The sequence below is a fragment of the Penicillium daleae genome (assembly GCF_028827525.1).
Source record: "Penicillium daleae strain IBT 16125 chromosome Unknown utg000002l_segment0_segment0, whole genome shotgun sequence".
NCBI lineage: Eukaryota > Fungi > Ascomycota > Eurotiomycetes > Eurotiales > Aspergillaceae > Penicillium > Penicillium daleae.
In genome coordinates this window covers 4,115,471-4,237,366 of record NW_026623150.1, presented here as the reverse complement: position 1 = coordinate 4,237,366, position 121,896 = coordinate 4,115,471, and the positions used below count along the sequence as shown (strand labels likewise).

Sequence of the window (121,896 nt, the reverse complement as noted above, 5' to 3'; positions counted from 1 at the left end):
AAAAGATCATCACTGTTCATATGCCTGCCAGCCTTGTAAAACTGTATCAATACGACTTGCAGCGGTGTTAATCTATATTATTGCCTCCTTCCAGGATACCTCCCTGTGTCCAGTGCCTGGTCTCCGGTATGTTACGTAATCTGGTGGCTCGAATTTCCTAATCTGAAGGTCCCACCAGGAAATTCTCTTCTTGCTGTTTCTCTGCTTCAGCTAATCTTGCCTTCTATGAATCACCCAGCTATTGACTATCATGCCGACAGGTAATCCGGGTTGCTGGACCTGCCGTGTAAGACATCGCAAGTGTGACTTGGATACACCATCTTGCAAAGAATGCACCGACCGACACGTTTATTGCTACGGCTATGGGCCAAAGCCTGCATAGATGGACGGTGGCATAGAGGAGCAAAAGGAACGGTCCTGCATTAAAGCTGCGATTAATCAGAATTTTCGTTATGTTAAGAAGTTGCAGAGTCGCGCTCGCCGGAGCCGAAGCAAGAGGGAACGAACTGCATCTGAAACCCTAACAAATAAAGTAGTCGAAACGACTGAAGCAACCCAGAATAGTACAGTTAACCCACCTCTATATCTTTCGTCCTCTCTATCTCTACTATAGCCAGCGGAAAGTGCGGCCCTATCACAATGTGATTTAGAAGCTCTGAACCGCCCTAATGAACGGGACGAAATTCTTGCCTATAATAATGCTGTTGAAGATTGTGTAGTGACTTGTGAAAACAGCCTAAACTCCAACGGTCTTGATGATCAAGAGGTATGCTTGTTAATGTATTATCTTGACCAAGTGTTTTAGTGGCAATTTCTATATTATGACTCTCGATCTCGGCTAGGGAATCGTGGTTGGCTATTCCTGTTATTGAAAAAACGAGGGCCTTTGTACCACGCGATTTTGAGCCTATCTTTACTTCACCAAAGCGTACTGTTGGGCACAGAAGAGGAATTTCAGCGGAAACAGAAGGCTCTAGATCATTATTCTAGGGCTCTACGTGAACTCTGCGACCTTATGAGCAAAAATAGGGATAAGCTACGTGATGATCACGCGCAATTAGCCGAATTTCTCGCCTGCAGTTTTATGTTGATTAGCTTCCAGGTACTCGCCTCACCTTGGAGTCTATGTGTAATAGAGCTAAAATCATCTGTAGGTCTTCAGTGGCGTAGAGCATAACTAGCTACTACATTTGGATGCCGTCACCTCCGTCATGAGTCTACTATTACTAGAAGCTATCTTTAATTCCGAGTCCTACGCCTATGGTGCTCACTCAAGTTCAATCGGTTCTTATGTATATAATATAGGATGCCACCAAGGATTAGAGTTCCTCATGGTTACTGTCGTATAGTACGATATTTTCGCCTCTCTATCAACAGGAAGGCCACCCCGACTTCCATACCAAAGCTGGCTTCGTACTCCGGGATTGAATACAGCAGACCTTATGGGTTGCTATAACTGGGTTATGGTTATAATTGGGGATCTAGCAAACTTTGGTATTTGGAGGGAGCAGCAGGAAAATAATGGTTTACTGAGCGTACGAGAGCTTGCTGGAAAGGGACAAGAGATAGAGATGCGCCTCGAAAACGGAATTCAGAATCTTGACCTGTCAAGAGTATGTTGCTCTCACCTCCCATTTCGAGAATCGAATGCTAAAATCAGCTTCACTTTAGGGATACATAGAGACTGAATCTCTGACGAACTGGGTGACTCGCATTTTCGCCTTGGCTTGCTTGGTTCTGCTGCATACGATTGTATCAGGGCCGTTACTAGCCCTCCCTAAGATTCAGAGCGCGATTTCCCGGAGTATTACTGCACTCCAAAATAAGCCGAAGCACTACTCTCTCACAGGTTCGGTGTGGGCCCTATGTGTGATAGGATATATGGCCCAGCCGTATGCCTATCCGTTCTTTGAGAATTTGATAGTGGAATTAGTACGGGAAGCTGGGAGATGTGGGAATAGCGGAACTGTATTGAAGATCATGAGGAAGTGTTGGGAAATGCAAAAGACTGTCAGAGTCGATTGCAGAAAAACAATGGCTGAAATGGGCATCCACGCCATTTTGATTTAGAAACCCAAAGTCGCGAAGCTCTCCGCTAACGAGTGGAGCGGTCGGGGTGGGCAGAAAGGCACGGATAAGGCACGGATATTGTCTCCCAAACTCACGACAAGGCAAGGTCCGTCTGGTGAAAGAGTCTGGGAAAGTCGAGCCGCGAAATTGCAAGTCGACCCGAGTGAGCTTCACGGCCAATCAGCGATCGGTATGGCTAGTATAACTATTGCTGCGTAAATAAATGTGTCTCCAGCGTCATTTGAACATAAAAAGGGACAAATTCTCACTAATTGGCTTTAATACCTCATTAAATTCCTTTTTCTCGATTACATTCTTTAATCAAGTTCTCACTTCGAAGATCGGCTTCAAAATGCCCCCGCTCGACATGCCATTGCCACCAAAGAATCTGAACCTTGTTGAGGCTAGCATCCAAGACCTTCTATATGCCCTCGAAATCAGAGCCATTACAAGTGTTCAACTCGTGTCGCTTTACCTTCATCGAATTGCCCACTACGACACCCGAGGGCCATCTTTAAACTCGATCTGCGTTCTTAACCCGAATGCCTTTGAGGAGGCACAGAAATCAGACGACTACAGAGCCAGTGGTCAGAGACCAAGACCCTTGGAAGGCATCCCTTTCACAGTCAAAGACAGTTTCATGATCAAGGGCATGACAGTTGCAGCAGGTTCGCCGGCATTTGCTGACCTTGTTGCCTCCGAAGATGCAGCAATTGTCTCGCTTCTACGAGACTCTGGTGCTGTTATACTTGGCAAGACAAATATGCCAGCTATGGCTGATGGTGGAAGTCAACGCGGGCTTTACGGAAGAGCAGAGAGTCCTTACAATTCTGACTACTCTACGACGGCTTATGCATCGGGCTCTTCCAACGGCTGTGGTACATCGACTGCAGCAAGTTTTGCCGCCTTTGGCTTTGCAGGAGAGACTGTCTCTTCAGGACGCGCACCTGCTTCCAATAATGCTCTGATCGGTTACTCCCCATCACGAGGTGTAATCTCAAACAGAGGGCAGTGGCCGCTCTACCCAACATGCGATGTGATTGTTCCCCATACGCGCTCAATGGAAGACTTGTTCCATGTCCTCAACGTCATTATTGCAGACGATTCAGATGCACATCTAGGAATTGACTTTTGGCGAAATCAACCATTTGTGACAATTCCCAAAGCATCCGAAATTCGTCCTGATGATTACCAACTCCTGAAGGACCCATATGCGCTCCATGGAAAGCGCATTGCCGTCCCTAGATGTTTTCTCGGGATAAAATCTGCCAAGCCATTTCACGTCTGTATTGCGCCAGTGCAAAATCTGTGGGGGAAAGCTCGAACTGTCCTTGAATCCTTGGGGGCTACGATTGTCGAGACAGACTTTCCTCTTCTCGAGAAATATGTGAAAGAAGATTTCCCTGGTCAAAGCTGCAATGTACCCGGAATTTCGAAGGAGTGGACAGATATTGAGCGATGTCAAATGATTGCCATGGCATGGGACGACTTTCTTCGCCAAAATAGCGACTCAAAATACCCGAATCTTCTGGTGGCTGATCCGCAGATCATTCATCCACGAATCTCGCCCATGGACGATCCTTCGAGATATACTGAACAGCAAAACCAAGTTCGTTACTCTGGTATGATTGATTCTCTCAGAGACAGAAAACACACACTTCTTGAACTTCCAGGCGTTGAGGTTGCAGTGCACGCGCTGGAAAATATGCGGAAAGTAGAGCTCGAGAGCTGGATGGACTCCAATGGGTTTGACATGCTTGCTTTCCCGACCAATGGTGATGTGCCATATGCAAACGCCGATGAAGATCCTAATTCGATGCTCCATGCTCTGCAGGATGGCGTCAAATATTCCAATGGAGGTCGTGCTCTCAAACATGTCGGAGTTCCCTGCATCACGCTGCCCATGGGTACTTTGGAAGACCAGAAAATGCCGGTTGGAATAACCTTTGCCTCCAAATCTCATGCAGACAATGACCTCCTCCGATATGCATATGCTTATGAAACAGCTTCTCGAGCCCGAACTGCTCCTGGGCTGACGCCTCCAATCCCGTCCGATCAAATTTCATTGTCAAACTCTTACCATGGAAAATCTACCATGGCGAAGCCGCAGTTGACGATATCATCAGCCACTTGGAAGAAGGTCGAAGTCTCAGAGTCACATGTGTATCGTGTTTCATTGGCCGGAACGTTACGATCTAATGACCCCGAAATCAAAGTTCTCTCACTCCAGGTATTTGTTGACGGGAAGGAACATGGTGTTCTGTCTACCCCAGATGGACAATGGACCTGGGAAGAGGTGGTCTCAAGGCCGCATATTAGTGACCGCTATCCGACCATTGCAACAGTTCCCAAGGACTATGTCCTTCTTGTTCTTATTGGCACACTTGAAAATGGGAGATCGGCAGCTTCGATGCTACTTGTAAATTAAACAAGTTAGGTGTCACTATGTGCCGCTGGAATTGAGGATTCATTCTTGACTCGTTTTATCAGACGATCAACCTATCCTGAATCACTCCAATCGATCCCCCTATCTGGCGGCCACTGTCACTCCCTTTGTTATCCAGAAATACAAACCCCTCTGCCTTCTAATCAGAGATATATGCATTAATTATTCTTCATTATAAAATCTTTAAGCCATTAGCAAACTTTATTTACCGCTCTTTATTTATCTCTTTCTCGTAACCCGCCTGTAGACGATGTTGGCCTAAGTTAGAGAAGATCGTCCGTACTTAGGGGGCACAGGATAGAAATAAAACTAGCTCGATATACTAGACAAGAATTAGCCTAGCATAACCGTAACGCTAAACTATACTCACCTTATATCTTAGGCCCCTTTCGTCTTTATCCTTATACACTAGTATAAAAGCTCTAATTCTTGCTCCGGTCCAAAAATATAATTAAAGAGCTAGCGTAATAATAGCCTTAAGGAATCCCGGAATAAATCAGCGATAATCTAGTTACTATATAGACGATATCACTCGGAGAAAATCCTTCAGCGAAGCTATAGTCTAGATTTTCAACATATTTAATCCACCTTTCCTTTCCTAAGATAGGTTTGGACTATACGCTTAGCATTAGGGGGTGAAATGTGAAGTTGTGAAAAACCGCATTTACTATGGCGTAACGGGTGTCCGGGTTAACCGTGTGTCCGGTTGACCCGTGAACTACGTTATGACTTTTCTTTCTTAGCAAATCACTGAGGACTTCGATGATACCGCAGGGTGTAGCCCGTGTTCTATTATCACCATCCGCGGTGATCACCACCAATAAGGTTGAATGACGTCATCTCATGTCTTGGTCCCAATGAGTTGATATTCCAACGTGTTTTAGAGATGGGCCGGGCAGGAAAGTGAACCTCAAATTAGTATCGCTCTGTATAGACAGCATATCCTAACTGTCTGTACTCGTAGCAGTTGTTCATCTCAGAATGGGCTCAGGGGACTGCAGGAAAAGGAGACTTGGACACCGTGAACCCGTGGATTTGACTCCCGAACTTTCAACCTCTCTACCACCTGAGGATTTTCAAGATCACACAGGCGCGCATAGTCGCCTTTCCCGAGCCTGAGAGCCCGTGTTTCTAGTTGTTCAATATGGGGTCTGTATTCGGTCTGCCACTTCAGAATTGCATCAACGAGGGAGATTTCTGAGGTCTTCGGATACCCCTTGCAGTAACTGTCGAATTCCTTGGTGCGGTAGTAGAGGGATTTTTCAATTCGGACTTCACGCATTTTGAATAGGTTTTTCCAAAAATTGCGACAGTGTCGCTGGTTTTGGGCACTCAATCCGTATCCAGCGTCTTCCATGAATTTTCGGGTCGCAGCTTTTTCCGCTACGGTGAATCCGTCAGCCGGGCCTTTCGCGGACGGCAGCTTTGTATGATCGATCAGCGCAGCACCCTTGAGAATGATTTTCCAGAAGATTGTTTCGTTGTGCCGATGTTGCAAACCCTTGCCTATTGCCAGAGCATTGTCCCTTTGAATGATACTGACTGCTTTCTCCTAACTATACTCTGCAATCTCATCGACATATTTCCGGATCTTATCGGGATCGGTCGTTGTTGGGCCCATGGAGGTTCGATGACCATATCGTGAGATCCCCAAATTAACCACAAAACATTCAAACAATATTGAGGCCATTGCTTTCATTGTAAACGAGGTGTCTGGCTGGTAGGACGAGAAATCGTTGGCCGGGAGATTCAAAGGGCGAGAACCTTTCACATGATCGTCGCCAGGCAAGGGCTAGATTAAAGGAAGGTAAACCTCAGACTAAGTGTATAGACAAATGTATTCAGAGGACAGGAGTGGCCTACCTCTTGATTGGAACACTGACAACCCTCCTCGATCGTTCCTTCAGCAGCAGTACGACCGAGCGAAGGTTCATCAGCACGTTTTTTGAACGCTGTAGAATCTGCCGCTTTCTTCTCTTCCTTGGTTCTGCCCGAGCTAGATTTGCATAGTCCCTCTTCTGAGCATTGAAAATCCGATAGGACCCACGCGGTTTTGGTGGCGAAGCTGGAGGCGTCCGTAAATCCGAGGAGCTGGTTCGTAACGGGGTTTCTCTTGCATTGCCGTCTTGACTTGCGAGATGAGCCTGGAGGACTGGAATCACAGTAAGTGCGCGTACATAGCCAAGTCGAGCGTCTCACGTACTATCATTGTCGACTTTAGAGATCAAGGAATCAATATACTCTTCGTTATGATCTATGCTCTTGGTGAATGCAATGCGAGAGGACGTTCCAATTTCTTGCATCTTTAAAAGAGCGTCCTCCGTCGCTCCAGCACTTTCGGCCAGACTGATCGGCGAGCCAACCCCACAAGGATAGGTGGGGTTGTTGATATTTGTTGGCCAATATCGTACCGTGCCTCCTGATCCCGGAATAGCTATTCTGTGGCTGATCTAGCCATCTTGGTTAGAGTTTAAGACCACAGAATGACGTAGAACAGCCTCTAGATTGCCCCTCCCACTCACGTTCAAAGCATCAATCGATGGTGTTAAATCTCAAATTACAGTATCGTACGTGAAGCAGGATTAACAGGCCAAGACCCCCGACACCGCAATCCCACGCCGAGGCATGCGCTCAGAACAGCCACGATGAGATCCTCCGCGAGATTCAATCCCTGCGCGATGCCATCAGCCCTTCCGTTCCCACTGGTTCCCCGTCCTATGCAGATGTCGTCCGTACTCCTCCACTCAGTCACCCGAGCAACATACGGACGCTCTCGACGTCAAATACAACACCGACCACGCTCACCGACACGTTGTATTGCATAATAGATACGTCGAAGATGGCAGAAAATGACAATGAAAGGATATCAGCAGGCCCAATTTTTAAGAGTGACTTTATTAAAGAGATAGATTTAACAAAGTCCAAGGAGTAGATATAAAGATCTCTTGGATTTAATGTAACATACATTAGCTGCCTTACGCTAGCATATTTCCACAAGGGATGGCTGCCATATAGGATGGATGCCCATATGGGACATATTCCCACAGGGATGGCTGGGCGTCGCGCAGCGCGGCTAGCACAGCGCTTTGGCTAGGGGCGCTTTTGCGATAAGTAACCTTTTGATAGCGCACACCACAACCTTGGCAGATTTACCCTGCCATGCCCTAGGAGTATGTGCCATATGGTAGATTTGCCCTGTGGCAGCCATGCTTGTGGAAGTATATGCCCTGTGGTAGATTGCCCTATGGTAGCCATGCCCGGTACATTTCCCCTATGGCACATTTCGTTGATTGTTGCCGTTACCTTTTTCATCATATAAGATCGAAATTTTCGACTCCTTTCACGACATTTCAAAATGCCCCCAGGCAGAGTCAGGATAGATAATCAAGCAACAATCTGAATTCATTTCAATTATCCTATACAATTTAAGTGTGTAATCAAAATAACTGGGCAGGTTGCCAAAACAGCCGATCCAACAGTTCGCTACACCTAACATCTTCCCAGAGAACATATAGGGATACTACAACACCGATATATCAGTATCTTATGAGTTTTAGCGTCAGAACATGAAAGCAGCCTGTGAACATACATTCCATGACATTTTTGTCATGTAGCCTCGTCCATCTGGGTCGTTATATGCGGCGACGGTCCAATGATGGGAACTGGCGCACTGCTTCTCTCCTCTTCACCTATGAATCTGGGGCAAAGTTTTATCAACAGTGGCTTCATGTATGGCAAACAGGCACAAAAAACCGCTACGTTTGCCTCAAGGAGTCTAGAAAGCTTGTGTCAGTAATCAAAGAAAGAACAGGAGAGAGATAGAAAGCAAGGGGAATTGTATCCTTCTTACCCATAAAGAGTTGCTCTTACATAGTTTTTTGTAGGGTTAGTGAGGCTGAGGCTACTAAAGGTTTCCGCCAGCCGTATGATACTGATAATGAAAATGCTATGAAGAAATTATTAGTTAAAGATCTTCAGTTAAGCTAATAAATTTTTATACTCACAAGGAACTTGTCATAAGTATAAAAGCAATTAAAAGCTTCTGCCGCATAGGCATAAGCATCCCTCGCACAATGAAAATGGGCAAAAGTAACAAGAACCCATCGGTTATAGTATTAATAAATCCATTAACAAGGCCAATCGTTACAATTGAAAGACAAGAGCCGTAGGTGACAGTTAAATCCCAAGTTTTGCGAATAGGATGGCAACGAAAAATAATCTGGATAATTAATATCAGCGAATACGCAACGACCACAAACATCAATGCATAAACAAGGAGACGAAGAGATCTGTATTGGGTGAGTCGGATGTAAAGAATAAGAATAGATAACTTGGTGAAACATATAGATGTTGTATACAGGGCTGCATATGCGATAATTGACTAATTCAATTAAATATTAGTTTCATTCCTTGAGTAAATCATGATTAAAATGAGAATATTACCTGAAGAAAGCTTGGGTTAAATGTTGAAAAAGTAATATTCCAAGCATCTCGACCAAGACCACTATGGTAGACATCTTACTCTCAAGAATCAGTTGTGATTCCAGCTCAGAAATCGAGTGACCTACATGGATATGATAAGAATGATAGACCGGTCGCGAAGACCTAATAGGAGTTAATATTATGGGACCACAAGCATTAAAACACCATAAAGGTTTTTAGTTATATCTTACCCATGCAACAACAAGGAACCCTGGATTGAAATATCAGCATTTTTTTTATAAGTCGATTGGAATATAATACAATCTTCAATTTTCCACGAACAGGTGATTCTTAGTTTCACAATAACTCGTAAAAGAACAAGGACTGAGGCTAGTCCCCATGTAACCATTGCGGTAATAATAACCTTATAGCCTGTGGATGGAGGATTGTTGAAATTTGGTATGATGCCTGGAGGAGGCGGAATCAAGCCAATTTCATTTTGATTCATTATGTCAAAAATAAACGATGGGTAACTTTTCATAGAAAAGTCCTGAACTCATAGTCAGGGAGCACATTTGTGCATGAACTTGTCGCTTTTATATCATAAGTAATAGAGAACCGTTATCTTTCGGAATCAGATGGAAATTAGTTGTCATATGTGGGTTCCATAAATCGATGATGACATTTTGTCATGTCAAGCATCATGACAAAATGTCACCTGTTTTTTGATGATCTTGAAGCGCAAAGGCAAAAATGCTGCACAATGGGTAACCGTTCCGTTGTTGGTGTGCGCCACTTGCGTCACCTCAAACAAATTTCTCACTATATCAAAAAAATGGCATTTTTATGGCCTACTACATGTAGTATCTATAAAAAAAAGGATTTTATTCTTGAGAAGTATTCTCAGACATTGTAGCTTCAAAAACCGAAAATAAATCATTGGAATTTTGAATCATTTTAGCCAGTTCTACCGCTCCGCAAGAATTTTTGAATTGTTCGAAATTCGCGAATTCGGACGAATCGAATCGAATTCGAACCTTGGTTTTCGAGCTTCGAATCTATGGGAGATTCGACTTGTCATAAATCGCGAATTTCGAACAGGTTCGCGAACCAATATCTAGCTTTCTTAGAATAACCAGACTTTTGAGATGAGTTTTCGAGATGTCCAGTCCCTACAAGAAGACCTCACCAACAGTGACAACTGCATCCATTGGAGTCGCATATAGAAGGGCTCTGTTAGTACGATCCATAATTTTGTATTCAGAGAGCATATGTATGCCAAAAGACACCAACTATTCAGCCTTCCAACGTACAGCATCTTTCAGCCTGATTAGGGTCCCAAGAGTCTTGCCTTTCATAGAGAAACGTCGTATTCCCAATAAATCTCTCCCGCCATTGAATAATCTCTCGATATCTACCTCTGCTGCTGGTATAGCAAGGTGATCGTGTGCCACTTTAGCCATACAGGTAAATTCAAGCCTGTTGGCCTTCCACCAGTTCCGCATAAACTCAGTCTGGCTCTGGTATGTTTCAAAACCAATACTGATTGTAGGAGTATCAAAATACCGGTCGATATAAGACTTAGCAACGTTATACTGAGTAGGCTGAAAGTCCTCCAGAAATCGATATTCGAAGCTCTTGTAACTGGTGCCTGGAGCAGTCGATCCAGGCTGTTTTGGGGCGGGATATGGTCCCTTCAGGAATGCTTTGATTCGGTCGATAATCTTCTCTCCATCTGGTAGCGTTTTGAGCCACTTGGTCTTGATTCGAGGGTCCAGAAGGCTCGCGATATAGTATATGTCGTTGTCTTTGACGTAGTTATGGTACTGCTCCAGGAGTGAGATTCTATCGGAAACACGAACAGTTGTTGCCAGCGAAACCTTCTGGCACTCGCCTCGTCGTTCTTTCATAGCGATAAGTATAGAGCGGAGCTCTTCAAACATACGCGCCGCTATATAAATTGAACGGCTCTCTCGAGAGACGTACTCGGTAAATTCGTTAAAGGGAGCCAAGATTTTCTTGATATTAGAGAGCTGTCTCTCTAGTCGATAGGTATGAGACGTAAAGCTTCAATATCTGGCTCATCGTTGACTGTATCTTCGAGCTGCTGGCGATACTCTTTAGCTCTCTTAATCATGACAAATATAGAGTTCCATCGAGTGTCAAGATCGTAGTTGATAGCTTTAGTACAGCTAGGTCGGTTATCCCACTTCTGTATTCGCTAAGGAGATCGCGCAATCCAAATGAGAAGTAGTCGAAGCTTTACAATAGGTGAAGTAGGAGCGTTGATCGTCTTCTAGCTCCTCGTAGCAATATTAAGAATAAGATTATAGGCTTCCTTATGCGAGCTGGCGCGTAGAGACCTTAATATAGTTTTCATAACCAAATTCAAGACATAAGCAAAGCAACAGATTTAGGAGTTCTAGGTAAATTTTACCGTCCCTTCTCGGATGATAGTCTCGGCCAGGTATTTATTATACCGCTGAGACAGCCTTGGTAAAGATATCGGTATAGGGTGTCGTTATTAGACGCGTTGTTAGCTGTAATTGTCATAACTTTATCTGTTGGAATCACCAGCTAGGTTCTGTGTACACAGTTAAGTGGACAGTGTTTATGCTTCCAAAGCAAAGGTCAATTGATTCATGTAGATAGATGTTCATTCTCAGTCTAGTTGGAAAACACCCCCGCCGAGTTACTGTAATTGAATGTTGAATTCTAGATTCATGACTTTGTTGCTGTAAATGCGAGGTAAGGATAGTCTAGGACTTATCCTCCTGCTGCTGCTTCCAGAGTGACCACTGTTCTGCTGACCGCCACCCATACAGCCAGTCCATATCATCACGGAATCCCTGTTCCGCCGGGGCTTTGCCCCTGTCTTGACCTGAACTGGCCAGCGCTACGCGGCTTTTGTTCACCTGGGATGAGAATTCCGTCACCTGCTGCACCCGTTGCCTCCGCCAGGACTGCCACTGTGCCAGAGCCAGGCTGATATCTGTTGTCCCTGTCATTGCTTCAGCCAGCGCCATTCCCAGCCCATGAGCGTCCTCGATGGCCATTCCGGCACCTTGCGCGCCCGTGGGCGGAAAGACATGCGCTGCATCTCCTAGTAACACGGCCTTGTCTGTTTTCGCAACCCACGTCTCCATAGTTGGAATGGTGAAATACGGCCATAGAAATATAGGGATACTATCATGGTCCTTCTCTGCGATCTCGATGGCGGATGCGACCAAGTCCGGCCATTCCCAGTCTGCGGCCTTTTCCCCTTGCTCTCCGCCATTCCGCAGAATATCGAGTAACTTGTCGCGTTGTCCGCCGAGGGTTTTCCACGCCAGAAATTCTCGGTGCGTGAGCGCCAATTGCACCGCTACGCGCACGCTTTTCCCGCTGGGATCGTCGGGGACGAAGAGCACCATGCCTCGTCGCACTATCATTGCCATACCCAATGGTACCTCGGAGAGAGGCACCGGATACCGCAGCTGTGCGTACGGTACAGACCAGGCAATCAGAGCCTGGCCGACATACTGTGGATCGGCGGACTTGAACGACGGCGTCACACTGCGAACCCGAGAGCGCAGGCCATCCGCACCGACGACGAGGGCTGCAGACCGGGGAGCGGCGTTGGTAAAGGTGAGGGTGATCGGTTCCGACGGGGGTGCGTCGTCTGCGGACGGAACGATGGAAACGAAACGGTGGTCAAAGTAGATCTCCACACCACGCTCCCGTGCAGCTGCAACGAGAACGTCGAGGATCGCGTCGCGCGCGATACGAAGCAGTGGATAACCGTAGCGGGCCTCATCGCAGACTTGGACAGTGCGGATGGTTTGAAATGACTCGTCCTTGATGATAGAGGTAGAAAGAGGAAAGCCATGGGCACGGATAGTCTGATATACTCCTAGTGAGTCGAGGATTCGCAGACTGTTGGGAAAAAGGCTGATGGAACCTCCCTGACGATGTGTGCTGCGCTTTTCATAGATAGTACATGGAATCGAGTAGGATCTGAGGACGAGAGCAACGCAGAGACCCTGGGGTGAGAAATAAGCCGCTGGTCTTCTTTTCCTTCTCTTCTTCTTCTTGTTTTACTCACCGAGAGACCGCAACCAATGATGGCTACGTCTGTGATAGGTGAAGAAGCCATGTCGATTGTTTCAAGCAACTGGGCTTCAATATTTTGACCCTGGATTAACTGCCACGGATTTTTACACGTAAATGTTGATGTCCATAGAATTCAACACATAGCAGAAGCTGACGCCGGAGGCGGAGCCTTTAACATCTCGAAAGAGACGCACACGTAAGCTGCAGTGGAGTTCGGATAGTGCAGGTGTGTTCGCGTGTATTCGGTGTCCGATTACGGAGTACACTGGACGACATAGTCTAAAAAGGAGAATAACAGTTTACGGCTTAACGATAATCATCAGCTTTTTGAGAGGATAGATAATAAATATGCACTAGTCTTTAAAAGGAATATGGATTAGCCAATAATATCAATATTCCCAGGCACGCGCTGATTTGAATGTATTGTATTGTAAGGTCCGTATCCGGCCTTGAAGGCTCTGACAGACCTGCACTAGGCCATAAAGGGCTAGTCCAATTTATCCGTATTATTCCTAAAGCGGTATAGTACATTTCAGTTCCAAGCGTTGGTAAAGCCAATGCCTCTTCGTCGCCCCAATCCGCCTTTGTGCGAAGGGCATGGGCATTTGGGGTCGCTTAGTTTTGGGGCAGCGCTAGAGCTACCCCTGACAACCCCTCCCCAAGCCGGTGCTAGGCCCCAGGCAGGGACCGGTGATTCTGCGTTGAAACGCAGCCAATTCGTTTCTTAAGAAAGAATCTGCAATGTTAATCCCGTGTAGCTCTGCCGATGGTTGATCAACATTAGCGAAACAATTCCGTGAAAATTCTTGAACGGGGTAGGTTTCCCGCCTTGGTCTGGCATCCCGATCAAATAATCCAGTCAACCTCACCCCATTATACAATATCTGTTATTATGTAATCTCACCACCACCACACACCATGGTAATTGAATTGATAACTATTTTAATCAATTTATTATGGTTAAGATGCCTCGAGTTGGCATATAGAGTGATTAAATTCATTATACTTTACATGACCGAATTGTATGCCCAATTTCCCCACAGTTTGAGCACTTTGATGGTGCTTTTTTCCTGCCGGTTGCAACTACACTGTTATTCCCACTTCCTTCTGATCTTTTGGCCTTTGGTATAGGCAATCGAGGTTCTAGGAGTGGTAGATAGGTAGATTGGTCCTCTACTCCTAGATTTTGCCTCCAAAATGGATGAATAGCGGATAATGGAATTGGCTGCTTCGAATCTAGTAACCGCGCGATTCGGTGGGCGCATGGAAGGCCCATTGTCCTAGTGAAGCTATTAGTACATTCCGATAGAGGGGCAAGGGGCGTAGCTTAAATAGTTGCAGTAGCGTACATGTCGTTTCAACAGTTGAATTGTGAACCATAGCCCAGTAGGCTAGGTGCGGGTTCGTCTACAGGCCTAATCGGATAAATCAACTTTGACAAGTGGTCAGAGGAACGAACCCCATGCACACACATATACAGGTGATTTCAAAAACAGAGACACCCACGCTTTCTTTGTAAGCCCCGCGTGGCTGGCGCTAGTCCAAATATGGCTGGGATTGGTTTTCTGCGGAGGGATTTTCTTGATGTGATTGGCTATGGGGTATGGCGATCTAGGCCTAGCCCATCAGCGAGTCTTCGGGAAGGAGAGCGAGTGTGTGTCTGGGGTAATCTGTTTTCGAAATCTCCTGTACACACACATAGGCAGCGAATGTCAAGCTCCGCCTTCAGTGGGTGCCAGGATATTGTGAGAACGTCGGGAAAGATGCAGCGGATCGCCTAGCGAAGGAAGCAGTGCAGCCGGGTAAAACCCATCCTTTTCGACCGCTACTATCGAGAGAAAACGCATTCGTCCGTAGCAAAATCCACGCCTAGTGGGAGCAAGAGTGGAAGACAAGCGCTAAAGGTGCCCACCTACGGAAGATAGACAGCGGCCTTCCCGCGCGGTATACGAGAAAGCTCTACGGGAATTTACCAAGAAGTCGGGCCTATCTGCTGACCTAGCTACGCACGGGCCTGGAGACGGCCACACTCGAGATCCCGTTACCAGTGCCGTCCGATTTCCCACCAGAGCAGGACAAAGATATAGATTTAGAACGGCGATGTGGTAAGCCTTTCACCGACTCTATCGAGGCCGACCGTTATGCGCTCTCTTTTGAGTCTATCTCACGTCCAACTGCCGCAACACGTGTTAGTGCGGTGTTAGTGCGACAGTCCGTATTTTGTGCCTTTTTTGGATATCTACTCCCACTGGAGACTGCCAGTCAGGATGCCAGCCGGTCTGGACAGGTATATGACGGTGGTGTGACTGCGGGATCGGAATCGTTCTACCAAGGACCTGATTCCCGCGAAATTGAGCATCCGTCTCCCGTCCGCGCACCTAGACGGACTCCAGCCGACTTTGACCCTCTGCAGCCGAGTTCCAATCCGAACTTGGTTGGTCCCGTCTCTCATTCAGGACAGTCCTATTCTGTTCAGATCACGCACTTCAGATTCGAGATCGCAATCTTCCGGACCGAGCGGGTTATTTTGCTTCCGAACAATCGAGACGCCCTTAACGCATTTTTCGAACAACTGAACGAATATGAGTTTCATTTCTACTTTTCACCGGATGAGGAGGGACATCTGTCGCGCCAAGAATATAGAACAATCCCTTATATGGAATGCTACCCTCTTTACATTAACTTTCCCTTCTCGACTTTGCGCGCCGTTTATTGCCAAGGATGTCCAATTCACCCCGTCCATTCACCTGGGCATATAATGGCTGGCCAAACAAATAGCAGGGAGGAATTGGCCGACATAGTGAGAACCTTGGTTCAGACAGCGATCGACCTCGTCCTGAATGCTCGAGCAGGGGCTTTTGCTTACACCGAATTTTGAGAAGAAGGAACGCACTTTCATCGGTATTACGATCCTTGGTTCATAGTCGGCATGGGGTCTCTGTGACTATTTGTCTAGTGCTAGGCACCTGTAAATTTGTATTTGGATACTGTGATGTATACAAGTTAGTGGTAGAATGTGACGAGACGCGTTAAGAATCCTTGGAGAAACGTGATATTTCAGGATAAATTAGTTCTGTACTTGTGCTTTCTTGGCCGCCTCGACATGCACTATGTATGGGATGCCTTTGGACACTCGTGTTTCGGAAATTTCGATAACATAGCCTGTGCAAAATCACAATGCAACCGGCAAAGATGCTTGCTCCTAGAATACTGCCAAAAATGGCACTAAGGCTTTGCTTCGAGGGCTGTCGCGATACCCCGCTCCCATCCACCGTAGAACTATTGGTAGGGTTCGAGAAAACAATATCTGTTGTTGTTGTTGAAGATGGATGGGGGCTGATGTCAACACGTGTCGTAGATAATTGCGGGCCATAGGATCCCTGCGTTGTTTCCCCTTGCGAGGCATTCTGATTTTCCATCTGCGTATGAGAGAAGTGGCCAAGCTGCATACGGCCCTCGTCAGACGTGCGGATGAGAGAAGCTTCAGTAATTTCAGTTTGTTCCAAGTCGTCATTACTGCCGTCACTCGGAGACTTGTCGCTTCCTGTAGTTACCGATGCAAAACGTTCGATACCGAGGTCGACTTGCTTAGAAGAGGTTGTTAAAACAGTAAGGCTGTTATGTAGAGAACCCAGAGATTCCAGATTGCTGGAACTTGAATACATATTGACTGTTATTAGGCTTTGAGTGGGAGAATCGGTAGAAAGCGTTGCGCCAAGAAGACTTGGATCTGAGTGGCTTGTCTCAGGGGATGGCTGGTTCAGGGTGTCGTTGGACTCTGTTGTGCTTGCCAGACTTTCGACTGATGCCGTTGGTGGAGTTATGTTGGACCCATTGCCCAAAGGATTGTTCGCAGGCATCCCTTCGGTCTCACGCGTGTTCGCAAATATCTTGGCTTGGATCAGCTGCAGTTTCGGGGGGAGACTTTTGGAGCAACTCGTATGAGCCTTAATAGGAGTTACCTCATCGGATACAAGTCTGGAGCTTGGACGAATGTATGAGGCCTGTGCGAAGTTCGCTTGCAGTGTCTGTGATGCCTTCTCAGAGGCTAGCCCGCGGTATGAAGTTGATACACTAGTTAAGGCTAGCTCCCGAGGGGAGGAAATCGGTACCGAAACCATAGTGTGAAATTACCGAAAGGTGCTTTCGATAAGTCCTCTCGCTGTTATAGATGGACTTGGATTCTCGGCGACGGAGAGGCAATGTCGGTCAGAATGGCAAAATCGTAGATTTAAAATGCTCACGATATTGCTCTTATTAATCCTCGGATCCTCACAAAACTCTCCTATGTGTAGAGACCGATCAAACAGTGAAAGAGAAGGGCCAAGTTCAGCCGTCAAGAAGCAACGGGGCACGTGCAAGACTAAAGCTTCTATGGATGTATGACTCGGCCCAAGTTTTAATAAATCTTTGCCCCTCCACCTGTTCTCTAAGCGTAGCGAAGCGCTAGTTCTCATTGTCACCGCGAAAACCACTAAGTCTAATCCGTTCCCCTGTCGACTAAGCCGTGAGGTGACTTGCACGAAGACTTAATAGGAAGCGTCATGTCCGACGCTGCTGAATGTCTCATCGACCCACCTCCTTACACTAGACACGGTTCGTCGGTGCTGTCCCCATCAATTGCATTCTCATCTAAATTATCACAGACTGGGTAAGCGCACTTGAATTTTGGTCGACCTTTGAGTCCTGGTCCATCTTAAGGAAGTTAAGAGAGGACTGGCGATTTTCCAAAGCGGTGTTAAAGACCGCGGGCTGGAACTCAGCCAAAAGTGCCATACGAGCTCGCCAGGAGCTCACCAAGGCTTTCCAGCAAGCCCGATATTTGCGTGATCAGGTTGAAAAAGGGACACTGGCAAGGAAAGAGGCCGATCGGAGGGTGAAAACCGTGTTTGGACAATTTGCTGAATCAATGAACAAAGTGGAGCTTTGGACAGGTGAAGAACAATCGAGCCTTCATGTATCCACGCTGGCTGACCAAGCGTAGACTATCGATTTGCGACTGCAATAGACTCTGTCGGCAAGAGTTGCCTGGAAGAGTAGTCTCATTGGGAAACCTGTAGGCAAAGGGACATAGACGAACCAACGAATGCTCTTGGATGAATCCATATCTCGGTCATCTTGACATCCAGATTCTTAGACAAAATGTGATGCTGAATAAACTGCTCTAGCCGCCACTATTACCGGCTAACAGTACAAATATTCTACCAGAAAGACTTATGGGAAATAGTGCTTGACGAGATAAACCGAAAATTGTATTGTATCAATCCGAGAGCAACTTATCACTAACAACTAGCTGATCTAACAAGCATCTACTCCACCATAGGTTTTCTGTGGTAAACCGGATCAATTCGGATTACTGGCGTTAACCGAGTCATACCCGTAGGCCCCGAGTCTATAGATGTCAGCAGAGATCTCCTGGTTAGTTAATGCTAGAAAGAACGTTGAATGAGCAGTATGAGAGAGGGTCATAATATTATTTCACCTAAGTCTTTAAAAGTACCAGAGCTATTTTGAATGACTTGGATTGCGCTCTGACAACCAGGTCCTTTTTCAAATCTTCCGGGATATACTCCGCCACCGCCGGAATTGCACTTATCACCGATTTGTACTTGGGGAACCGCTGTGCAATTCTTCTAAGTACCTATTCTTGGGTAACGTGCGTCGATTGATCAATCTGTTAGGTAAGATGAAGTTGCAATTGGTGAATATACTCCGCAAGAGAGGACTTTATTACTCTTTGAGCGATTTTCATCGTTCCATGATCTGCAGCTTGAATTTGCGTTGTAATTGAGCAAATTCCTCCCTGGCTACTTTGTGAAGTTGCTCACGTGCCGGCTTTCTGCAAAAGCGTAGAATATTCTGAGGATTGGGTTTGCGCTTTGGTTGCCGGTTCATTTTAACATGTTGGTTCCTGAGCGAATGAATGGCTCGTCGCGGATCGCGGTGGAGGGATGGAATTTTCATCGCACTGTGAGACTACTTGATAAACGTTACCTTGTCACAAGCTTCACGTAACTCGAGGCTCTTCAGGATCTGATGGTTACAGTACAAGTTAGAAAGGGCTGTAATTATTTAGAGCCGATGGATCGAATGGTGTTTGCTACGTTTTTAAGAACCTAAGACCGATGTTGGAGAGTTATAACATTTTCCCTATCTATCATATAAAATAACGATGATATAAGTCACAATTAGGTGCGTAAATCCGTACTTCGAGTGAATCTCGTTAATTAAAAGGGGTTAAAGCGGCCATTAATTCTTGCTGGGCTTGAGTGTTAATCCAGCGGAACTAGTATACCGTACTCAGCTTGTTTTAGGAGGCGCTTAGCATACGTTAGTTAATTTAATTCCGTCTTTATGTGGGGTCTTGGGCCGGTGGTCGGTATAGATCGTATCTTAATAGGGGCCGTAGTAATTAAACTGTCTAAACGTTCAGTATCTATAGTTTGGGATGTGGTGTCTTTGATTAAAGCATATTCCGGTAAAACAGGATCAATAAATTCGAAGCAGCACTGGAGCAAATCAGTTTAACCACACAGAAGTGCTGAGTAGAATCTGGCTTTAAAATCAGTAGTAAGTGAATGTTGAAGTTAAAAATACGTTCCCTTGATTGATTGGCTTCTCGCATTTGTCTAGATTGGAACCGAGGCGACCCAACTGTACCATTAAGAGTGAAATTTTTGAGAGCACCTTGATTATTCCCAATCCTCCAAGAACTACTAACTTACTGTACCTCTTGAGTATAGTACCTCTTGAGGTTCATTGATACATCTCATACATCAACTGGGCTTTGGGGCATTCGATATTAAGGTGCTGCTGGTTTCCCCGACTTTGCATTTGCGGCTTCGAAAAGTCAGTCCCCCTTTCTTCACGAATAATACGAATTAGCTGTTGACTTTCCCGGAAACCCCCCGTCCTTATTACAAATGGACGGCTAGGCGCCCCAAGTGCCGGCTATACGATACTCGGCATTTGAAGTATCGTGGCCAATGGTGGATTTAGAGTTTACCCGATAATGCAAGGACGTAAATTTATTGTGTGACACCAACGGCTTTCCTACGGCCCAGCATTGCAGGGAGGAATCATCCAAGGATAGCCTAGTATCCTGGAAGATTTTCTCGAAGCATAAAGATACAGGGGCAGTCACCATACAGCTCCTACGGGACAGCTAGAGTACATTCAAAGATCTGAGTCTCCGGGATTGGGCTGATAACGTGCTGGGTATACCGTCGACCAAGATAAAGCTTTTCAGGCTATATTACTGCAGACTGGCATTTTCACTTTTTACTTTCCTCCGCCAAGCTCCTAGCGAGATCGCCAAGTATGATTCTATCGTATCGGTATGAACGCACACTCTGCCTCCAGTCCGCCCGGACTAAATATACCAGGCTGTTCGAACTCACGATTATTTCCTTTACGCCGCTCTCCTCCAAGGTCTTAACTGTGCTAAAAGTGGCAGTCTGTACGAGGCCTTGACGCTTGATACGTCGCCTATTACGACACCGGTTAAAGACTTACTATCAAATCCCGCGAACGACATCATCAGTCAGTTCGCGGTTCTCGAGACTCGCTACAAGCGTTATTACCGAAACTCGGAGCTTCCGAATAGGTACTATTTCCAAATTGCCACCCCGTTACTAACTCTTGTTATCAATCAGCCTGTAGTTAGTTGCTCGAGAATAATCACTTGTGAAATACTACAATCCTTTCGCCGAATTAGTCTTGAAGGCATCTGGAATGATAACTACCATCTAAAAGCAATCGTACGTCGATAGAGCGATCTCTGTCACGGGGCAGAAGAGATTACAGCTTCAGGACGCCTAAACACTAAACTACTGGTGCTCGCTCAGGTGCGTTTTATTATCATACCTAACAAGCCTGCTGTAACTCACGCTGTCAAGGAGCTATACCACCTCGGAGACTTTTTCTTACTTACGGCAATTTTGCGTGGGCTATCAAATGGAGGTATCGGGCTTGAACCTGAATTGTCTGTATTCCTTGATGAGAGTCGAAATTATCGACAATATCGCCTCAAACTGCACAAGGAACCCTATCTGCCATTCACGTATCCATTTATCAAAGACCTAAAGAGGGGAAATCGTGAGGCTGTTCGGGGAATTTTTAGCTTTCTTTCCTACGATCAAATCTTCACATAATCCATGTGATCACATGAAGGCATTTACTATATCTGAGAATTTTATTTCTCAACCTTGGCTTAAGCTGAATCGAGAAAAAGATGCTTTCTGAGAATATTTTTCCCGCGCTAGTTTTTATGACTCGTCGATATTCTTTAGTTTTGCCGCTCTACGGTATAGGCACGGTTATGGAAAATGAGACAAAGAATGACTGTCCATTCACTGATTCGAGTTCTGCTTGCTATCCCTCTAATCCAAGCTTTCCCAAGAGCACCAAAGGACTAGATATTCCGTCTTTAATTGCCCGTTTCGAGTAGCCTGTCTTTTTGCTATCGCCTTGATGGGTTTCTTCTCGAAGCTCGGTATCTAAATAGAATGGTGAGAGGAGCCGGACCGCAACATAGTAATCTTGATCATACCTTTCGGTCCTCATAGCTCGTGTAGTTATATATTATACTCATGATAGGATCCTCTGCAATAGAGCTGTTATCTAAGAAGTAAGAGAGCTGTTCCGTGTCGGAAGCAAGGAATGCTCGATCTTTGCTCATTTCCGAGGGGACGTAATCGGAATCAAGTTCTGAGTTTAGGACATCTTAGGGCTCTGAATCCTGAGAGCCCAGTGTGGTTCCGCTACAAGACGTGTCATCATTATAGCAACTTAGCGACGACATAAGTGTACTTCAATGGATTCAATTGCAGCTATAGTTATGACGATATCATAGCATAATAATATACTATTAGAAACCGCTTCTTATAGAGACTATATAGGTTATAGCCGGCACGTAACCAGGGAACCCTTTTTTATGGGTTCAATTAACCACCCTCCGAAAATGATGTGCAGTTTCTCCCTGTATCAACCAAGTTAGGAGCGTTTGGTTTCAACAGGACGAGAAGACAGTAACACGCAATCGCGTTCTGCATAAATGTATTAAGATCGAAGGCCGTAGTGTTTATACTGGTTTCATTCCTTTTGCAAAGCAGATAGTTGTCTCTACCGATAGAGCGTGGATTTTCAGATTTCAAATGGTTAAACTCCAGTTATTTAAGACTCGGTAGGCTGATCTGATATAAAGAATCTATATTCGCTAGTATTTAACTAGGAACAGGGTATATCGATATAGTATTGTTTCTAATACAGAGTTTGAATTGGCTCTAGATAGTGTTACAAATGAATTGTCTGGCAACATAGTATCCCGTGCGCTCTATTAGATAGCTACGGTCTTATTTTCGATCCCGGTAAGTTCCGTTCTAGTACAGTACCTACAGGCCGCAGCCTGATCAACATACTCGGTCAGGTCACCAGTCTAGTCATTAATCCAGAGTATTAGACACAAAATAGGAAGGTACTATATTACATTCTCACCGTAAACCGACTTTAAAACTAACGTCGTTCCGGATAATGGATAGTCCCCTGTTCCGTGCAGTCGTTGTAACGTTGAGGAGAGCTTGTTACATGATACTTCCAAATCAAGTATGTACAGCTAAATTCGAAATCGGCTTCCATCTTTTTCACAGAGAAACTATCTCGGCCCTCGCCACTAGTCCAATTATGGATCCAACTCTACTACTTTTAGATCTGATGTGGGGCTCAAGGGCAATTTCTGCAGTTTCAATTGGATTAGCTTGCGTTGACCCTACCTTCTAGATTAAACGTGTCTGTGCAAACGATGGAAGCCGATTTTGAATATTGCTGTAGATAATCCCATCGGGGGTATTTCAAACCTAACAAATTTACAGAGTTTCATTCGGCCCAGCTACATAAAGTGCATCCCCATTCGATACGGCATGATGTGCGGCAAATCCGGCCAGATAACCGTTCACCTTAACCGCCCCTGTGTGTATAATTGTCCACAATCTGTTTGGAAACGGTCTGTAAAGATTTTTGTCCCTGTTTATATGGAAGTTTGAAGTACAGTCCATGAAATCTCTCCGCTGGGCATAAGAGTATTCCCGGGCGGTCCTATGTTCAGCACACGCTACTCTAATACTTACACAAATGAATTACGTATTTGACTTAGCTATATTTAAATCGGATTCACTGTGTACCGGACTTTATCATCGGAGTTTAAAGATTTACGATGTACCGGCCAAGCATTGGAACGCGGAGAGGATACATCTTTACCATTCGCCGGGTATGAATCAATATTCAGTGTATATTCTCCCAGTCGTTGCTCTTTCTTCGGATTGCAAATTATCTTGTGCTAAAAAGGGGGATAGTTCTTATCTGACTCCAAATAGTTGATTTAAATAAACTCTGGCAAATTAGTTTAATCTGGTAGAATACAGATGAATCAGCTCGTAGAGAAATAGACGGCTAGTGAGTGTAACCCATTAACTGGGATAGATTAAATAGTTAATCTCTAGGTAGGCAGGGGAAAGGGGAGGGGGACACGTGTAAATACACGCACGGATCCATACCTAGCCTAGATGATTTGAATTAAACAAAAGGGAAAGTACACCAGTTCGATATTTAGGTGATGCGAACGGAACCAAGGAATGATTATTTCAAATGGTCAATTTGAACGGCCATCTGTGATCAGTGGACCATGAATGAAGCTAATCAAGGTTATTAACCCAGGCAGTTGATCTGAATGAATGAATCCAAGGTTTTTACGATGGACCCTCTTGAATACCCCCACAAAGTGTAAGTGGGCACGATTGGTCATGGCAAATGCTGTGGATTGTATACATTTCCCTAGGTTGGTTATAGAGGACCAGGCTGCTTGAATTAGTTATCCAACGAACTGTCGGTCACGGCGAACTTGGTTTTCGGGTTATTACTTGGGGGGTGATTTGGGATGGTTTATCAGGCAAATTTGAATTTATCCATGTTCAAGTACCAAGTACGAAGTACGCCTCAGTTCTCCATGGCACTTATCCAACCTAGGTCTTTAAACGCGCATCCACGAGTAATATATGCCTAATGCTTTTCTCCTAGCAAATATTCCTATTCAGAACGCAAATACGCCCAAGCTTTGCTGCCCAAAAACCGTCCCCGGCAGCCCCTACCCTACTAACTTAACCGATCAAAACCTACGTTTAGAACGAGCCAGCCATACGTCTATGCTCTTGACCCTACGAGCTTAGTAGCGAACAGATTGCGTCTACTGTGTGGAAATTGATTCTGAATAAACACTCCCACTGATTCACGCGTGACGGATCCTGTGTGATCTTGTTGTGTCTGGCGCAGTATAGCCTTTAAATGTGTTTGGGTGCAGTTTGTTTTTCGTCTTGCGAAGATAAAATTATCCTCCAAGAGCGGGCGCCGAGAGCGCCGTCGCAACTATGGTCTCTGTTCTCTTTTCACAAGATTATTTCTATACTTGTCTCTCGGAAACTTCATATTTTGATGGAATTTGAATAAATGATTGGTCTTAGAGTATGCGCGTGCTCTACTAGGTCATCACTATTTGTAGCCCGGGAATGTGTTTCCAGGCCTATAATCGACTCCGCAGTACCACTATATCGCGAGTGAGCCCGGAAAAGGTTCTTGTGGGCTTTAGAGAACTATACTCGATTCTCGGATTTGGTGGAACCACAAACTCTAGCGGTAGTGGTGTGCAATACTCGGGCAACGTCGGCAATCCGTATAGAAGCAACATCATTAAAGTCCCCGCTGCGTAGGCGAACCGATATAAATATGTTGTCCGTTTTGAGGGTCCGGGTAAAGGAGAAAACTGGACTGTCGTGATCTGGAATAAAATTGGGCCTGATGGTATAATAGGAGGCTGGTATGGAAAGGCTTGCAAAAAGTTTACCTTAGTAGCTGGCCAAATTCGTTATATCGCATTCGACGAAGATTCCTAAGGTGGTTGGGCTGCAGCGCCCGGTTCTCTCGTTCTAATTGACGGTAATAGCGGCTATGCTTCGACCTGGGGTGAATTTGACTTCGGTTCCACTGTTAATCTGGGCTAGTCGGGGTTCGATGTTTCGGCTATAGCTGCGCAAAATACTGGCCTTGAGGTTCAAGGTATGAAGATCTGCGACGTCCTCACTTATATCTGCTCCTGTGTTGCTCCGGCAGCAGCATTTGTCTATAGCGCCTGCATAAGTGCAGTTGCCGACATCGGGGGTATTGGCGGCAAGCTTGCCCCTGGTCCGGTAAGACTCGCCGTCACTATTGGTTATGATATTATACACGAATAGCAGCATACGGTATATAAGAGCAAGTTGCATTGGTCGAATGAATTCATTAGCACCATCACCATCATATTATACACGCATAATAAGCTAGACACTCAGATAATCTTGTGCCCGTATATGTAGACAAGAAAATCGGAAAGAGTATAAAGATACAGTAGAACCTTTGGATAACGCATCGGTTTATATTAATCCTATAGGCGAACAGCAAGGTTCGGGAGGTTGCTGCTTGAAGCCTTTCTAGTGACACTGGCTGCCCTCGTAGCTCCCGTACGAACGAGTCGCTCGACCTATTCAGTTACCAGTTTATCGTGATGGTTGCAAACTTGGTGATGGTTCTTCTTCCGCCCGCTCTCGTCCTATAAATTGTTACATTAACCAAACCCCGTGTATCTGTGTCGTACTTTTGAAGTGCAGCGATAGGGGGTGGTAAATAGGCGATGCCGCCAACGCTTGCCCCGCTTCTGTCAGGGCCGCTAGTTGCACTGTAAAGTCTGGACTAGCCAGAGAATCTTCACATTATGCGATAATGATCCTCAGATTATTCTTGAACAGGTGAGAGACTAAAAGGGCTAAACCGTACAGAGAGTTGGCTTCTTCCTAAAACCACTGTAAAGCAAAGCTTTTTGCACAGTTCAGTGTGCATTTCATCCTCATTACCAAGGCAAAAGGTACTGTACAGGAAGTAAGGATATTGGTGCTGGGTCAAATATTGTCGATTATCGAGCCCGACAATCTCAAATATGCGTGATATTCTCAACTTTCCCATTAGCTATATTCTGAAAGCCCGGGTATCGTAGCTGTTCAAAATTGACTATCTTGCATCGGTCTTACAGGCATCTCTCTTGCTACCTTGAACGACATTGTAATTTAAGATTGCAGACGCAAATCTCCACCTGTCAACCGCCAATGTCGACCACCGTACTATAGCAAACGACATAACTGTGCTCCATCCCAAACCGAGCGCATCACTTTAAGTATCAGCTATCGGAATTCCCGTCGACAAGATCAGTTTTGGGTCCTCTTCCTCTTTATCGTCTTCGCAAAAACCGTAAATGGCGACAAAGACCAGCCGTGTGAAACAGGAACAGTTGCGCAAACGTCGTAACAACCTTCTTCGACGCCATAACGACTTTTGGCGTCTTTACTCCATCCGGAGCTGGCTAACTATGGAGATGCCGAATGGCCGAATCTACACTTATCATTCCCATCCCGATGTCCCCGTTCCGACAGTGAAAGAGATAGTGAGCTTTTTAGTGGTATTGAATATCATGAATAATTCTAAGACCTTGTAGAATACTCGCTCTCGACCTGCAGTTCACCGAACTCCCGCGGACTATGTGCCGGAGAAGTCTACGAAGTTAACGATTCCCAAGGCGCCGACTTCTTCCCTTCCGAAGCGTCAGAATGCAGTCTGGGGTTCATTTGCCCGATACATGCAAAATATCAGAGCACGATAAAATCTAGGGCGATCGGTAGAGGAATATTGGGGACTAATTCTAATGATGTCCGTGTGGATGAACTCCAATTTGTGGTATAATCTGCTCTAGGCAGGAATCTCCATGGTTCCATAATACTGTACAGTACGTGTCGACGATAGGTGACGCCAGCCAGAGATCAGCGTGAGTAAGAAGTCTACACTTAAACACGCTTTATTTCCTTCTTTCATGCATGTTATTAAGACTCTCACTTATTTCTATCCAAAATTGTTTTGTTTCTCGTAGCTTTAGCTAACGTGCATGCCATCTGCGAATTCACATAGCTCAAAATAGCGAGGGGGTGCTTCTCCTTTCTGGTCCCTTTCCTCTCCCTACGGTTATAGTTTTAATATATAGTGATAGACGTGCTTTCTATCCTGGACAATATCTAGAAACCAAATTTGACAAAACAGTGTTCCTTCAAGGGAGTCTATTCAAGAGTAAACTTCACATTTTCCGGTTTTCTACTCCGTTTTTGTGCCATCGGAGCAATAACATTTCCCTGGTGGGTTGGAGTTGAGATCCTCGAATTTGATGATGCAAACAGGCTCCAACACGGACGAAGGTAGCGCTGTAGCGGTCGGGGACTGAAAGGGCTGAGCGCTTGAGGCGATGGTCCTAGTTGATGAAATGCTGGTGCTCACACTGTCTGTGGCGGTGCTCACACTGTCTGTCGCGCATGTGGCACCTGAAGGTTGTGCCGACATGATAGTCCCAGTAATTGTGGTTGCTATATTTTCCTCTGTAGTCGATGGATAGTCGGCCACACAGGAGCAGCCAGCAGTACTCTGTCCGGCCTGCGATCTTTTTAATTTCATGATGCTTTCTTGCCCAGTATGACCGAGGAGATCCCACGAGAGAATAAGCGAGGTACAGTGCTCTTCAGAATCGATGATGCCTGCCATACAGTAAAGTCAGTCACTGGTCCTCAGACTAGAGTAAATGTAAACACCCACAAGACGACAGAGCACTCTCGAGTCTGCTTTCGCAATTGGAATCCAGGGACAATATGTTGGCCATTCCTTGTGAGACGTAGCTCAGAGAACTGCTCACATTAGACGCAAGGGTCCATCGGCTGAACATGCCACAGGTATTCTGAGAGAGCTCTTTGAAATCGCTTTCTGCATAGGTCATGGTGGCCAATGCCATAACAAGAAGTTGTAGCATCATTTTGAGTATCTCAGAGACAGCATGCGCTACGGATTCAAATTCTATGAGGATTTGCTTTTTAGGCTGCTCTACCTTTTGTAAGCTTCAAGTCGTGGGGCTTGGTGCCGTTTTATAGAGTTTATTCATTTAACGTGGCGTTCTGTACCATGAGGTGGATTTGGTCTGAGGAACGCAATCCCAGCATAAAAAGCCCGATTTTGACAAATAGCCATCCGACCCAGTTGACTTTGTTCAGGACTAACCTTTCTGCTGCTTACTGGTGGTCCTTCTGAATAAAACATTCAAACGGAGTTCGCGTGGATTCTTTACACAGATTGGATTCTCTGCAGGCATTGGGTCTTTTTCCTCTAAGCCTCGAGTCGCATTATATTTGGGGGTTAGAGTTTGATACCACTATAAATAAAACATTATACCATCCAACTTGACCGACCTAGGAGCCCCTAGTTAACTATTTTTTCCAACCCCGACGACTGATATCGTGAATTTTACTCCTCATCCACTGTACGGTCACCACCGTACATTGCCTACTTTGCTTCGTGCCTGAAAATGACTTTTCGAAATTTTATCACTGTGTTTGCCTTGTTATTTTACGCCGTAAGTAATCGTTCGTGCTATGTCGAATCAGCTTGGCTGACTCTACACAGCTTGCTGGAGGCGCATTCGGAGATGACCTTTCTTTATCTTCGACGATGGTGAGATTACCCCGGTATACTCCGCTTTGTTACAGCTTTTTCATGCTAAAATCCACTTAGGTCATAGATTCACCTCGTTTTCCCATCCCCACAAGTCCTTATCACTCTAAACTGAGAGCCCGTGATGTGACTCCCCTCTCTTTACCAGAATCCAGCTAGCTTGGTACTCATCACGTTATAGTCAGGAAACTTTCAATGCGACTGGAGCCTTGGGCTCGCCTATCTAAATGCCACGACTGTAAACATTGACCATCTTCGTGATGTCAAAGACATAATGTGTAAATCTTCTCCGAACAGCTGCACGCGGGTAGCATTTGAAGACTTCTCAGGCATGTTCTTTTGCAATGATGTGAGTGTACCACCGCCAGTCCCATTGATTTACCCTTTCTCATGGAGAATAGAACGACGCTCCTATCATGACTAAGTGCGGCAATCTCATTGACCATGCCACAACGCTATCCCGAAATTGTCAGCTCCAAGGTTACTATACATATGGCGTATTGATTGGCACGATCCTAAACGGAACAGACCCAAATGGGGGGACTGATGTCTCGTACCATTTGCGGATCGCCGCGGAGGGGTGGGATCATTGGTAGAAACATTTGCGTTCAGTGGATTCAAACGAGACAGCCAAATCAGAAACTGGTCAGGGACGTGTAATCTCATATGGTATCTTTTGAAGCAAACTCTTTTTGATCAGGGTCTATCCTACTGCGAAGCTCGAGGACACATATTCCCAGTTGAAGGCCAAAATATTTGTAGAAATACCTCGCATTGCAGGCTTATGGAACACTTTTCATCAACTGCCATATAGACAACTCCCTCGTTGTGACGATAATTCAGATTTGTACTCAGCAAGGTAACCGAAATTTCTTATCCGGCGCTCCCTGCACGGCTAGAGTCGATGTGCAAATTGTGGGATGAACATAGGCCAGCCAATGCTAATCGAGCATTCTTTTCTTGAGAGGAGATGCTTTGAACTGACAACCTGAAATTCTCCGCAACTCGGGAGACAGCTGAAAACCCTTCGGAATGGTTGCGCTGCTGGCTCTCGTGAAGACCATTCAAACCCTCGGCCACTTCAGCCACCACGTCCTGTAGCCGCTTGAATAGACTGTAACATGAGCGATAGTATGCATATTCTCCTTGTTGCTGACCAATTGCTCGCACGATGTTTGCTATATCGTCCATCTCTCGTGACTTGAGGGGTAAAAGTGAAGGTATTTATGGAATAGCTCAGAAGTTGGATTATCACCCCGTAGTTGCTTTATATGTTAGACGGTGGTAGTGAGGCCTATATCTAGAGTCACTCAACCCTAGAGATGTCTCCGAGCAGCTAAGGGTCCCACCAGCAATCTTAACCTTTCGACAGGAGGCATGCTTTCTGATAGACTTTCTAGGATACTAATATCGATTTGCTGCCATGCTTCCTTCGCTGTATCGATTTACTGTAGAAGGGCCTCGAGTCGGCTTGGAGGCTCAGCCGAAATTAACAGAGGTAAATCTGACACCGTCTCCAGGGCGAAGACGGTCAAGGCCGGGCTAGAGTTCGCCGAGGCGCCACAAAATTTTCGTAGTGGTTGCAATCACTCCTAACGATGTTTTCAGAGTGGTCACGTCAATTGATTTCCTAACTCAAGCTAGTCTTATCTAACAACGCTGCTCCATGGAGAAGTGAAGTCTAGGCAGACGGTTTACTTTGTCACTAAGCCGGGGTTGTTCCATAACCGGTAACAAGTAAACGGCGGGGTATTGTGACACGCAGTAGACCCGTTGGTCGCGTAATAGCTCCGCAAGAAAGTGGTACAAGAGGAGCTATTGTGTAACCCTAGCTCTTTATCCGGATACCACGAGGAGTAATCGTCAGTCACCGAGATGTCCAGCTGCTCCTGTTCTTCCAATGTACAGTTAAGTCGAAAGATGCGGGTTACAAGAGCAGTTGACATGTTACTGTTAAAACTGGTCTGATTGAACCTGGTCCAATTGAAATTGGTACAGGCCCAGTTGCCTAATCCAGCTCATCCCAAGCTAAGAGCCTCAACGGCGCGTATAACACCTAAATACCATTAACCCGGCTGTGGGTCAAAAATAAACAGAACAACCTACATTGGCAGTGGGAGTGTTGCGCGGTGACTCGAGTGATGCGGCGGCTGCTTTGACGGGCGCGACAAGCCTGATATTTTATCATCGTGTGTTGTTATACTTGTGTAAACGTTCAGACTTAGTTGCTTGGATAGGAATTGTCCCGGGCCGGTAAATGTTGCGTTGCGCCCAACGGTTAAGCGACGAAGCAGGGTCCTGTTTAACAGTTAGCAAAGTGAACAGAATTACAGCCATAGCTGTCAGGGTGCGTCGCTATCGCACAAGTGCTAAGCGAGTCACTCACGTTTACACATGCTCTATTCCTCGCTGGGGCTACAACCCGCAACGTCTCTACTTGCACGGCGCGACACCTGACTAAACGCGATCTCCCACGAGTAGGATCCCTGTGACGATGTCTACGAAAAGTATTGGCCGCGGTCATGACCTTCCATTATAGCTATTGCACACATCTACTGTGTTTTTTCAATCACCTCGAACATTGTGACGGCACGAATATGCTTTGGTTTCAAGGGACTGAGTTTCGGATGAACGCGAGGTATGGCTGTACTCCTTTCTGCTGGACATTTGTCCTACTTTCTCACGGGCGGCGAGCAGAGCTAGATTTTTTATAGAGCCCTTCACCATTAGTGGTATAGTCAGTCAGCAAGAGGCAAATGGCACCCGAACAATCAAGCGGCAGATGCAAATGGCTTCTATACACGATTAGTGACGCTACCGATTCTCGAGCTTCAATGCGAACGGTGTCATGGCTACCGATCACCCTCCTACATATCAAACACTGCAATGGTCCAGTTGCGTTTCACCGAGTTGGCGTTTGCTCGCGACATTGGACCAACTGCGCGGTAGCAAAGCCAGGCAGATGCGAGGCCTCTTGTGAAGTCCTGCCCGTGCTCTACGAACTTCGAGCGAATGAGGCAGCAGATCAGGTCATGGGGTCAGCGTCAAAGTCTAGCATGAGATAGTGTAGAATAGACAGGTGGCGCTTGCGCACGGAGAAATTTATAGGATTTAGGATTGGCTATACAACGAATATCTGTAAGCAATTGGAGAGCCCGAGTCTGCCCCACCAGGAATTGTGACAGTCCCCATTGAAACGCTGTGTAAGCTGAAAGTGGGGCTACGCGGTCTACCATACTATACCGCATAGATCTAGCGCTATTTTGTACATGCAGGCCAAAAGTACAATAGATAGCCAATCTAACTACGGTGTACTGAAATAGATCGTCAACTGTGAATGTGCGTAAACGATATATGAACTCCACGCGCCTATAAGTGTGAATTGTGTGCTACAGCATGCGAGGGTGTGACTCAGGGTGCTGCGAGAGCAAGGAGATTGAGCAAAGACAACTGCGCATAGCCACTAGTGCCTTTGGGACCAGCTATATCTCGTTAATATTTAACTTATTACGCCCCACCCAACGCATTAACATTCATTCGTATTGTGAATATTGCGTGAAAGAACTTAAGACGAACCAAATTCAACATCTCGAAGTCAAGGTGACAGAACATGAAGAGAGAAAGACGTGGAAAAGAAAGGAATTACTGGTTTGGGTGTCAAGCACGCAGTACAAACAGATGAAGAACTCTTTTCGATGCAGTAGTCAGACTTGTCTCGTGTTTCCACCGTAGCTGTATCCTCAACGCTAGGATGGCATAGGTACTACATTCCCCATAACCGGCAATTCTGCGATAATCAAGCCATACAATATCTGTTAAAGATGTATATTTTTTGTTCATATGCCAATAAACCGTTTCTAAAATATTATATGTAACTAACTTGTCTATCTTGTATCCAATTGTGATTGGCACTTTTGATCAATTCAAATAATTTTAGACAGCAAGTAAAGTAGATTACAGTGCCCGTATTGAAATATTTATTACCGATCTTGTTGAATTTGGATAGGCAATTTGGGTCAATCCGATGAGGCCATGTCGAGGAGCGCTTAAGCTACATGTCAATCCTCCATCTCCTGCTTGATATAATAAAAGTTCGGATGGTATCAAAGCTAGCAATTTCGATAAATCTTTGAGGTTATGCGTGGTTGGGGCCGCGGTGTGGTTGTGTCCTCTTCCTTCTCTGTAGGCGGTTTCGAAAGGCTTGGTGGACTCCTTCGCGAAAAGGAACTGAATAATCGATCACGTTGTCAGCTTAAGGCTTTCAAAAACTAGCTCTGCCAGATAAACAATGTAGGGGAAGAAACCGCCTTTCATCTTAATAACGAGCTAGGTATAGCTCTCAACTGCTCACACCCAAGAAGGTCACCTGAAGTGTTTGACATGCGTTGCAATTGTGAACTGTGTAAGACGGAAGAAGTGTCATTCATGAAAACGGAAGTTATTTGATTTCGCCTCTTCAGTGTAAGACGTCGGTGCAACTGATCAGTGGAACAAACTGAGGGTGGGAAAGTGAAAATGGAGAGGGAAGGAAGGAGAGGTACAATATCACTTCCCAGCCGAACTTTTCCTCACACAATTTCCAAGTGGGACTACTTGTCTTTTCTCCTTGCCCGAGGGTAGGTCCGTCAACGGACGTTTCTACAACAACTCCCTTCCCGCAAGTGTTTGATGGACACTGAACCAAACAAATCCGCTCTGTTCTCTCTTGCTGTTTGAGCTTGGTCCCTTCAGGGCCAAATCCTGGTGCGGTCACCTACCTCTCCCGCTTGGATCGTCACCTCACTTTGGCATCCTAACCCTCCTTGACCCCACTGCCACCCTCCTTTAGTAGCACGTCTGTGAATCTCGATGTGATACTGCTCCACACTCAACAGCGGGCCGATTCGTTTCGTTAGAGGCAGCCAAGGTGAGCTTCCTCCGTGGCAACTGGAGACTGTGATCTTGCTAAAGTAGATGCATCAGCATTCTTGTTTCGAACAAGGAAGACCTACCCCTTGTCGTTCAACCCGTCAAATTCAATATTTCCCTTTATCTGTAATGTCCCGTACAGCGGCGCTAATCTCATCTCCAGACTGCAAGCTTAAACCCTTCCTACCTGAGACCGCGCTTCGACGAGAAATGATCCAGCTGTCCAGGGAAAGGGGGAATGATGAATTGGTGCTTCACCTAGCACACTTAATATCGAATCCCGGATCATACGTCAATATCAGCATATCCCTGATGTCTAGCTTACTTTGGGATGATATAGCCTCGTCTCTCTCGGAATATTCCTCCTGACCCTGCCGTCGAGAATAACCCCCTACATCCGATACGGCTTCCAAACCTTCTGCGATACACTTCCTCATCCGTCGCGACAAAACTCGCTCTGATTCAGTTACGGGACATAATTTTGTCGGAGTTGGCTCATATGGGGCATCTGCTCTGCGAGATTAAACTGCCAAATTTGTTGGAAATATGCTTCCCGTGAAAGGTCACCATTGTCACAACACTCTACAAAATCAGTCAGGAGCAGTGCGAATGGTGGGCCACGCAGTACTCCGGGTGACTCTGGAAAGAAAGTCGACGAGAAGGGCATAAGGTGTACAAGGACGCAAGACCGGGATTTCAAAGTTGCTTTCCCGAGGTCTACAAGATAACCCAAACCCCAGAGGCCCGCCCGGAACGTTGTCAGTCTTTGCAAATATACATCATATAGCTGAGGCTATAACCCTTTGATAAACGGAAGCTGTATATTTGATACCTGTGTCAACAGGTATTCTTCTTGGCAATGGCAATGGAAAGCGGATTACATGATGTGGGAGGAAAGACTGTACCCGGAAAAGTGGTTGCAGAGAGAATGACACCGATAGATAAGATCCTACACTGAATTAAAGCCTGGCCTCCAGTTGGAAAATTACAGTCGGGGACCTCTTTGTTCTCTTCTGAGACCATTCGCCAGCGTGCGCCGGCATTTGTCCATTACTGTGTCTCTGTGCCCTGTACACTTTAGCTGTAATCAATGTAAAGCGACTGCGCAGGCTGTTGATTAATGGCAGCTTTATGATTGAAACGTGGATAGTATCAACCTGCATCGTGCTTGCGAGTGGAGTTGGATTACGCGATATTCAAGGAATAGCTGTACCTGCAAAATTCCTTACGGGGAGAATAACATTGTTACTGTGAGAGACACACTGTGAGCTGCCCTATGAGCTTCGTCTCAGGCCACTCGAGGATATGCATGTTGATACAGACGAGAACTTGGAGAGGATGGAAAATTCGCGAACAAACAGTGGGCGACAAATTATCCACATAAATTGCAAGTATATCAATCACCAACTTCCGCATAAACCTATCCCTTGTTGGTGCACGTCATTCATTCGTAATTCTTTGAGACTGTATCCGCCACTCATTACGGGCTTGTTAAGTGGACACCAAAGTTCCTTCTTGTGACTCTTTCAACTATCCCTTCCAGGCCTTCTCGCTGCAAGCGCGCAATGGGTATGCTGTCCTCGCCCATTTTAAGTCGTATGCCCGAGCTTGATGCCTTTTCGAAATAACATATTCGATTGATGTCTTTCTGAGGTCCTTCCAAATATGGCAACGAGCAAAATATATGATTCAGCATCGCAATTGTTTGTCGCTGGATGACAAGAAGCTTGGTGTCTTCGGCAATTTTTCGATTGTTTGGATCCCACAAAATCATCTCCTTGAGTCCATCCTCAGTAATTGAGAGAACATCGCTCACTTCTTCTGGATCAAAGAGAATAGAAGAAGTCCCCTTGGGCATTTTGAGATCGCTGTCCCACCTGCGGTCATTGAACAGCCATACGTCACGTCCAGAGATAGCATATCCGAACACAAACTTGATCAGCCATTTGTTTGAGCCAGTCGTGGAGCCCACGTGGTTCCAAAAATAAAAATAGCCATCAATGTGAGGACGCGCGCCTAGAATGGATATCCCGCTCTCCTCTAAAAGCTCACGAAGTGAAGCAAGCTGAAGAGTTTGGTCTTCTTGCTCGACAGCACCTCCTGGGATTTCCACTACATAAGGCCGCGAAGTGTTTGTGCCAGCCCGCTTCTGCATATGGACCCCCTTGGTTTCACAACTGAAAAGAAGGGCTTCGACACACTTGCCTTGGATAGGAAAATCCAGGACTTGCAGTCTTTGGACTATATCTTTCGCGAGGCTGTCGATATCGCCAAAAGGAATTGAATAAACTGTCTCGGGCTCGAGGGTCAAATCTGGCAATTGATTGGGTGAAATCGGCACCACCTCTGAACAGTGGCTGATAGTACGAGGAGAGATTGACATAATTGTTTCAGATATCAATTAAAGATTGAAAAGGAAGGGTTGTACTGTGAGTCGCACGTTAATATTCCAGGAAGCGAGTCTCATATTTATAGTCATAATATTGTGACTGCGGGCACTTGGGCTATCCGAATCTGACCGAGCTACGTACCCGAGTATCACACCGCTATTTCACACTTCGTCATTTTGAAACGGGCGCTATCTCTATAGTGCTCATTGGAAGGGTCTTTTTCGCTCGTGCTTTGAAAATTCAGAGTTGTTATAGGCGTACTGTACGATAGACGTGTCGGTTCTCGCCAAAGAGCCCCATTTCTAAAAAGCAATTATTTGAACCGACGTAGCAAATTGACAAGTCATGCACTGAAACAATGGCTTGATTAGCGTTAAGAGAATCAGTCCTATTTTCGTACAGGGTGGTAACCTAATGAGCTCAACGTAATTGTAACGCAATACGGTTTAAGGCATTGCTTTCGCCGCTGAAGTTCTCGGCTGCCGACGCTCTGCGCTTTGACCTACTTGTTAGATACATTAAAAAATAATTCCCACATCTATCCACTGGCCAGAAGGGCGCTTCATCGACTTGCCAGCCATGTTGGCAGCCATGTTGGCTATACCAACACTCGACACCATTCCCTTTGATATCATCTACCAGATTGCCACCCTACTGGATGCTACTGACTATGTGCAACTAAGTCACACCAACCGAGCTATATATGCTCAATTGAACGTTGACTCCATTGCACGAAGCATTATCAAGGTCAGAGACGCAGCCCACCCCTGTCCGATTAGCATATGAAATTGGATCAAATACCCTTTGTGGTAATTGTTGAAGACTAGGTACTGATACCCCATCCTTGCAGAACTCCCTCGCTTATAGCAGAGAAGGTCGCACCGCCTTGGTTGCCCAATCTGGTTACCCCGAGGCTATCCGGCGGTGGGTCAACATCAACGAAGCTGTAGCCACGGCATCTCCGTATGCAGTAGCGGTGCTGGCATATGCGACCCATTTTCTTTATCACCAGGGAATCCTATGCTACCACGTTGAACATGAAATCCGCTTGCTCGATGTGTATCACGCCGACCGACAGGAACGCCTCTTGGATTTGCGCAATATCATTCCGCGACTGGACAGTAGCTCAGTAGCGACAAGCGTTGCTCCTCTGAACCGAATCACCCTTCTCTATTTCAATAACGAGATCCTCGTGTTTTGTCTTGACGGCTCCGGAGGCCAGAATAGTTGGTTGATTGCTATTGACACAGCCCTCCAACGTGGTCGCCGCAAGCGACTATTACTGCAACGATCCGTTCCTGCATCTGCCCCGATCTTTGTACGGCACACTCAGTCGTATCTATGGTACGGGGTGTTCCTGGCTACCCTCGGTCCGCAAGGGAGCTGGGTATGTTACGGCGTGGACATGACCACCAATGAGGCTATAAGGGTCTACTTGAATGGTGTTGTAGAAGGGGAGATTGGCCAGACCCTTTGTTTTGAAATGTACCAGGACCACCTATACGCCGTTTCAACTCACGTGACTTACGATGATGATGACCATTCTTCTTTTTACCACTGGTTCTGCTATTCACCTCAACAGAAGAGCCAGAAGTGGAGTGGTCGTATATGGCGCCGTAACCACCGTGAAGGGCCCATCAACGAAATGTGGACGAATCTTTCCATTCAATTTGATCAGACTACTGGGGGGCCAATTGTTGTTGAATGTCGCCGCGAGTGGCCAAATGGGAATAGCGAGAACCATCGGACAATTTATCGCGAAGCCCTACCGACACCTGCCAAATTACGGTTGGACTATCCGAGAGGGGGCATTGAGTCTCATTCATGGAGTGACGGCTTCAATGGAGCTCTCAGCGGCTCTGAGATGCACCATATGAACAGTAGCAGGCCAAAAAAACGACTCCGACGTAATTGTCACGCAGAATATGAATCTAGTGACCCAAGCCAGAGGCGAGAATTTATCGCCGCGTATACCAAGCACCACTGCTATCATCTTGCCGCCTCAACATTTATCGATATTGTGAACGATCCTGAGCGTCAAGCAGATGGTGTTCACATTCGAGACTTCCTTCGCCTTCGCACGATCTCGCGGAAGCGTAAATCCCCCATTGATGAAAAAGGTATCGCCGGAAAACCAGGTCTCCTTTATCCACCGACTCAATTCGACGCCAACGGCCGCGCTGTCGAAGGGTCAGATGAGTGCTTCGCTTCCCGTGGAATGAACATGTGGCCTGCTGAAGACGCCCCTACCGGGCTCTGCCGTCTCTTGTGCCCTTCTTCGTGCTCGGGCAAGCTGCGTGCCATCTTAGATGAAGACACGCTCGTTTACTCCGTCTCTTCGCCCGGCCTACCCTCCGGCCACCTAGCGATCATCTTGATAAGCTTTGACCCTATGCTTCACATTCCTACCCTTACACCATTGGGCGTATCAGAGGACCGTCTTCATCTGGAGAGTCCCTTCCCTGTAGCTCTCACGAAGCCAACAGAGTCAGACAGAGGGATTGTTAAACAGGCTGTCCCACTTTATCGTGTAATAAACCGAGGTTGTCGGTTACGATAAGACCAGAAGTTGAAGTATACTGAGCTGTATAGTATATCCCAGCACACTTTCCTTCCTTTCTATTCAATCAGCTTTAGAATTTTATGATCATGAAGCTACCGTAAAACGATCTCAGCGAACGGAGAGTCACTTCATTGGCGATGAAACGCCCACTGGATTTTTTGAGCCAAAACGAGGAAGATGAGACCAACTAAATCGACCTCTTTAGCTACGGTATTGACCAAGCGAAGTTAAGAGGCTGTCTACTGAGAAAATGAGTATCTCGATAAAACAAATAATTCCGCTCATTAGAAAAGTCTGCTGGAATAGATATACCTGAGATGAATGACTGGAATATCTCTTTTTCTGCGCTTCCACCTCGTTGGTTCTCAAGGTCATGCAGGCGCTTGTTATTTTCCGAATTTTGGCGACAAAGGATATTTGCCCCTCTGCTCGGATGTTATCGCCTGAAATAACGTGTATGCATGAATTTTCGCTGAGAATACCCTTCAATTTAGTCGAATTCGGAAGCGAATAATGGCTCGCCCTAACAGCGACATATGCGCTGTGCGCCCGAGAAGACGTCGCATATGCTCTCAAAGAGTCCCTTTTTGGTGTGAATGACCATCTAGGATCGCGGATATATTTGTGAAACGGGCACAGAAGTGACTTGTCGGGTTGAATGTCTGTTCACCTCTTCGAAGGCTTCGACCCGTTGCGTACACACTGTGTCATCTTATCTGCTAAAAAGCCAATCGTCCAGCCAGTCAGAGCGCTTCTGTCTCTCTCAGAAGCCTGGCGACGAGGGAATTTTGCTTTACCTCTTCTCGGAGATTATTATATGGAGAGTTATGTAAACTGAGAATGCTTTACTGAGGAAAGGACAAGTGACTCCCTTGCACGAATTCAGAAGTGGCGTCTCACTCCCACTAACGGCGAGTCGCTCTTGAAACACAAAACCAGCTGTTGATTTAATTTCTCCATGTTGTCTCAAGAATTGAATTGAAATGACTCCCCACATGCATTTGTACGAGCAGACTTAGTCCTGTCACTCTCAACACGCTCCATGATTCCGTTGAGGATTATCAATTCAGCAGCAGAGAGATGCATAGAATTCAATTCAAAATATTTCATGGTTACCTCCATAGCCTTCCGTGCATCTTCTGCTGTAAGTATATCCACCTCTGTTTCCGCTTCGGTTGGGCGCACCGCGACTGTTTCTTCACCTAAGCATACTTCATACGCTTGTGAAGGCAGCCCTGACGTATACATGAGGTTGGTCCCTTCGAATATCAATCTCGGATTCACGAGAATGTTATTCTGATCCTGAAATCTTGTCGTCACGTCGCGTCCTAGGTTTCCGTATTCGAGAGGCCTGACAGGGGACGGGCCAGAAATGGGAGATGAGAGGTGTTGGGACTTCTCCTTCAGGACTTTAGAAATTGTGCTTATCATATAATTTAGCCTTCCATGTAATGCATGATATGGAAATTGGTTTTAGTTTACCTTCTGTCCCAGCCGAATTTGTCTATGCAGGTTTACTAGTCAGAATAAGTTGGCTTTCATTGCATCGGGACCTTACCCGCAATCTGTTGCTGCGTAATCCCTGGGTTCAACTCCTTGTGTTCACAAATTTCTCTTTTCTCCTCTGCGGTCATGGGTCGTACTATTGAGTGTCAGCCAAGAGCTTCTCCAGCAGACGATATTTCTAACGGTAATCTCAAGGAGAAAACATTTGCGAAAACCGAAACCGAATTATTGAGTTTAAACCGCGGAGTGCAAAAAGATACTCGATAAAGAGCACGGCAGGTGATGATGGAAAAGAAATAGCCCGCAGGCTCGGTTGCACTTCATCTTCGGACATGTGTGAGGATACAAAGTCCAACAAGAGAGGACAGAGCCGAACCAAAGTCCAATTTAGGCAAAGTATGACTGCATTCAAGGGCAAATGATTGTAGTCCTACCTCCGCGTTCCCCCTGATTGCCTGCTCTGATCTGTTCCCGGGATAATCTCTTCGCTCGTTCGGCTTGATTGCCGAAACCATTGTGTTGCGTTGACATCCCAGTGAATGACCTTTGACCGGGAGTGGTCGTCGACGTCGGTAAAATAGAGGTTGATGCCGGCCCCGATGATAGTCTCGTATCGAAGGTCAATGGCTGCGTTGGTAAACTGGTCCATGAAGATGGTAGCGTCTGGGGTTGCATCGAGGCGAGATTCGGCGGTGCGGACATGCAGTAGTACATCTCATCTACCTCCATTGGCGGAGAGGAATGGTAGATAGATGGACTAAAATAAGGCATCGATGGCGGATGCACCGGTGACTGAAATGCGCTGCGCTTGATTTCACCGTCTGGGGGTAAAGGCTCATGGTTGGATTTCTGCATTATTAGCACCGATGAAAGTTGTTTCTTTCGGCACACGACGCAGGCACACCTGACGGAAGATAAAAATGAGGTAATAAGAATAATGTATGTGCATAATAACAAGGCGTCCGGAGGAGGAAGTCATTTGATGATGTTAGCGGAGCTGGTCTCCTCTCCGAAGGAAGCAGAGTCCCGGAAAATAGTGGCACCCTAAGTTCTAGGGCATACCAGTGGACTGAAAGTCCTGTTAGCGAGAACTAGCAGATTGACGGGGCTTTGTCCGTGCTCCAAACCTAACTGAGACCAGAAAACCCGCATAGTTTTGGGAGGGGATTTCATTTTGCAGATGATCATCCCTGTCGAGGCCCTTGAGAAGGAAGATGTCCAGATATCCAGATAAGACTTTGAGTCATAAAATTATTACTTAGGTGCAATAAGTGACTTGACTACAATCACGACCAGGAAGTTCGTTGGCTTATACTTCCAACTATTCGTCTGTAAGTAGAAATATTCCTCCCTGTGTTGTTTTCAAGAAGGAGAATGGTACACTGGACAAGGGTGTGCACGGTATGGAGTAGTATTGCCCTCCCTGGTTCTCCACTGTCTAATAGTTCGGCACTAGTAAGATCAATCCAGGTAATGTACTCGAGTCTATACCCGTTGAGGATAGACTCGGACTAATCGTCGCCTGCTTCCTGAATGTATATGTTCTGTGCATCGGATTTGTACGGAAAGGTTTGGCCGGTCAACTCATTTCCTTGTAAGTTACCCTTGTAAGTTACTCCAACTCCTAGCTATGTGACCAGAATACAGGCCATCATATTTCCAAAGAAATAGAAAATACTTATGCGAGGGAATTTACGTGCGTCATGCCGGATGGCTGTGTTTCCTCCAACCTCCCTTTTCACCATGGCATCACTTCGAGTGTAACTAGTTAGTTTTGTCTAGCGAGAAAACCCAACAAGAAACTCTCGAAGATGATTCGTCTTCTCTCACCAAGTCCGACTAGGAAACAGTGGAGAAACGCGTATCGCGGCAGGAGCAATCATGGCCCAGTCTTTTAGTAGTTTGAGTGACGAAATCATCGATGGGACCGAGAACGACTAGGCCCACACCAGAATCCAACGATGTCCCCAGTTAAGGCGCTATGAAATTATTTCTCCCTTTCCGCGCACTTAAGTCTAACATTTGCAATCCATTCACTCCCATCCACTTTTGGGTGACCTCTCGCATTCGAACCTTCAACAACTACTTGAGACTACATTGGCACACAAATTTCTCCAAGTCCACGACTTTGCTAACCAAAACAGAGCCTCGAAAATGGTTCTTCTCAAGATCGAACCGAACTGATCACTGGTGGCCCCACAACGAAGCGAAGTAGTATATTCAGTAATTTCCTTTCTTATTCTGTAAACATGATTCCGCGTAACCCCACATTAACGACAGGTATCCTCGCCTACGATCATCTACGCCCGAGTATAGTGAAGACCGATTTGCAACTCTTCCAATAGACGATCTAACATATCCAAGATATTATCAAGATATTGAGGAATGGGGTCTAACTGCTTAAATGCCCCTTGGGTGGTATAAAACGCTCCGAAAACAGCGCTAAAAACATTGAGCGCAATATTAGACACGTCCAGGTTCCTACGCAATTCCGAGAACCTGGCCAACCATCAAGTGGATGGAAGAAAACCGGGTTTCGGCCTGTATGAAGACGGAATTGGGCGCGAAAGATCAGATTTCTTAAGGCATGCGCTATTTTCCACGCACTATAATGGTGTTTTGACGCGTCTCTTGGCAGCTTCCAAACTGTACAGAAGTGTAATATATCGGGTGATGACCAAAGATGATCCATTCTTGGACATTAGGCCCCAATCAACCCGCTGTGGTTTTTTTGGGTCATGTGCAATGTGCTATCTAGGGTCCAGTTGATTAGCCTGCTGTCTACGCCAGACCAAGGCTTTACTTACAAGGTGTTACGTAGAACTTGTACTATGAAGTATCATACCAGATTGACTGGGCCATTTAAGGGGCTCTTCCCCCGCTCACTCGCCATTTCTACCATTCTTCGCACCCGTTGAATGTTTTCTATCTTGCATTTGAAATAAGCCAAATTTCATTTTATTCGGTCGACCCTTTAGCATGACCAGAAGAAATTTGAGAGATAATACCTCCCCGTCTACCCCTTCCCATGAGGTATTAGACGGGGCAAAAGTATCGCAGCCAGAACATAGGGTATGTCGTTGTTGCCAGCAATAGGACATCATAATGCTATCTCTTTATGGGCTCTTGAGGCTAATTCTTTGAATATGAAAATATCAGTCATACTTTGCTCATACAAATGACGGACAGGGACATGTTGCAGCACGGGCCGATGAAATTGTGATCGTCTCCGGCTCTGCTCACACGCAGATTGAGGGTAGCTCACAGGTTTTGAATGGCGATGTGACCAAAGCAAAGCAATCGCAATCGTCCAGCTGTCATAAACTGGTGGGCGGTTCCGTACGAAAACAGAGCAAATTTGTTAATGGTAATATGGACCGAGAAAGCTTCCTTGCATTCTTCTGCAACGGAAGCCGAAATTATCTACTTGCTCTTGACTGGTATTTTGCTTTTGAAAGTCTAGAGCTCACAATATATCAGAGGCCCTTGCTGCTTCTTTGTATTGATGATCAGTTTCCTGTGACAAGTATATTTTCCGTTCTAAAGAGTGGATGCATAACTTTCGTCCAAGAATTAGTCTAAGTTGACCAGATTGGTACTGTATTCTTAATCAATTCAAATAATTGACTACAGCAAGTAAAATATTTCATGGTTCCTATATTGACATATTTCAGTTTTCAATCTTGTTGAATTCGGATAGGCAATTTAGGTCGATACAGTGAGGCCATTTCGAGGTGTTAAAGAGATATTCCAGCAGATTTTTCTAATAAGCATAATGCCTTTCTTTCGAGATACTCATTTGCTCAGTACACAGTCCATTCAATTCGGCTTGGTCATTACCTTAGCCAAAAAGGTCTATTTAGTTGCGATCACCTTCCTCACTTAGGCTCAAAAAAACCCAATGGCTGTATGGATTGAAATATGCGCGTCGCAGATGCGCAGCTGTATCATAATTTGCGCCAAACCGCTTGCCTTTTTGGCAGGCTTTAACAGTTAGCGAGGAACCTTTTGTCGGAAGAGTTATCCACGCATAACCAGACTTTGCGCCCCCGCGGGTGCGCTCGGTTAATGCGATAGAGCAGATCGAACTTCCTAAAGAAGCGCTCTGGCTGGTCGTTGCACTTTAGACAAAATTGCTATCAAAATGAAAAAGTTTGCATTATGTACCCTAGGTTTTTGTTTGGGCTAGCCCCAGAACGCTCGAGATGGACGAGACAAGTCGTCTCACTGGGCAACTGAAGCCAATGGGTAGCAGGTCTCCAGCTTACGGAGACCAAAGCACAATTTCAGTATTTGCAGGTCGGTGACGGGGAGACTGATCTCATTTTGCCGTAATGGTGAATACAGAGACTCCAGGTGAGATGCATGGCAACAACAAGAAAAAGAAGAAGTAGAAGAATCATAACTCCCCAGGAAAATGGTATAAGCGTCATAATTGACATCTGTGCAAAATGAGCAACCTTCAGAGTAATTAAGCAGCCTTGCTTACAATTGACGATGTCTTTCTGCGCTCCCTGATTTCGGACTATGTCAATCCATTTCGAAAGAATATTCGATCGACTGGTTGAATGGATTGTCCGGAATGCTTTTTGGTAAAGCTCTCCAACGGTCTTCAAGCAGACGTCAGGCCTTTGGTATACCAAACTCGAAAGCCTTCGAATCATGACTTCTCGGTAATCTGCGTCTTGTGGTTAGCGATGATGAAGTGCGAAGACACTTCTCGTAGACATACATTCCAGAGAGATCCCCTGGATAACGCCACTTTGTACGGCCACGTCTGTTGCTCCGGGAAGATGACCGTGCACACTCAAAGGCCCATTATACACGGTGCATGGGAATTCAGGAAGTGGGTGATGCTGGTAAGCCAGTAGCCAGAGATTCTGTTGTTTGTCGTTTGGAGTCGTCGATAGGGTGGCTGATAATCGAACGATGTTTAACTTGTTTGACTTTGTATTTTGGCTATGAGTAGAAATGAAGGGAATTTACATACCAATTTCAGTCCCAGTCACACCACGGTGATGGGCTAAGATGGGATTGAGCGGATACGCGCCGTAGATCAAGATTTGTCCGTTTTCAGGCTCATGTTTAGTATCCATTGCAAAGATGAACGACTAAACAAATTTGAAACTTCAAACAGTAAGTTGCGGGGGATTACTGGGGAGAACAAGACTTCCGCTGGAGAGTGAAGTGAGAGGAGAGGAGGATGAGGAGGAAGAGTGGGGGCAATCTTCAAGTATCTAGTATGCAATGAGTAGACTGGAGATTCTTCTGGCCACAAGCCGCAGTCCAAAGCCATCCTTGAGCGACCGCGTTATCTGTGAAATACTGTGTACTGCGTCTCATGGATGTCTTGCCAAAGTGGGGTCCTTTTTGGTCCAATAATGTGCCTCTATACAAGCCCCTTGTATCGTTACATTACCTTTCAATAGAGGTTGTCACAAAAGGTTGTGGGGCGGCCTGATTTCATCCAATACAATTCCATTGTGTGCCAAATAACCAATAATATGCTCCGGTGCAATTTTAAGTTCATTGACGCTACTCGTTCTGATAATACAGAGGAAAGCGCCACCGCACTCGATTCTCCATGACTCGCGCTCATCCCGGTGCGGACGACATTCAGGGTAATTTTTGGCGTTCCCCAAATTCACTCCGGTAGCCAGAGACCTGAACGGCACTATAGAAATGAACGACAAACCTGATGGCGGACACGAATAGACCTCCCAGACGAAACACCAATTCGAATCCGTCCGGCAAATCACTGTCGACCTAAGCATTTTGGTAATCAAAGTGCTCACATAATTCACAATCGCGTGTGACATGGGTGCAATGACATCTCAAGTTGGTAAACTCTTCCAGAGTCTCGCATTGGCAACACCATGTCCTTGGCGCTTTCTTCTGTACCCTTGGTTGGATAGTTCGTTGCCGATATTGATCGTCATTGAGAAGGGCCCGAGACTTTGCTTCTAGATCTTTGTAATTCGACTCACAGTCAGGATCAGGCTCAATGATGCTCTGCTCTTCCACTGTGCGCGTCTCTTCAAGACTTGTCTTTTTCACGCGATCAGGTTGGCAGAATATACGTTCATCACTCTTCCGCTTCAAAACCGTTCGTGAAGGTGGTACTAAGAGAGCATTTTTTTGGGCTTCATGGGCCCTGGCGGTATCTTTTTTGGCGGGATCGTCTTTCATAGCGAATGCTTTATTTCGGGGTTAACACGCTCTTCTCTTGTATCATGTCTAGTTGGAAATACGTACCACCACTCCTATACAAGCCAAGCCTTGAAATAGAAAAGAGAATACCAGAACATGGAACAACGAGGACTATTCTCGGGGAAGGAGGTTCTTTATATACCTGATACAGTGCACTGAGCAGTGCAGTGAGGCACATGCACTAATCTCCGCAGAGGTTGGGGGGTCCCAGGTCCATGATTGGCTCTCTACGTGGACATAAATTTTATTAAGACATAGTTCTGTAACGCTGACTTCGAGTGGAGCAAATCACAGCCGTCTACCGAATTTCCGTTGTAGAAATTGCATACATTTCCTGAATATTATCTACTTTCCCCATATGTTAACATCAGAGCGACGCGCAAGATTGAAATTGCTGTTAACTCTCCCATTCTGTGCTCACTTGTGCGTACTTCCGAACCGCAATAGAGTCCTTGGAGAAATTAGTCCAGGACTCCAAATGAATCTATTAAAAGAGGATACACATACCATACTCCTGGGAGAATTCCTCGAGGACATTTGTGTATATCTGGTGCTTCACTTCCGGTTGAAAATTCCGTAAAGGTCCATCGTCGAGGAAATGTAATAGTCGAAATGCGTTGGCAAGAATAAGATCGGGTTCCGATGGTCTTATGTTTTCAGATGCTTGAACAAACGGGGGCATCATCTGGCTGGGTAGGTCCTAGGTTTTTGTTCGGCAGGATTGAGCGGGAGATCAACTGCAGTCATGAGGCTAATTGGATTGATATTCAAACCTCGGGGAGTTTCTTACCTGTTGGTGAAGTCTGTATCTGGAACGAAGGCAGATCAACAATGTTGACAGGGTTCAGAGTGCTAGGTCAGCAACAGGGAAGTATTTGTAGACGCATAGAGGCATAATGAGTGTAGAAAGAAGACATGGTAATCCCTGGTTTTGGAGGCTTACGAAACGACAAGGATCACGTGCCAGTGCGCGGACTTGGGGGTAAGCCAGTGCCCTTTCCGTGGCTTAGTCACTTTTTCTTTCAGGGAAATTCAACGATTTAGAATGACCAGGGCTAGTTCCTAGGAACTAAGTGCTCACTCCGGGTCAACGCGAAAGTATAGCTCGCTTCGACATACTGCTGATCGTCTTTTCACATTGCGCAGCTCGTTCATTGGGCGCAGTTGGCTGCCCCACCAAATTTGGTAACCCACTTACGCCACAGTGTTCGGAAAGATCGTGTAACAAAACAAGGGGCGCCGATCTAGCCGGTAATCTCAAATTAGAAATAATCGCCCCCGTGCGCATCGAACTCGATGTTACGAGCCGTTTATCGAAGGGCCCAGTCCTACGCGAGTTGCAGGATCCAATCCATTTTCGGGCTCATTGACGCTAGCCCGAGTGTAGGAGTTAGATTGTACAAAAGGACGAAAGGCGATTATTGAATCGTTCTAGTACTAATAATTACAATCTGAAGCTTCTCCTGACCACAATTCCAGGCCCAAGGCCATCTTTGCTTCACCACGCTAAACTTGAGTACTCCGTCTCATAGAGGAACGAATTTTCGTCCAGCCATGTGCTTCTATGCCAGCCCCTTATATTGTTACAGTACATTTCAATACAGGATGTCACAAAGGGTTGTGAGACAATCAGTTTTCCTCCAATAGAGACCCTTGGGTGACAATATAACCAACCATGTGCTCTGATGACTTTTTTCCATTCATTCACGCTATCCGTCCTGAGAATACAGGGAAAGGGCCACATCACTCGATGGGCGCCAATGTTCGTGCGGCTGACACTTCGCAATTTTGGTGTTTCTCCACACTGACCCCGGTAGCTATGGAAGTGAACGGATTATTAGAACTCAGAGACAAAGGTGATAGCAGAGGTGAAAATATCTCCCACAAAAATCCAATGTTGCATCATCGCCCCAGCAGGCCACTGCAAAATTTGCTAATACAGCGGTTTGGATTCCCAGAAATTGCAGCATATGATTGAGCGGTCGAAAAGCCCAGGTGCTCAGGCTATTTCTGACGTTGTAGCAAGCAATTCGCAGCTTATCGAGTCCCAAAACAATGGAGCCAGACAGTCACTTGAGACTTTCGTCCACCGGGATAATTGAGGATCTCATGATTGTCAACAGAATTCTCTGTGCACGCAAGCCGACATTCCATCTTCACGTCCTTGAGATGATTCTCTAAGACATTGTCACCAATGAAAGATGCAGAGTGAACGGTGATGTTGCTAAGTTCCTTCTTATCAACAACGCTGTCTGTGGGCTTCATGACTCCAGGCCTTGCAGCGCAGATTCCCTTTGAAAACGAATGTGAGGTTTCTGGGGTATAAAGAACACACAACTTGATATTCTTTTCAGCTCGTCCAGTGTTTCCTCTTGCCGCATCCCTTGACGCGCATCTTAGAGGATATAGTCCTGGTTTCTCCATATTAAGCTGTTTTTGCAGGTTGTGAACCCGCTGCTTAGTCTCCGACGATGACTGAGCTAATGTAATACCTTTGCTGACGGCGTCCGTTGAAAAATAATTCCCAATACCAAATAAATGCTGCGTGAATTGTCAGTGCTTATATCTCTTAGGGAAGATTCTGGATATTACCTGAGCTAACAGCAATAACTCCTTTTCAGGTAAAAGTTCAGTGTCCAAGCAATCCTTCACTGAGAACAAAAGATCATTTTCGCGTTGTTTCAGTATTTGCAAATCCTTTGTATCTTCTTGGAACGAGTTGATATCGAGCTTTTGGTATAAGTCATAGTCAATTTGGGTGATGCTTGTGGCGAGAGCCAGAGGCCCGACTAGCTGAAAGTCATCCAGAAATGCGGTGCTAGCATTGAATGGCTTATTCCACATATTTTCGCAACCCGATAGATACCTTCTGAGGCGGGGCCGGAGCATCTTCATACGTTGCAGTATGGTCTGAGTGGGAACAGTCTTGTGAAGGGCTTGCCCAAGAGGATCGGTGATGAATCGACGAAGTGGTGCAATCAGATCTAGCCTTTTCGTATTCTTGTGTGCAACACAGTCATATGCATGTTGAAACGTGGTGCAGAGGAATGGATCAGCACTAGCTTCCTCAGCCTCTATGTCCTTTATTACGTCAATTCGAGCTCTAGGGTAGTAGGAATCTCAACAGACCTTTTTTATCTGATGCAAGTGCTCCAGTCTATCTGGCCGCTTCGTGTAGAACCTGCAGATTTGCCTATGGAGTGACTCGTATTCTCCGAGGAGATGCATAAGCTCGGGCAAACTTCGACCCCGGCTATGCTCTACCCATGCTTCGAAGGGAACGTGTCTGATTTTCTCCGAGCTTTGAGATATTAACAGCGGTGTTACAGCTCCGCAGTTACTTTGGTGAATTTGATCAGGGTCAAATCTCCAGTTTGTTCCTTCTGAAAAACCCAGCCGTTGAAATACCTCCAAGATAAAAGGTAGACCACAGTTGAGACGAAAATGCTGCAAAGGTGATCTGATGCTAGCACTATCCCCGCTGCACTGGGTGGAGGTCAGATGATCAACATTGGTTGAAGCATTGCTCCAAAATGATGTGGAATGGGACCGGACTTAGTGTATAACGGATTAACTTATACTGTCTGGTTATATCGCAAATGTCGGCGTATGGTAGAACTTACCTTCGTGAGATTGTTGCGTAGACTCGGTCAGGAACGTGACGTTTGTATATTTCATACTGGCAACAATTCTTAATGTGAAAAGAAGGGGAGATCTGGGTGTGAGGACAGCCATAATATATTACCTTGCGGACGATTCGCTCTGCGCCAGTGATTACCAATCGCCATTTCCGAAGTCACTAGTCTGCGTGGGTGTATCGTAGTGAATCCTGGTCAACATGAAGACAAGTGCCTTTTGTGATCTAGAACTCGCATCTGACAATCGGGCCCAGGTTTATACTAGTGTCATGCACTCCAGAGATGGATCGTTCACCCGATTGGCCCCCTTTATTATTACATTGTCTTTCAATAGAGGGTGTCACAGAGGGTTGTGGGGTCAAGAGATTCTCCCCAATCAAAAGCACATTCTGACAAACGGACCAATCATATACCCTGGTTCTTGTTTTCATCCATAGAGGCTTCTCGTCCTGAAAATACATGGAAATGACGAGGCACTCAAAGCTCCATGACTCTTCGCCGTTCTCCGTGCGGTCGACAATTAGGGCAGTTCTGGCATTCCTCCAAACTGACTTGCGTTATCCGGCCTGAAATTTGCTTAATCAGAAATACGAGTCAGAAACAGCGAGCAGAGCCTTACATTTTGTGTTTGAGAATCTCATCAAGTCGAAAACATTCGCCGAAGTCAGGATTGCCATACTCGTCGTAGTAGATTTGAGTCTTGTCGGTTTTAATGGCTCGCCCCATGGAACACTCGTAGAAAATCAAAAAATCATTCTGCTCCTTCGATAAGAGGCCTTGATGATTCGTGTCTTTTGTGGAGCGACAGTGGTCCACAACATCAGAAGAAGTTGCAAATCCTGTCATACACAGTGGACAAGCGTAATGTATCCCAGCATTCCTCGCTATAGTTTTCAGGATTTCAAGCCTTTTGTCTCCATTAGGTGGCTCCAGACGTGTTTTGGCTCCAAGGACGAATGAAACCTTGAAGCAAGCTCCATACTCCCGCGGGCCAGGTTTACTGAAATCCAGGGGTAGATCATTAGCAGTAATATTGCTCCATCCGATAGCATTGCCCAGGCTTGCGAGAAAGTTGGCAAACCCTCCTTTTTGATTTACCTCACCAATCCATCTGTGCTGAATATCAGCTGGATCCTTCTTCCCTTTTGCACGACAGTGCTTGAAAAAAATTGGCGGCGTCGGAATATGAGGTATGACATAATGGACAAACATAAATCTTTTTAGAATTGAATAATATAGTTTCCAACAGCGAGCAGTGGGCTTGGCTGACCATTGTTTTAGTTTGATGAGGCAGGTAGTGATTCTGGTCAAACAAGGTCTATTTAACAACGAAGAGTGTGGATAACAGCTTTAATATATTATTCTAGCAATCATATCTTCCTTTGATCCATGCATGATACATTTTGATAGTCATTATATCCCGCCCTATTCGATGCATGGTACATACTTAACGCCATAGTTCTTGTACTTGTCTCAATACTGATCACAAAATGCCATGTATTTTGCATATTCGATCCAACGGTACGCTCAACATCGCACTAGCGCGTCTACTTTAAGGAGCTCAATTGAGTGGAAGAACAGCAAAACGGCGGTGACAGCTGAACACGTTACTACTACACTGTTGCCGGGACATGTGGCCAATCTGCATCAGAATCAAAGGAAGATACAGTTGTCTGATCCACTAGCCCTGAGTTACCCCACGGCTAGAAGTAACGAAGAATCATAGCTATGAAAAAAGGACGTATGTACAGTACCCAAAGCCTGGTATACCGAAACAGGCTTCAAATAGATTGGAAAGGAGGAACTTGTGCAAACGGTTGTTGGCCCATAGCCAGATCAGTGGAGAATCCTGAGTAAATGCTGTTTATCGAGGGTACTGAGGAGACTTGCAGAGTTTCCCCTGTGCTGAATCCTGTCATCATTTGCCATACATTGTACTGAACAGGCGTGATGTGAACTGGATTCATTATGGTAATTCTTGAATCTGAGACTTCATTTGGAGTAAATGCAGGCTGTCTTGCGAATGCGGGGTAGCAGTTTTGGACAGGGTACGCGTGCTCAGCCGGGTTGGTCGTGTCTGATTGCTTATTGATTGAGGCTGGAATTGCCTGTACGTCCTCGGCGATCGCCTGGAATTGAATTGGAGTTTCCGTCCTCCTTTCCGCATCACCGTTGGTCCGTCCGTACTTGGCATGAAAATAAACCGGACCCTTGCCTATGACAACATTCATTAGGTTCATGTATCAGCACTCTTATTGTCAAGACTTGCCTGCTTTTATGCTCTCTCGCTCCTTGCACACATCGAGAATCTCATAGATAATCTCCACGCGAGATGGGTCATTCAACATTCGCTTGATATCGCCCGCGAGTTCTCTGAGACTATTACAAGTGATTCTCTCATCTCGGACGTTGCTGATTATGTGGATCAAAAGTCTAATGCGGTCTATGAGAAAACATGAGCATAATCCGAAACTAGAGGATAAGCGGGCCAATATACCGTCCTTGAGTAGATGGTCGGGTTCTTTGTGCATGACATCAGCGGGCCACCACTCTGGTTTGCGTTGGTCTCCTCCCTTGTAGGGGTGGGTATGCTGTTTTCGAGGCTGGATGAATTTGATGAATTCCTTAGCAATCACGCGACAGTTGATCTGCTGGAGGTTTTTAAAAGCTGTTTCATAGTACTTCATAACCTCTTGCGGATCTGCTAAATTCACGGGAGTCCGTGCGTAAATATTCTCGCCGCCATCGCTGCTTTCTCCTAGACAGTCATCAGATGTATCTCGGGAACCTACTAGCCTCTGTTAGAACAACGGCCTATATCTAAAGCTGTTATTGACATACCATCAGTCGCAGGATCATGGTCAATTTGCCGTTTAAGAATGTCAAGTAAGTTTTGGCGAGCCTCGGGAGTAGAGACGATTGAAGCCAATTCCTGGGTAGAATCAGACTTTTCCACTCTCACGTTTCCCTCGCTATCAACATATATCACCAAATAGCTCTTAGAGGGTATCCTGACTGAACAGTGTCCAGGTGTTAGATCCTAAGTACTGTAAGTCTTTGTACAACGATACATTTAATTGCACACTTACAAGATCATGCCGTTTAATTGACCTTAAATCAAAAGCCGGCGGCGAGGCAGAACGCTTCATGGCGCCAATGAAGTAATTAGCCCTTGGAATGAGACTGAATGAAAAATTCTAGTGTCTGATTGTTGGACAACGGCAGCTAGATTCAGGGTAGGGCCATAGGTAGGAGCGAATATTTCCCAGTTATATAGAGGCGAAAAGCCATTTCCCATCGGGCCCTGCCCCTGGTCCTGCGTCGGTCCTGCATTTAGAAGAGCCAATGGTAATGCCATCAGCCTGGAGGCTCGAGTTAGCTTCTGCAAAAGTCCTGCAGTCGCAGCGGGCTTGGATGCGCAGCTACCTGTAGCGTTTTATTGGGTGACAGAGAGGCCTGAGCGTCTGAGGTCCTCTTACTCTAATGCCCGCTCTAAGAACCAGCCTTTCACGGGACACAGAATCCACTCATAGGCCTTAGTACAAGGCTTCTCAAAATTTATCGTTTGCTGATAGTCTCATACTGTGTATCGAGTAGTTTTTCAACGATGATGTTGATAAGACATATTGGTGTCAGCACGTATCATCCTTAAATTGGTGATCCAGCCAGCCTATCCAGCGATTAGATTTCCTCTCCGTCCACGACTGCTATTTTGCTAGCCGAGACCGAGTTTCGAGGTGTATTCCTGATGTTTGAACAGTCAAAGCACTGTCTATACCAATATTGCTCCCCACTTTAAGTGGCCTAGTAATTCCAGTAAAGGCTTTGACCAAGCAGGGTGGACTTGTCAAGGAAATACACCGGTTACAACCTATATTCACTTGTATTCACTGACAGCGCTCCTGGTTTTGACTAACCTGTTAAAATACTCGATACAATGGCGCTATATATCGCCTTGCATTAGCGTTTGGAACTAAATTGAAGCAACACTGAGAACACTTTACCGCGATCATTTGTCTTCCGCCGGCCCCTCGCATCCGCTGCCCCTGCCAGGTGAAGGCGAAGGCTGATCTTATTCCCAAAGCACAGGTAAGATCCCGGTCCGGTATTTCCATTGTTCCCATGGTAGGCTGTATCATAACGTTCATAGCACTGGCCATATCCAGTCTAGATTATAGTATTTTATAACGGGCTTTGACCAGACCAGACAAAAATATCAACAACTTAAATAGCACTCAATCACCTCCATTGCTCCTTAATAAGGCCTGTCCTCCATTAGACATTCTATCCATCATTCCATCCTCGCAATTTGTTTATTGTGCATTTCTAAGTTCACTTTTAACATAGGTCGAGCGGCGTATGATACCACTGGTGTTAAAAAACCACGAGCACCACCACCGCCACCGAAATGACTCAGCATCAATACGGCAATATCTAATTAGTACGTTTGTACCGGTTAAACTGTCAAGATAGGTTCTGACGAATAATTGATCGGTAAGTTCGAGGGTCGACAATCTTATCTTGCTGATTGAACATGCGGTTATCATGTTAGGTGCTAAATTCATGTGTTTATAGTATTAGGGCTGTCTTTCCTATTGGATTGATATGTGCTGAAGTAGATTGACTTTTTTGGCATTCAAGAACGGACTTGGTCATTGAAGAACCCACTTCTCGCCAACTTCCATCTCAAAATAATCAAATTACTATGGTCCATTTGTTATGTATGGCGGGTGATGTACTATTGTGCAATTGGCAATAATAAAGAACATTTCAGGCTTAATACCAGGCATGCGGGTCTCTCCCCAGCTGCACGGATGCTCGATCTCGTGCGGTTCTGGCGTTCAGTCGCATCATGTTCAAAGATTCCTCGGCGCTTGATATTTCGATCTTTTCATCCCGTAGAGACTCGGCAAGTTCTTGCAGGTCCCCACAGCTCCACTTGGATTTTACCACAGCAGAAGTCGCCTTCTCCATCTCCTTGAACTGATCCCAGGGCCAAATATAACGAGAACCACCGAGAGAGAATTCGACGTATAGCTTGTCCTTGCCGCACAGACCATTATCAAATATGATAGACTGTCCAAATCTCAGCGTGTGAACTTCAACGTGTTATATAAAATATACCTCATCTTTGCGTAGTATTGTTTTCAAAAGTTTCCGAATGGCCATGGCGTCAAAGTTTCAGAATGATAGCTCCGTTTCAATTGTTTGTGATAAGCTTTAATGGAGGGGAAAATTCAAACCAGTCTCGTATCTCAAGAAGACTGCTGGTATGAGGGATAATTGTACGAAGATATTTTGCAATCTGTGAGACCGGGTAGCCGTCGAGGGTCGGCAGGCCTTGAATACCGAGCACGATGAGTCTCTGTCGAGGGCAACAGTTCTCAATTATGTAGACGTGAAACACCCCTGCCCTTTGGCATATGCCCCTGTTCCTGCATGGACTCTACATTGAGGAGAGCCAATAGTCAGGCCATCACCGCAGTACATTGAATTAGCTCCGCGAAGGTGCACTAAATGCGGCGTGCGTGGGTTCCCAGCGGTCGTAGGGTTTGATTGGACGGTAGAGTAGTTCTAGCGCTCGGGGTCTTCCTCGTGTAGTTTCATGACTTCTTCCACAGCCTGGCGTTTTGGGGGCTTACTCCGCCAATCTCTGGCCTACCACTTGTACCGGCCCCCAAATTTGGTCCACCGGGCTACCGCTGCGGATAAAAAATACCTGTTCTCATGATGAGAGTCGATCTACACAAAGTCTGGACCCGGTATTCCCAATTATGCGTCCGAACCGGGCTTAGTCTCAATACCTGTATCAGTCCCTAGTAATTATCGTTTGCCCCAGATATCAGGAAGAAAGCGTTAGCCCGGAATTTTCAAAAATATCATATCTTGAAGCGCAGATTAGCGTCGCTTCTAAGCTTGGATACTATATGGGCTCCATATCACGACCAGTTCAATTTATACGAGCGAATGGTTAACACCTATCGATTCTGCATCTAGAATTTCATGTATCACTAATACCCAATCCTCAGTCCCAATCGCGAGAGAAAGAGAACCCATGTCTGTTCACAGACGTATGCACCAACCCAGTGAGCGCATTATTTAAAATACGATTATATCTCCCAGGAGCCGGTTATCATCCACATTTGCAGTGGAGCACCGCTGGTCGACGGTAGTTCCATCTGTGATAATTACGTGGCTGGGGTTTCAACAAAGTATGTAACAATCCTCGGTAAGGTATCCCAATCGCAGTAGTGAATCTCAAAAACAATAGCGTGAAGACAGGGGCTTCCAAGGATGCAGCTTGGGTACTGAGTAAGGAAATGACTTGTCGACGTGCCTCCCTGTACTTTTCTTGATTTGTCCAGCTTCACACACCATACGGCTAAAAAAGCTGCGACAATCGGGTACGGCAGTCGCCAAGGCGCTGGCCTTGAGATGAGTAGATGAGCCCCAAGTCCGCTTCCAATAAATTGCACCAGACCCAATCGGGAAGGGAAGTTCGTAGTGCAGAGGAGACCAGGTGTGGAGGCAGTGTGACCTGCGCAATGAAAATGTAGAAGTCTTAGAGTATGCTGTATCAAACCGAACTCTTCACCATCAGCTTCCTATTCCCCCGACTTTGCTCAATTTCATTTGCCTATTCTCTTTTCCTGATCCTCAGGAATTCTTTCTGCTTTCTAATCCCCCCGCCCATCTTTGATCTTTGTGGTCCGCAAAGTGAAGCTGTCCATGTGGTTACTATTGCCACTGCCCTCTCCTTAGCGACGGAATCTCTCTCCTCAATTACCAGAAGGAGCGGACAAGTTACTACCTACCCTCAGTTCTAGTGATATGGAAAGTGCGCGCCCACAGCTCTCTGTCCGAAGGGCCCGCGATCCTCCCAAGAACGGCGAAGGCCAAATTTTTTGCGACCATACCGACTGTCAGGCTTCGCCGCCTACTTTCCGCCGTCCTTGTGAATGGAAGTAAGTCAATTCAACCTCATTTCTAGGCGACTGCCGCAGGCTCTTCTCCATACCAATTCTTCATTACCAGCAAACACATGGATAAACACGATCGGCCTTATAAGTGCTACGAACCTGGTTGCGACAAGATTCAGGGCTTTACCTACTCTGGTGGCCTCTTACGCCACCAGCGTGAGGTCCACAAGAAGAACGACACCAAGCCCTTGATGTGTCCATATGCCGATTGCAACCGCAGCACCGGCAACGGATTCACGCGCCAGGAAAATCTTCGAGAGCACTTGCGCCGTCGCCACATGCACACGGAGGTGGTTCTAACAGCCTCCCCTCCTGTGGACGCTAGTCTCAAGCGCAAACACGATTCACCCAACGGCGAGCTTCCGGATTCCCAAGAGAGTGGCGGCGGTCTCCACAACGAAGTCAAGCGACTGCGTCGCGAGTCCCAGGAGAAGGATCACCGCCTGGAGCAGCTAGAGCGCATCATTACCCATCTCCAGCAAGCCATCAGTCAGCCGCTCGTGCGCAAAGACGATCCTCAGCTTACCCAGGCGAGGCACACTTCTGCGCCCTAGGTTACCACTCCTCGTTTTAGGTGCCAACTACTCTCTACCTTACTGGTAATGAATATGGGATGACTGTTCTTCTCCTGTGGTGTTTGTTCTTGAATTTCTGTGGCGTTCCTTCTCTGAATTATAATCTTCAACATTATGAGACCCCAAACAGAGACAATAATCCAAGGTATATCAATTTTTTTAAGTCAACATAATTTCTATATTTCAATCATCATTCTGGTGGGCTGTATGAACATCTTTGATCTATCAGTAGCGCTGGGAATGGCAATTTGGAGCATATCTCTGTGTCGTGCTAATTGTTCAATCAAGTTAGTGGTTTGTGATGGTGAGGACGACCATTTCCAGTTGCCTTCCTGGATGTGGCTGTGAGAAGACTGACGGAAAAATGGAGCAATTTTGGTCTAGCAGAATTATGCCCTATCATCCTGGTGGACTGGATGGAGAGCATCCTGGGCCGATTCCTGTGTAGTGCTGGTTGTCCAAACATATTGTAGGGGCCACATCGACTTGCAAGCTATAGTTCGGTGCACAATAACTCCATGATTGCTAAGTTGCATCGCAAGGAACATATATCATTGGTAGGTTGATACGCTTGGATGGACCGACCTACATGAGGCTTGTGGATGATCGCAGACAGAGAGTGGACAAGCTCTCCCAAGAAGACCGGAATAAGTCACGTAACTCGACGGACAACGACTTACAATTACAATCGTGACAATAATGATATGCGCAGGAACCGAGCCGTCCAAACCAGGGCCATAGTCCCCTTCTTGATTCGCGGAAATAGCTCGTTCGGTGTATGCGGGTCATATCCTCTATGAGTTCCAAGCCTAATCTCTCCAGTCTCTCCAGTCTCTCCAGTCTCTCCAGTCTCTCCAGTCTCTCCAGTCTCTCCAGTCTCTCCCAGTCTCTCCAGTCTCTCCCAATCTCTCCAGTCTCTCCCAATCTCTCCAGTCTCTCCCAATCTCTCCAGTCTCTCCAATCTCTCCAGTCTCTCCAGTCTCTCCCAATCTCTCCAGTCTCTCCCAATCTCTCCAGTCTCTCCAGTCTCTCCAATCTCTCCAGTCTCTCCAGTCTCTCCCAGTCTCTCCCGTCTCTCCAGTCTCTCCAATCTCTCCAGTCTCTCCAGTCTCTCCCAATCTCTCCAGTCTCTCCAGTCTCTCCAATCTCTCCAGTCTCTCCAGTCTCTCCCAATCTCTCCAGTCTCTCCCAATCTCTCCAGTCTCTCCCAATCTCTCCAGTCTCTCCAGTCTCTCCAATCTCTCCAGTCTCTCCAGTCTCTCCCAGTCTCTCCCGTCTCTCCAGTCTCTCCAATCTCTCCAGTCTCTCCAGTCTCTCCCAATCTCTCCAGTCTCTCCAGTCTCTCCAATCTCTCCAGTCTCTCCCAGTCTCTCTCCAGTCTCTCCCAGTCTCTCCAATCTCTCCCGTCTCTCCAGTCTCTCCCAGTCTCTCCAGTCTCTCCCAATCTCTCCCAATCTCCAATCTCTCCCAGTCTCTCCAGTCTCTCCCAGTCTCTCTCCAGTCTCTCCAGTCTCTCCCAGTCTCTCCAGTCTCTCCCAATCTCTCCAGTCTCTCCCAATCTCTCCCAGTCTCTCCAGTCTCTCCCAATCTCTCCCAGTCTCTCTAGCGCCGGCGCGCCAGTATCAAGGTTGACGTGGTCAAATTTTATTCGATGATTTCTGCTACGCTTAATTTCCAGGAGGCCTCTTGATGTCGTATAAGCGTGTCCAAAAGTCCCTAGCCCTTGACAATGCGGCTGACCTCGCATATTTAATTCGAGCGCAATCCTGCAATCGCAAAATGGTTCGTCCATCTCTTCGGCCTTGTTGGTTTCACTTCCTTAACTGCGCAAATTATACCGGCAAGTTTATTCTCTTGTATGTCCTCCTTTGAAGAGGTACGCGGTGGTCATTGAGTACTGACGGAATCTTACAGACACGCATAGCCAATCAATTTCCTGCGCAAGTTGTCTGGCTAGCTGGGCTGCAAATATAAAAGACCTGTGCTGGTTTACGAAACGTCCTAGGTTATCCTTTCCCTCTGCTTATTCTGCCTGCAATAGAGACTGACATAGGAGTTAGGCTTGCACGATGCCAAATAAATATGATGTCTGCACACAGGAGCGAGTGCGATACTCCTGTATTCATGAGAAAGATGGTGAATTCATTAAGTGTGCTAAACATGCGGGGAAGGATGAGCGATGCTCAAGTTTGTCGATCCAGTATGTAGTAGTTAAGACTTCGACCCACAGTTGCAGAGTTTGTTCAAGAAGTGAGGGTTGAATTAAATTTGACGATTCGTATGTGTGGATATCTGATACCTAACTTGTTAATACTGCCGCAGGCATCCATCATGTACTGGAATTAAGATCGTCTCTCGTTCCCTTACCCTCTCTACTTAACTTTTTATGCTAATTCGCTTCGTGTAATACTACTGTCGTGGTTGAGATCTGTGTCTTCGTACCTCAGCGTAAAATTGAGACAGATAGCAAAGAGAGTTTCAGCGTTTTCCAATCTCTGAACCATCGTTGAACTTCCCCTCTAGGTCCATAATTTCTTCCCTTGATTCCTTTACTCCCACAGATTCCTTAACAACTGCGACTTCGAAGTCAAAAACAATCGCGCCACGACCCGTCATGAGAAAATTGTACCTGTTGAGGTCGCGATGCAGGACACCGTAGTCATGGAGAAGTAGGGCGGTCTTTTGACAATCCTCAAGATCTTCTGGGTCAGGAGTATTTCCCGAGACATCTTCCATCAAGAAACCAATTGTTCGATCCGTCGTTCCTTCATAAGCGTATCCAATCACTGTGGGAGCAAGTGGAAAACCACGGGACGCCAATGAAGCGTATGTTGATACCTCCCGCTGTAGGGCTGGGATCTCATGTTGAAACCTGGCGATTTTCAGAATCGACGTGTTGTTCCCCTGCACCACTCTAGAGACGCGATCGCTAATGCGACAGAGAGGCACGAGATCCAAGATATTGAAGTACGTTGCGTGTTTGCCACAAATGGCTGCAGCATTTAAGGAATGTGGTGGAAATTCGTCGACAGTGCTTTCAATCGAACCATTCGTGGTTTTCCGGACCGTGAGAGTTGTCCAATCTCCATTCCAATTTGGAACTGCTCTCAGGTTTGAGAGAATTCGGAAACCATCTGTGCGTTGCCCTGAGGGAATTATGTCCCCGTGCAATACTGACACGTACACAATTCGAGATTCTCTTCGAATTCGGTATAAAAAGTCATTTTCTTCTAGATCGAGCGAGAGAACTTCCTCTTTTTCACGCATTGTGAGAGTTCGAAGGGCCGTGAAGTTCGGGGACGTGGACTCATTCGAAGGTTATGGGTTGGAATGTGTAGAACGCACGTGACATTAGTCATCGTCATGGTTCTGAGAAAAAGTTGTCGAGCGGAAACAACACTGCGTTCCTATTGGGTGGTTTTCATCTATTATCCAGCTGACGACATCGTAAGAGCGCTAACCCGAATGGAAAGGAAGAATCCCAACAAATATCATTTTCCGCAAAAGCAAGTTCTTAGTCACCGAGCAATAACCTCATTGGTTAACTAACCTAACTAGTCAGTTAGTTGGTCAAATATTCGATTAAATGACTAGTTAGTTGCATTCCCTTAATTCCAAGCTCGGCTTAATTTTTATCTCCGCTCCGACCACATCCCAATCACGAGTCTCTCCAGTCTCTCCAATCTCTCCCAGTCTCTCCAATCTCTCCTGATCTCTCCCAGTCTCTCCAGTCTCTCCCAATCTCTCCCAGTCTCTCCAGTCTCTCCCAATCCCTCTCAATCACGAGTCTCTCCAGTCTCTCCAATCTCTCCAGTCTCTCCAATCTCTCCAGTCTCTCCAATCTCTCCAGTCTCTCCAATCTCTCCAGTCTCTCCAATCTCTCCAGTCTCTCCACAGTCTCTCCAATCTCTCCAGTCTCTCCAATCTCTCCAGTCTCTCCAATCTCTCCTAATTTCTCCCAGTCTCCCCAGTCTCTCCCAATCTCTCCCAGTCTCTCCCGTCTCCCCCGTCTCTCGCCGTCTCCCCCAGTCTCTCCAGTCTCTCCAGTCCCTCCAGTCTCTCCAGTCCCTCCTAGTCCCCTCGATTTTTATGGACTCGCGCGAAGAGTAGTACGCAATGTCACAAACGGCAGATATCGCTCGTGTCTACGCTATGAGGGAAAAGATAAAGAGAGAAAAGACCATTCCGGAGGAGTATCTCGTCATACTCATAGAACGCTTACCTCTGTCATTCGGGCAATATCCTCACCAAGACGCCCCCAAGTCAGGTCGGCGATCGGCTGCATATCAATTACGATGGAGACTGAAGAAGGCTGGAATTGTTTACCGGAGGGTCCGTCGTACCGATCCGCACATATTTCTGCCTTTTTTGCTGTCTATAACACCGCGCGGTTGCGAATCTTTCGACGACGAGCGGTTCGAGCAGAATCACCAAGATCGATACAACCTTCATCTCAGCAATGATTGTCTAACGCTTCTTCAAGCCCAGGGTAGGAATTTGAAGATCGAAGACAACAGAGACTTTCAGGATTTTATAAAGCATCTATTCGAGCTAGGTCTGGAAACTCCGTACACGTGTCACGGCTTTTAGCTAACTCTCGCGTAGACTCACTTTACAGGTCACCACCACTGACTGATGCGGAGAAAGAGGATCATTGTACATACCACTTGGCTCACGTTCAGTCTATCAGAAATGTGTTTGGTGACTATATTCAACGAGCTGTCGCGAGTTCTCTGGTATCTTTCAACGAGGACCTTTCTTGTCAAGCGGTCGAACGAAGGGACAGCTTCTGGATGAAGTTCCCTAGCCAGACGATGCAAGATGCGATATTCAGCCTGGATATTGGGTCTACGAAAGAACTTGCTGCTATTTTATTTCCCCATATCAACCCCAAGATCGCCTCATTTCTCTGGCCTCAAACATGTGACGTTATTTCAACGCAAACTCTGGATTACAACGGGGTATCGCACTACGACGTTCGCCCTGATCAATCAAGGCAAGATCGTGAGTATCATCCGATACCTTCGGAAATGTATCATTGACCATGTTACCTTTAGTGGACAACGCATACTGCACTCTACGAGGAGCCTCCATGTCGGCCGTCAAATCAATATTTAGCCCCTATTTACATGCTGCCATTGAATCCAGTGACCTCAGGCGTTGGGAAGTGGATCTATCCATTTTAGAAACGACTGATTGCGTGACACTGAATGTCTGGAGGAGCCGCCCTTTTTTCGGGTTTATTCGTCTGCGTATTGGGTATATTTTCGGTACCTCTTTCCTGAATGATTTTAACGCTTCAAATGCTATTGAATCATGATTTCACATAACTCTGTATGTCCCCTTTTCAATGACGACTTTCACGTTGCGAGGAAGAAGTATATCCCCACTTCCACTTGTCCACCATATTAATTCGCCGTCCTTTGTTCGAAAGGAAATTTTCTCGCATTGGAAGCAAATCAACTTCCTCTCGACGTGTTGATGTGAGATGATATCCGCCACGTGCCAAATGTATCCGTCCAATTCTGGGGGCTTCGTATCCTCGTCCTTTTGTTTGTTCCATCGATCGCTCTATGACATATTAGCGTCAAACCATGCTATAGAGGTTGAGGTTGCAATGCGTACTATGACAAGCTCCAGTTCTTCTTTGGATTCCCCCTCCATGTCCGATCTATGATGGCCTGATCAAGATCTCGGCAACTGGCGATAACGCTAGGTAGGGAAAAAGAATCGCTGCAAGGTTGAGTTAGACGCGATCAAAGGGTAGTAGTCAGGAGTGAGCTGTCATGAGAAGCCTGACTCAACTTGACTGATTTAATAGGCGTTCGCCTTTCGACCTCCGAGAAATTGAAGAATGAATGAGGGGTTGGGCGCGAGAAAATCTTACCCGAACCCACCTCCGTCTGACCTAATCAATAGCTGGTTCCATGGAACCACCGAAGTTAAGGCACGTGATTCAAGTGGGGCATGCAGGTGTCAGGAATCAAGTCCAGAGTACAGTGGCGTTCCAAGAGTATTTGCACCCAAAGAGACCCGTTCTTCACCGCCTACCACATTTGTATGCTACAAAACGTTTAGCCCAATAACATGATCCTGGCCACAGCCGAGCTGGCCACCCCGAAACACCATACTAAATGCGAAATGCAAAATCGCGAAAGGCAAGTAACTACACCCTTTTCCGTCGACTAACTCACCTTGTTCGAGCTTCTGCACCGGGCGAAATGCCTGCGAGGCGCAATGAGCGCGAGGGTAACGTCCAACAATGCGTCTTTCCGCTCCACGCCAGACCGCTCGCCCGACCCGCCCACCACAAGATCCGGACTGGTTCACCAGACACCAGTGTCCACGATGGGTGTAGACGTTGACATTAACGGCGGAGAGTACGGTTAATTGGCCACCGTGCTCTGCAGATCAAGCCTCTCTGTTACTTGATCCGGCTGTTAAACTTACAGATTTGGGCGGGTCAGTCGCTGGCATGGAGCCTGGAAGCAGCCTCGCTCGCACAAGCCTAGCTAATGCAGCATCTGCAACATACCGGTCAGTGTGTCTGCCCTTTTTGGACCTGTCAATCATAATCAAGATAAGAGAAGAGGAGATTGGGCAAATACGCCGAGCCGAGCTCAGTTGGAATACCATCGTAGCGGCTGTCTTTCACAATTTCTGAAATCACTTATTCACCCCCTTTCAAAGTCAAGCAATCCATTGGGTAAAAAATCCCTGTATGGTGCCACAGCAAGGCAGCATCCTTTTACATACTACGAGTTTTAAACCTGGAATCTCTAGTACCTTGGTCACGGATGCCCATGAAGGTTTCATAAGTTGTATGAGATGGACTCCTGGGATAGTCAAAGCCATACACACCGATAATATTGGGGGACAGTCATCAAAAGGCGCCGAGGCCTTGGAGATTGATGCAAGCGGACAAATTATTTCTGATACGCAGATTCGGTGCATCATCGCTACAGGTGGCGTGGACATGAAGTTGAAAACATTTGCTGGCTAGTGAGGAATTTTGTGTTACCAAAGACGTGATTTTGATCCATTCGCTAGGGAACTTGAACATGTCTATGCTGTCGTTCCCCATGAAAGTGGATTGAACTCGGTCGCTGCAAACGCAATCCAATCGTCCTGTTCGTAAACTCTTTTGCGTGCCCCGAGGGTGCAATAAACGACCTCCCGGGATCGTGGGGCAGCCGTGGGTTTGATAACCCCTTCCACTCCTTTCCTTCGTGTCAGCGCAGACGAAACCAACGAACAACCTAACCAACCGTTGTAACAGTAGCTGTGGATGATGATAATCCGGTCGTCAAGTTTGTGTGCCTTGCTACTAGAACATCCTCCGCACCATTTGTAATCGTCTTCGTTCCTTGTTTCTATGATACATATATAACAGGTTTGGCCAGACTTCGGGGGCCGTCGTATGGATATAGTTGCTCTGCGTCATGTTCGAGATTAAGGTATAGCTGCTATGGAAAACCAGTCGGAATATATCACTTACACCCACTGCCGGCAGCCTGAGCCTCCTCCAGACAACTCACATCTCTCGCGTTGACGGCTGGAGATATACGAAACGGAAATATTCACCACAGCCGGAAAATAAGACTCTGGGCATCGATTCGTATGTGGCTGCCTTTCAAAATGAGGAAGTTTTGCACTCTGGTAGTTTAGAAAATGAGCATACAAGTAGTTCAACGGGAATTGGTACAGTACTAGGGATACTCACATGTTAATTTTATCAAAATCTTAATGAATGGTGATCGCGTTCGGGATGATGAAGATGAAGGATTAAATTGCCTTGCGTTTTGTATTCTGCTCTTCAGAAAGACCCGCGGATTACCTTTGGCTCCTGGAACTACATCCGATGCGTAAGATTAGTAGATAGATAATTGAAAAGGACAGATCATTTAAACCTCTTTACTCCCACATAGCCAACAGGCAAGCAGTTGCTCAGGTCCATACCGCAAGCAGTCACTGACATGAACCAGTCGCGCTAGCTTGGTGGCGATGCAATGCGTATTGGAAAACGATGTGCGTTTGTGTCATAAGAAAGGTAGATGATATAGGAGTGGCTAGATAACGATTTCTTGCAATTCACTGGATAGACAGGGACCGCCCCATCAGGGATTGTGACAGTCCATATAAAAATCGAAGCGGATTGAAAATCCGCTTTCGATTTTTATACTCGCGGTTTATTTTGTACATGCAGCTTTTTTCATGTTGGTCGCTGATACGATTATCGAGAATTGGTGGCGCGAACGAACAAATATAATACGTTCCCAGGTATTGAAGTCAACGCGCGAGATCACCTGTTACTAACAATCCGTACAGATATTTTCTATCGGTTACATTTCCTTTTATGCGATTGTACTATTGGGATGGCTCTGGAAAGACACATCGATGAATATCATTCAATCTATTTGCCGGTTTTGGACTGTTTTGTTCAAGTTCACTAGGTCAAGAGCTCTCTCATTAACATATTTCTCGTTCTCGAACAAAAAACACGTTTCGGCCGTCGAAAGCACCAACAGCACCCAAATGTGGAGCCTGAGCGAATTTAGTGCAGAAGTCGGGAGGGCTTTCAGTGGCTTTTGCATTGTTACAGTGCTAGCTCTTTGTTTTCTCTACGTTGGCAAGCGTACCTGGAGAATGCAAAATCGACTCTCAGATAACCCAGCGGTTGGCTCCCATTGGGCAACGGTGGCTTCCACTACTTGCATCTCAGAAGAGCACCCGGCAAACACTGCAGCTGAGGGAGTCGGAAGAGCTGAGGTTCCAGGGTCGGAATATCTCAAAGGTTACACTGGGCTTCCATTTCTCTCCAGAGCCTGGAAGTATGTCCTGGGCTACAAAATCTTTTTCCCGTACGTGGCCATCCGGTTCGCGTTACCTACAAGTCGTGACAATGGTGTGCTTCTGCCTTACACGCTGTCAGCGAGCCATCAACGCTCTCCTACCATATCTGACAGCTATCATGATAGAAACGCTTTTTCCTTCTTCCGAGCTCCCATGGTTTCACCTCTTGAAATACTTCATCTATAAGTGGCTACAAGGAGGTGAAGGTTTGCTTGGTTCTCTGCAATCCCTTCTCTGGAGTGAAGTCAGCGAAAATTCTTCCATGAAGCTCTCGATAGCTGCTTTTGAGCATGTTCACAGCCTAGCCTTGGACTTCCATCTGGGCAAGGGCAACGGCGAGATACTATCCGTCCTAAAAAACGGCAGCTCGGTCATCAATCTCATGCAATTAGTGATGCTTCGACTTCTTCCCGCAGTGTGTGACTTGATTATTGCAATGAGGACTTTGGTTCTATCTTGACCCATACTCTGCTTTGCTTTTGCTTTTGTTGGCCTTGGGTTTCCTTCAATTGACAACGTTCCTGGTGCCCCGGAAAGCTAAGTTCCACTACCAAATGATTGAAGCTTCTACAGAAGAGAACGCGATGAAGTGAGTATCGATTTTAAAAATTACATGAGTAATTGATGCTCACTTGGCTTTTTTAGAACCGAGTCTTTGATGTCATATGAAACAGTCAAATACTTCAACGCTGAAAAGTTTGAGTTCAAACGCTACTGTATGAGGGTCCAGGAGGTTCGAAATGCCAACTATAGAAATGCTCGCTTCGCGGGTTTGATGAACACCTGCCAGAATACATTCATGATGGCCGGGTTTATGGCAGTATCCCATACTCGCGCGTCGTATATCTAGCGGTGATCATTCAGCAGGGAAGTTCATCTATTTATCGACATATATGTCCCAGCTACAGAGCACCCTGAAATCCTTGACTGCTGTCTCTCGATCCCTTCAGGCAGCGCTAATTCACTCGGAAAGTACGATGAACCTTTTTGAAAAAGAGCGCCCGTGGTGGACAGCCCCACCGCGCGTCCGCTGGTCCTATGCCGCGGCGATATCACCTTCAAGAATGTGACTTTCTCATATGATGAGCGAAGACTCGCATTGAATCGGCTTTTATTGAACTGTCGAGCTGGAACAACAACAGCCTTTGTTGGTGAGTCTGGTGGAGGAAAGTCAACGATATCCCGGCTTCTATTTCGATTCTACCAACCAAAAAAAAGGCTGTATTACTGTCGATGGACACGACGTGCGGAATATTACTATCGATTCGCTACGCAAGCATATCGGAGTGGTAGCTCAACATCCCGTGCTCTTCAACAACTCGTTAATGTATAACTTGAAATACGCCAACCAAAACGCCACCGACGAACAAGTGTATGACGCCTGTCGTGCCGCCAGTGTACATGGTACAATTATGAGTTTTCCGGAAGGCTATAGCACAAAGGTTGGCGACCGTGGCCTCCGTCTGAGTGGTGAGAAGCAACGTGTGGCGATTGCTGGTGTCATTCTCAAGGACCCCAAGATCATTTTGTTAGATGAAGCCACGGCCTATCTTGACACAAATACCGAGGAGAATATACAACGTTCCCTCGAAGTTCTCTAGCAGGGCCGGACCATACTCATGATTGCTCATCGGCTTAGCACAGTTACAGGGGCAGATTGTATCCACGTCTTGCACGAAGGTCGAATTGTTGAGAGCGGAACCCATGAGGAACTTGTTACTCGCAAAGGACGCTATGCCGAAATGTGGACGAAGCAGACTGGCCAGAGATTTTGATACGAAGTGCTATAAATCACGTTCACTCTTGGAGAGGATATTACATTCGACTCATGACTAAACTCTGTGAATGATAATCATGTACCTTTGATTCGGACTGATTTGACTCATAGTCTCGCTGTTCTGTCGTTGCTGTTTTCTGCAGCAACATTGATGTTGTGATGTTCGAATAGTTCGCATGCAATAGAGCTCTTCCCACGTGGCAGCACATAGAGCTTTCAGGTCTTGGTGATTGACTTCGAGCCGTTAAGAAGTACGCTTGAAATCTCTTGGTTTGGTTATTGACAGCGTGGAATATTGCAGTGCGTGAATTATGATCTTAAGTATTGATTCTGCGTCATGTCGATCCAGAATTGTCTTAATATTCGAGTGGAACTCTTACAGTGAAGAACATTTTCTCCGGATAGTATAAGAGAGACAAAAATTTAGATTTAAAGTAGCTGTTGGCACGAGACAAGGCAAGTTTGTGTGATGGCCGTAAGCTTTTGCCAATTCCTGACAGAAATTCTAGGGGGATGCTGAGAAGAGGCATCTGGAATAAAGATAAATTTTGAACCGATCAAATTCGGAGATATCTACAGTGAGTACGCATAAGTTTTTAGACCCTCCGCCCCACACCCCCTATGTTACATCATATACTGCTGGTCGCAAAACCTCCGCCAAACTCCATACACCACCCAATAGGCCTAGTAAGGCGTATACCATCGTTTGGATACAAAAATTGCTTGCACCCTATTAGGCATAGCCTCAGAAAAGTGTTCTAGGTGCTTCATATCTATATTATGCCAATCAATCTGCGCAGTTTCTACCACGATTCGCTGGGTCTTATTGTTGTTCTTCGTATGCATAAGATCTTACTACACGTATCTAGAAGGCGGATCTAGTAGGCGGTAGGAATTAGTATGGGCGGTCAGAAAAGGGGGTCCAAAAACTTATGCGTACTCACTGTAGGAGTTGGATGCGGTTCCTGGAATAAATTAAGTCTAGAATGATTGAAGAAGTTAGTCATCATAAATCTATAACATGGTAGAGCCTGGCATAATAATGACCGATTATATTTGCACCTTAAAGCAGAGATTTCCAGGAATGGGGAAATTTGGCCTGGATCAGAATCCGTTTGCCACAGGTTTGGCTCAAATGACCACCTACAGAACTATATGGTATTCTAAGATCCTGGTTACCGGCATACTCGCTCCCAGTACTACAAGGACCGTCCCCAGGAACACTAACAGGCACTCCCCGCAGCGATTCGACTCCTGGAGTTCAGAGCCATGGCTCCTAGGGAGTGATGTCTCGCTCCCAGGAGTTGAATTTGACTCCTAGAAAGCCAGCCGATTATTGTGCATCTCTTCTTGAAGGCATAAGAATGTTACAAGTGGCTTGGACAGAAGCTGCTCCAAACTGCTTGACTTCATCGTCCAAGGTTGTGAGCTAAGAAACTGAGGTTAATTTAGTAACTTACAAATTTGCATTCAGGCATATGCCCATAGAGAATAAAGAAAGTGGGCTTCTTGGTCGCTGTCCTACATCAAATGCTCGTTCAGTCCAGCCCGATTCAAAATCATCGCCAGCAATACCTGCCTTGATCTCGCCATGAGAAAAGCTAATAAATCCAAAATGGAAAACGATCGACGAGAACAAATAACGGTGGTAGCATAAACAGATAGTGGTAAACGGGTAGCGATAAACGGGTAGCGATAAACAGGTAGCCATAAACGGGTAGCCATAAACGGGTAGCCATAAACGGGTAGCCATAAACGGGTAGCCATAAACGGGTAGCCATAAACGGGTAGCCATAAACGGGTAGCCATAAACGGGTAGCCATAAACGGGTAGCCATAAACGGGTAGCCATAAACGGGTAGCATAAACAGCGATAAACAGCGAGCGGCCTTTAACAACAAAGCGATTAGCAACAGACAGTCAACGAGGACGAACGTAATGAATGCGAAAGTGTAAGGCACAACAAACAGGTATGAAGGGCTAGCATCACAACATCTACTGAGGAAATCTGGAACCCACCATCTCGCAGGAGGTCCCGAGATGTCATTATCTGTCTCATCATTGCATTGAACGTTTGCCAATCCATGTTCTATAACAGATGGAGAACTCTTAGAAGTTTCATGGCGGCTGTAGCTGCACGCTCAGTTTGGAGGAAGAAACATTAGCGTCCTAAGTGTTTGGTAAATTTTCCATGCAAATGCAAAGGCAGCATTATTTCAAATGATTCTAACGTTCAAGGTTACTTGGTTGAAAGTCAGTGTGTCAAAGTTAGCCAGCATAGCTTATTGAAGTGTAGTACTGTTCCGTGATGCTTCGGCCCAGGTCCTCCGTTATTTACGCGTATAATTTACTCATCACGCCTGCCGTTTGCATGTTTACCGCGTTTAATAAACGTTCGTCCGGCTGGTGATTTTGCCACGGTTGCTCCTGGAGTTTGATGCGGGCATGGTGACCAGGAGGGCTGTTACAATACAAAACAGTTCCCAAACATGCTGTTACATACGCCGAGTACGCCTTGCAGAGCAACTTGTGGCGGTGCAGATGGTATTGTACTGTTAGACAGTGGTAACTCCGGGTACCAAGTGACCACTCCAGCCAATCATGCGGTCGGTGTTCACGAGGATTCGAATGGTAACGTCTTGCAAGCCACAATATGTGCAATACACATCCAAGTCATACGTAGGAAGCCTCTATAACTCCACTCGTCCTCTTGAAGAAATGGGCAACTTCCAAGCTACTGGTAAATTCTTAGAGCCAAAGACAATGATCTAGTGCTTGCTGAAAGGATTAGCGATAGCTCATTTCCGTAAAAGTAGCATCAAAAATCTCCGCAAGACTGCTCCTACCCTTGGAAATTTTGATGATCAAATTCTTGGTAATCTCCTTACTCTCACTCCAACTACTTTGCTCATATACGGCTTACTAGGGGCTTCACGTTCGGCCAACGATGATTGTACGATCTAGCTCTATCATATTTCGCATGAAGGATGAATCGTAAAAGCGCTCCAAGTAAGCGAAGATAGCAAGAATATTTTACAACCCAGCTTTGACGCGTTGTTCTTCAGTGAAGTAACGTATCGAGTGAACCCTTTCTGCGTGGCTTTTGAAGGCCGCATGGCCACGAAAAGCAAGACCACAAAACTTATCGGGGCAAGAAATAAACTCCTCTCTTTTTAAATTCCTAAGGTGCTTTTCGAAATGCTCCCTCGCTTTCCGTGCTGTTGCAAAGTAGCATTGATATGTCGGCTCAAACGCACAGAAGAGGCAGTGCCGGTTCGTGAGAGAAATTGGACGGTTCCTTGACTCTGGAGAGGGAGATAAGGCTTCCTCTGTTTTAGGTGGGTCGCTTGGCGAAGGCTTTTGGCTCTGAGTATGAAGTTCGTTGTCTGACGGTCTGCTCGGAAGGAAATTTTCGGACGGTACCCGTTCGACTCTACCGAGGTCGATGAGTGCATTGATTAGAGCTGTTCGTCGAAGAATGTCATCCTCTTCAGCAAGCTCCCGTAACGGTGCTTGCATCAACTCTGCCACTTGGCGGCGCTCCTTGAGCCGGTGTACGATCTGCTCCGGCTCGTATATATCCTGTTTGATGTCCAAAAGCGAAGGATCAAGTTGTTTGTTGATTTCCAAAGTATCAATGGTCGCGAAAAATTCACTGCGAGCACCATTGAATGTTCTTGTTTTCAAGGCCTTTTTCGCTGCTCTCAATGCTGCATCTGCCCTTGATTTGAGCTCTCCGATTTTGGTACCACGCGCATTCTTCATGGAACCGTAAAGCTCTTTGGCTTCTAGTGCAAGAGTATGACGCATTTGCTCCAAGCTTACTATCTCTGAGTGATTTGCTAGCGTAGCCCTCTTACTTTCTGGCAGGTCATCATATGTTGATGGTGCACGAGGGTCAATGTAGCGGCTTTGGTGACTCAATATGTTCATTAATGCATCTTCTGAAGGGATACCGAGGAATGATGCTTGAACATGGGTCTGAACTCGTTCGTTCATATATTTCTGGAATGTGCTGGCATACACATGGCCCATCACTTGCTGCAACAACGGAAGGGATGCCGTCTCTGATCATATTGTCAGTGCTGAGGTCGTGACGACTAATGCATGAGTACTCACTGTCAACTGCTTCACCGGCTCCACGGCGAAGGTCATATGGCTTCATTGCCCGAACCATCCCAACTGCCAAGCTCAGCCGCTGTAAGTAATACAAATACGTATGGTACATGAGGGGTTTCATTGGGTGAGTGGTCATTTCAGAGCAGGTAGAGATAGGTTGGCGACAAATTGGCACATTGAGTCTGTCTTTTTTGAAGTTTAGTATGAGAGAGCGACGGGGTGGACATACTCGCGCCCTGAATATATCCTCGACAGAATGAATATCTGCCGCGAAAGCGTCATCAAGAATTGCCATTGCAAGCACAAGAACAATGATGTCGAAGGTAGGTTGTTTAACTTCGGACATAAGAAAAATCTTCCTCTAGGGGCGTTAGCTTGGAGAATAGGTGGGGAACCTCGCCGACCGACCTTTTTGGTTTGCTGTGATGGCCCTTGGTATGCTTCAAATCAATCTCCATCACAAGATGGTCACGAATGCCTCCGGGGTTTGGAAGCAGAATCAAGCTGATCTGGCCGTAACAGAGGGTTTTCAAGTCATCTTCTCTGAGGTCCCATTCTTCTTCGATTTCTTCATTGTCATCTTCACGGCCGAAAAAGTGCTTCAGATTAGTTCGCTCGTTTTGTTCAACATAAACCAACGCGCCCGGTCGACTGCCAGTATAAGCAGACACCAGCAAGAGAAAGGCAAGTTGGATTAACTGTCGACCATCTGGATAGGGTGTGGTGTCTCTTGTCCAATGATGATGAAGAACAATATACAGATCATCGACGTTCATGACAGGTTTTTCCCCAACGGTCATGTCGAGATTGTATCGTGCGGTAAGATTTTCTTTCATGTACTACATTCAATAGTCAATAAACAGAATATCTAAAAGGCAAAGTAAAACTTACATCATTGATATCTTGGGAGCACTTCGCATGGAGACTTCGTCCAACTGCTTTCCGGTAAAGCTGACACCATTGCCTCCAATACTCGTGTAAACTGCTGAATTTCTTGACTTTAAAATTGTCTAGTATCCACTCGAGGAACAGCATAACATCTTCTTTCCGAGCTGCAACAAGGAACCGGAGAGGATCTTCCCCTAAATGTTTGCAAAACCTGTTCTAATCAGCCTTGCTTCGATCTCAATCGTCAATATGAGTATTACTTCATCCACCGTCCCTTGATTTGATCGATGTTGTTCTTAGTGGAAACGGCATGTCGCTTTTGTATGATGCCTTTCTCGAGTTGACGACGGCGTCGGCGATAATAATCGGCACTATGGGATAAATTTTTGCTTTTCAAGGATAAATCAGGAATAAACATGGCCTCAAATAGCAATCTTTTCAAGCGGAGGAGAACAGCAGAGCAAGAGAGGGGATAATTGATGTCAAGAAAGGGGAAAGAACAAGAAAGGAAGCGGAAAAGACTGAAGGCCAGAGAGAGTCTGGGTTGTAAAAGAGACAATAAAGTAGAGGAGGAGTGCACTGAACAGGAGCTACAGTTGATGGGGAGCAGCCTCTTTAAGTATTGAAAGAGAGGACTTGAGTATGGTCTAGCGCCAAATAGATAGACCTTATCTATTTTCGTAATTGACGGCTACAATCGGATAATATACGCAGACAGGCATGACGACATCCTTGAGTGACTACCCTGAGCATCCTGAGCGAAGGGTGAGCTGATCCCTGAGTAAATCTGAGCCATCTTGAGTGCTCAGGGAGCAATCCCTGATCACTCAGGGAGCATACGGAAATGGTGGGCAGAAGTAGATCACGTGGGGGATCCGATGACTAATGATCTGGTAAAAAGGACGCTTAAAACAGCGTCAAAAGTAGCCTTTTTCGGCGTCGAATTTACCGTTACCTAGCGTTGTGGTGTAATCTATCTAGTCATGATGGATGAATGATAGATACAACCAACGAGGGGGAAAACACGATTTCTACTAGCTAGATAGTTGAATTTGATGAACTAATCGACATATGTAATGAAAATACTATATAGCCCAATGATCAGATCGTGATATATTTTCCATCCGCTTCATCAAACCTATGATCTTTAGGATGATACACCAACGCAATAGGCTTCACCCAACCAGAAGCTGTTTTGGGGGAAAGTGAGTGACAGTTAGTGGCTAGCATCAAAGGAGAAAAAAAGTCGGGGGCCGGGGGGGATGGGACAATTATCTTACTTTTGGCAGGCATTGTTGAGAGCGGGATTCCATGTGTCTGTCAAGGATGGGTCTGTTAGTTCACTTGAATCGGTTATTCGAATGTGGAGCTGGACTGACAAAGCTGAGAAACGGTAATCCTATTGCGAGAGGCAAATATCTCACATCTATCGCTATCTTTGGCAACATCGTAGGCGTTGCAGGTTGTTAGGATCCCGGATTGAGTGGGTGCTGGAGCAGTCACACTAGATGCAGCTGAAGTCGTTGTGGAACTGGCGGTCACGGCTTTCACGCAATAGGCTTCTTCGAGCCAAAGGCCGCCGCAATCGGCTGGAAATTGAGATGTCAGTAGATGAAGGAAGGCGTTATTACGGATGATCAACTTTACCTCCAACAGCTGGATTCCACGCTTCGAACTAGGACACAGTAATTCCATACGCCGACGCAATAGTCGCGCAGGTATCGTCAGCTTTAACAACATAATATTCCTGGCAGTTGGCGACGATGCCAGATTGCGTCGGTGCCGGAGGAGTGACAGTTCCACTGTCTGTACTTGTGGTCGTTGTGGTACTCGCCGTATCTGCTTAGACATAGTATGCGTCACCCACCCAGAGGCCACCGCAACCCGCTAATAATTTCACGGCAATTAGTGGCTAGTTGCAAAGGAGAGATGATCTGGAAACAAAACATGACTGACCTCCCACAGCTGGGTTCCATGCCTCGAACTGGGACACTGTAATACCATTTGCCGATGCAATAGCCGCGCAGGTATCATTTGTCTGAGCCACATACCAAGCTTGGCAATTGGTAACAATACCAGTTTTGGTTGGTGCAGGTGCACCTGTGGTAGATGTAGAGGTAGTCGTGTTGGTTGTCATGTTATATGAAACACTTTGCCAGCCGGGCCCTATGACACAGTACTTTCGCGTGGTTGTATGAGCTTTGCTCTAGCACAGAAATTGTAGAAGGAAAATATTAGCTTACAGAGGATCCTATCCACAGATTCGAACAGTCCGGACCTAGAACGCATGTTAGGCAGAGCGAGTCGGATTCTCTGGGAATCTAGACTAACCGAGAGTAGGGTTCCTTTAGCTTCTGTAGTTCCAGCGACGGTCGTTAAGATATATCTTTTTCTCGCCGCTAGCGAAGTCCAAGCTTGCATGATTTTTTTTGCATTCCAGCCGATAGTGACTGATCATCCCAAATAATTAACGTAATCCACAGCCATGCGGAACCCCCCGGGGCATCATAATAGAAGTGATTTCTCAGGCTATGGTGGTAGCCTGAAGCTGGTGTATAGTGTCGCATGCGCTGACCCTCACGAGGAAGACAGACCATGCCTATATCTAGCTTATATCTGGAGACCGGCAGAAAAACCTAGGTCTTGAGTCGATGCTTCTCATGGGCATGCCTCCTTAAACCATCTTCATGCTCAATCGATATATTGCAGTACTTACAGTCACGGTCATCTAGATGTGTTTCTCTAAAATGACGCAGAAGATGTTTGTGCCGAGAATAGTGTTTCATTCGACGGTCATCCGATTCTTCTAGGTTTCCAAAACATTGGAAGCATCCTAGTGGTTTGGCGGCGGCCTGGACATGTGCTTCTGCCTTTCGTATAGCATCTTCGCGTGGTAAGGATGGTACGGGGGTTTGTGTGAAGGCTGGTGTATGGGAGCTGTGTGGTGCAAGATCATCACGAGGAATGGGGTTCTTCGGTCGTCGTCCTCTTCGAGGCCCACCTTCTCGCACACGGCAGTACATGCGAACAGCTTCAACTGCCTCATTTCGCCGCTTCCACTCCCGCTCCAAAGACAACGAAGTCGGCCATGTCATCAGCTTTTCTAAGAGAAATATCTGCTCTGGGAGCATGTTTTCCCTAGCTGCCAGGCGCTCCTTGGTTTCATCGTCATGAACCGCGGTTCCAGCAGCAAGCTGTCGTTGAATATCCTTAACTGCTTGGCTGCTATCAAATTCTTCCCTCACACGCTTACGAAGATCGTAAAGGAGCCGACTGCGTGTGTTGGTCACATATCTCTTGAGTTGTTCAAGTCGATCCAGTCCTCTGCAGCTCTTTTTGCCGCTTTGTTTCAGTTTTCGAGCGAACCTATCACGTTTGTGGATCGCCTCTTGCAGCTCCGGCATTGCTTCAACACTTGCTTTCTGGGCATCTGTAAGCTCGCGCGGCCGTCGAGTGTCAACCCATCTCCCCATCCGAGTGACCGCTCTCATCATCGCTGAGTCAGGTTCGAGACCTCTCATCAATGCCTGCATGTCTGTACCGATGCGACGCGGGAGATAATGGTTCAAAAATGTTCGAATACTCGCGTGTTTCATGATTAAGTTTTGTTGTGCATCGCTCACAAGTCCTTTGCCTTCTCAGTCCTCTTTCTCGCCTTCTCACAATAATTGAACGCTGGGTGACTTACTACTCTGATTGAGGATTGTCGCACCACCGTAGCGGTTGCAATGTGTGTAAAGATTCGGAAAGCCAGCAATTTCCCCTGTGGTTTGATACTGCTTACCCAGAGCTGCGGACGAGATTGGCTGATCTCGAATAATCCGAATGACGCCGCGGGTTGCCACAACCTTGCAGAATACATAATGATTTTCCTTCTCAGCTTTCAGTGGCAGTGGTAGCTGCTGCCGGCCATCTTCTAGCCAAAGTTTCCTTAGGTCGTCCCGGGATTTTATTGCAGGGGCACGGAAAGCGTCGTCGTCGAAAAGAATACCAAGCAAAAACTCATGCGGGCTCAACATAAGCGACGGATCATGAATGATCTCGGGGATGATGAAAGTGTTGCTACTTAACGTCAGTGGTCTGCACCTACAGGAAGTAATTTATCCTGTAGAAAGCGTCAATCAACCCATACCCTTGTGTCACACCGAGATGCGTTTTAGCAAACTTGTAGGTAATTTCGAGTAGAATGCGGGGCGGCCCTCCTTTTGGATCTCGTTGGATCGAGCACTGCAGGTGCTTGTATTGGAGCTTTCGCATTGCACTGATTCGATTCACCGTAAAGCAGGCCATAAGATTGTAAAGGCATTGTTGCATTCGTTGAAGTCCAATATGGAACCGCTTTTCCATCGTGCGGAGAACAGTCTCCTGCAAGATAACCACATCCTCAATATACAGCGGTGGCTTCTCTTTTTCGTCGGTGATCAACCCTTTCCTTTTGACTATTTTTCGAATGCTCTTCAGAAATCATTCCGTCAGCAATATATTCATTATTGGAAAATTTCAGTCCAACCTTTCTCATTCTTCGTCCCAGATCATGGGGCATTGGGTCCTCGTTGGTTTTCTCGTAATGGCGAAGAAACATCTTCCAGTACGTATCAAGAGTACTAGCCTTCTTAATGCCTTTTGCGCGTCGCCTGTCCTGACCCCGCTTTACTCGAAGTCCCCAGTAGAGAAACTTCGTGAATTCTCTCTTTCCAGCCGCCCGAAGGGCGTGTTGAGGGTCTTTCCATCTCGAATCGGAAGATGTATGCTGTTTTCGGTGCTGTTTCCGACAGAATCTAGGCACTAGTTAGGTAATAGGCCATGAAGGATATCCACGGGTTCGCCTCGCCTACCTTTCCCAACGATTCTTCATAAATGCAATCTGTGTCTTCGTACCTTCTGCATAGCCATCGCTATCGCTATCAGATGAAGTGTCATCCGTCTCGATATCTGGATCTGTTGTAGATTCCCCTTCGTCAGTATCGCTTAAGCTTGTGTCGCTCCTCTGCCAGTCTTGGACCGTTATGTCGTTTAGCTGTATTCCTAGCCTAGGTTTCTTTTTTCGCCTTGTGTGGCGAGCCCGACTTTCTCCGTCATCATCGGATATACAGCTAGACCCGATTGATGACCCTCGGCTACGCTCACGTTTATGAGCGAGGGAAACACGAGAGTGGCGTCTACGGACTGACACCGAAGGAGGTTCCGGGGTTGACATGTCGGTTTCGGATTCAGCGTCACTTGCCTCAGACTCCGTGCGAAATGATTCGGAGTGAGGGCTTCCATCGCCAGGTCGACTTTGATGGCTCGCCATCTCGCCGTGTCGGTGGTACTGATCGGAGCGACCTGCAACGTCGGGAGATAGAGCGATGCAAGAAATCCAGCGTTAGAGGTCAAATGTGGCAGTGTAGTATAGATGCGAGTATATTTGAGAGGGAAGGTGATGTATCTGGAAAAAGCATGATCATTCTAGGGGGGCAGAGGTACTATTTATAATGATAAAGAATAACCCCCATTACTAAATCCGAGCAAACTATTGTTTTCCATTCCCGACTGCGGCCACGCATTGAAAGACATCGACTTTGCGGGAATCGGCAAGAAATGGGAGGTGAGCCGAGGGTGCGTACGGGTGAGGGCTGGGTGAGAAGCGGGTGATAACTGGGTGATAACTGGGTGATAACCGGGTGGGGCGGTCGTGGGGCGGCTTGTCGGGTGGGCCGTAGGCGCATTAGTGGGTGCGTGGGCGAGTCGCTTTAGGGGCCGTGGCATGAAGCCCCTGGGCCGACGACGCCATTTTCGGCGTCAAACGACGCCAATTCTGGCAGCTCCGGCCCAAACGGAAATATACTTCTAGTAGATTAGCTAATATAATCTAATTAAAAATATATAAATTCTAGTATAATTATCGTAAAACTATATATAGATAATATTTAATAGTACTTTTAGTTCTATTAAAAGAGATAGATAAATAGATATAGTATATAAAAATAGAATATCTTTTTTTCTATAGATATAAGTAAGAATAATCGATTTATTAGTTAGGTTAATAAAAATATTAGTCTAATCCTTCTAGCCTATCTTATAATTATAGAATATTCTTATTATTAAAAGTAAATTAAATAGGCCTTTTAGTATATATTTATATTTAATATCTAAAAGGATTATATAGTTAGGAAAAATTAAATTAGTTTTATATAATTATCTTTCCTTTTAATTTAATAACTTAATCTTCTAAAGTTTAGTATTTATAGCTATAATTATACTAGTAAGATTCGAAATAAATAATTATATCTCTATTAATATAGATTAATTATAAAGTACCTAAATCTATAATCTATTCTCTATAAGTTTATATAATATTTACTATTATAGATAGAATAGGTATTATTATATTAATTCTAAGGATATAGATTAGTTAGGGGTTAAATCTTTCTTTATTAGAGTTATATTCTTCTAGTAAATTAGAGGCTTTATTATTATTAATATAATTATTAAACTAATTATTAAGATTAAGTATAGTTATTATAAAATTACTTATAAAATCGTAAAAATAGTCTTTATTATCTTTAATAGTTAATAATAAGAAACTGTATAGTATATAATAATCCAATTTACTTCTAATTACTATAGATATTAGTTAGGTAGTTAATATTATATAGGTAATGCTGTTCATACCCCCTAGGAAAACTAGCGGTATACCCTGAGGCCTGATTTCGGCCTGATTTCGGCCTGATTTCGGCCTGATTTCTGTATTATTGCCTGATTCCTGCTAAGGCCGTTAGAACAGTTTAATACGAATTCAACCACGTATCTCTTTTTATTCACACACTAAATCCCCCCTTCCCTTCTATCTTCTTCCTACTAGGATACTTGTATAACTACGTGACTATATATCCTCTCCTTCCTAAGGCTATTCATATACAAGAGATCACATAACCCACACAAATCGAATTTAAAAACTATCCTACTAGGCTAATCATATGACACCTATCTATACCTTAGGTTTCTGGCTAAATCGCTACTTACTAATCTGCCTTACCTGTCTCTCCCTATCCTTTTCTGCTAGCACTAATCTCTTTGCCTTGCGACCGCGCGCGCTACGCCCTTGCCTAAGTTTCTTCTCCTAGTTCGAAGGTATTCGCCTTATTGATATATCGGGCCTCTTTAAAGGCAGTAGTACCACGATTCCTATAGTTTTATCTATAGAAACGTAGGTATTTCTGCTTCTCTTTACCCTAGAGTTCTGACTGGTGATATACTTTCCTCCCTATCTTTGAAAACGCTTAATAGTCTCTAGTAACTTCGGCTGCCTAATCCCTTTTACACGATTCGGTTCTTTAATACGAAGCCCTCTTCCTGCCTTCCGATTTGCCTAATTCGCCTGATTTGCCTGATTCGTCCGAAGATTTGCCTAATTCGTCTGATGATTTGCCTGATTCGTCCGAAGATTTGCCTGATTCGTCCGATGATTTGCCTGATTCGTCTAAAGATTTAGAAGGTATAGCTAGTATTGTTAGTTAAAGTAAGATTAGAGAAGAGGATTACCCTTTTCGAAGAGATCTTTAATTATATAATTATATAGGATACTAATTAAGCGCGATTAGTAATTAGTGTAAGGGGGTAGTGCCTTCTCTACGCGGAGATATTAATCCTAGGCGATTTTGACCTTTCGAATTATGTTATAAGAGATCTAGCTAAGGAGATTACGTAATAATAGGACTTGAAAGGAGACTAGGTATCGATGGATTTAGGATTGGATTAAGTAGAAAGCCTGCTAATTTATATAGGAAACGACTCGAGAGACTCCCTGTATTACTATAAGAATATCGCCGGTTGAGCTCCGAAGTTCCTTCTTAATCTTTATATAGGCTCCTTCTAGGCGCGAGGAAGTAAGCTTATCGTAGTAGGGGATACTATCAAGATAATAGCGTATAAATCGCTTTACCCTCTCTCTAAACTACTGCTTATTAATATATTTAACTACTGTCGGATTTTGTAGTAGGGCAGAAGGACAGTACGGTTATATGATATACTAAGTAGGCCAAAAATGCTCTATGGGCTATATTCGTAGCTTTCTTAGATATATATACCGTATCGTTCAGGGCCCGGACTTTCTAATAAGCGTATATGCTGATAACTACTAATTAGTAGATTAGATTGCTAAGATCTTCTAGGAAAGAGGCCTTCCTAGCTTCTATCCTATCTTCTATCCCTTCTAGGATAATCTATATAAATTTAGCCTTCGTATTTCGCTATAATTAGATGGTTTCCGTCTAAGCTTCCTGATTAGGAAGGCCCTGTAGGAGTAATTCCTTTAAAATTAACGGCCGAACTCGAGTCTTAATATTCTTTATAATATACTAGAGGCAAAGTAGGCCCTAACTATCCTTAAAGACTTATCTATATATATTTAAAAGAGAGTCTGCGTCGTCTGAAATAACGATACGAGGGACTTAAATCTTTACCTATAAAAGCTATATTTTATCGGATATAGATAGAATCATAAAGAATTCTATGATAGTCCATATGATATCATAGAATCTTATGGAAAACAAGATCATCATAATGAAATCACCACTATGTCGCTAGTTGCCACCGAAAACAGGGATCTATCAAATATAAATAGGACCTAAAGTCCCTGCTAGATAGTTCTTAATCTAAGTCCTGAATTTATTCTTGACAGCCTACCTACTACTATTCAATCTATCAACCTCTCTATACGATCTAGCTATACTATATAGCTCTATCTATAGGTTTGCTATACAATTATCCTTCCTATACGGTTTACACTTGCTCATATATTTAAAGAGTCTAGAGTATCCAAAAGTAGGACGCTTCTTGCTTATTGCTTATAAAGCAAAGGGTAATATAGAAGTTCTTTCTAGTAGAGACCTGCCTAATAATATCGACTAATAGTATATTATACCTAATTAATTAATTAATTAACTAATTAATTAACTAATCAATCTCTCTCTTACTAATTCGTCTTATATATAGTATCGATCTATAGGATATTCGGATAAATACGTAGAAACTCAAGGCCTTGTTTTGAGATAAAAAGGATTCTAATCGGCCGCCGTGATTCGTCTAATTCGTATTATATAATCTAATCTAGTAGGCTCTCTATCACGGCTTCGATTAAAGAGCGCCTATATAGGAAAATCTGTTTTACCCGGTCGCGGAGGTTTTAGAGATCTTTCAAGCTAAGGAGACTTCCCTTAGACTTTAAAATCAGCTAAATTCCTATAGGTTTTAGGCCCTTTGCGAAGTAATCAAGAAGTCGCTCCTCCTTCTTAGCTCTCTCTCTTTACCTTAAGGTCACAAGAAGATTTTATAGTGTAGACCTATAGTTATATATAGGATTAATAATCCTAATAATATAGTAGTTCGGTTATACCTTCCTCCTATCCTTCCGAAGGTAGATTTGTATATAGAAAGGGCAATTCGTTCTAATCTTGCTAACCTCTCGCGATTTAGCCTTACTAGCTATAGAGGGACCCCTCTTAGTAGGGTATAGCTAGAGAGAACAAGATAGGTTAACCTTCCTTTCCTCCGATCTCTTGATTACTAGGGTATAGCTATATAAAGAGGCAAATTCCTGTAAATCATTATACGCAATCTCTCGCGATTAGTAGATCTTACCCTCGGTAGGTAGCGGCGGTAGAGGATTAGTAGGTAGATTAGTAGATTAGCCTAGTAGGATAGATTTTAAATTCGATTTGTGTAGGTCATATGATCTCTTGTGTATGAATAGCCTTAGGAAGGAGAGGATAGGTAGTTACGTAGTTATACAAGTATCCTAGTAGGAAGAAGATAGAAGGGAAGGAGGGATTTAGTGTATGAATAAAAAGAGATACGTGGTTGAATTCGTATTAAACCGTTCTAACGGCCTTAGTAGGAATCAGGTAATAATACAGAAATCAGGCCGAAATCAGGCCGAAATCAGGCCTTAGGGTATACCGCTAGTTTTCCTAGGGGGTGTGAACAGCATTACCCTATTATATCTATCTTTTATAGTTTTAGTATAATTATAATAATTAGTACTAATATAGTTAATATAAAGGCTATTTAGTTTACTATTTACTATAGTATAATATTAGTAGATAGTAGATTTACTAATCTATCTTTTTAAATTCTATTTTTATATCTTATTTTAAAATTATCTAGTCTTATTATATTTAGATTATTACGATTTTTCTATAAGTAAAGTACCTAGATTCCTTTAACTAGTATCTAATTAGGTAGTCTATCTTTAATTAATATATATAGATAGTTTCTAGAGCTATAACTATTTCTTCTATAAAAAATATAATATCTATTTAGTATAGTTTAGTTTAGGCTATCTATCTAGTCTTTAATAAATTTAGATATTATTTCTTTAGGTCTACTTAGTAGAAAGTTCTTTAATAGATAAAATTTATAGTTAATCTTTTTATTAGAGTTATTATTCTTATTATTTAATAAAGAAGATTTCTTTTATTCCTTATTAATAGTAGAAGATATATATAGAACTTCTATAGTTTAGAGGTTATTAAGTAATTTATTAAATAGTTTATAAAGATTAATAGTAGTAAAATTAGCTAGTTTCGTATAAATCGTATTAAAGCTTATATATTTATTAGAGACTAATATTAGATAATTATCTTAGATCCCTTTTAAAACTAATCAGTAAATAAAAAATAGTAGAAGAGTAATTTATTAGTAGATTTTTATATAAAGATCTTAGAAAGCTTTAGTAAATTTATATACTAAAATAAAGTTAGAATAGTTAATTACTAAAATAGTAATATAATCTCAGATAGCTTTATTATAGCCTATTATATTAAGGATTTATTTAAGACTTTTAATATATTTATTAGTAAAGGTAAATCGAAATTAGTAGGATTAGATTATATAATAAATCTCTTTTAAAATAGATTAGTATAACTAAATTTAAATATTATAAGAAGTTTTAATTTATTAGGTTATAAGTATAGTTCTAGAACTAGTTAGTAGTCTTCTAATTTAGCTATTAATAAATTAGTATAAGCCTTTCTAGTAGAGAATTTATATTATATTATTAAGCTAAGTATTAAAATTAGTAGAGTTATTTAGTTTTTATTCTAAAGGATTTAATTAATAGTCTTAAGATATATCTATAATTTAGATAATCTCTTAACTAGTTATAGAATCTATAATAAAGATACTATAGTCTTTACTAGCTACTAGTAGCTTAGTAAAAGAAGGATTATATTCTAAAACTATATGAGAAGTATAAAGTAGTAAGTATAAGAATTAAAAAAAAGAAGAAAAAAGTAGTTAGGTATAGAACCTGATAGTGTCATAGACACCAAGCACACAGGAAGCAGAGGAGAACGAAGTCAGATTGGTCTATCTAGGAGAGCAAGAGGACGAAGAAGGAAAAGAAGAAGGGAAAGGCCTATATAGGCCTACAAGAAGAAAGAAACAAAGGCCTGGGCCTGCAATCAGCAAACCTGCAGGGCAAAGGAAGACGAGCGTATGTACTGCTAAACGGGCAAGGTCGAGGTCGAGTCATCAGAAGCCTTTTCTTTTACTACGATTATCTCTAAGCTTATATATTTTAATTAGGCTATATTAGGTAATCTACTACAAAGATTAACTATTATTATATTAGTAAAGATATAGAAGACGACTACGAATTTAATTATAAACTAAAATTAAAGAAGATTATTTCCTATATCCTCTAGAAATATATATTAAAATTATTTAAATTTATTTATTTTAATATTTAACCTTATAAGCTAACTAGAATTAGTAGTATTAACTATATTATTATTATATATAATAATATAATATAGAGATATTAGTTAATCTAATTAAGACTAAGAAATAGGCTTCTAATATTTTAATTAACTAGGCTACTTAAATCTATAATATTACTAGATATTAGCTATTTAAAATTCGAACTAATAGCGATTTAGGTTTCTTATAATTTACTAGATAGATTAAAGAAAAGGATACTATTATTATACTCTTACTATCTTTAATATATAAACCTAATAGTATAGCCGAATTATTAGGTTATATTATTATTTAAGGAGTAAGAACTTTAATAATTGTAGTACTAGAAGTACCTATCTATCTTTAGCTAGAAATAGTAATTTATTAGAACTAACTATACTAAGAGAATAGAAATCTATTACTTTACTACTTTAAAAGATAATAAAACTAATTATATTACTAAAGATAAAGATATAGACTAATTCTTTAATTTAAAATTTATTACTAGTACTAATTATATAATCTATTCCTACTTCTTTAGTTTCTTATTAATCTTCTTTTTCTAAAAATTAAAATATAATAGATATTTCCTTATTACTAATTTAATAGACCTAGTAAACTATTTAGTAGTACTAACTATACGACCTTAAATTATACCTATTTAACTATATATAATTCGAGATTTACTACCGAATATACTAGTAAAAAGATTATTTAGTAATATAATAAGTATATACGATCCTGATTTACTAATTCTAAGTATAGAAGATTTTTCCTAACTATTATCTATTTAAATACTAATACTACTAGATACTTTTCTAAGAAGCTCTTCTATACTAATTTATTATTCTTTTACTCGAGGTTCTTCTCTAGATCTAATTATAATTATATAATCTCCTCTATAAATTATTTAATCTTCTTCCTTATTAATAAATCTAATTAAGTAGACTACTTCTCCTAACCTAATTTAAATTCGAATTACCTATCCTCCTAAGCTAATTAAGTAACTAGTTTAATAATAACTACTAAGAAGATCTACTAGAGAAAGAAAGTGTGAGATATAGGGCAAGATACCTAAACCGTCATGCAGCATATTAAGCCAGATTTATAAGGCCTATACAAGATAGCTGAATCTCTATAAGCTTTATACTATACCATCATCACTACGGTCAATAACATCGTACAAGACGTATACAATAGTATACGATCTATATTATCACTACAGTCAATGACATCGTACAATCAAGCAACTACCGATCAAACAGCTACTACATAAGATCACTATATATCTAGATCTATCTACATAAGATCATCATGCATTATCTAGAACAATTATATACAAGAGACAAGTTAGTTATAAATATACCCTTTTTTCTCTACAAAAATTAATCATACATACAAGCAAGATTCAATATAATCAACCAAGCTTCAGTCCTACCTCACTTTTCTCTTACCTTTATAATCCTAAGCCGAATTGAACTTATCCTTCCTATTTAATCAAGAGGAAGAAAGATTAATCGATCTTATTTAATCATCTTTAATTTATCTTCCTCTTTACTAACCTACGTAGTATTGCTTACTCATAGGTTATAAGCCCGAATTAATCCTACTTCAATTCGGCTTATACTACTTCTTCAATCTTCTATCTTTAACAAAGAATCCCTTACTTTTAAGAGAAACTTCTCTCTCTTAAAGAGAAACAAAAAGCTCCTCCGACTTCTTATTTTCAAAAATTTATACTCGATTTTTACCAGTCGGTCTACTTCTCTATACGAAACACTAAGAAATCTCGACTTTCTTAGCAAAAACAATCATTTTTCAATAATTCAATTAAGTCTTTTGAACTTAAGATAATTGTGAGATATTCGGTGTAAGATATAGGGCAAGATGCCTAAACCGTTATGCAGCATATCAAGCCAGATTCATAAGGCCTATATAAGATGGCTGAATCTCTATAAGCTTTATGCTATACTATCATTACTGCGGTCAATAACATCGTATAATCAAGCAACCACCGATCAAACAGCTACTATATAAGATCACTATACATCTAGATCTATCTACATAAGATCATCATATATTATCTAGAACGATTATATACAAGAGACAAGTTGATTATAAATATGCCCTGCTTTCTCTACCAAGATAACAATTATATTGATAACATATAAGATTCAATACAATTAACTAAGCTTTAGTCCTACTTTACTTTTCTCTTATCTTATAATTCTAAGCCGAATTGATTTTATCCTTCCTATTTAATTAAAGGAAGAAGATTAATTAATCTTACTTCCTCTCTACCTAACCTACGTAGTATCGCTTGCTTATAGGTTATAAGCCCGAATTGATCCTACTTCAATTCGGCTTATACCACTTCTTTAATCTTCTATCTTCAACGAAGAATCCCTTACTTTTAAGAGAAACTTCTCTCTCTTAAAGAGAAACAAAAAGCTCCTCCGACTTCTTGTTTTCAAAAATTTATACTCGATTTTTACCGGTCGCGTCTACTTCTCTATACGAAATACTAAGAAATCTCGACTTTCTTAACAAAAATAATTATTTTCAAATATTTAATCAAGTTTTTTGAACTTAAAATATTTAACAAATATAATATCGATCCTCTTAAAGGAGAAGGAAATTATGTTGCCTAGTCTATCCGAATTAAGGTAATTCTTGATCAAGAGAGACTAATTAATATAATCTAATATAATTATATAAAGCTTCCTGCTATTTAGTAAGGCTAGATTCCTAATTAATACTAGTCTTATAAAAAAGTAATTGCTTTACTACCTAATTAATAATTACCTGATTATAGAAATACTACGATTTAGTTAGGAAGAAGATCTAGTAGACCTATAAGATCTACTAGCCCTGCTAAGATAGGCTAGAATAAGCTAGTTATTCTATCTAATAAATTCAAAACTATTAATTAGATAAATCGAGATACGCTATTATTAATCAAGCTATTATACAAAGATAGCCTACTCTTTTAGCTAGGAGATACTATATCGGCCTACTAAGTATAGGTTACCTTAGCTACCTAATATCGACCTAAAGGCTTTACTACCGAATTCCTTATATTAAAAAGCCTATTTAATAGTTAATTAGGCAATTTCGATAGTATATATAACTATCTTACTAAGATAAGGCGCCTGCTAATCGAATTAGTAAGCCTAGGAATCGATTTCCCTAAAGTAAATCGTATTCGTATAGGTTCTTAATAATCTCGACTAATCGTACGCACCGATTGTTCAAAATATTATCTAATCTATTCGTAGAGATTCTAATTCCTATTTAATTAAATCGCTATTTGCTAATCTAATTAACGAATCGCGTAGTTATATATAAACAAGCGAGTAAATTTTTATGGCTGCTAGTTAAACTAATCGTTAAAGCAATCGTCAAAGTAATCGTTAAAGCAGTTGTTAAAGTAATTATTAGGCTAATTATAAGCCTAACTATTAGGTAAATCACTAATTAAATCGTTAGGCTAATCAAAATCGTCGAATTAGCAAAAAACCGTGAAAAGACTATTAAATTCTAGTAAATACTATACGTATTATAATATACGAAGCTATATAGTATTAGATTACTAGTATCTATATCCTTCTAGTAGACTAGCTAATTAGAAACCTTAGCTAATTAGGCCTAAAACTAATTAAACTAATCATTAAAAATTTAATTAATAGAAGAAGATAATTATAGTAATACTTAATAAGTAATCTAACGAGGAAGAAATCTACGTTACTAGTTATGTGACTAATTACCCTATAGAAGCTAAAGAAACCTCGGCTAGTAACCTACTACCTACTAGCCTATTAGCTAATAATCTTACTAATCTTAATAGTGATATCTATTATATACTAATTAGTCGAATTAACTATGATATATCTATAATAGAGGCCTAGCTAATTAGGTATAGTCTACTAATCTTTGATAATGAAAACCTAATAAGAGACTACTTAAACCTAAGTAATAAATCTATAGTGAATATACTAAGAAGTCTCTTACTCTACGATAAATTCTCGTATAAAACCGATTAGGTAATTTATCTACCTATTAGAATAAACTAAGAAACTAATTCTAATATCACTATAGAAAGTATATATAATCTAATAAATTTAGATCTTTCTACTACAAAAGTGATTTTTATTATTAATATAGCTACTACTATATATATAGTATCTAAATTAGATTTGTTTAATAGTATACATAAAACTAATAAAACTATTATATAGGGAAATACACAAAGATTATCTATCGATCTTGCTAGAGATATTATCTTCTAGATAAATACTAATCTAGTCTATAAATTAACTAATATACTCTATATCCTATAATTAGGAATTAATATATTAAGTATATATACACTAAAAAATTCAGTATCTCTATTTAATAGAGAAAAGGCTACTATTTTCGATTAATATCGAAATATTATGCTAATTAGGTATAAGCAAGATAATCTATATCGAACTACCCTATATATAATATATATAAAGCTATATAAGGAGGATTCTAGCTAATCAAAATTAAAAGATCTATCTAATATAATCTATCAAGATTAATCTATCTAAAGTACTAGTAATATTACTAGTTTAAAACTTTAGTATAATAGATTAGGTTATATAGGCCTAATACTACTATAAAGGCTATTAAGCTAGGCTAATATATCTCTATCTAATACAGAGATAAGAGATTATATACAAGATATATATGAAATATATATATAGTTAAAATATAACAGGAAGATTAATAAATCTTCTACTTCTACTACCGAATATAGTATAGGTAAAAGAATATATAGCGATATTAGAGGGCCTATTACCCCTAAGACCTATAATAGCTATTGCTACTATATCACGTTTCTTAACAAAGTATCAAGATATCTATATATATCTCTACTTCGATCGAAAGACGAAGCTATTAAGAAATTTACCTTATATAAGTAATTAGTTAAAAACTAGCTTAATAAGAAGATCAAAGAGATATTTACCGATAATAGTACTAAATATGTAAATAATAACTTCTATATATTATTAGGAAGATACGGTATTATATACCGAACTACGCCTATCTATATAAAAGAGCTAAATAGCCTAATTAAGCGTATAAACCTAATACTTATAAATAAGGTTAGATATTTATTAATCTAATCAGGATTAAAAGAAGATATATAGGGAGAAGCCTTATTAGCTACTATCTATCTATATAATATAACCCTATATAGTGCTCTAGGGTTAAAATCACCCTATAAGATATATTATAAGCGCTTACCTGCTATTAGGTATATAAAGACCTAGGGATCTATTACCTACTATTATATAAACAAAAACCTGCCTAGCAAGCTATCGCCAAGAAAATCTATAGCTATTGTTATTAGCTATAGTAAGCAGAAGCACTATAAGCTATATAACCTAAAGTAGAAGAAGATAGTTTAGTTAAGAGATCCTACTATCTTAGAAGGTAGATTCCTAATAAATTAATCTAATCTAGCTAATTAGGAACTAGGAACTAAGAAAAGATCTGCTAATCAAGTAGTAAACCCTATCAAAAAGAAGATTACTAGTAAATCTACTAGTAAATCTACTAGCCTATCTACTAGCAAATCAGCTAGTAAAGAAACTAGTAAATTAGCTAGTAAGCCTACTAAGCGAAAAGCTAGTAAGGAAGCTACTATTATAGCAGATCCGTCTTATAAGATAGAGATCTAAATCCTATTACTAGAATCTACTAAAGATAGCGAAGATATATATACTATATTAGATACGCTACTAAGAGATTTTATAAAGACTATTATCAACGATCAGCCTACTGATTATATATTATTAGTAGTAACTAATAAAGAACCCTCTACCTTTAACTAAGCTATATAATTAGCTAAAAGGAATACGTGGTATAGGGCCTGTTAGGACGAAAATCAAAGTCTAATAGATTAGGTAACCTATAAAATCGTTAATATACCCCCTAGTATAACACCTATTAGGGGTAGATAGGTATTTAAAAAGAAGCCTATAAAGAATACTATAGGTATCTAGGCTAATTATATTATAAATACGAACAAAATAATTCGCTATAAGGCTAGATAGGTTATATAAGGATTTAATTAACGATTAGGTATTGATTTCCTAGAAACCTTCTCTACTACTACTAGAACAGAAACCTAGTATATAATATTAATTATCGCGATAAACAAAAAATAGTATATTAGGTAATACGACGTTAAAAACGTATTCGTATACGCCGATATCGATAGTGATATATAGACTATCTTGCTAACTAGCCTATATAGGCTAGGAGATCCTGTCTACTAAAATAAGTACTACTACCTAAAGAAGGCCCTATATAGCCTAAACAAGCACTAAGGCTTTAGTCTAAATTCTTTATAAAGGCTATCGCAAACCTCGGATTCGATAGAGTTCCTATCGACGAGGGAATATATATAAATAGCAAAACCTAGGCTATTATTATCATATATATTAATAATATAATTATTATACACAAAGATCTAGCTTATATTAATAAGCTAGCTACTACGGCTAGGTAGTATATTTAATTAGAAGAGATAGGCGAACTAGCTACCTTCCTAGGTAATAATATTAGCCTAAATTATCAAGATTAATCGATAACTATCGATTAAAATAATTATATATCAAAGATCTTGTCAAAATTTGCTACTACTAGCAAACGGCTAAAGAAAACGCCGGGTGAAGCAGGGATCTACCTAAGAAAAAATCAATCAAAAGCTTTAGAGCAAACTATTAATCTCTATCAAAAAGAGATTAGCTTATTACTATATACTAGCCTAAAGACTAGGCCTGATATAGCCTATCTAGTTACCTATTACTGAAGATATATAAGTAATCCTAACTAATTATATATCTCTGAATTAAAGAAGATATAGTAATATCTACAATATCGGCCAAATCTAGGCCTATACTACGATTATACAGGGAATAACCTATATATAAAAGGCTACTCTGATACTGATTAGTTAGGCGATATTAATAGTAGAAAATCTACTACTAGCTATATATTTAGCCTATCTAGAGATCTAGCTACTAATAATATAGTAAGCTAGAATTCGATACTACAAAAATCAGTAGCTCTATCTACCTACGAGGCCGAATATATAGCTATAAAAGAAGCTATACGGGAAGCAATCTATCTAGCTAACCTGTTTAACTATCTAAACGATAGATTAGGCCTAGGCTATACGCCTAGTAAGCCTACTATATTAGTGGATAATAAGGTAGCTATTAAGCTAGCCGAAAACCCTGAATTTCATAAAAGGACGAAGCATATTAATATATAATATCACTATATTAGAGATCAGGTTAAATAAGAAAGGGTCGATGTTTAATACGTCCCTACTAAACTACAATTAGCAGATTTCCTGACAAAAAACGTTAGAAGAGAAATATTTGAAGACCTGAAGAATCTAGCTAACCTCCGAGAGATCGAGATTTAGGAAGATATATATCTAGCTATCTTATAGTAGTATATATATATATCGATCCTATCTACTCTATACTAATCTCTATACTCTACTGCTATCTGTACTATAGTATAAAGATTACGGGGGGGTATAAGATATTCGGTGTGAGATATAGGGCAAGATGCCTAAACCGTTATGTAGTATATTAAGCCAGATTTATAAGGCCTATATAAGATAGCTGAATCTCTATAAGCTTTATGCTATACTATCATCACTGCGGTTAATAATATCGTATAATCAAGCAACCACCGATCAAACAGCTACTGTATGAGATCACTATGCATCTAGATCTGTCTGCATAAGATCATCATGTATTATCTAGAACGATCACATATAAGAGATAAGTTGATTATAAATATGCCCTGCTTTCTCTACCAAGATAACAATTATATTGATAATATACAAGCAAGATTCAATATAATCAACCAAGCTTTAGTTCTACTTTACTTTTCTCTTATCTTATAATTCTAAGCCGAATTGATTTTATCCTTCCTATTTAATTAAAGGAAGAAGATTAATTAATCTTACTTCCTCTCTACCTAACCTGCGCAGTATCGCTTGCTTACAATAATCAATAAATATAATATCGATCCTCTTAAAGGAGAAGGAAATTATGTTACCTGGTCTATCCGAATTAAGGCGATTCTTGATTAAGAGAGACTAATTAATATAATCTAATATAATTATATAAAGCTTCCTACTATTTAATAAGGCTAGATTCCTAATTAATACTAGTCTTATAAAAAAGTAATTACTCTACTACCTAATTAAAGATCGCCTAATTATAGAAACACTATAATTTAGTTAGGAAGAAGATCTAGTAGACCTAGAAGATCTACTAGCCCTACTATCTCTAAGATAGGCTAGAATAAGCTAGTTATTCTATCTAATAAATTCAAAACTATTGATTAGATTAATGGAGATACTCTATTATTAATCAAGCTATTATATAAAGATAGCCTACTCTTTTAGCTAGGAGATACTATATCGGCCTACTAAGTATAGGTTACCTTAGCTACTTAATATCGACTAAAAGGCTTTACTACCGAATTCCTTGTATTAAAGAGCCTATTTAACAGCTAATTAGGCGATTTCGATAGTATATATAACTATCTTACTAAGATAAGGCGCCTGCTAATCGAATTAGTAAGCCTAGGAATCGATTTCCCTAAACAAATCGTATTCGTATAGGTTCTTAATAATCTTGACTAATCGTACGCACCGATTGTTTAAAATATTATTTAATCTCTTCGTAGAGATTCTAATTCTTATTCGATTAAATTACTATTCGCTAATCTAATTAACGAATCGCGCGGTTATATTTAATTAAGCGAGCAAATTTTTATAGCTACTAGCTAAAGTAATTAATATACTAATTATTAAAGCAAATATTAGGCTAATCGTAAGCCTAAATATTAGGTAAGCACTAATTAAATCGTTAGGCTAATCAAAATCGTCGAATAAGTAAAAAACCCTAGAAAAAACTACTAAATTCAGGTAAATACTATACGTATTATAATATACGAAGCTATATAGTATTAGATTACTAGTATCTATATCCTTCTAGTAGACTAGCTAATTAGAAACCTTAGCTAATTAGGCCTAAATCTAATTAAATCGATTATTAAAAGATTAATAAATAGAAGAAGATAATCACTATAATACTTAATAAGTAATCTAACGAGGAAGAAATCTATATTACTAGTTATATAATAGATTACCCTATAGAAGCTAAATATTAAGAAACTTCGGCTAGTAACCTACTACCTACTAGCCTATTAGCTAATAATCTAATTAATCTTGATAGTGATATTTACTATACACTAATTAATCTAATTAACTATTAATTAGATTATTAGATAAGATCTAATATACCTATAATAGAGGTATAGCTAATTAGGCATAGCCTACTAGTTTTGGATTATAACCTAATAAGAGATTACTTAAATTTGAGTAATGATTCTATAGTAAATACACTAAAAAGTCTCTTACTCTGCGATAAATTCTCGTATAGAATTAATTAGGTAAATTATCTATCTATTAGAATAAATAAAGAAACTAATTCTGATATTACTATAGAAAGTATATATAATCTAATAAATTTAGATCTTTCTACTATAAAAGTAATCTTTATTATTTATATAGCTACTACTATTTATATAGTATCTAAATTAGATTTATTCGATAGTGTATATAAAACTAATAAAACTATTATATAGGGTAATATATATAGATTATCTACTAATCTTGCTAGAGATATTATCTTCTAGATAAATACTAATCTAGTCTATAAATTAACTAATATACTCTATATCCTATAATTAGGAATTAATATATTAAGTATATATATACTAAAAAATTTAGTATCTCTATTTAATAGAGAAAAGGCTACTATTTTCGATTAATATCGAAATATTATGCTAATTAGGTATAAGTAAGATAATCTATATCGAACTACCCTATATATAATTGATGACTCGACCTCGACCTTGCCCGTTTGGCAGTGCATGCGCTCGTCTTCCTTTGCCCTGCAGGTTTGCTGATTGCAGGCCCAGGCCTTTGTTTCTTTCTTCTTGTAGGCCTATATAGGCCTTTCCCTTCTTCTTTTCCTTCTTCGTCCTCTTGCTCTCCTAGATAGACCAATCTGACTTCGTTCTCCCCTGCTTCCTGTGTGCTTAGTGTCTATGACACCATCAGGTTATCGAGCCCGTTGCACCTTTTACTTCATATCCTTCTTGCATTTTTGCAATTGACCTTCGTAGGGTAGTAGTGCTATTTTGCCTACATCGTTATTACCCTTTATCCTTTTTCTCCTTCTTGAACTATTAGGAAGATGGCTAGACGCCAAGATCCTGTGTTCGCCAAATCTGTTGCTGCGCAGGTTGACTACAGCAACTACGTTTCTACCACTTCTGCTCAGGGTACAATTTACCAAACTACCGATGCCCCCGATGAGTATCAACTCAATCCTCTTGACCCATTTGATGATGTCGCCGATTTTGACACTTGGCTGGATGATGTCTATCGTGTTTTGCGCTAGAAAGGTTTATGGCGTTTTATTGATCAAGATATTCCTCGCCTACTAAGGGATTCAGCAGATGCAGACCGTTGGGTGAAGATCTCTCGTGATATTCAAATCTGGATATACTAATCTGTTTCTAAAGAGATCAACCGTATGGTAAATTCTCGCAACTTCTATACTGAATTCGCTGATGAGTACATTGAAAATCTCAAATATGTCCTCAATATCACTGGTTACAATGTAATGAACAAGGATTGTATTACTTGGTGGACCCTTCGTCGATCGCAATACACTTCTGGTGTAGATTTCGTTAATTCATTCAGAGACACTATCACCAAGGTGTCAAAACGTGTTGATATCAACCTACTTCTCTTGCGTCAGGTTCTTTTGTATAAGATTCGAGAGGATAACCCGATAATAGTTGCCTCTAAATACTCCTCTTTCGATAAGAAATATGCCAACAGCACCGATTTTGATATTAGTGAGTTCTACAAGCTATGCAACGATCTTATAACAGAATTGGAAACAGTCTAAACACTTTATGCGGTCGTAACGATTTCAAAGGATACTAAAAATAACAATAATAATTCGGATTCTTAGCTATTAAAGAATAGACTACCCCGAGGACCCCCTAGCTTAACTAATAAATGGATTACCGATTGGATCGAGGGCCTAAACTAATATATACCCTAGGGTTGTTGTGCATTTTGTGGTAAACCTGGTTATATTGCCAAAGATTGTCTTTATTTGAACTACGAGAAGCGTTCTCCTAGTTGGAAACCTATTAAGGGTCTTTGGTGTTCATACCCTTGGAGGAACAGAGATAACCTCAAAGGATCAAAACCAGCAGATTAGAACTTTGACAACCGTATTCGTAAGGATGGCTCATCGTCTCTATTGGATATCCCTCCTATCCCCAATCACAATTTATTAACTTCCTCTTTTTCTTCTTCCACATTAAACCAAGTTCTAATTACTTCTTCAAAGAATGTTGACTCCTATACAACGATTGCTAGTCGAGGACCACAACTAGTTATTGGTCATGCACTAAGAACTCAACAACAGCTATAATCTTAACAACAAGAACTTGCTTCTGCTGCGTTGCAAGATATGTCTTATTACTATCTGCAAGGTTATGCATCTTTGACGATTGAACCTGTCAATTCGGATTTTGATTCGGCAAAAGACTACTTTGCAACCGTAATGATTGAAACTGACGATTAGTTTGACGACCTATACTCTTTAGGGGATGATCACGATTTTGATAGTGGAAGATTGGAGCCTTCTGTCTTGTACACCTATAGTATTGACCAAAGATTTCCTGTTCCTGTTTCCCTTGCCAATATTGCACGTTCTACTGGTGAATAGATAGTCGATTCCGGTGTATCTCGAACAATTTGTGTAGATGGAGATGCAATTATCTATTTTGAACCTTACAAAATCAATGAAGGTTACTAATGTTAAACCTCGGAAGGTCGAACCTTGACTGCAAAAGGGAAAGCAATTGTAAGAATCAATTTAGTGTTTCCTGATTATATTGAAGAACTAGATATTCGCTGCGAATACGTTCTAGAAGGACCTTTTAATTTGTTATCAACCACAAGAACCTACTACGACCATATAATGGGTTAGAAGGATTGGTTGAATGTGATAGTTGACCCTTAGAACGAATCAATTATCAAAGCATACGCATTCCGATAACGTGGTGTGCTATTTTTGTATATAATATCTATTCGACCTTCTCTGTTAACTGAATTGATTGTACTAAAATGTGTTGTCGAAGCCTTTTCTTTTGCTACGATCACCCCTAAGCTTGCGCATTTTCGATTGGGACATATTAGTCAACCTACCGCAAAGATCAACTATCATCGTATTGGTGAAGATGTAGAAGGCGACCACGAATTCAATTGCGAACCCTGTCGATTGGCTAAATCAAAGAAAATTGTTTCCTATGTCCCCTAGAAACGTGCGTTAAAACCATTCGAATTTATTTATTTTGACATTCAACCTTGTAAGCTAACTAGAATTGGTGGTATCGACTATATTATTGTTGTATGTGACGATGCAACACGGAGGCGTTGGTCAATTCTAATCAAGACTAAGGGACAGGCTCTTGATGTTTTGATTGACTGGGCTACTCAAATCTACAATGTTACTAGATATTGGCTATTTGAAATTCGAACTGATGGCGATTTGGGTTTCTTGCGATTTACTAGATAGATTAAAGAAAAGGGCACTGTTGTTATACTTTCGCTACCTTCAACACATGAACCTAATGGTGTGGCCGAATTATCAGGTCATATTATTATTTAAGGAGCAAGAACTTTGATGATTTCAGCACTAGAAGCACCCGCCTATCTCTAGCTAGAAGTAGTAATAGCAACAATATACGTTTTAAACAGAATTCGCCGTCTAGGTTAGTCAGAGTCACTAATTGAGATATAGAATAAAGCCTTGGGTCTTAGAGATACAGGTCTAATTGATCTAGGTTTTTTGCGTGTGTGGTTTTCAAAAGCCTACGTTTATATTCTAAAAGAGCTGAGGGTTCAAGGAAACAAGATGGCCCCCCGAGCATGGGTTGGCTATTTGGTTGGCTACGAGGGCAATAATAGCTATATCTACAGGATTTACGACCCTTCCAAGAGACAGGTGGTTTTGCGCCGTGATGTTGCATTTTAGGAAGAGCTATTGCTAATACGATATTTGCCAAAATTGATTGAAGATCAAATTCTAGAAAAATTGCAAGAACCTCGCGACTGCCACCTATTGACAATCTAGAGAACTAAAGAAGATATCCCTCAACAGACATAACCTATTCAACAGCAAGAGTAAAGCTAATTGCATTCGAATCTACTAGAAATTATTATTCATGAAGTAGTTAACCCTGTTACACTAATTGCTGATCGGGAGTCAACTGTATTTCAACAAACTCTATCGATTACTACACCAAACCTACTTGTATTATTGGAACTAACTGCACCAAGACAACAGAAATCAATTGCTTTACCACTTCAAAAGACAACAAAACTAATTGTATTACTAAAGGCGAAGATACAGACTGATTCTTCAATTCAAAATTTGTCACCAGTGCTAATTGTACAATCTGTTCTAACTTCTTCAGTCTCTCGTCAATCTTCTTTTTCTGAAAATCAAAATATAACAGATATTTCCTTTTTACCGATTTAACAGGCCTAGCGAACTATTCTATTGACTGCGCGACCACAAATTGTACCTATTCAACCATATACAATTCGAGATTTACCACCGAATACACCAGCAAAAAGATTGTTTAGTGATGTGGCAAGTGTACACGATCCTGATTTGCTAATTCCAAGTATAGAAGATTTTTCCCGACTGTTATCTATTCAAACACCAATACTACTAGGTGCTTTTCCAAGAAGTTCTTCTGTACTAATTCATCATTCTTTTACTCGAGGTTCTTCTCCAGATCCAATTGCAATTGTACAGTCTCCTCTACAAATTATTCAATCTTCTTCACCTTCATCAATAAATCTAATTAAGCAGACTGCTTCTCCCGACCCAATTCAAATTTAAATTACCTATCCTCCTAAGCTAATTGAGCAACTAGTTTAACAACAACTACTAAGAAGATCTGCTAGAGAAAGAAAGCTAGTAGATTTAGGTCCTGGTATGGTGAGATATCCTGAGAAAGGCCTAATAGTTTTGGATCTATCAACAATTGCTATTAAAGAAAATGCACTAGGCCCTGGTGTAGTTTATAGTGCAACTAAGAGGATTCGTTCGGGAACAGTCAAAATCCCTAACACCCATATAGAAGCAAAGAAATCTGATTTTGCAGATTACTGGTTATAGGCAGAAAAGGTCTAATTAGATAAGATTGCTGCTTCCAATACTATGGTTCTTGTTCCCTATCCACCGAAGGGCACGTCAATCCTACTAGGCAAATAGGTATATAATGTGAAATCTGATAGCGATAGCTACGTTTTGGAATTTCGAGTAAGATGGGTGGTTTGTGGCAATCGCTAATCCCTAGGAGTTGATTTCCAACTAGACGAGAGATTTATACCTATTGTCTCTGACGCTGCAGCTAAACTGTTTCTTACTTTGGCTGCTATTCGACGATAGAATATTAAACAATAGGATATTATAGGCGCCTATCTCAATACGGCTCTTGATAATCGTATTATTTTCATAAAACAACCTACTAGCCACGAATACCATAGTCCTAACGGTGTTGATATGGTCGTACTATTGCAAAAGGCTTTGTATAGTCTTCGCCAAGCAGGCTATCTTTGGCACAATCTCTTTACAGAAGATTTGAAAGATCTTGGTCTTGTTCCCTTGATTTCAGAACCTTGCATTTACACCAATCATGACAAAACTGTTTTCATTTTGATCTACGTAGACGATGTCCTTTCTACTGGCCTTGACGACGAAATAGCCCGTGTTCGTAATGGTATGGCATCGAAAAGGAAGCTTGAGATGTTGCCGTTCAAAAGATTTCTTGGGTGTGATGTTTTTTATGACAGGAGCGAAAGTGTTATATTCATGAACCAGCAAGTTTATCTTTCTACTTTGATTTCTGATAAGGGTTTTACTAATGCTTCTCCTTCTTCAATTCTAATAGATCCTTCTTAGAAAACAACAGACGATGAGGTCAACGACGGCACCGACAAATTGGATTACGCAAAGAAAATAGGAAAAATTGGTTAGTTGTCAATCAAAATGCGACCTGATATTGCAACAATAGTTTCCAAATTGCAACGACGAACTGGTTCTCCACGAAAAGAAGATATCAATGTATACAAAGATCTTCTTCGTTACCTCTGTGGCACAATTGACCTTAGTATCCTATTTGGAAGAGATCCTGCGAAAGGTCTTGAAGGTTTTGTGGATTCCTCATACGCTAATACGGAATATAGAAAATCTACTAAGGGCTACATTTGGTTCTTTGCGGGTGCGCTAATTGCATAGTTATCTCGCAGACAAGATATTGTAGCAACTTCTTTAATAATAGCTGAATACTGTGCTATAAGTAGTGTAGTTAAAGATAGCCTTACACTTGCTAAGTTAGCTAATAAGCTAACTCTAGCTCCCCTATTAAGCGAGGATGATTTCAACAACCTATTGCCTTTACATTGCGATTTAGATAACACTATCAAAATTGTTACTAATAGCAAATTGAGCACCAAAGTCGTATAGATTAGCACGAGATACTATTTAGTGCGCGACTTGATCAAACAAAATCTTATTACCTTAATCAACATCTCTAGCAAGGATAACCTAGCCGATATCCTGACGAAATCTAAGCCATTTGGTGTTTTCGAAGACAACCGAGACAATTTATTGCATATGCGAAGACCTCCAAGCTGATTTTATCAAATTGATTTTCAAAATGCATTTATCGCCAAATTGCGATTTACAACAAACTCTTTCTCACAAGATTGATCTTTTTCATGACCTTCCTGCTTTATTTCCTACTATTGCTATATGCCAGGAAACGTGGTTTCTGAAGCTCTTTCACATCATATTATTGTTACCAAGATTGCATTTACGATTAGCTTATTACGAGATTGTTTTGGATTTTTCAACCTTGATCACATTGGATTTCTTCGGCCTTGGCCCTGTAGGGGATATGATGACTCGACCTCGACCTTGCCCGTTTGGCAGTGTATGCGCTCGTCTTCCTTTGCCCTGTAGGTTTGCTGATTGCAGGCCTAGGCCTTTGTTTCTTTCTTCTTGTAGGCCTATATAGGCCTTTCCCTTCTTCTTTTCCTTCGTCGTCCTCTTGCTCTCCTAGATAGACCAATCTGACTTCGTTCTCCCCTGCTTCCTGTGTGCTTGGTGTCTATGACACCATTAATTAGCCTAAATTATCAAGATTAATCGATAACTATCAATTAAAATAATTATATATTAAAGATCTTATTAAAATTTGCTACTACTAGTAAACGGCTAAAGAAAACGCTAGGTAAAGCAGGGATCTACCTAAGAAAAAATTAATTAAAAGCTTTAGAGTAAACTATTAATCTCTATTAAAAAGAGATTAGCTTATTACTTTATACTAGCATAAAGACTAGGCCTAATATAGCCTATCTAGTTGCCTATTGCTTAAGATATATAAGTAATCCTAACTAATTATATATCTCTAAATTAAAGAAGATATAGCAATATCTATAATATCGGCTAAATCTAGGCCTATACTACGATTGTATAGGGAATAACCTATATATAAAAGGCTACTCTGATACTGATTAGTCAGGCGATATTAATAGTAGAAAATCCACTACTAGCTATATATTTAGCCTATCTAGAGATCTAGCTACTAATAATATAGTAAGCTAGAATTCGATACTACAAAAATCAGTAGCCCTATCTACCTACGAGGCCGAATATATAGCTATAAAAGAAGCTATACGAGAAGCTATCTATCTAGCTAACCTGTTTAACTATCTAAACGATAGATTAGGCCTAGGCTATACGCCTAGTAAGCCTACTATATTAGTGGATAATAAGGTAGCTATAAAGCTAGCCGAAAACCCTGAATTTCATAAAAGGACGAAGCATATTAATATATAATATCACTATATTAGAGATCAGGTTAAATAAGAAAGGGTCGATGTTTAATATATCCCTACTATACTACAATTAGCAGATTTCCTGACTAAAAATATCAGAAGAGAAATATTTAAAGACCTAAAGAATCTAGCTAACCTCCGTGAGATTTAGGAAGATATATATCTAGCTATTTTATAGTAGTATATATATATATATCGATCCTATATACTCTATACTAATCTCTATACTCTACTACTATTCGTACTATAGTATAAAGATTACGGGGGGGTATAAGATATAGGGCAAGATGCCTAAACCGTTATACAGTATATTAAGCCAGATTTATAAGGCCTATACAAGATAGCTGAATCTCTATAAGCTTTATGCTATACTATCATTACTACGGTCAATGATATCGTATAAGATGTATATAATAGTATACGATCTACATTATTACTACAGTTAATGATATCGTACAATCAAGCAACTACCGATCAAACAGCTACTATATAAGATTACTATATATCTAGATCTATCTGTATAAGATCATCATGCATCATCTAGAACAATCATATGCAAGAGACAAGTTGGTTATAAATATGCCCTGTTTTCTCTACAAAAATTAATCATATATACAAGCAAGATTCAATACAATCAACCAAGCTTCAGTCCTACCTCACTTTTCTCTTACCTTTATAATCCTAAGCCGAATTGAACTTATCCTTCCTATTCAATCAAGAGGAAGAAAGATCAATCGATCTTATTTAATCATCTTTAATTTATGTTCCTCTTTACCAACCTGCGCAGCATCGCTTGCTCACAGAAAGCTAGTAGATTTAGGTCCTAGTATAGTAAGATATCCTAAGAAAGGCCTAATAGTTTTAGATCTATTAATAATTATAATTAAAGAAAATAAATATACTAGGCCCTAGTATAGTTTGTAGTATAACTAAGAGGATTTATTTAGGAATAGTTAAAATCCCTAATATCTATATAGAAATAAAAAAATCTAATTTTATAGATTACTAGTTATAGATAGAAAAGGTCTAAGATTACTACTTCTAATACTATAGTTCTTATTCTCTATCTACTAAAGAGTATATTAATCCTACTAGGTAAATAGATATATAATATAAAATCTAATAGTAATAACTATATTTTAGAACTTCAAGTAAGATAGGTAGTTTATAGTAATTACTAATCTCTAGGAGTTAATTTCTAACCTAATAAGAGATTTATATCTATTATCTCTAATACTATAGCTAAATTATTTCTTACTTTAGCTACTATTTAACGATAGAATATTAAATAATAGGATATTATAGGCGCCTATCTTAATATAGATCTAGATAATCGTATTATTTTTATAAAATAATCTACTAGCTACGAATACTATAGTCCTAATAGTATTAATATAGTTATACTATTATAAAAGACTTTATATAGTCTTTACTAAGTAGATTATCTTTAGTATAATCTCTTTATAGAAGATTTAAAAGATCTTAGTCTTATTCTCTTAATTTTAGAATCTTATATCTATACTAATTATAATAAAACTATTTTTATTTTAATCTATATAGATAATATCCTTTCTACTAGCCTTAATAACGAAATTATCTATATTTATAATAGTATAGTATTAAAAAGGAAGCTTAAGATATTACTATTTAAAAGATTTCTGAGATATAATATTTTTTATAATAGGAACGAAAGTATTATATTTATAAACTAGTAAGTTTATCTTTCTACTTTAATTTCTAATAAACTAATACTTCTCCTTTAATTCTAATAGATCCTTCTTAGAAAATAATAGATAATAAGATTAATAATAGTACTAATAAATTAGATTATATAAAGAAAATAGGAAAATTTAGTTAGTTATTAATTAAAATACGACCTAATATTATAATAATAGTTTCTAAATTATAATAATAAACTAGTTCTCTATAAAAAGAAGATATTAATATATATATAGATCTTCTTTATTACCTCTCTAGTATAATTAACCTTAGTATCCTATTCAGAAGTGTGAGATATAGGGCAAGATGCCTAAACCATCATACAGCATATTAAGCCAGATTCATAAGCCCTATATAAGATGGCTGAATCTCTATAAGCTTTATGCTATATCGGTCAATAACATCGTACAATCAAGACGTATACAACAGTATACGATCTACATCATCACTACGGTTAATGACATCGTACATGATGGTGTCATAGACACCAAAGCACACAGGAAGAAGGGGAGAACGGAGTCAGATTGGTCTATCTAGGAGAGCAAGAGGACGAAGAAGGAAAAGAAGAAGGAAAAAGGCCTATATAGGCCTACAAGAAGAAAGAAACAAAGGCCTGGGCCTGCAATCAGCAAACCTGCAGGGCAAAGGAAGACGAGCGCATGCACTGCTAAACGGGCAAGGTCGAGGTCGAGTCATCATATCCCCTACAGGGCCAAGGCCGAAGAAATCCAATGTGATCAAGGTTGAAAAATCCAAAACAATCTCGTAATAAGCTAATCGTAAATGCAATCTTGGTAACAATAATATGATGTGAAAGAGCTTCAGAAACCACGTTTCCTGGCATATAGCAATAGTAGGAAATAAAGCAGGAAGGTCATGAAAAAGATCAATCTTGTAAGACAGAGTTCGTTGTAAATCGCAATTTGGCGAGAAATGCATTTTGAAAATCAGTTTGATAAAATCAGCTTAGAGGTCTTCGTATATGCAATAAATTGTCTCGGTTGTCTTCGAAAACACTAAATAGCTTAGATTTCGTCAGGATATCGGCTGGGTTATCCTTGCTAGAGATGTTGATTAAGGCAATAAGATTTCGTTTGATCAAGTCGCGTACTAAATAGTATCTCGTGTCTGATCTATACGACTTTGGTGCTCAATTTGCTATTAGTAACAATTTTGATAGTGTTATCTGAATCGCAATGTAAAGGCAATAGGTTGTTGAAATCATCCTCGCTTAATAGGGGAGCTAGAGTTAGCTTATTAGCTAACTTAGCAAGTGTAAGGCTATCTTTAACTACACTACTTATAGCACAGTATTCAGCTATTATTAAAGAAGTTGCTACAATATCTTGTCTGCGAGATAACTATGCAATTAGCGCACCCGCAAAGAACCAAATGTAGCCCTTAGTAGATTTTCTATATTCCGTATTAGCGTATGAGGAATCCACAAAACCTTCAAGACCTTTCGTAGGATCTCTTCTAAATAGGATACTAAGGTTAATTGTGCTATAGAGGTAACGAAGAAGATCTTTGTATGCATTAATATCTTCTTTTCGTGGAGAACTAGTTCGTCGTTGTAATTTAGAAACTATTGTTGCAATATTAGGTCGCATTTTGATTAACAACCAACCAATTTTTCCTATTTTCTTTATATAATCCAATTTGTCGGTGCCGTCGTTGACCTTATCGTCTGTTGTTTTCTAAGAAGGATCTATTAGAATTGAAGAAGGAGAAGCATTAGTAAAACCCTTATCAGAAATCAAAGTAGAAAGATAAACTTGCTAGTTCATGAATATAACACTTTCGCTCCTGTTATAAAAAACATTATACCCAAGAAATCTTTTGAATAGCAACATCTTGAGCTTCCTTTTCGATACTATACTATCACGAATACGGGCAATTTCGTCGTCAAGGCTAGTAGAAAGGAAATCGTCTACGTAGATCAAAATAAAAACAGTTTTATTATGATTAGTGTAAATACAAGTTTCTGAAATCAAGGGAACAAGACTAAGATCTTTAAATCTTCTATAAAGAGATTGTGCTAAAGGTAGCCTGCTTAGCGAAGACTATACAAAGCCTTTTGCAATAATACGATTATCAAGAGCCGTATTAAGATAGGCGCCTACAATATCCTATTATTTAATATTCTATCGTCGAATAGCAGCCAAAGTAAGAAACAGTTTAGCTGCAGCGTCAGAGATAACAGGTGCAAATCTCTCGTCTAGTTAGAAATCAACTCCTAGGGATTAGCGATTACCACAAACCACCTATCTTACTCGAAATTCCAAAACGTAGCTATCGCTATTAGATTTCATATTATATACCTATTTGCCTAGTAGGATTAACGTGCCCTTCGGTAGATAGGGAACAAGAACTATAGTATTAGAAGCAGTAATCTTATCTAATTAGACCTTTTCTACCTGTAACTAGTAATCTACAAAATCAGATTTCTTTACTTCTATATAGGTGTTAGGGATTTTAACTGCTCCCGAACGAATCCTCTTAGTTATACTATAAACCATACTAGGGCCTAGTATATTTTCTTCAATAGCAATTATTGATAGATCTAAAACTATTAGGCCTTTCTCAGGATATCTTACTATACTAGGACCTAAATCTACTAGCTTTCTTTCTCTAGCAGATCTTCTCGGTGGTTGTTGTTGAGCTAGTTGATTAATTAGCTATTATTAAACTAGTTAGTTAATTAGCTTAGGAGGATAGGTAATTTGAATTTGAATTAGGTCGGGAGAAGCAGTCTGCTCAATTAGATTTATTAAAGAAGTAGATTAAGTAATTTGTAGAGGAGACTGTACAATTGCAATTAGATCTAGAGAAGAACCTCGAGTAAAAGAATAATGAATTAGTATAGAAGAACTTCTTGGAAAAGCACCTAGTAGTGTTAGTGTTTGAATAGATAACGGTCGGGAAAAATCTTCTATACTTAGAATTAGCAAATCAGGATCGTGTATACTTGCTATATCACTAAATAATCTTTTTACTAGTGTATTCGGTGGTAAATCTCGAATTGTATATAGTTGAATAGCTGCAATTTGTGGTCGCGTAGTTAATAGAATAGTTCGCTAGGCCTGTTGAATTAGTAAAAAGGAAATATCGGTCACATTTTGATTTTTAGAAAAAGAAGATTGACGAGAAACTGAAGAAGTTAGAATAGATTGTGCAATTAGCACTAGTGACAAATTTTGAATTAAAGAATCAGTCTGTATCTTCGCCTTTAGTAATACAATTAGTTTTATTGTCTTTTGAAGTAGTAAAGTAATAGATTTCTGTTATCTTAGTGTAGTTAGTTCTAACAATATAAGTAGGTTTAGTATAGTAATCGATAGAGTTTAATGAAATATACTTAACTCCCGATCGGCAATTAGTGTAATAGGGTTAACCACCTTATGAATAACAATTTCTAGTAGATTCGAATATAATTAGCTTTACTCTTGCTATTAAACAGGTTGTGTCTGCTAAGGGATATCTTCTTTAGTTCTCTAGATTGTTAATAGGTGGCGGTCGCGAGGTTCTTGCAATTTTTCTAGAATTTAATCTTTAATCAATTTTAGCAAATGTCGTATTAGTAATAGTTCTTCCCAAAATGCAATATCACGGCGCAAAACAACCTGTCTCTTGGAAGGGTCGTAAATCCTGTAGATATAGCTATTATTACCCTCGTAGCTAACTAAATAGCCAACCTATATACGGGGGGCTATCTTGTTTCCTTGAACCCTTAGCTCTTTTAGAATATAAACGTAGGCTTTTGAAAACTATATACGCAAAAAACCTAGGTTAATTAGACCTGTATCTCGAAGACCTAAGGCTTTATTCTATATCTTAATTAGTAACTCTAACTAACCTAGATAGCGAATTCTGTTCAAAACGTATATTATTACTATTACTACCTCTAGCTAGAGATAGGCGGGTGCTTCTAGTACTAAAATCATTAAAGTTCTTGCTCCTTGAATAATAATATGACCTAATAATTCGGCTATACTATTAGGTTTATATATTAAAGGTGGCAAAAGTGTAATAATAGTACCCTTTTCTTTAATCTATCTAGTAAATCGCAAGAAACCTAAATCGCAATTAGTTCGAACTTCAAATAGCTAATATCTAGTAATATTATAGATTTAAGTAGCCTAGTCAACTAAAACATCACAAGCCTGTCCCTTAGTCTTAATTAGAATTAACCAACGCCTTCGGGTTATATCGTTATATACAATAATAATATAGTCGATACTACTAATTCTAGTTAGCTTGCAAGGTTGAATGTCAAAATAAATAAATTCGAATAGTTTTAACGCACGTTTCTAGGGGATATAGGAAATAATCTTCTTTGATTTAGCTAATCGACAGGATTCGCAATTGAATTCGTAGTCGCCTTCTATATCTTTACTAATACGATAATAGTTGATCTTTGCGGTAGGTTAACTAATATATCCTAATCGAAAATGCGTAAGCTTAGGGGTAATCGTAGCAAAAGAAAAGGCTTCGACAACATATTTTAGTACAATTAATTTAGTTAACAGAGAAGGTCGAATAGATGTTGTATACAAAAATAGCACACTACGTTGTTAGAATACGTATGCTTTGATAATTAATTCGTTCTAAGGGTCAACTATTATATTTAACTAATCCTTCTAACCTATTGTATAGTCGTAGTAGGTTCTTGTGGTTAATAACAAATTGAAAGGTCCTTCTAGAACGTATTCGTAGCGAACGTCTAGTTCTTTAATATAGTCGGGAAATACTAAATTGATTCTTGCAATTGCTTTCCCTTTTGCAGTCAAGGTTCGACCTTCCGAGGTTTAATATTAGTAACCTTTATTGATTTTGTAAGGTTCAAAGTAGATAATTGTATCTCTATCTACACAAATTGTTCGAGATAAACCGGAATCGACTATCTATTCACTAGTAGAACGAGTAATATTAGCAAGGGAAACAGGAACAGGAAATCTTTAGTTAACACTATAGGTATACAAGATAGAAGGCTCTAATCTTCTACTATCAAAATCGTGATTATCCCCTAAAGAGTATATGTCGTTAAACTAATCGTCGGTTTTAATTATTACGGTTGCAAAGTAGTCTTTTGCCGAATCAAAATCCGAATTAACAGGTTCAATCGTCAAAGATATATAACCTTGCGGATAGTAATAAGATATATCTTGTAACGTAGCAGAAGCAAGTTCTTGTTGTTAAGATTGTGGCTGTTATTAAGTTCTTAGTATATAACTAATAACTAGTTATAGTCCTCGACTAGTAATCGTTATATAGGAGTCAATATTCTTTAAAGAAGTAATTGGAACTTAGTTTAATATAGAAGAAGAAAAAGAAGAAGTTGATAAATTGTGATTGGGGATAGGAGGGATATCTAATAGAGACGATAAGCTATCCTTACGAATACGGTTGTTAAAATTCTAATCTACTAGTTTTGATCCTTTAAGGATATCTCTGTTCCTCTAAGGGTATAAACACTAAAGACCCTTAATAGGTTTCTAACTAGGAGAACGCTTCTCGTAGTTTAAATAAAGATAATCTTTAGTAATATAACTAGGTTTACTACAAAATACACAATAACCCTAGGGTATATATTAGTTTATGCCCTTAATCTAATCGGTGATCTATTTGTTAGTTAAACTAGAGGGTCTATAGGGTGGCCTATTCTTTAATAGCTAAGAATCCGAATTGTTGTTATTGTTTTTGGTATCCTTTAAAATCGTTACGACTATATAAAGTGTTTAGACTATTTCTAATTCTATTATAAGATCGTTGTATAGCTTATAGAACTCACTAATATCAAATTCGGTACTATTAGCATACTTCTTATCGAAAGAGGAGTATTTAGAAGTAACTATTATCGGGTTATCTTCTCGAATCTTATACAAAAGAACCTAACGCAAGAGAAGTAGGTTAATATTAACACGTTTTGACACCTTAGTAATAGTGTCTCTGAATGAATTAACGAAATCTATACTAGAAGTGTATTGCGATCGACGAAGGGTCCACTAAGTAATATAATCCTTGTTTATTATATTGTAACTAGTGATATTAAGGACATGTTTAAGATTTTTAATGTACTTATTAGCGAATTTAGTGTGGAAGTTACGAGAATTTACTATACGGTTGATCTCTTTAGAAACAGATTAGTATATCTAGATTTGAATATCACGAGAGATCTTTACCTAATAGTCTATATCTGCTAAATCCCTTAGTGGGCGAGGAATATCTTGATCAATAAAACGCTATAAACCTTTCTAGCGTAAAACACGATAGATATTATCTAGCCAAGTGTCAAAATCGGCGATATCATCAAATAGGTCAAGAGGATTAAGTTGATACTCTTCGGGGGTATTAGTAGTTTAGTAAATCGTACCCTAAGCAGAAGTGGCAGAAACGTAGTTACTGTAGTCAACCTGTGTAGTAATAGATTTAGCAAACACGGGATCTTAGCGTCTAGCCATCTTCCTAATAGTTCAAGAAGGAGAAAAAGGATAAAGGGTAATAACGATGTAGGCAAAATAGCACTACTACCCTACGAAGGTCAATTGCAAAAATACAAGAAGGATACGAAGTAAAATAGTGCAACGGGCTCGATAACCTGATTGTGTTATAGACACTAAAGCACACAGGAAGAAGGGGAGAACGGAGTCAGATTGGTCTATCTAGGAGAGCAAGAGGACGAAGAAGGAAAAGAAGAAGGGAAAAGGCCTATATAGGCCTACAAGAAGAAAGAAACAAAGGCCTAGGCCTGCAATCAGCAAACCTGCATAGCAAAGGAAGACGAGCGTATGTACTACCAAACGGGCAAGGTCGAGGTCGAGTCATCAGTACAATCATGCAACCACAAATCAAACAGTTACTGCATGAGATCACTATGCATCTAGATCTATCTATATAAGATCATCATGCATCTAGATCCTAGATCTAGAACAATCATATACAAGAAACAAGTTTGTAATAGATTGATTATAAATATGCCCTGCTTTCTCTACCAAGATAAAAAATAATGTTTTAATACAGATAAGCAAGATTCAATACAATCAACCAAGCTTCAGTCCTACCTTACCTTTCTCTTATTTCAGCTTTATGATTCTAAGCCGAATTGATTTTACCCTTCCTATTTAATCTAAGGAAGAAAGATCGATCTATCTTATTCAATCTTCTTCCTTCCTCTCTACCTAACCTGCGCAGCATCGCTTACTCACAAGAAGAGACTCTACGAAAGGTCTTAAAGGTTTTATAGATTCCTTATATACTAATATAGAATCTAGAAAATCTACTAAGAGCTATATTTAGTTCTTTACGGATACGCTAATTATATAGCTATCTTATAGGTAAGATATTATAGTAACTTCTTTAATAATAGCTAAATACTATACTATAAGTAGTATAGTTAAAGATAGCCTTATACTTACTAAGTTAGCTAATAAGCTAACTCTAGCTCCCCCTATTAAGTAAGGATAATTTTAATAACCTATTATCTTTATATTATAATTTAGATAACGCTATTAAAATTATTACTAATAGTAAATTAAGTACTAAAGTTATATAGATTAGTATAAGATACTATTTAGTACGCGACTTAATTAAACGAAATTGATGACTCGACCTCGACCTTGCCCGTTTGGCAGTACATGCGCTCGTCTTCCTTTGCTATGCAGGTTTGCTGATTGCAGGCCTAGGCCTTTATTTCTTTCTTCTTGTAGGCCTATATAGGCCTTTTCCTTCTTCTTTTCCTTCTTCGTCCTCTTGCTCTCCTAGATAGACCAATCTGACTCCGTTCTCCCCTTCTTCCTGTGTGCTTTGGTGTCTATAACACCATCACTATTATCTATTTAAATACTAATACTACTCGGTACTTTTCTAAGAAGCTCTTCTATACTAATTTATTATTCTTTTACTCGAGGTTCTTCTCTAGATCCGATTATAATTATATAGTCTCCTCTATAGATTATTTAATCTTCTTTACCTTTATTAATAAATCTAATTAAGTAGACTACTTCTCCTAACCTAATTTAAGTTTAAATTACCTATCCTCCTAAGCTAATTAATTAACTAGTTTAATAATAGCTAATTAACTAACTAGCTTAATAATAACTACTAAGAAGATCTACTAGAGAAAGAAAGCTAGAAGATTTAGGTCCTAGTATAGTAAGATATCCTAAGAAAGGCCTAATAGTTTTAGATCTATTAATAATTATAATTAAGAAAATATACTAGGCTCTAAAGTAGTTTATAGTATAACTAAGAGGATTCGTTCAGGAATAGTCAAAATCCCTAATATCTATATAGAAGTAAAGAAATCTAATTTTATAGATTACTAGTTATAGGTAGAAAAGATCTAATTAGATAAGATTACTACTTCTAATACTATAGTTCTTGTTCTCTATCTACCGAAGGGTACGTTAATCCTACTAGGTAAATAGGTATATAATATAAAATCTAATAGTAATAGCTACGTTTTAGAATTTCGAGTAAGATAGGTAGTTTCTAGTAATCGCCAATCTCTAGGAGTTAATTTCTAACTAGACGAGAGATTTATACCTATTATCTCTAACGCTATAGCTAAATTATTTCTTACTTTAGCTACTATTCGACGATAGAATATTAAATAATAGGATATTATAGGCGCCTATCTTAATACGGCTCTTAATAATCGTATTGTTTTTATAAAATAATCTACTAGCTACGAATACTATAGTCCTAATAGTATTAATATAGTTATACTATTATAAAAGGCTTTATATAGTCTTTACTAAGTAGGCTATCTTTAATATAATCTCTGTATAGAAGATTTAAAAGATCTTAGTCTTATTCTCTTAATTTTAGAATCTTATATTTATACTAATTATAATCAAACTATTTTTATTTTAATCTACGTAGATAATATCCTTTCTACTAGCCTTAACAACGAAATTACCTATAATCGTGATAGTATAGTATCGAAAAGGAAGCTTAAGATATTACTATTTAAAAGATTTCTTAGGTATAATATTTTTTATAATAGGAGCGAAAGTATTATATTTATAAACTAGTAAGTTTGTCTTTCTACTTTAATTTCTAATAAGGGTTTTACTAATACTTCTCCTTTAATTCTAATAGATCCTTCTTAGAAAATAATAGATAATAAGATTAATAATAGTACTAATAAATTAGATTATATAAAGAAAATAGGAAAAATTAGTTAGTTATTAATCAAGATATAACCTAATATTATAATAATAGTTTCTAAATTATAACGACGAACTAGTTCTCTATAAAAAGAAGATATTAATATATATAAAGATCTTGTTTATTACCTCTCTAGTATAATTAACCTTAGTATCCTATTAAGAAGAGACTCTACGAAAGGTCTTAAAGTGATGATGTTATAGATACTAAGTATATAGGAAGTAGGGAAGAACGAAGTTAGATTAGTCTATCTAGGAGAGTAAGAGGACGAAGAAGGAAAAGAAGAAGGGAAAGGCCTATATAGGCCTATAAGAAGAAAGAAACAAAGGCCTAGGCCTGTAATTAGCAAACCTATAGGATAAAGAAGGACGAGCGTATATATAACTAAACGGTCGAGGTCGAGTTATTATAAAGGTTTTATAGATTCCTTATACGCTAATACGGAATGTAGAAAATCTACTAAGGGCTGTATTTAGTTCTTTATAGATATACTAATTATATAGTTATCTTATAGGTAACATATTATAGTAACTTCTTTAATAATAGCTAAATACTATACTATAAGTAGTATAGTTAAAGATAGCTTTATACTTAGCTAATAAGCTAACTCTAGCTCCTCTCTTAGGCGAGGATGATTTTAATAACCTATTACCTTTATATTACGATTTAGATAACGCTATTAAAATTATTACTAATAGCAAATTAAGTACTAAAGTTATATAGATTAGCACGAGATACTACTTAGTACGCGACTTAATTAAACGAAATCTTATTACCTTAATTAATATCTCTAGTAAGGATAACCTAGCCGATATCCTAACAAAATTAAAGCTATTTAGTGTTTTCGAAGATAACCAAGATAATTTATTATAAATAAGACCTCTAAGCTAATTTTATTAGATTAATTTTTAAAGTGTATTTCTCGCTAAATTGCGATTTATAATAAACTCTTTCCTATAAAATTAATCTTTTTTATAGCCTTCCTGCTTTATTTCCAACTATTACTATATACTAGAAGACGTAGTTTCTAAGGCTTATTTATATTATATTATTATTACTAAGATTGTATTTACGATTGGCTTATTACGATATTATTTTCGATTTTTTCGGCCTTAGCCCTTTAGGTGATATAATGACTCGAGCTCGACTGTTTGGTTATATATATGCTCGTCCTTCTTTGCCCTGTAGGTTTGCTGATTGTAGGCCTGGCCTTTATTTTCTTTCTTCTTGTAGGCCTATTTAGGCCTTTCCCTTCTTCTTTTCCTTCTTTGTCCTCTTGCTCTCCTAGATAGACTAATCTGACTTTGTTCTCCCCTTCTTCCTGTATACTTTAGTATCTATGATACTATCACTATACTATAATTATAAAGTGCTCTTATAGTTAATAGTAGGTTAAATAGGCCTTTAGGAACGTATTCGTATTTAACGTCTAAATTAGTTACTCGATTAGGAAATACTAAATTAATTCTAGTAACTATCTTTCCCTTTACTATTAATATTCGACCTTCCGAGGTTTAGTATTTATATATATTACTTTTATATAGTTTAAAGTAGATAATTATATCGCTATTAATATAAATAGTACGAGATATACTAGAATCGACGATCTATTTATCTCTTATTTATATAATTATAGTTATTAAAATTAGAATTAGTAATTATTAGTCTATACTAGTAGTATAAAGTACGTTCGGGTCTAATTAACCTTAATTAAAATCGTAATCCTTAGTTAATAGGATAGTAGTATCGTTAAACTAGTTATTATTATTAATTACTACGTTAGTAAAGTTCTTATTAGTTAAATCTATTAGGTATATAAAATCCTCTAGGGTTATTAATACGAATCTAAGTCCTTATAGATAGAAAAAATACTCTAGGTTATTTACTATAGCTAAAGAGGTTTCTAATTATTACTACTATTATAATTTCTCTTATTCCTTTAGTTTTAGTAAGGTTATAGAGATAATTAGTAGCTTTAGGGTTATTATTATTAAGGTTATTATTATAGTAGTTAATATAGGTAGATTTAAAGGAGATAATATTATAATATCTAGTAGTAGGTTCGAAGTACTATCTTTTTAGATTTAGTTTTTAAATTTCTTATACTAATCTTCTAGTCGTTCCGTATTTATTATATCCTTATTTCTCTATAGTAAATAAACCTAAATATCCTTAACCGGGCGCTAATTAGCCGGCTAATAATTAATCAAGATATATACGTAGGTTTTAACGATATAGCTAGTTTTACTATAAAATATATAATACCTATTTAGAGTAGTCTAGGGCTTACTTTTTCGCTATTCGTTAATCTACTTTTTTAAATCTATTCTATATAGTAGTCTATTCTTTAATAGCTAATAATTACTACTACTAGTACGACCCTTATTACTATCTAGATTAGAATTAGAATTAGAATTAGGTTTAGAATTAATAGAAGTAACTATATAGAAGGTTTCTACTATCTAAAGTTTATTAATTAATTTATTAAAAAATTTAAAAAGATTAGTTATACTAAATTCTTCTATATCTATATAGATCTTATCGTAATTTATATATCTTACTATATTTATTATTAGATTATCCTCTTAGATCTTATATAGAAGTACCTATATAAGGAAGAATAGTAGTATTATTACTCTTTAGGTAATCTTTAAATATTAGTTATAGAAGGATTTAATAAATTCGGAGCTAGAAGAGAATTAGTTTTGGTTTATACTCTAAAGGGCTATATAATCTTTTAATACTATAGTATAACTAGTTTTATTAAAAGACTATTTTAATACTTTAATATATTCGTTAGTAAAGTTATATTAGAATCGGCGATAAAGTACTAGTCTATTAATTTCTTTTAAAATAGATTAGTATAACTAGGTTTAGATATCCTTCGATACTATTACCTAGTAGGCTATATAAGGAGAAGTTATTAGTAGGCGCTTAATATAACTATTAATAAATCTATATAGGTTTTTCTAATAGGATACGGGTAGTATTATTAAGCTAAGTATTAAAATCGTTTAGGTCGGTAAGTTTATCTTTAATTATATAGAGAGTATAGGTTTCTAGAATATCGGTGATTTGAGTAATTACTCTACTAGAAGAAGAAGAAGAATCTGCTACGAAGTTACTATAGTCTTTACTAGCTATAGGTAACTTAGCGAATAATAGTCTATACTAAAGAGGTATTTTACTATTTAGCTAATAGCAACTTTTACTAAAGACTCGGTAATAAAGAGGATTAAATTAATTTAGTTAATAATAAACTTAGTTAAAGACTTAGTAATAATAATAGCTAATAACGGACTTAGTTAAGGGCCTAATAAAGATAGTTAATAATAGATTTAGTTAAAGACTCGAGAATAAAATAATAATAGCTAATAAGAATCTTAGTTTAAGACTCGATTAGTAAGAAAGAAAATAAGCGATCGGGCGTAGAACCTAATAGCGTATCTAGCGCTACTACGCAAGGAAGCAAGAAATAGAAGGGGAGCGAATAGATCTAGTTCGAACTATAAGAGAACTATCTATTAAGTAGAAGAAGGTAAAGAAGTAGGCCTAAATAGGCCTTATTAGCAAACGCCGGGCGCTACCCTAGAAATCTCTAAGGGAATCTCCTATAGGGATTTCCGAGGGGAAATCTCTATTAACTATTATATTTAACTAATCCTTCTAACCTATTATATAGTTATAGTAGGTTCTTATAGTTAATAATAAATTAAAAGGTCCTTCTAGAATATATTCGTAGCGAATATCTAGTTCTTTAATATAATTAGGAAATACTAAATTAATTCTTATAATTACTTTCCCTTTAGTAGTTAAGATTCGATCTTCTAAGGTTTAATATTAGTAACCTTTATTAATTTTATAAGGTTTAAAGTAGATAATTATATCTCTAATAGGATTATAGATACTAAGTATACAGGAAGCAGAGGAGAACGAAGTTAGATTAGTCTATCTCGGAGAGTAAGAGGACGAAGAAGGAAAAGAGGAAGGGAAAGGCCTAAATAGGTCTATATTAAATAGCCTAGTCCTATAATTAGTAAACCTATAGGGTAAAGAAAGAAGAGCGTATATACTACTAAATAGGCAAGATCGAGGTTAAGTTATTATATCCCCTATAGGGCTAAGGCCGAAGAAATCTAATATAATTAAGGTTAAAAAATCTAAAATAATCTGGTAATAAGCTAATCGTAAATATGATCTTAGTAATAATAATATAATATAAAAGAGCCTTAGAAACTACGTCTTCTAGTATATAGTAATAGTAGGAAATAAAGTAGGAAGGTTATAAAAAAGATTAATCTTATAGGAAAGAGTTTATTATAAATCGTAATTTAGTAAGAAATATACTTTAAAAATTAATTTAATAAAATTAGCTTAGAGGTCTTCTTATTTTATAATAAATTATCTTAGTTATCTTTAAAAATACTAAATAGCTTCGATTTCGTTAGGATATTAGCTAGGTTATTCTTACTAGAGATATTAATTAAGATAATAAGATTTCGTTTAATTAAGTTACGTACTAAATAGTATCTGATAGTGTTATAGACACCAAGCACACAGGAAGCAGAGGAGAACGAAGTCAGATTGGTCTATCTAGGAGAGTAAGAGGACGAAGAAGGAAAAGAAGAAGGGAAAGGCCTATATAGGCCTACAAGAAGAAAGAAACAAAGGCCTGGGCCTGCAATCAGCAAACCTGCAGGGCAAAGGAAGACGAGCGCATGCACTGCCAAACGGGCAAGGTCGAGGTCGAGTCATCATATAAAATTAGATTTCTTTACTTCTATATAGATATTAGGGATTTTGACTATTCCTGAACGAATCCTCTTAGTTATACTATAAACTACTTTAGAGCCTAGTATATTTTCTTAATTATAATTATTAATAGATCTAAAACTATTAGGCCTTTCTTAGGATATCTTACTATACTAGGACCTAAATCTTCTAGCTTTCTTTCTCTAGTAGATCTTCTTAGTAGTTATTATTAAGCTAGTTAGTTAATTAGCTATTATTAAACTAGTTAATTAATTAGCTTAGGAGGATAGGTAATTTAAACTTAAATTAGGTTAGGAGAAGTAGTCTACTTAATTAGATTTATTAATAAAGGTAAAGAAGATTAAATAATCTATAGAGGAGACTATATAATTATAATCGGATCTAGAGAAGAACCTCGAGTAAAAGAATAATAAATTAGTATAGAAGAGCTTCTTAGAAAAGTACCGAGTAGTATTAGTATTTAAATAGATAATAGTTAGAAAAAATCTTCTATACTTAGAATTAGTAAATTAGGATTATATATACTTACTATATTACTAAATAATATTTTTACTAGTATATTTAGTAGTAAATCTCGAATTATATATATTTAAATAGGTATAATTTATAGTTACGTAGTTAATAGAATAGTTTACTAGATCTATTAAATTAGTAAAAAGGAAATATCTATTATATTTTAATTTTTAGAAAAAGAAGATTAATAAGAAACTAAAGAAGTAGGAATAGATTATATAATTAGTACTAGTAATAAATTTTAAATTAAAGAATTAGTCTATATCTTTATCTTTAGTAATATAATTAGTTTTATTATCTTTTAAAGTAGTAAAGTAATAGATTTCTATTATCTTAGTATAGTTAGTTCTAATAAATTACTATTTCTAGCTAAAGATAGATAGGTACTTCTAGTACTACAATTATTAAAGTTCTTACTCCTTAAATAATAATATAACCTAATAATTCGGCTATACTATTAGGTTTATATATTAAAGATAGTAAGAGTATAATAATAGTATCCTTTTCTTTAATCTATCTAGTAAATTATAAGAAACCTAAATCGCTATTAGTTCGAATTTTAAATAGCTAATATCTAGTAATATTATAGATTTAAGTAGCCTAGTTAATTAAAATATTAGAAGCCTATTTCTTAGTCTTAATTAGATTAACTAATATCTCTATATCATATTATTATATATAATAATAATATAGTTAATACTACTAATTCTAGTTAGCTTATAAGGTTAAATATTAAAATAAATAAATTTAAATAATTTTAATATATATTTCTAGAGGATATAGGAAATAATCTTCTTTAATTTAGCTAATTAATAGAGTTTATAATTAAATTCGTAGTCATCTTCTATATCTTTACTAATATAATAATAGTTAATCTTTATAGTAGATTAACTAATATAGCCTAATTAAAAATATATAAGCTTAGAGATAATCGTAGTAAAAGAAAAGGCTTCGATAATATATTTTAGTATAATTAATTTAGTTAATAGAGAAGGTCGAATAGATATTATATACAAAAATAGTATACTACGTTATCGGAATACGTATTCTTTAATAATTAATTTATTCTAAGGATTAACTATTATATTTAACTAATCCTTCTAACCTATTCTATAGTTATAGTAGGTTCTTATAGTTAATAATAAATTAAAAGATCCTTCTAGAATATATTTATAGTAAATATCTAGTTCTTTAATATAATTAGGAAATACTAAATTAATTCTTATAATTACTTTCTCTTTTATAGTTAAGATTCGATCTTCTAAGATTTAATATTAGTAACCTTTATAATTTTATAAGATTTAAAATAGATAATTATATCTCTATCTATATAAATTATTTAAGATATACTAGAATTAACTATCTATTTACTAGTAGAATAAGTAATATTAATAAGGGAAATAGAAATAGGAAATCTTTAGTTAATACTATAGATATATAAAATAGAAGGCTCTAATCTTCTACTATTAAAATCGTGATTATCCTCTAAAGAGTATAGATTATTAAACTAATTACTAGTTTTAATTATTATAGTTATAAAGTAGTCTTTTACTAAATTAAAATCCGAATTAATAGATTTAATTATTAGAGATATATAATCTTATAAATAGTAATAAGATATATCTTATAATATAGTAGAAGTAAGTTCTTATTATTAAGATTATAGCTATTATTACTAAGTTCTTAGTATATAACTAATAACTAGTTATAGTACTTAACTAGTAATTATTATATAGGAGTTAATATTCTTTAAAGAAGTAATTAGAACTTAGTTTAATATAGAAAAAGAAGAAGAAGAAGTTAATAAATTATAATTAGGGATAGAAGAGATATCTAATAGAGATAATAGGCTATCCTTACGAATATAGTTATTAAAATTCTAATCTACTAGCTTTAATCCTTTAAGATTATCTCTATTCCTCTAAAGGTATAAATACTAAAGATCCTTAATAGGTTTCTAACTAGAAGAACGCTTCTTATAGTTTAAATAAAGATAATCTTTAGTAATATAACTAGGTTTACTATAAAATATATAATAAATAATCTTAGGCTATATATTAGTTTAGGCCCTTAATCTAATTAGTAATCTATTTATTAGTTAAATTAGGGAGTCCTTAGGATAGTCTATTCTTTAATAGCTAAGAACCTAAATTATTATTATTATTTTTAGTATTCTTTAAAATTATTATAACTATATAAATTATTTAGACTATTTCTAATTCTATTATAAGATTATTATAAAGCTTATAGAACTTACTAATATTAAAATTAGTACTATTAGTATACTTCTTATTAAAAAAGAGTATTTAGAAGTAACTATTATTAGGTTATCTTCTTAAATCTTCTATAAAAAAACCTAATATAAAAGAAGTAGATTAATATTAATATATTTTAATATCTTAGTAATAGTATCTCTAAATAAATTAATAAAATCTATACTAGAAGTATATTATAATTAATAAAGGATCTACTAAGTAATATAATCCTTATTTATTATATTATAACTAGTAATATTAAGGATATATTTAAGATTTTTAATATACTTATTAGTAAATTTAGTATATAAGTTATAAGAATTTACTATATAGTTAATCTTTTTAGAAATAGATTAGTATATCTAGATTTAAATATTATAAGAGATCTTTATCTAATAGTCTATATCTACTAAATCTCTTAGTAGATAAGGAATATCTTAATTAATAAAACGCTATAAATCTTTCTAGTATAAAATATAATAGATATTATCTAGCTAAGTATTAAAATTAGTAATATTATTAAATAGGTTAAGAGGATTAAGTTAATACTTTTTAGGGGTATTAGTATTTTAGTAAATTATACTCTAAGTAGAATTAGTAGAAATATAGTTACTATAGTTAATCTATATAGTAATAGATTTAGTAAATATAGGATCTTAGCGTCTAGCTATCTTCCTAATAGTTTAATAGAAAAGGAGAAAAAGGATAAAGAGTAATAATAATATAGATAAAATAGTACTACTATCCTATAAAGGTTAATTATAAAAATATAAGAAAGATATAAAGTAAAATATATTAATAGGCTTAATAACCTAATAACGTAATTCCCGTATAACCGGGTCACCCGGTTAAGCGGGTTACCTACGCCTATTAGAAAATTTCAAAATCGATTATCTCAACCAACGCCTATTAATTTAACTAAATATAGCGATTTTTATATGAATTGATCCTGTGGCTAATCTCCCTATACCTACTATACCTAGGCGGAGCCCTAGTAGCCGGCCTATCTGCCTGAATAGGCAATTTGCTCTACGTATACGATTCTACCACCGGTGCTTCTGCTAGCAAATCTAGCTGCGTAACTAGCTATATACCCTCTTCAACGGTTAAACCCTCTTCGTAGGGTATCTGCTTATACGACCGATTGCGCTTCTTGACGATCTTCTTATTCGCTGCGCGTAGATTCGCGTTATCCTGTATAACCAATGCGAGGGTATATAGCGAAAGGTAGTAGCCCCTTGAGAATCTGATCTACTACTAATTTGAACGGGCTTAGAGGGCTTTTTGACCGCCGATCTAGTAGATCCTTTATTATACTAGCTTGCTTCTGTAGCTGAGCTACTGTTCTAGGCGTTTTTGGTGTGAATTAGCTAGAACTACTACTTGGCCGGCTGTTTGGTGGTAACGGAGTTCGTAGAGAGATATTAAGCTTCGAGAGTACTCTTTCTGTATCTATTAGCACTAGGCTACTAGCTGCGAAGCTATTTTGAACAGTGCTTGATTGGTAGGCTTCCTACCGCGCGCGTTAGTAGTCTTCTAGGAAATCGAATTTATCGATATAATTATATCCTCTACGCGCAAGATCGCTTACGAAGCGACTGTACGCGCGCTTTAGTACT

At 40.7% G+C, this 121,896-nt stretch overlaps 18 protein-coding genes across 18 annotated transcripts; 6 read left to right on the top strand and 12 right to left on the bottom strand.

Annotated features, from left to right (window-relative positions):
* Positions 1-2,422: 2,422 nt before the first annotated feature.
* On the top strand, positions 2,423-4,498 carry N7458_002482 (uncharacterized protein; the record flags this gene model as incomplete). Its single annotated transcript, XM_056905865.1, has 1 exon — positions 2,423-4,498. One exon carries the CDS (start codon positions 2,423-2,425, stop codon positions 4,496-4,498), a length of 2,076 nt encoding a protein of 691 aa, XP_056769972.1.
* Positions 4,499-5,492: 994 nt separating this feature from the next.
* Positions 5,493-6,819, bottom strand: N7458_002481 (uncharacterized protein; the record flags this gene model as incomplete). Its single annotated transcript, XM_056905864.1, has 5 exons — positions 5,493-6,022; positions 6,074-6,308; positions 6,380-6,512; positions 6,564-6,660; positions 6,720-6,819. The coding sequence occupies 5 exons, from the start codon at positions 6,817-6,819 to the stop codon at positions 5,493-5,495; spliced, it is 1,095 nt and encodes a 364-aa protein (XP_056769971.1).
* Positions 6,820-10,230: 3,411 nt separating this feature from the next.
* N7458_002480 (uncharacterized protein) lies at positions 10,231-10,881 on the bottom strand (the record flags this gene model as incomplete). Its single annotated transcript, XM_056905863.1, has 1 exon — positions 10,231-10,881. The coding sequence occupies one exon, from the start codon at positions 10,879-10,881 to the stop codon at positions 10,231-10,233; it is 651 nt and encodes a 216-aa protein (XP_056769970.1).
* Positions 10,882-11,697: 816 nt separating this feature from the next.
* On the bottom strand, positions 11,698-13,073 carry N7458_002479 (FAD-dependent oxidoreductase; the record flags this gene model as incomplete). The annotated part of the gene is made up of 2 exons (XM_056905862.1): positions 11,698-12,960; positions 13,023-13,073. The coding sequence occupies 2 exons, from the start codon at positions 13,071-13,073 to the stop codon at positions 11,698-11,700; spliced, it is 1,314 nt and encodes a 437-aa protein (XP_056769969.1).
* A 3,024-nt stretch (positions 13,074-16,097) lies between these two features.
* Positions 16,098-17,151, bottom strand: N7458_002478 (uncharacterized protein; the record flags this gene model as incomplete). Its single annotated transcript, XM_056905861.1, has 2 exons — positions 16,098-16,192; positions 16,242-17,151. 2 exons carry the CDS (start codon positions 17,149-17,151, stop codon positions 16,098-16,100), a joined length of 1,005 nt encoding a protein of 334 aa, XP_056769968.1.
* Positions 17,152-26,357: 9,206 nt separating this feature from the next.
* N7458_002477 (uncharacterized protein) lies at positions 26,358-26,762 on the top strand (the record flags this gene model as incomplete). The annotated part of the gene is made up of 2 exons (XM_056905860.1): positions 26,358-26,546; positions 26,598-26,762. The coding sequence occupies 2 exons, from the start codon at positions 26,358-26,360 to the stop codon at positions 26,760-26,762; spliced, it is 354 nt and encodes a 117-aa protein (XP_056769967.1).
* Positions 26,763-35,030: 8,268 nt separating this feature from the next.
* On the bottom strand, positions 35,031-35,933 carry N7458_002476 (NUDIX hydrolase; the record flags this gene model as incomplete). Its single annotated transcript, XM_056905859.1, has 1 exon — positions 35,031-35,933. One exon carries the CDS (start codon positions 35,931-35,933, stop codon positions 35,031-35,033), a length of 903 nt encoding a protein of 300 aa, XP_056769966.1.
* Positions 35,934-36,519: 586 nt separating this feature from the next.
* On the top strand, positions 36,520-38,500 carry N7458_002475 (uncharacterized protein; the record flags this gene model as incomplete). Its single annotated transcript, XM_056905858.1, has 2 exons — positions 36,520-36,687; positions 36,791-38,500. The coding sequence occupies 2 exons, from the start codon at positions 36,520-36,522 to the stop codon at positions 38,498-38,500; spliced, it is 1,878 nt and encodes a 625-aa protein (XP_056769965.1).
* A 1,939-nt stretch (positions 38,501-40,439) lies between these two features.
* On the bottom strand, positions 40,440-40,658 carry N7458_002474 (uncharacterized protein; the record flags this gene model as incomplete). The annotated part of the gene is made up of 1 exon (XM_056905857.1): positions 40,440-40,658. One exon carries the CDS (start codon positions 40,656-40,658, stop codon positions 40,440-40,442), a length of 219 nt encoding a protein of 72 aa, XP_056769964.1.
* Positions 40,659-52,115: 11,457 nt separating this feature from the next.
* On the bottom strand, positions 52,116-52,954 carry N7458_002473 (DUF2841 domain-containing protein; the record flags this gene model as incomplete). Its single annotated transcript, XM_056905856.1, has 4 exons — positions 52,116-52,300; positions 52,355-52,615; positions 52,699-52,829; positions 52,947-52,954. The coding sequence occupies 4 exons, from the start codon at positions 52,952-52,954 to the stop codon at positions 52,116-52,118; spliced, it is 585 nt and encodes a 194-aa protein (XP_056769963.1).
* Positions 52,955-54,633: 1,679 nt separating this feature from the next.
* N7458_002472 (uncharacterized protein) lies at positions 54,634-55,026 on the bottom strand (the record flags this gene model as incomplete). The annotated part of the gene is made up of 2 exons (XM_056905855.1): positions 54,634-54,933; positions 54,982-55,026. The coding sequence occupies 2 exons, from the start codon at positions 55,024-55,026 to the stop codon at positions 54,634-54,636; spliced, it is 345 nt and encodes a 114-aa protein (XP_056769962.1).
* A 1,873-nt stretch (positions 55,027-56,899) lies between these two features.
* N7458_002471 (uncharacterized protein) lies at positions 56,900-57,391 on the top strand (the record flags this gene model as incomplete). The annotated part of the gene is made up of 1 exon (XM_056905854.1): positions 56,900-57,391. One exon carries the CDS (start codon positions 56,900-56,902, stop codon positions 57,389-57,391), a length of 492 nt encoding a protein of 163 aa, XP_056769961.1.
* Positions 57,392-61,528: 4,137 nt separating this feature from the next.
* On the top strand, positions 61,529-62,454 carry hrmA (the record flags this gene model as incomplete). Its single annotated transcript, XM_056905853.1, has 2 exons — positions 61,529-61,986; positions 62,031-62,454. The coding sequence occupies 2 exons, from the start codon at positions 61,529-61,531 to the stop codon at positions 62,452-62,454; spliced, it is 882 nt and encodes a 293-aa protein (XP_056769960.1).
* Positions 62,455-62,734: 280 nt separating this feature from the next.
* Positions 62,735-63,076, bottom strand: N7458_002469 (uncharacterized protein; the record flags this gene model as incomplete). The annotated part of the gene is made up of 2 exons (XM_056905852.1): positions 62,735-62,983; positions 63,038-63,076. 2 exons carry the CDS (start codon positions 63,074-63,076, stop codon positions 62,735-62,737), a joined length of 288 nt encoding a protein of 95 aa, XP_056769959.1.
* A 3,743-nt stretch (positions 63,077-66,819) lies between these two features.
* Positions 66,820-67,866, top strand: N7458_002468 (vacuolar ABC heavy metal transporter; the record flags this gene model as incomplete). The annotated part of the gene is made up of 4 exons (XM_056905851.1): positions 66,820-66,854; positions 66,911-67,075; positions 67,262-67,416; positions 67,484-67,866. The coding sequence occupies 4 exons, from the start codon at positions 66,820-66,822 to the stop codon at positions 67,864-67,866; spliced, it is 738 nt and encodes a 245-aa protein (XP_056769958.1).
* Positions 67,867-71,074: 3,208 nt separating this feature from the next.
* Positions 71,075-72,960, bottom strand: N7458_002467 (uncharacterized protein; the record flags this gene model as incomplete). Its single annotated transcript, XM_056905850.1, has 4 exons — positions 71,075-72,108; positions 72,161-72,239; positions 72,390-72,519; positions 72,569-72,960. The coding sequence occupies 4 exons, from the start codon at positions 72,958-72,960 to the stop codon at positions 71,075-71,077; spliced, it is 1,635 nt and encodes a 544-aa protein (XP_056769957.1).
* A 1,763-nt stretch (positions 72,961-74,723) lies between these two features.
* N7458_002466 (LysM peptidoglycan-binding domain-containing protein) lies at positions 74,724-75,185 on the bottom strand (the record flags this gene model as incomplete). The annotated part of the gene is made up of 2 exons (XM_056905849.1): positions 74,724-74,887; positions 75,005-75,185. The coding sequence occupies 2 exons, from the start codon at positions 75,183-75,185 to the stop codon at positions 74,724-74,726; spliced, it is 345 nt and encodes a 114-aa protein (XP_056769956.1).
* A 499-nt stretch (positions 75,186-75,684) lies between these two features.
* Positions 75,685-78,026, bottom strand: N7458_002465 (DUF3435 domain-containing protein; the record flags this gene model as incomplete). The annotated part of the gene is made up of 5 exons (XM_056905848.1): positions 75,685-76,676; positions 76,737-77,110; positions 77,181-77,413; positions 77,475-77,833; positions 77,927-78,026. Coding segments are annotated over 5 exons (2,058 nt in total), but the record flags the coding sequence as incomplete, so codon positions are not given.
* Between the last annotated feature and the right edge of the window lie 43,870 nt (positions 78,027-121,896).